Consider the following 144,179-nt stretch of genomic DNA (forward strand, 5'->3'; position numbering starts at 1 on the left):
ACTTGCTTTTTTGTTTTGTTTTGTTATTTTTCCAATTACATGTTATGAAAGTTTTTCAACATTCATCCACTTTCATGTTTATAAGTCACACATTTTTCCACCACCCTCCTTTCCTACCCCCCCCTTCCCTCTGGTGAAAATTGTGCATGTACATCTGTGTTCAACATTAGACTCTACTTATTGGTCTGGATTAGTTTAGATTTCATTACAGAAAGTTCGGTCTAGAAAGCAATCATGGATACAAGGTAGACATAGTCCTGAGAAGTTTTGTTGGAGGCTGAGGGAGAAAGGATGGTGGTCTCAGAATGGCAAACAGTTACTGAAAGGCAACACAGTCCTTTAGAAAGTCTCTTCATTTATTTAGCAAACATTGATTAAGGGCTTAATATATACAGATTGTGTAAGGTGCTAAGAAAAACAAAACCATTTTTGTAAGATTCAGCCCTTGACACCAAGGAGCAAAAGAATGAGGGTCATAAGATACTAACACAGATCATGGTAACATACAATGGCTCGAGCCCTAATCCTCTGGACTGATTGTGTGGGAAAGAGATCTTTCCCATATTTTAAGGAAAAATCATGTCAGCCTGCATGGCAGGGATCTTACTAGATTTTTATTCCTATCATCCATCATCCTTTGGTGGAAGGGTCCTAAGGATCTTCTAAAGAGCTTTCAACCACTTAAATAGATTTAGGATCATCACTGGAAAAATTGACCCTAGAGATTTAAGATGCCTGGCCTAGGTAGCACTGAACGAAGAGCTTAACAAAAAAAGCAATATAGCTAGGGGTTGAAGGGAGCATCATAGAGATACCTTCTTTTTTAATCTCATCTCTTGGCACTGAAGGACTCTTACAGTTTGAAATAATGAAGCAAACCTTTCATTGGCTGCTGAGAAGGAAGAAGCAATAAAATGGTTGAACTTTAAAAGGACATTTACTTCAAATCTGTTTTCCCTTTCCAGCTATGGGGCTATTTTGAGGCAATTTGCACTATCCATGACCCTAGTCACCATGAGGTTCTGAGCAGTTGATAACTCCAAACCCAAGATCCAGTTCCTCTCAGAAGGATGTGGGCCTTAACTAATAAGACTAAGCTAACCATCTAGCTAACTTGTTTTACCATGTTCAGGGCATTTTTCTAGGAATACAAAAATAAATGTTTGTAATACAGTGAAGAGATAAAATATGAACACTGATAGCAAGATAGAAAATGAAAAATACTGAGAGATACATGTACCAATTGCTATGAAATCCTTCAAGAAACAGATCACTTTTATTATTATTAATTATTTTTTCCAATTACATTCAAAAATAGTTTTCAACATTCATCTTTTTATATGCTTTTGAGTTCCACATTTTTCTACCACCCTCCCTTTCCTCCCCCTACTCCATGGCAGTGATTAATCTGAAATAAATTGTACAAGTAAAATCAAGTTTAACATATTTCCAAATTTGTCATTTTGTAAAAGATGAATTAAAACTAAAGGGAAAAACCATGAGAAAAAAGAAAAAAATATAAAAGAAGTTTTAAACTCCATAGCTTTTCCCTCTGAATATTGAAATCATTTTCCATCACAAGTTCTTTTAGAATTGTCCTTGATCACTGAACTGCTGAGAGGAGCTTTAGTCTATTATAGTTGATCAAGCATATCACATCTAGTAATCTCTAGAGTTAACTGCATAACGTGAGCTTCTGGGTCCCTTTACCCTCCTGAGACATTTTTTCTTTATTTCCAATTTCTCGTCTCCTCAGATTCAGCTCTTTTCAAGGAACTGGCTCACTTTCTCTTATCATCATCATTGCAATATGCCTCCAATTTCATCTAAATCATACACGGCTATTCTCCCCTTACCAGGCATAGGTCATTCTTCCCATCTTCTCTCCTTACAGTCCCATTACTATCTCTCTTTTAAATTTCAGGAAGCCTTCCCTTATTTAACCCCCATTCAGTTCAGTTTCACCCCATTATTGAGATCCTCCTATTCCTAAGATCTCTCACCTAACTCTGAGGTTCTATAATTCTATGCCCCTTCTGCCATGTGTCTGTGACTGTCTTAGCGTGGGAGTTCCTAGAGGAAAGTGTCAATGGATGTTGAAGTAGGACCAGCCATAAGTGACATTTTAAAGTAGACAAAGTTTATTCTCACTGTCATGAATCACCACTATGTTATATCAGTGCTTTAATCAATTTATGATCTTATCAATGAAGAGACCTCTTCCAATAGTAAAAATCATACTGCACAATGCCTTCTTATCCTTTATTCATTGGCATAAGTGCACTTCATGATAAAGGAGAGGTAATCTTCTTTTGACATGGACACTGATGAAGCACATAGTCTAATCTGTCAGTTATACTCTCATTCTCCACATAACCAACATAGTTCATTTTCTGATCATACATATTTGATGGCCTCCTTAATGCCACTTTTGTGGTACAAATCTTCTTTGGCACTATTTTGGAGCTTACTCACTTTGACTGTGTATCTTTCCATTGGTCTTTGGGTGAAACCTGTAAATTCCTCAGAGACTGACATATGACTCACAGTTTTATAGCATCACCGGAAAAAAATTTTGTTAAAAGAGGAGGCCCTTTGTTTCAAAGAGAAACTTGAGCCCATTAAAACATTGTGTAATTTCCCAAATGTAATTGAGCTTGATTTCCTCCTCTAATTCAATTCTTAAGAAGGCATACCTCTGAGATTTTGTAGGATCAGATCCAGACCATCACAATAAATTGAATTCACAATAAAGAATTTTTTCCTAGTGCATATCAAAGTTATGTTTACACTATGCTATGGTCGATTAAGTGTGTAATAGTTTTATATCTTTAAAAACAATGTGTATGTCTTAATTAAAAATACTAATCATCAGCCATCGGCAAATTATAATCATTTTTTCTGGTGGAAGGTCTTGCCTCAGTGTTGATGATTGTTGACTGATCAGGGTGGTAGTTACTGAAGGTTGGAGTGGCTGTGGCAATTTCTTAAAATCAGACAACAATGAAGTACATCATATCGATTGAAACTTTCTTTGATTGCTTACAGGTCATTGTAGGATTATTATTAGCCTAATTTCAATTTTGTTATGTCTTAGGGAATAGGGAGGACTGAGGAGAGGGAAAGAGACAAGGGAATTCAGTTGGTGGAGTAGTCAGAATATATATACAACTTTTTTATTAAGTTCACTGTCTTTTATAGGAATGGTTTGTAGTAACACAATTACAATAGTAACATCAAAGTTCACAATCACTTTAGCACTCTACTTTAACAGATATAATAATAATGAAAAAAATTGAAATACTGCAAGAATTACAAAAATATGACCTGAATTGAGCATACAATGTTAGGGGAAAATGGCATTGACAGACTTGCTTAACACAGAGTTGCCACAATCCTTCAATTTGTGAGAAAAAATAGCAATATCTGCAAAGTGCAATAAAGTGGCATGCAATAAAATGAGGTGTGCCTATGGTGGATAGAGTGATTCTTTGCCTTGGAAAGAGATTTGGGTTTGTCTCATCTCTGACACACATTGGCCTTGTTCCCTACACTGATGAAATCATAGGTCCAATCCCTTTCCTTCTTCATATACTGTGCTATCCTCAACATATGTCCTTTAAATGAATACAAAAAAGAACATATATAAAAAGTACTTTCCCAACCTTAGGCACTGTAAAAATGCCAGCTGTAGGGATGGCTAGATGGTGCAGTGGATAGAGCACTGGCCCTGGAGTCAGGAGTACTTGAGTTCAAATCCAGCCTCAGACACTTAATAATCACCTAGCTGTGTGGCCTTGGGCAAGCCTCTTAACCCCATTTGCCTTGCAAAATCCTTTTTAAAAATGCCAGCTATTATTACTATCACTACTGATGGAGCTAATCTATAGATAGACTGTCTAATTATCTATACATCATAAACTGGAGAGCAAGCCGGGCATTTTTCATCCAGTTTTATTCTGTGCTTATCCCCCACCCCCAACAGGAGTTGAAAGAATCCTTCTTTCATATAATTATGTACCTTCTTACACATGTAGTCCCAACCCTAGATATCCTTCCTAACAAATAATTCTGGCAAATGTATATCTCCCTGTTTTATACTTCTCTTGAAACTTCTTAATACTAGATCTCTTAGTTCCCTTAGCCCCAGAGCCCAGTTCTCTAAAGGATTGCTCTTCTCAGAATTTTTTTCTTAAGGAAGGCCAAACATCTCTTCTTTTCTCACCAAGCTAAACTCTGGACTTCATCATAATCTTACAATGAGCACCTTGCTCCCTCTTCTTTCAAATTCCATATATATATATATATATATATATATATATATATATATATATATATGTATACATATATATATGTGTATATGTATATATATAGAGAGAGATATATGTTATCTACAATACAAGGGAGCAGGGATTGTTTGTTTGTTTGTTTGTTTGTTTGTTTTCATTTGTTTCCCAACACATAAGTGCCTGGAAGGATAATACTTAATGAATGTTGACTGACTAATAAGACAACCATCTGACAAAGCTATGTTGCTATATATTTCAATGGGTCAATTTTGGCATAAGCAAGGGAAACAACTTGCTGGAGGAAAACTTTTAAAGTGGCAGCATAATGTTTATAATTAGATGAGGGCTGGTTTGGGGGGGGGTGAGTCAATAAACCAGAATCATAGTACGTTTTGTATTCACTATATTTATCATTTTGGACACCTAGGTGGCACAGTGGATAGAACATCAGCCTTGGAGTGAGGAGAACCTGAGTTCAAATCTGACCTCAAATCATTTTTTTTTCCAGTGATGCTATATGACTATATGTCAGTCATATGTAAGTCTCTGAGGAATTAAAATTACAGCTTTTACCTAAAGACCAATGGAGAGATAGACAGTCAAGGTGAGTAGGTTCCAGAATATTGTCAAAGAAAAGTTGTACCTCAAAAATGACATAAAGGAGTCCATCAAACATGTTTGATCCAAAAAATGACACTTACTCTGTGACCTTGGACAAGTCACTTAACACTGATTGCTTCGCATCCAGAGCCATCTCCAGCCATCTTGATTCATTTCTGGCCACTGGACCCAAATGGCTCTGGAGGAGAAAATGAGATCGGTGACTTACCACAGCATCCTCTCACTCAAATCCAATTTACCTGCATGTCATGGCAACATCTCCCTGATGTCATGGCCTTATTCAAGAAAAAAGAAAAACATCAATCAATGCTTCTTTCTCTGCAAATCATATGATATGCTATATCATATATGATCTGCTAAGTTGTTTTTGTTGTTGTTCGGGCATTCAATTATTTCTCTTTGTTATCATTCTGTCTTCCAACATCTTCCAAAGTCTGTCCAATCATGTTTATTGCTTCCAAGACACTATTCTACCATCTCCTGCCACCCCCTCCTTTTGTCTCCAAACTTCCTCAGTATCCTTATGTGGCCAAAATATTTAAGTTTCAGCTCTAGAATTTATCCTTCCAAAGAAATTTAAGTCTTGGTAAATTTGACCTCCTCGCTGTCCAAGGGACTCTCAATAGTCTTCTTCAACACCACAATTTGAAAGCATTAATTCTGTGGCACTCAGCTTTTCTTATAATCCAACTCTCAAAATCATACATTGCTACTGGAAGGGCCATAAATTTGACTAAAGACCTTTGTAAGCAAGGCAATGTCTCTGCTTTTTAGTCTGTGGTACAGATCTCTCATAATTTTTTCTTCCAACAAGAAAGTGTCTTTTTATTTCATGGCTGAAGTCACCATCTGCAGTGTTCTTTGAGTTCTCAAAATATAAAATCTGACAGTGCTTTTGTTTTTTTTTTTCTCCCTCTATTTTCCAGTAAATGGTGAAACCAGTTACCAGTTGGCTTGTCCCCCTCCACTACATTAGTAGATTGTAATTTCTTCAGATATTTTGCTGTCATTGAAAACCCACTATATTTCCATGTTGTTACTTTTCCCACCTTGCACTACTTTACTATGATAATGTTGTTATGGAGAGGAGGGGTAGCAATTGTACTTTTCCTTCTGACTTTGACCTCCTTAGAGTAAGTACTCATTAGTGACACCACTGGGTCAAAGGGTATGAGCAATTTTGTGATTATTTTTAGTATAATTTCAAATTATTCTCCAACCAAAGGGTTGGAACATTTCATAATGTCACAATCGGTTCAATTGTTTTTCAGTTATCTACTCTATTGTATTGCTCACATTTCCTTTTTATTAACTAAATGGTTTTAATAATTATGGCTAGTTTGAGTTCTGGTAATGCTAGACCCTCTTCATTGCTTTTTCTCCCCATTATTCCTCTTGGAATTCTTGATCTGTGTTCCCTCTAGATGAATTTTATTATAAATTTGCTTGTTTATAAAGTGACCTCTGTTAATTTGCTTGTATGGAACTATAAAGATAGTATGATATAATTGAAAACATGTTGCATTTGCACTGAGGACCTCAGAGCTGTCAGTCATTTCACCTGTTGGTTATTTGATGTCTCCTCTGTAAAATTAGCCAGTTGGACTAGATGGTTTCTAAGATGCTATGAAATTCTAAATCTATGATATAAAATCCATAAATCAATTTAGGAAGTATTATAATTTTTATTGAAGCAACTAGGTAGCATTGGACCTGAAATCAGGTTCAAATTATATCTCTAACACTTTCTAGCTGTGTGACCCTATGTGACACCTTCAGCTTCAATTTCCTTGTCTATAAATTGAAGATAATAATAGTTCCTACATCACAGTATTGTTGTGTGTACTAAATGAGATAATATATGTAAGACACTTGGCAAACTTTAAAACATTATATAAAAGCTAACTCTTATCATTATTATTATTATTGTTATTGATGAGGCCCAGTCATGAACAATGAAAATCCCTCCAATTACAAGTTTGTTTTATTTCTTCAAAGATTGTTTTTTTCTAAGTTGAGTATATCTTTAGTAGTTTAATTCTGAAATATTTCATGCATTTCTTTTTATCTCCCTTAGTCAGATTTTATAAGTAATATCTTGAAAGAGTGCTTTTTACAGACTTTTTAATATTCTGAAATTAATTTATTAAAACTAATAGTATATAAAAATAAATCCTTCTAGTTTTCTTAAATGTTCTCAAATTGATCTAACTCAATACATCTCTCATCAAACTTTTTATAATTTTTTTGCCACTTTCTGTTCATTTGTAAGGTGATTCTCTCATAATTCTGCCCCATGCCCCTATACTTTCACAAACAACTTTATATTCAAGATTGATGTTGCCTTTAGTAGTCATTTATCACTTTTTTCTTAATCCTCATTCTCCTTGACCTCTCTGTAGTCTTTAATACTGATTCCCTCTTTTCTCTAGGTTTTCAAGACAATACTCTCTCCTGGTTTTCCTCCTACCTATCTGACCACTCATCTATCTCCTTTTTTGGATGTTTATATAGGTCATACCCACTAATTCTGGATATCCACAGACATCCAGGGTCCCCTTCTCTTCTCCATCTATTCTTTTTAACTCAGTGACCTCACAAATTCAATCTCTATGCTGATACTTCTCAGAACTATTTATCTAGCTCTAACCTCCATTGACCTCCAGTCTTACATCTCTAAAAACTTATTAAATATTTAAATTTGATGTTCATTTTATATTCCAAAACTGAAGTAATTATCTTTCCTTAGAAACTCTCCATTTTTTTTCTAATTTCCTTGTTATTCCCTATCTCCCAAGTTCACAAGCTACTTGATTTCTCACTTTTGTCCCCTATATGTAAACTGTTGACATGGCCTATCAATTTCTTTTCTATTTTTAAATTTTTTAATTGTATTTTTTTCAATTACATGCAAAGGTAGTTTTCAATATTGATCCATTTGTTACTTAGCTGTGTGGCCTTGGGCAAGCCATTTAACCCCATTTGCCTTGCAAAAACCTAAAAAAAAATATTGATCTACTTGCAATTTTATGAGTTCCACATTTTTCTCCCACCTTCCCTTCTCTCCCTGCCCATGGCAGTGAACAATCTTTCAAATGTTGTAATGTACAATCATGTTTAATATATTTCTATATTAATCCAGTTGTGAAGGAGGAGTTGTGAAAGAGGAATTAGAACTAAGAAGGAAAAAATCATGAGTAAGAAAGAAAAAATATAAAAGAAGTTTTAAAAAGTGAACATAATATGTATTTCTCTACATTCAGACTCCATAGTTTTTTTCTTCAAGATGGAGAGGAATTGCCTTTGTAATTAACATCTCTCAAATATACCCCCCTTCTCTCCTCTGATGTTCTCACACCTGGACCATTGCAATAGTCTACTGATTGATTGGTCTTTCCACAGTGTCTCTCCCCATCCAGTCCATGTTTCATTCAATCACCAAAAGCCCTATGTCATTTCCCCCTTCTCAGTAACCACTAGTGACTTCTTATCACCTCCAGGATTAAATTTACAATGCTGTTTGTCATTCAAAGCTTTTCATGACCTAACCCCTTCCTTATTTTTCTAGTCTTCTTAGACTTAATACATGTACTGTTTAATGCACTGACAGTGTTCTCTTTGCTATTCCTTAAACAAGACACTCAACTTTCTGAATCTAGGTATTTTTACTAACTATCCCTCATGTCTGGAATATTCTTCCTCCTCAGACCCACCACATGAATACCTGAGCTTCCTTCAAGTCCTAGCTAAAATCTCATCCTCTATAGGGAGCCTTTCCCAGTCCCTCTTCATTCTAGTGCCTTCCTTCCTTCTATTGATCATTTCTTAGATTTCTTGTCTACAGTTTGTTTGTATTTAGTTATTTGCATATTCTCTCCTCTACTAGAACTCATCAAGGGCAGGGATTATTTTTTATTTTTAGTGTAGTAGACATGGGAGTCAGAAAGACTTAAGTTCAAATCCAGCGTCAGTGACTTACTAGCTGTGATCCTGGGCAAGTCATTTAATCCTGTTTGACTTAGGTTCCTCATCTATAAAATAAACTGGAGAAGAAAATGGCACATCTCTCCAGTATCTTTGCCAAGATATCCCAAATATTCCAAAAAGAATTGGCTATGACTGAAAAATGACTGAATAACAACTTATATTCCCAGACTTTAGCAGGGTGTCTGTCACAGAATCAGTGTTTTTTGACTAACATAGATTCTAAGCACTCTTAGTCCCCTCTTTTCAGTAATTAATTTAATCTTAAATTTCCTTAGGAAATGTTCATTGACTCTGTTGGGCTCTCTATATTTTCCTTCTTTGCTTTTTGCATCAATAATTTATTTTAAAATTATAATTTGCTATGGTTACTATTTTATATATTCTTAGGTCATTCAAGTCATGTATGCTATAAATGTGCTAGTCTTTAGAATGAAAAATATTAGTAAAGAACTGATGGTAAAAATTTTAGTTTAGAGCTGTTTAAAAAGTCTGTTTTTGTTCTCTTAATTTGGTGTTGATTTTGATCCTCATTCTAACAAGCCGATGATCTGATGAGTCATAATAGCTCCCAAACTGGTAACCAGTTATTTTCTATATGAAAGCATAATTTCATTTTTTTATTACACTATTTAGGGCTTCCCATTTGCAATGTCTCTCCTGAGTAAAAGATTCATGATGTATAGTGTCCCAAAAATCTAAGGTTAGGGTTCTTTCAACACCTTATAAAAACATGAAATTGCTGAGTAGTCTACAAGGCTCTGCCCTCTTTTGTTCATTATCCTGAATGTATTCTCCAACATATTTTACCACATCTTCCTCTTTCACTATCTTGGCATTGAAATCACTAAATATTAAAAGTATATGTTGATTTATTTTGAAAGGTCCTATTCATTTACTCACAAAATTTCCCTTGCTCTTCATCTCCTATAATAAATGTCACATAAGCTATAATTATCTTCACAGCGATTCTTTTATAAAAGCTCATCATAAGCAGTACAATACAAAATGACAAAGCATCCCATGAAATGATATTTCATGTTGCATTTGAATGCACAATAAAAACTAACTCTACCGACTCCTGTGTTTGTTTCTCCAAAAAGAGAGAACCTGTGAGCCATCCCTCTATTTAGCCATGACTCCCTTTTGTCTTCTGGTTTCATTTATAGTAAAATGTTCATATTAAATTATTTCAGTTTCTCCAATAGAATGTCCCTTCTTTGGTCAGTGGACAAAGCTGTCACATTTAGAGTCCACAGTTGAGTCAATATTTATATATAATTTAACAGAAGTATGGTTCTCAGTACCTTCTCCCTCTTCCCTACCTACCATCCAAGCTTTCTCCCTATCACTTCAAAAGCAAAAAAGTGTCAGGATAGGCCTAAGGTCCATTTTTTCTCTTCTTTATAGGTTACCATGGCCATGATCAAAAGATCTTTGATCAAGTGGGCAGTCTAATGGTGATTAGCCTCTGGAAAAAGAATCCAAACTGAAGCTTTTCCAACGTGGTAGAATCTGTAGCCTATATTTTAATGGTATAACCTTTGAAAATCCATGTCATGAATCAAAACTGAAATACCATTTTTATAGAGAATTACCACCATCATTACTAAAAAAAAAAATTATTGGATGACTATTATGTAGTTGGCATGGGAATTATGAGTTAAAAATTCATGGACCTTCTCTCACAATGTTAATAATCCATATCTTCTTTCAGGACTCTCCCCACTCCTTTCTTCACAATTCATTTTACTATGCAACACCATCAAAAAGATAAGATCTATTCTTCATTAGATTTTTCAACAAAAGTTCCTTGGTACCTAGGCAGTATGTTTACTATGGCTGACAAAGCAAGTAGCTTGTGATTTTCAGAATATCTCATCAAATGTATCTATGTATGTATGTATATGCATATGTTTGTATATGTAGTATGCGGTATATGTGTGTGTGTGGTGTATGCTTTGGGATAGAGACTATCCTGGAATCGGGATGTGAATGTCCATGCTGGAAAGGGCAATCAATGAAAGAAAAATCATTTAATTACATATACATATATATATATATATGTATATATTGAAAGTCACATATTCCAGGGGCAGCTAGGTAGTGCACTGGATGGAGCACCAACCCTGGAGTCAGGAGGACCTGAGTTCAAATCTTACCTCAGACACTTAATAATTACCTAGCTGTGTGGCCTTGGGAAAATCACTTAACTCTATTGCCTTGCAAAAAAACTTTAAAAAAAAGTCACACATTCCTCACACCACACACACACACACACACACACACACACCTTGAAATCCTCCTAAATACTGGGAGAAATAGACCAAAATAAAATAAGCAATCTCTGATCCAAATCATTAGAGAAACACAAATTAAAACAACCATGAGTACCACCTCACACCTATCCTCCTGTGGGAGGATTGAAACATTAATGCATTGTTGGTGGAGTTGTGGACTTATCCAATCATTCTGGTTTTTTTTTATTTTTTGGTTTTGTTTAACAGGATTTTGCTGTCTCATGTAGTCATTAGTTTCCACAGAATAGATTCTTTTTTTAAGATAAGAATTTTCTTCATTTACCTTTTGCAACTCCTTTTCCAATTGCTCAATTCTATTTTTGAAAGAGCTTTCCATTTGGCCAATTGAGGTTTTGAGAGAATTATTTTCTTTTTGCATTTGCCCAATTGAGGATCTGAGAGAATTATTCTCATTTTGTATTTATCCAATTGAAAATCTGAGAGAATTATTCTCATTTTCTATTTGTCCAGTTGTATTTTCCAATGATTTGTTTTCTTGTTGCAAGGTGTTAATCTTCTCTTGGGTTTCTTTTCCCAAATTTTCCAATTGACTTATAAACTCCTTCCTTATTTCTTCAAGCAAGTCTTTCTGTGCTGGAGACCAGATCATATTCTCCTCAGAGGTTCTAGATCTCTCTGAGTTAGGAGCTTTTACTTCCAAGAATTTTCCTGTGGACCCTCCTTTCTGCTGGCCTTTCTTCATTTTACTAAGACCTTGAGTTGGGGAGGGGGCTGGTTCACAGAGGTTTGGTACTGGGATCCCTAGAGGCTTTACTCATTGCATATAATATCTCCAGCTGGCCAGTAGGGGGTACTGGTTGCTTTCTCTGAAGTGTCTGAGGCCTTGATTGAGGCCTTCTCCCTTGGCCTGGAGGAAATGATTGAAGCTGTTAAATACTTTTGTCCTCCATCAATAGTGGGCTATGCCCTGGGTGAGGTGATCACTCTCCCTATAGTCAGCTGAGGTGGTTCTTCTGCTCACACACACCTGCACCTGGGGCAGAGGTAGTCTAGTTGTTTTTGTTCTGAGAAGAGGCTTCAGCTGAAATGGAGGCATGGACTCTGAGTTCCTCCTGACCAGAGGAGTCCAGGGATGATGTCAGCAGCTCTCCCCACTCACTGGAACTCTCCCTCTAGCCCTGCCAGCAAGCTCCTGAGGGTCAGTGCCAACACCAATGCCTCTGCTCCCTAGTTGACCCCAGCCCCTGGGGTCTAGCCCTGCCACTGATCAAGCAGGTCCAGTTCTCGGGCCCTCAGGCTCCTGGACTCCAACCCCACTGCTAATCAGGCTAATCCAGGCTCCCAGATTCTCCCCAGTCCTGAGCTCCCAGCAGAGTCCACCCTCTGTGTCCCCACAATTATGGAAGACAAATCTGAGGTAGATGTTCTTTCTCCTGGATTTTCTTTCTGGGTTTTGTTGATTGGATTTCTGTTAAGAGACTTGTTTCATATCATATATAGGGAAAGATCAGGAGATTTTAGAACTGGGCCTGTCTCCTTTCTGCCATCTTGGCCGGAAGTCTTATCTCTTATCCAATCATTCTGGAGAGCAATATGGAACTATGCTCAAAGAGCAATAAAACTGATCATACCTTTGGCCTAGCAATACCAATTCTAGGCCTACATCCAGAAGAAATCATAAAAAAATGGGGAAAGTTCCACATGTTCCAAAATATTCGTAGCAGCTCTTTTTGTAGTGGCAAAGAATCGGAAATTGAGAGGATGCCCACAATTGGGGAACAGCTGAACAAGTTATGGTATGTGAACGTTATGGAATACTATTGTTCTTTAAGAAACCATGAATGGTTGGACTCTAGAGAAGCATGGAACAGATTATAGGAACTGATGAAAGGAGAAAAACCAAAAGAACATAGTAGACTTTAACAACAACATTGTGAGTTGATCAAGCTTAATGGATGCAGCTCCTCTAAGCAGTTCAGAAGTCTAGGACAACTCTGGGAGACCTGTTATGGACAATGCTATTCACATTCAGAGGAAGAAAAACAAAAACAAAACAAAGAAAAACCTACAAAATCTGAATGAACACTACATTCACTTTCTGAAAATTTCCCCAGTTTTTTTTTCCTAACTCATGGTTTTCTTTCTTTTCCTTTTTTCTTAATTTCTCATGCAGAGGAGAGGAATGTGAAAGGAGGGTGGAAGGAAATTGTGTAACTTATAAATATGCATATGCATGTGGTTGAATACTGGAAAAATTTTCATAACATGTAATTGGAAAAAATAAAATATCATTTGTGGGGAAAAAAGAACCTAACCTGTGAGTTTTTTGTAGTAACTTGGTAGACTGTTTTTGCAACATATAAATTAAAGTTTAAGCCTTTCTTGAGAAAAGGAAAAAAAAAGAAACTAGTAAAAGAAGACATTCTTTGCTTCAGTCCTTTCTTAGCTAGCCTAGATCACTGAATGGGTGTTGCCTCCATCAGACTGAGAATTATTAAAGACCTTAGCTTAAAAAGGCCAAAGTCTCCTCCTACATCCTGATGGACCATCACCAGTCATCCTGATCTATATTTGGCCAGATGACTCCAGAGGGAAAAGTGAGGTTGGTGATTTTTTTCAGCCATCCCTTACTTAAATCCAGTTCACTTGTACATCATGACATCTCCTTGTTGATGTCATGATCTTCTTCAAGAATGAAGGAAAAACAACAATACTGATGACAATAACAATAGCTGCACCACATATCAAGAATCAGAAGACTCAGGCTCCTGTTCTAACTTTGTTACTTAATTATCTCTGTAAACTTAAGAGGGAATGAATTGATCTCTCTCAAGTCACAGTTTCCTCAGATGTTCAGTGAAGAAATCAATAGAGGACCTCTATTGTGCAATGTCCAAAAATTCTATAGTTCAAAGATGTCAACATTCTAAGAATTATGTGATTTAATCTCTTTGTAGTTCTATGTGACAGAGCCTGAAGGAAATGTAAATGATTAGGAAAATGCAAAAATGTTCATTCCAAATCATTTTGACTCATGAAGGACATAACCTAAAGATTCTGCCACATAAGCTGAATTACCCAGAGGTTGGCAAAGTAGATTTATTAAAACAAAGAGTCTTAGAGCTAGTAAGAGCCTAGAAAGGTAATCTCAGGGGATTCAGTCTCAATCAATGATAAAGCCAGCAATCTATGTCTCTTTAGATCTAGTTTTGTGATCCTATGATTCTCACTTCAGTGTGGCCACTGCCTCAAATATTCTTAGTCCTTTTGTAGGTTGAGTTTTAAGGGAAGGAGAAGTCAAATCCTGAGTCCCAAGACTCTCTATACCTGTGGTGTCACTCCCTGAGGATGCTATTGCTAATCACTTTAGAGATTTCAAGAAAGATAGACTATGCTTTATGTTAATATGCTCTAACTTCTGGAAAAATATATGTGGATACACATACAAGAAGGATAGAAGAAAAAAATGTACATATCCATGTCATTTATCATTCTCTTGGTTCCCAGCTTTGTCTGACACATAATTTCTCCTTAAAAGTCAGATCTATCCATAAAAAATAACACAATATCCAGGTGGCCCTTCCTATTTCAGTAGCTATGCAATTTTACACTACATGTAAGATGAATAAACAGGATTTAGAAATGAATACTTCGACTCCATAGGAAGGGATATACCCAGTGGAATAGGGTTAGAAGGAGTCTCCTGTTCAGTATATAAATAAAGAGAAAATTGAGCTGGTCAAGTATAGCAGAATACAGGGGTTGGTAGAATTCCTTTGGAAGGAAATTCATTTCCTCCAGACTCTGTCACATAGAACTACAAAGAGATTAAATCACATAATTCTTAGAATGTTGACATCTTTGAACTATAGAATTCTTGGACATTGGACAGGGTTAAATAGGTCCTCTTAGTAGGAATAACTCTGATGGTTATTCATTAGACAGTAACTTTATAAATGTGTCCTTATTGGGAAGGAGACAGATATCTCATCAGCCTATATTTTAGGGACAGTATCCCACCTTTAAAATCATCTCACTCAGAGACAGAAATTGAAGAATTTCATAACTTACTCCAGTTTTGTAGTACTTGATAAACTTATAGGAAGTTCTATTAATTTCCTTACTCATATATGTGAGTCAAGGTACCTGGTACATTTAAGACCCTTAGCCATCAGACTTGAATCACTACATTGAGTTTATTGGAGATGCAGAATTAGACAAAGACAAACATACAAGAAATTGAATTATTGGCTTCCTGGGAACTTTTGGGTACAGATACAGGAAGGAAATTAGATAGGGAGTAAATACCATAGAATCAACTGAAAACAAAAGTATAGCAATGTTTCTCATCTTCCCATTCTAGAAGTAGCAGCCATAGCATAGAAAGAGCAGCTGTTGGTACAACAAGGATTATCATCTAAAGCTACTGGGAAACTCCCTGCTCCCAAATTGGATTTTTCTTCCACCCTCTATAGACCTTGGTGTTGCAATAGTAATAGACCCTCCAGAGCCAAATAATCCAGCAAAAGACAGACAAACAGTTGGAGAAGAAGAATGTGAACCCATAGATCAGTGAGAGAACTACTAGGAAAATAACTGCCTGGAATAAGCAACATATTCAGAAAAGGGAAGCATCCACCCATCAGAGAAATAGGTCTGATTGGATATTATGATCAGGTCATTCAAGAGCTACTGAGGTCTGGATTAAATAAGGACAACAGGTAGTAGAAGATGCAAGTCCCAGGGAAATTTCATTTGGATGCATAAAATGTCCAAGTTCTCTTGCTCTGTTGTTAGAAGTATGGCTGGACTCATAGAAAGAGGATGGGACTGAAGAATGCATTGCTGTCCAAGAGCAGTAAAGGATGTGGTCTGATTGCAGTGACATTTCAGGGGTGAAGTTCAATTCTGTTTCCTCCTGACCTCCTAACACTTCTTGATCCCACAGGAGCTGGTGCCACAAGGGCGGATGCTGCAGCTAGAGCCTACCCCACAGGGGGCACAGGCATTAGGTGCACTGACGACCACACTGCCGCCAGTGGGGCCGCTGCTGCCGGTGCTGACAACACGGGCACCTGAGGTGCTGGTGCAGAGATCGCCACAGACGACGCCACCTCGGGAGCTGCTTACACCTAGGGAAAAGATAGGTAGCAGAGAGACAGGGTCAAGCCTGGATTACAACTCGGTCAACTATATAGCATCAAGAAAGCAACAACCACCACAAGAGACACTCTAGAAACTCCAATATGAGTAAAGGGGGAAAGCTGAAATTACTTACAGACATTCACGGCGCCAACACCCTCACACAACCTGTAATGGGGAAGAAAAGGAACAGAGGTCAGTCTAATACTAATAAAGCCCCCTAGGCCACTCAATTAAGGTGAAATAAAGCTCAAAGTCATTCAATATGCACTGAACTTAGAATCAGAAGATCTGTTTAAATTCTAGAACTACTACTTATAAATGTTGAAGGTTGTGACTTCCATATTAGACTGGGAGTTGACTAAGGCAGAGATCAAATCTCTTCTGACCTCTCTTCCCAATGCTCATAGAAAAGAGATGCCCAATAGGAGTTATGCTACTAACTGACTTGACTGACTGGCTAAAAGATCCAAGAGCATGTACTATACTTAAATTTCTCTGTCCCATCTCCTAGTGATGGACCAGACAGAAACACTAGACTCATCTAGTTCATTCCTCTGCCTTCCATGAGACTGCACTTCACCATCACTAAAAAAGCTATCACTTCCTTTTGTAAAAATTAATCTAGAAGGGATCACAACCTTTGAGTATCTCAACAGGAAGTTCTTCTTAGTCTCTAACAGCAACCCTTGCTTTTAATATTAATTTCAATTTCAAAATTCAACAAATCAGAGTGACTATGAATAAGACAATGAAAGCTTGCCATAAATGACCTCAGGTATAAAAGACAAATTGAGAGAAAGTTGGGGTTAGATTTGCCAGGAAATTTGGAGTCAGACCATTGTGATTAAAGCTTTAGAGCACCATGGGGACAAAGAGAACCCAAAAATAAAAGATCAAGTTCCTAAGAATGGGAGAGGCATGAAATGCTAGAGCTAAATGATTAAATATGAGGGATGGATGAGTTGTGTCTTTGGTGTGCTAACCATCAGAGATAGGAAAGACTAAGTTCCAGATTATTAAAGGGGTGACAGAGCTCTAGGAATATGAAGGGATTAAATGCCAGTAATAGAGGTAGGGAAGAAATCTGGGAAGGAAGTGAAGACCCGGCTACTTTGTACAGGAAGTTACATGTAAAGCCCTAAACTGAGGACCCACACCCATAGCCAGTGAGTCCAGCTGAGGACCCCCACTCAGATGCTTCTAAAGGATGGGAAGAGTATTCATAGGACAAAGTTCATATTACCTGTCCAGTGCAGGATTGGGGGAAGTTTGTAATGGAGAGTCGAGTGATTATTTCCTCTGCCCTAGTTCGGGATGGTTAGGGACAGAGCAACCTGTGGGACCTGGCTGGATTGGGAAGAAGGAAAGACTGTCCAGGCACCCACCTTTGCTCCTCTCCTTCCAACAGTCGTTTGTAGGTGGCAATTTCAATGTCCAGCCCCAGCTTGGAGTTCATGACTTCCTGGTATTCCTTCAGTAGACAAGCCATGTCCTGCTTGGCCTTCTGTAGAGCCTCCTCCAGCCCTGCCAACTTGCAGCGGGCATCATTGAGGGCAGCCTCACCCTGCTGCTCAGACTGTGTCACAGCAGCCTCCAGCTTGGAATTCTGGGAGGGGTACAAAGAGAAGGCAAGTTAGCTAAGTGGTCTATGGTTTAACCTAGTACATTTCTATTCAAATGTGATCTGTGTCCTTACCTGGCACTTGGCATTCTCCACCTCGGCAGTCAACCTCTGGATCATGCGGTTCAGCTCATTGATCTCCTCCTTGGTCCTGCGCAGACTTTCCCCATGGCGGATCACTGTGGCCTTCATTTCCTCACACTGTAAGGGTAAGAAGAGGAAGAGGAAAGTAGAGATTAGAGAAAAACAAAAATCACAAACTTATCTCATCCATTACTTAGTTTCAATCATCTCTTTTGTTCCTCCTTTAAACCACACTGGGAAAGGTACCTCCATAAAGGTTCTCAAAAATGAGTGTCTTGAGAAAAAGAGCGAGTCCTTTCCAAAGGCCATCCACAAACCTTCCCACTACACTTCCAGCTGGGAGAAAAGGGAAGGGATTCCTGCCTACTCACCTTGCTGCGGTACCAAGACTCAGCCTCAGCACGGCTGCGGCTGGCAATGTCATCATACTGAGACTTGATCTCAGCAATGACACAGTCCATATTGAGGTCTCTGCTGTTGTCCATCTTTACCACCACAGAGGTGTCTGAGATATGGGACTGCAGAACTCGGATCTCCTACAAAGTCAGGGGAAAGGGATAAAAAAGAGAGATGGTCAAAGTTTGTTGAGAAATGGATTTCTATTTCTGTAAGTCCTTCTCAGCATTCCATCTTACTTTCAGACATGTCCACTATGGGTCACATCTCAGAGTCCCCCTCTTCAGACACATAGTCCCAGGAAAAACACACAGAATAGCCATCCAGGAAGTTTCCATTTCAATTGATCTCTGTTTCTGATTTCTAATCAGATCTATAGATTTTTTGCTTTATCCTGACATATCCAGACCTGATCTGCTCTCTGATTTCCCAATTAGATCCACTGCCTTCATATCTAATCTATTCCTTTCTCCAGATCCCTGGCCATGTGGATTTTCTGTTTCTAAAGTTTCTAAACTAGCACAAGAAAAGTGTTAGAAAAATTATAAAATTTAGATCTGGAAATGGATTTTAGAGATCTAGTCTAATGTTTTTATTTTACAGCTGAAATTTCCTTTATATCCTTTATTGGACAGATCATTTGGTCTTGATCCTATAAGCCCAATTCTTGTCATTTTCTCAATTCTTATAGAGGTAGTCTAGCTAGCATCCAGCTAAGAGTTTTTGTCTCTAGTTTCCAAATGAATTTCTGAGTAAAACTGGTTCTTGGGCCTCAGTACTTTACTCCCCACTCCAATGCCTCCTACCCTGTGTAGGTTCTGCTTCTTCTACATTGTTCATAAGAAGGGTCTAAGTCAGGAAACAAGTTGCTGCCCCAGTCTGTTGTGAATGAACCATTCCCCACATTTCCCCTCAGCCCTGGATGCCTTCTGCCCGTGCCTTTCCTCTCTCCCATAGTCTGTGTACCATTGGGAGTCCCTTCCCAACCTCTTACCTCCTCATACAAGGCCCTCAGGAAATTGATCTCCTCTGTCAGAGCCTCAGTATTTGCCTCCAGGTCAGATTTGCGGAGGTAAGCCTGGTCCACGTCCTATTGGGAAAAGGAGAAGGAAGATTGAAGCCATAAAAATAAAAGCTTAGTGTTATCTAGACTTATTTTATAGTCAGGGAAACTGAGGGTCAAATAGGTAGCAAGTTGCAGAAGTGAAACAAATCTAGGTCTCCTTCTTGGCAAATATATTTCATTATTTAATTTCAAAATGTATTGTTCCTGCCTCTTAGATTTCCCATATGCCATTTCTCAATCTGGAGCAATATCCTCTGATCTGTTCCTTCTTTTCTTTTCAACCAAGAATTTACCTGCTGCTTAACTTCCTTCCCATCCCTTAAATCCTGATGTATATAAGTTATGGTTACTACTCCTAGCCATATCTTTGCATATGGACCTGATTGAGCAGGACCTAGGTTCCACTTCCAAGAAACAAAGAAGAAACTCAGGACAGGAAAATAAATGCAATTATACATGCTTTCTTTGCTCTAAGACTTGATAGACCCTCTACCCCTTTCCAGCTGGTAGGTCACAAAATCCAAAGCTAGAAGGATCAATTCATACCTGTCCCTTCCTTGGGGTTGGATACTACTGCCTAATCAAACACCACCTCTCAGTTTGTAATTGTGTTCTTCAGTAGCCTGGTTTCTTAAAAATGTATCTGGGCTTGCTTTAGAAAGATTAACTTCAAAAGATAACAAATATCCTGAAGAAAACTGGGTGGGTCCACATTTCTAGACACTGTCCCTTCTATCTTTTTCAATTCAAGTCCCCAATATCACTCACCTTCTTCAAAGCAACAAATTCATTCTCAGCTGTGGCTCTCAGAGAGACCTCTTCCTCATATCTGAAATATAATAAATGAAAGGATGCTAGCTAGATTAGTGGGAGGTAGATTGCAGTTTCTCTGAGGGAAAATAGGAGCATATAAACTGGAAGAAACACCATGAATTAGACCAGAATCAAAAAATGTAGACCAAACTTTTGATTCTCCATATCAATGAAGGGTCCACTAGCAATGCAGAATTTCATAACCCATCTGCTACATGAACCTGAGACATGCTTTTTCTTTATGTGTAAAAAATGGCAATGATCTGAGAATCCATAGCACTTCACAAGTTTTGTACAACTGTCTTGGGAGGCACTAAAAGGCTGTCCAGCTTCCTTAGTTTATCCATTGCTTCATTTCTCTTTCTCCATTTTCATGGTAGGGAGATGAACAGCATCAAATTATCAGTTATATTGAGCCACCCTTTTCTCTCTCTGATCTGTCTATCTGAATCATGCCTTCCCTGGGCTAAAGAAGTAGATAATTAAAGCAATAACAGAAGACCTTTCTTTATAGGAGTCAATTGATCTCTAAGATTCTTTTCAAGGGGGTGGAGAATGGGAGAAGAAGGGGGACTAAGGATGCATGGGTGGGGTTGAGAACTTTTTAGAGTAGTGATGTCAAGAGAAGTGACAGCTTCAATAGGAAATTGAAAGTCAATACATGCTTTCAATGGATGGAGAAGTGATAAATGTCCAGAAAGTCCTTCTTTCTTCCCTAACACCTAAACTGAAGGATTTCTAACACCCTTCCTTCCCCCATTACCAGGGCATTCATTTAATCCCTATCCTAGGAACTGAATCTCTTTTCTATTGAAAGTCTCCCAGTACCTATGTTCCTGTCTCTAAGACCTTTTACTATTAGGAGATTCTTTAGTGGAAGTCTACTCCCTTGCTTTTCCCCAATACTCACTTCTTCTTGTAGCCCTCCAGCACTTCCTGCACATGGTTGAGCTCAGATGCCAGGCGCCCACTGTCAGCCTCCACACATTCCAGTTCCCGTTTCAGGGTCTCAATGTAGCCCTGGAACAGGGGCTCCAAGTTGCTCTCACAGCATTTCCGGTTCTGGTAGAATTGCCACTTGGTCTCCAGAAGCTTGTTCTGCTGCTCCAGGAATCGCACCTGCAGTCCAGAGAGGGAGGGGAATGGTCAGGGTTGTTCCTGGTTATTCCCATATCCAAAGGAGGGTGTTCCAGAAGGAGTAAATTCAGAAATTCAATAAGGGGAAATGAGGAAATATCTTGGAGGGGAAGGGCAGGGGAAGAGAGAAGAAGGGAGGGGAAGAAGATAAGGGAAAGGACAGAAGGCTGGGGAGAGAAGATAGCCCAGTAAAAGACTGGTCCTATGAGCATGTGTCTATCAACTGTTCCTTTGAATCTGTGTCCTGTCCAGATCAGAGGGCAACTAATAAAAAAACAAATCCCAGAATGTTTTCAATCAGAATGGTAGCCAAAGTACTGGAATTTGGAATTCCAAGGATGGCTAGCAGGAGACAACATGCGTTTCAATTCGGGAAAGTATCTAATGAGTAATTGAACAGCTGGACTTTCCAACATAAAGAGGAAACAAGAATAGAAGGGGAGAAAATAAAATCTGGAGTCAGGAGATACTTTCAAGATCACCTAGTCCAAACTCATCTTTTTTTTTATTCTCCAATAGACATAAATATCTGATTCTCTAGGACTTAATGAGAAAATTGCTCTAGACCAAAGGTCCAGTTTGCTCATTCTAAAGGCAGGAGAAGGTAAGCTCCTAGTCTCAAATGGGACTTCCTGGTTCCCCTATGCTCACTCCACTAAAGACAGACTATAGGTCACTGGGAGAAGCTTTGAGGAAAGCGGGGGCTCCAGGGATGCCTGTGCTGATTGAGATATCATGGGGAAGTTAGCTAGCAGTTCTTGTTCCCCTTTGGCCATGGCTCAAAAAGAGTCCCATCCTTTATTGGATTTAAAAAACTCCTCCATCTATTTTTCTGTATTCTTCTCCCCCATCCAGAGAGGGCATTCCCATAGAGCCACAGAATTCAATTCTCCTGTCACTGACCTTGTCGATGAAGGCTGCGAACTTGCTGTTGAGACATTTGATCTGCTCCTTCTCCTCATGCTTCACGCATTGGGCATTGGGGTCGATCTCCAGGTTGAGGGGGGTCAGGAGACTCTCGTTGACAGACACGGTGGTGATGCAGGGGGGGCTGGGCCCACACACTCCTCCGGAGCGATACCCAAAGCTGCGGCCGCAGGAGCCGGCCCTGTAGCCTCCACAGTAGCTGCGGCTGCCAAAGCCAGTCAGTCCCCTGTAGCAGGACACCCCACGGTAGGGAGCAGCGCTGATGCAACAGCGGCCAGGCCGGGGCCCACAGGCTGAGGCACAGCTGAAAGCTCTCACAGAGCCTCCACAATATGATCCACAAGTCATGTTGCTGCTTCTGGTTGTCTGGTGAGAAGGAGAGGAATCGTCAACAAGATGAGAAGTCTGTGGGTCCCCTGGTCCTTTTATATCTGTCAGAGCAAGGCTTGGGTCCCGCCACTGGGTCAAGAGCAATTAACAGCCTTTATGGGCTTGGGACATTTTGCTGCTTCAGCTCCTCCCTTAATTTGCTTAATTGGGTGCCCAGATGCAGCACAGATGTTTATGACCCTTCACCCCAAAATGCCCGCTTTTCATCTTCAAAGGCCCAACTCACACCACCTCCTCCCATTATGCAGGTGTGGAAATTGACTGATTGCAGTGACTCAGGCCAGGGACTGAGGCAGGGCTAGTTAGTGTGACTAAAGATTCTTCTTCCCTCCCTCCCTCCTTTCTCCTCCCTTCCTGGATCCAGAGCTCTAAGCTCTGAGGACAAGGGTCCCTCTTCCTAGAACTGTTTTCTGTGCTAAATTGGGAAGAATTCAGAATTAAACATTCTTTGGAGGAGCAAGAGAGAATGAGACCTTTTTCATGGTTTTCTGCAACTGCTTCTTCAGCAACACATGGATGTCACACACACTTAATGCATAGGCCATGCCCAAAACCCACATTTGATCACATACAACATACACATAAATTGAAAATATACAATTATGAATACACTCATGACCACACACACATATATACAATCATAGGATTTAAAACTAGAAGAAAGCCTAAAAATCCTCTAAACCCCTTGTTTTTTCAGATAAGGAAACTGCAGTCCAAAGAAGTAAGATGACCTATCCAATGCTGCTCAGATACTAAAGTGAAGAACAGGTAACTGAGCCAAGAACTTCTGACCCCAAGTCCAGTGTTCTTTCTACTACACCAAATACTTCTTCCTCCCCAAAGATTTCCGATAAGGCTCCCCCCCAACCAAAAAAAAAAAGAATCCTAGCATTAGAGATTTCTTCAGAAACTGGGGGTTCTGCCTTCAGCATAATCCTCTTGAGAACCTCAAGATCCAAAAGGTTCCCTCTCCTCCAGGAATCAAGGACCCCTCCAAATCATATTACTGTTATAGTTGCACTGTCCTACAGGGGAGGGGGAGCAGTTTGAAGTATCCTAGGAATCTTATTCTTTGATCTGATCCTGCTCCCCCCCCCCCACCCCCTTGCAGTGATGAGGCTGCAAAGCTGTCCTTTGTTGCTGCAAAGCCCCTCTAAGATTGGAAGCAGTGTGAATTCTAGGATCGTGGATTTAGAACAAGAAGGTACCTTAGAAGTTATCCAATTATACCTCCCTTGTCTTGCAGTAGAGTGGAAAGAACACAAGGACTTCTCCAAACCTTAGTTTCCTCATATGTAAAATGAAGAAGTTGGATTAAATGAAGGATATGTATAAGTCAACTAGAAACAGCTCTTGATAGTTGATTGATTGTTAAATTTTCAGTATGAACACCTCAGAAATTAGCATAGGCTTTAAATGAGTGCTTGATTTCTTATTTTGTGGATTGTCTACCTTAAGAAATTGAAAAAATGTTAATAATGTCACTTTAAGCTTTTGGAGAGCTGGTTATTAAATATTTATGACCCCCCCACACACACATTAGATGATTTTTAAACATCTCTCTTAATTCAGAATCCTATAATCTATGAACTGGCCTCTCCATCTCTTCTCAAACCTCTCTTGTTGCCTTCTGTTTTCCATAAGCAACTAAAATACCTTTTATTCCTATGTACAGGGTGATCTCAAGCACCCTGCATATCCAAATTCTCTTCTAGATACTCTTCTAACCTGTTTTCCAGAAAGCCTTCACTAGAGATATTTATATAAATGATAATCAACCAATCAATGGACTTTGCTAAACTGCCAGGAAGTTTGGGGTTAAAGATGTGAAAACAAAGTGGCTCCTGCCCTCAAGAAGTTTAAATTCTACTGGGAAGCTACAACATGTTCACAAATAAGCAAATGTTGGTTATAGATAGATGGAGAGAAGGAGGAAGAAGGGGGAGAGGGAAGAGAGACAGAGAGAGAGAGAAAAAAGAAAAGAAAGAAAGAAAGAAAGAAAGAAAGAAAGAAAGAAAGAAAGAAAGAAAGAAAGAAAGAAAGGAAGGAAGGAAGGAAGGAAGGAAGGAAGGAAGGAAGGAAGGAAGGAAGGAAGGAAGGAAGGAAGGAAGGAAGGAAGGAAGAAAGAAAGAGAAAGAGAGAAAGAAAAGAAAGAAGAAAAAATTTTAAAAAGAAAGAAAAATTAAAAAAGAGACAGAGAGAGAATATACATAAAATGGGGGAGGGGTAGCAGTGACAACTAGGGAGATCAGGAAAGAACTCCTAAAAACAGCTAATAATTGAGCTAAAACTCTAAGGGAAGTGGTGATTTCAACAGGGAGATCATTTCAAGTATGGTAATAACCTATTCAGAGTCACAGATTTGAAAGATGGAGTGTTTTTGGTGGGAAATAGCCAGAAAAATATTTTGGCTTGACTGTTAAGTATATGAAGGGGAATTGATATCTAAGCATCATCGAAAGATAAGCTATATCTAGACTAGGCTTTAAATGACAAAGGATTTTTGTATTTTATAGTGGCAATAAGGAAGCACTGAAGCTTCTTGAGCAGGAGAGCTATAAGGCCATGTCTGTACTGCTAGAGATGATGAGAGACTTAACTAAAGCATTCATAGTATGAAAGAAAAGAAGACAGATTCAAGAGATATGACAAGATTTGGCAACTGATTAGAAATGAAACCTGGGAGAAATTGAAGAGCTGACGAAGGGTCATAGGTTCTAAAGTTAAGTGACCTGAAGAATGGTGGTTCCTTCAAAGGAAATAGCTAAGTTAGATGGGAAGGGGTTTAGGGGGAAACTAAGTTTCATTTGGGTTTGAGATTCTAATGGGACATTCAAGCAAATTTGTCTAGCAGGCAGCTCAGGAGAGAGATAGATACATTTGGCAGTCATCTGCATAAAGGTGATAGTTAAATCCATGGTAGTTAATATGATCACTTAGAAGGTGATCTAAAGTGATCTCAAATGATCTAAAACTTGGAGAGAGAGAGAGAAGGAGACAGTCCAAGAAATAGCTATGAGTTCACAGCTATGTGGTGGGATATCAATAATAATATTGTAAAAAAAGGCAGGAAAAGTCTGACCAGAAAGGAAGAGAAGAATCATGCCAGAGTTGGTTAGTTGGTTGGTTGGTTGGTTGATTATATTTTGAAAACTCAAATATATCAAGAAGGATTGTGTGGTTGATGGTGACATACTCTATAGAGATATCAAAAACCAATGAGAAGTGAAAAAAAGACCATTAAGAACAATGAAGAGATAATGATTCTAGAGGAAGCAATTTTAGTTGAATGTAGAAACTATGTCAAGGGGTTAAGCAGTAAGGGTAAAGAGAATAAGGGAAGGCATTGAATATACATCTCTTGGCCCAATTAGACTATGAAAGGAAGGAAGCAAGGAGGGATAGGCTAACACGCTAAATGATAGTATCAGGATCCAAAAAAAATCTTGACAGGCAAGAACATTGAGCTCAGTCTAATAAGAAGAAACATGATAAGGATAAATGTAAAATCCTACACTTAGGTTCAAAAAATCAATTTCATAAGCACCAAATGGGAGAGATATGGTTAGACAATTTGAGAAAGATAAAGAGGTTTTAGTGAATTGAAAGCTCAACATGAATTAGCAATGTGACGTAGCTTCTGAAAAAGTTAATGTCATCTTGGGATGCATTGAGAGGCATGGCTTCCAGGAATGAGAAGATGGTAGCTCTTCTAGGGCAAGAAAAAAAGGAGACCCCATCAATTTGGATATGCATTCTCCCCTCTAACTTCCAGTGCCTTGTTTCTTTCAAGACTCAACTGAATATTCTACATAAAACATTTACTGATCTCCACTCTACCCCTAGTTCCCAGAGTTCTCCCTCTCAAAATAACCTTGTAATTCTTGGTATATTCTCTGTGTGCATTTATTTCTTTAGGTGCTTGGAATCTATGTTCCTTCTGAAGATATTGTTTCATTTTTGTCTCTGTACCTCCAGTGAGTAGCTTCACACATAATAGGGACATAATATGTTTTTGATTTATTGATTTATAATTTGATAAGATAAAGTAAAGGTCATTTTTATGGATAGGGGAGATTAGAACATGTTTATGTTCAGCAAACAAGATGATAATTGATAACAGTTGAGGGAGAAAGGCTGCCACCAACCCCTTTTTTATTCAGGCTAGCAGGACCCTGGACAAATCCCTAATCTGATCTTGCTTTTGCACAACCTTTCCAAGTCTTCACGACCTTCTCTCTAGTTTCCATTTTCTCCTCAGTCAAACATAAGGTTAAAGCATCAACTGAGGGGGTGGCTAGGTGGTGCAGTGGATAGAGCACCAACCCTGGAGTCAGGAGTACCTGAGTTCAAATCTGACTGTGTGGCCTTGGGCAAGCCACTTAACCCCATTGTCTTGCAAAAAATCCTAAAAACAAACAACCAAAAAAATCAGTTAAATGCAATTATATTTTTATTACTCTGATTCCAATAAGGTTGGGATTTGGGGAAGTACAGTTTTTACCAACTGACCTCCATATATAACAACTGATTCTCTGTGTATAATATCTCATCTTTGACCTCCATGACTTTGCATAGGCTAAATCTTAAATTTAGAAAATTCTTCCTCCAGACCTCCTGACTTATCTCTCTTAGAACCCTCAAGTCAGTTCTAGGCTCAGCTTGAGTGCTATTTGCATCATAAGGCAACAGTTCCCATGCTCTCCCTCAAATTATTTTATATTTATTTGGGGGTTTATATTTATACTAACTTTTCTGAATAGGGGCTGTTTCAGCAGAATGCTTATTGACCCCATACCACCTCTACAAAGGACTTTCACCCTTTCTTCTACTTCCTCCCTTCCCCCCCAAAGAAAATTCTGGGCTTTTTAAATAAAGGGATGAGAGTCTGAAACCACGAATCCTCACTTAACTATGAGGAAGGTTGGAGGTACTTATCCCTTCTCCCAGAGAACCAGTTCACAGACTCTCTTACTCTTGGTCTGGGGGGAGAAAAGGAAGAAAAGAAGCAATCATCTGTTAAGGATCTACTATGTCCTATATGTCAGACACTGCACTTTGTAAATATTATCTCATTTGATTCTCACAACAATCCTAGGAGGAAGATGCTATTATTATTTTAAGTTAAGGAAACTGAGGCAGGTGACTGCGTTCAGGGTCACACAACTAATAAATATTTGAGGCCAGATTGAAATCAGCTCCTCCTGACTGCAAGGCCTGGGTTCTATCATGTAACAAGTTGCTGCCTGGAAAGTGTATAGAAGACAAATTCTCACCATTGCATATCCATCAAAAGGATCCTTTAGCACCTTAAGAAAGACCTCATTTGACCTCTTTTCTGATAGATGCAAGAAGCTGAAGCATGAATAATCCAAATATTCTGGATATTTCAAAACAATGGATGATTCATAAATAACTTTTATTTGGCTTTGGAATACAATCAGAAATAGTCAAATAGATCAGGATGTAATGAGTTCTCCATTACAAGAGGTCTTCTGAGACTGGATGATCACATTTAGAAGATGTAGATACGAGGAATTCTGTTCATTTAAACTAAGTGACTTGTACTATCTCTTCCAATTATGAGATTCTACCATACACTGACACCTTTGCCCTCCTTAGCACTTTAACCTGACTCAAGCTAAAGTGGAATATTCCCAGTAAAACTCTCACAGGGTTAATACTCCTAGTGAAGTCCTCTCAGGGTTAAAAAATATTAAGAAAAACAAACTATTATTATTATTGGACTATTTCTAGAAAGATCTTGCATTCCAAAAGAGAAGCTCATGAGCCACCTGCTTTATGATATGACTACTTTTGCAAACTGGGAGTACAGTCTAACTATAGACATTACTTCATTAAGATAGTGATGAAAGTCCCAAGTTACCTCACCGTCTGGTGGGAAAAATATTATGAAAACATTTCATTCTCTTCTCTGTGCCTGTTGCTGGGGTACATTTTCCCTGAATAAAATTGTACCTCCAGAGACCCAGCCAATGGGTTAAAGGAGAAGATGGTTAGGGAGGGGGACCTGAGTTAGGACCTAAATAATCTTGCTTTATGATCCTTTAACTGCAGCTCTTTGTCCAAGAGTCTGCCCTTCTCTCGAGAAAAGCAAATAACTTTTGCTCAAACTAGTCTCTGAAAATTTTCTTTAGTGTATTTTTTATCACACATACACAAACTGAATATTAGCAGTCCAGAATCGAGCTGAATAGTAGAGGGAAGGATGGTAGAGATAATTTTAAAACAGGTAATTCTTTCATGGATAATCAGGAACAACTGCCATTTGAAGGCAAATAATGCCCAGGACTCTACACTTCTCAATAATATATCTAGATCAGATTTTTACCATCTTAGGAAGGGGAAAAGAAAAATTTAAAACTCAAAATCTCATAAAAAATTAATGTTGAAGACTGTCTTTACATGTATTAGGAAAAATAAAATATTACTGTAAAATGTTTTAAATGATGAGCTTCAAAACAACTAAAAGAGGATAGGTCTGAAGACAAGGCATAAGAGAACAGGAGAGTGAGGCTTTACTGAATTGGAAGTCACCCCAGAATTCCAAAAACCAGTCATCTCCCTGTCTGACTAAGTCAGATTTTAAGGAATATATTCAATAATAATTTTTTGTGGTCCTAGTCTATCCAGAATCCTTTCCTGCACACACAGGGGAATCAGGGGCCTTTCTGCCATTAGGAAACCCCTCATCCAAGAGAGGAAACAGGATACCCAAAAAAAAACCCTAAAAGGTGAAGAACACTAACAGTGAATGGCAACATAGTACAAAAATAAAGCAGAGTTGGCCCTGAGTTTTGAGGGGATGCCAAGTGTTTATTTTCGTGTAATTTGATGGTATATCTCCCCTCCCAAGTCAGGGAGGGTAGTCAGGGAAGGCTTTCTTGGAGGGGTCTGAAACTGTGTTTTTAGATATAAGAGGGAAACAGAGGTTGAAGAAGGCATCCCACATGAATAAGAATCTATGATGAAAGTCAAAGGTGAAAAAGGGTGTAAGACCTTTGCAATGGATTAGAAATACATGAACCCAGCAAGAGTGAAGAATCTGGGTAAGAAGAGAGAGAGGAAGGCAGTGGTTATAATTTTGGGAGAGGTTTTACAGCACCATTCCTCACCTCCACCTCTATTGTAGCCAATGTAGCAATTGCAGATTCATTAGCATTACTCAGAATTATTTCCCATCACTGAGAGTAGAAAGGATCAGCAATTGCATCCACATGTGAAAGATGGTCAAATATCTCCATGCTGGATACACAGAGTCTGACATCATTGCTCTAACTCTGAGATGTGACTGCTGAGTCCAAACTCTAACTACTGAAAGATGATGATTAGAGGTTGGGTCAAAGAGGGGAATGTGGTCAGACCCACATTGTGAGAAGGAAAGGATGGTAAGCTTTATTACACAGTCAGAAGTAACACTTGGGCTTTTAAAGAAATAACTTCAAGCCCTAGCCCCATTGGCCAATGGGTGAGCCAGACTATGAGACCCTGGGCTCCATATGGACCAACTGGGTGAACTTCTTCCTTCCCTGCCACATATAACCAATCAGTTAAGTAATCACAGGATAGGGGAATCCCCATTGAGCCAATCGACAAAGGGATGGATGAAGACCGTAGGTCACAGGTTAGGGATTTCAGACAAAGAACCCTGACTCAGAAACCCTGCCCTCCCCAACTTCCTCCCACAAACATACCATCACCTTCAGCAGCAGCAGAACCACCACCACCCAATCAATCTATAAATGCCCCAACAAAAGCTGGGGCCACTGGGGAGAGGTCCACCCCACCTTCAACCATTGTTTTATGCTTTGGTCAAAGGAGGACTCATTACCATAAAAAGCAGGAGCCTCAAAGTAGATCCTGCTTCATGTCATCTAACCCTGGGTACAAGAGTCTTCTTCTCTTATTCCTTCCCTGAATCTGCTCCTCTCTCCACCTATGGTGGAGAGCTGAAATTGGAATCAGAAAGTTTTGATTTGAATCCCAGCTATGACATTGCTATGACTAGGGGCAAGTCCCATCACCTCTCTGGACTTTAGTTTCCTCATCTGTAATATGAGAGAGCCTCAAGTTCATTCTAGCTTTAAATCTATGGCACTATAACTCATATTGCCTATTTCATTTCTTCAAGGAAAGCTAACAAAAAAACCATGAAAATGTAGGCTAGTATTTTCCCCTTGGCCCTTGGTTCATAAGATCATGGATTGGATTATTCCATCATTCAGCAACTCTGTTAACAACCCCAAGAGAGGAAATCAAAGACAGTGACCTCAGCTGGGAAATCAATGGCCTCTTCCAAATTTGTTGAGTAATAAAGAATTTTGGCACAATGGGGAAAATCTCAAAAGAAAATGTTTGCATATAAATAATTATTTGTAGGAATTTTTATTTACTGAATTAGTAGCAATGTATATTTACTGAATAGTAGAACTTTCAGAGCTTAGGTAGACTGTAAAATTGAAAAGAGAAAAAAGGAAAGAGGGAATAACCAATGGATGAACATATACAAAAAGGAAAGAAAAAGTTTTTTGGTTTTGGGATCAAAATATTTAGGTTTAGATCATCCTTCTCCCTGTTTGCTGTATGATTTATTTGCCTCTGCAAATGCATAAAAAGGGAGGAGGCAGTAAGCCCTCCCCTGCCTACCCAGTAGGATTGTTGTGACTATTGAATGAGATAATGAATATAAAACACCTTAGAACCATAAAGTCTATAAAAAATATACCATGAGCTATAAAAGGATCTTAGATATCATTTAATCCATTATTCTCTTATAGATGATAAAACTGAAGGGTCATAGTGTAGTGGCTAGTGATACTTTATCATCTTATCTTTCCACTTTATCATATTATCATAATCATTATTATTATTTTTTTAGGGGGTTTTTTGCAAGGCAATGGGGGTTAAGTGGCTTGCCCAAGGCCACACAGCTAGGTAATTATTAAGTGTCTGAGGTCGGATTTGAACTCAGGTCCTCCTGACTCCAGGACTGGTGCTCTATCCACTGCACCACCTAGCCACCCCAATCATTGCTATTATTATTATCATCCTCATTATCCTTAACTATATATCAATTGAATCTACCCACAGTTAGAATTAAGCTGCCATGGGAAGTAGTAGTAGGTTCCCTATCCTCTAGATCTTTGAGTAAAGATTGTATAATTACCTATCAGTAACATTTTACATGGGATTCTTATTCAGATACAGAATAAACAGATGACCTCTGAGTTCTTTTCCAACTGTAATATTATATAATTCTGTTACAACATCCTTCCAAGTTTACGCACTGACCACTTCCTCTAAAGCTCTATCTCTTAACTATACACTTCCAACCCATGCCTTTTTCTAATTAACCAACTAATTTCCATTATTCAGTACTTACTGACTCATTCTGTGCAATTTACCTTTAAGTCAAGACATAAACTCATGATGTTATTGGTCCTTTTGGAAAAGGAAAAGCAAACAACAATCTCATTTTGTATTCTATTCATTTGTATACATTAATGTATTGCTATTTGTATTGTTAATCACTCCCTAAAAGTATGTCCTGCTTCCCTGTAGACAAGGAATTTTATGACTCTTCTCCCAGTGGTTGTTCTCTGCCCCCTAGCATATAAGACAGGAACCTGAACAACCAAAATGTCAAGGATGTGTGTGTGTTTGTGTGTGTGTGTGTGTGTGTGTGTGTGTAAAATATATATTACTGAATTATATGCAGCATCTCTAAATATAATCCCCTCATTGATTGATTAATTAATTGATTGATAAGAATTGAAGCAAACAGTCTGAAAAATGATTGGGAGTACTTTGGAGCAAATACAATACCTTTTTTTGAGAAAATGTAAGCATTTTTGATAATGAAATTTCCCTAAAGTCCTGGAATAAGAGACATGGGACAGTCTATCTGAAACCAGAAAACTACATTTCAAAGAAAGATTCAAAGTAAATTTTCTTCTTAGATTAGACTAATGTCAAGGTCTGATTAAGAAGTCCTTATTAATAGTTGATATTTACTGAGAAAGGAATGAAATGAATGAATGGATGGAAAACCCATATATCTTAACATAGTTAATATCTTAATACCTACTATGTGCAAAACCTAATGCCAAGCATTATGAATACAAATGGATGAGACAGTTCCTGCCCTCAAGGACCTCAAGGAGGTAATAAACCTATAGAAGATTTCAACTCCAACTGGATGGTGATACATTTTCTTTAGTAGTATTTCCATCAATAACATCTTTGATGGCACCAAGCTCTCTGGTGGTAAAATTTTTGATTTCTAGTTCTTCAATAGAGGTATGGGACACAGTACCATAAAAGCAGTCATCTTCCATATACATATATACATATATACATATATACATACATATATATGTATACAAATACATATACATATAGCCTAGATGGAGGGTAATTCATCTGGGTGGTGCTGACAGGGATGAAAGCCAAGTCAGAAACACGGAAACCTGGGGGGGGGGGGTAATAATGCTGTTCTCAAGGCTTATGGTTTAAAATTGTAACAACATTTATATTTCTTTAAAGTTTGTTCTTAAGTGTTTTTTCTTTCAAATAGTAAGGAAAATATTAGTAAGGAATGATTAGATAATAGTTATGCTTATTATTTAAATAGTTTCATTGTGTATCCTAGAGATAACTTGGTATGTCAACTAGCCCTTGTCACAGAAGTCATGAATATATGGTGGTAGAGTTGTAAATTTGAATTGGTTGAGAGAGTATTTGCACTGACAAAAGCATAGGTCCTTGAAGTATTGAAACACTTTAATAAGGATTGGTAAAAAGAATTGAGTTGACTGAAGTATGTTTGACTCAATTATCCAAGCCACCACAGTTCATTTGTCAGCAGCTCCCTGAAATGCAAGCACAGTTCAGGGGAAATAAATTGACGCTAAATCTAACACCTCCAAACCTATAAAATGATGGCAAATGTCACCCTCCCTCAACCACCAGATGACCCACATAATTCTTATTCTTTACTTCTCATCTTGACAACCTGTTTCCCCAAATGTATCCCCAACTAGTGTGTCCCTCCTCAGGTTCCAGTTTATTTCTACTTCCTTCATTCTCATCCTCTACAGAATCCTCATCTACTCTTTGGCTATAAACTCTAAACTTCCCACAATTATCAAAAATGCCCTGAGCCAACAGGATGTAAGTGCAGTCTTAAAAATATAAAAGTTTACCTCCCAACCCAGAGACCTTCAAAGGTTTGAGATAAGCCTAAATACTGAAATAGCCAAAAGAATGTCAAGGTTCAACCTATACTTTCTCCTGATTGGTCCTTTTATCTTTTGCCATATCCATTATTCTTCTGATTGCAACTACCATTCATAGTCAGGAAAGCCCCTTACCCATCCCCAATTGCTTTGGGACTCCCCCTGACCCTACTGTCTCTCTCTTCTAGCAAGATTGGAACAAGAGATGGCCCCACCACCACATTTATCTGTGTACCCTCCTCTGAAGTATGGCCAGCTTCCTATGCTTCCCCTAGTATTCCTGCTGTCCTCTGAGCAGGGCAATGGCTGGGTGTGTACCCTGCTAAGGAAGCACTTTGAAGATGAAACATGCTAACTATTATTTGCACCTGGCTGTGGTGCTGGGTGGGTCCCACAACTCAAGCAACAGTGGTGGAGCTAACCGCCCAAGCTCATAAAGCATCAAATTGTCCCATCACCATATGCATAGCCAAGCCTTGGGTGGGGGAATAAATATGGAGCTCAGGAGCAGAGGAGGCCATTTAGATTGATCTCTGGACTCTCAAAATCTCCCCTGTTCTTTTCTTTCAGTATTTGGTAACCCTAGAGTTTTCAAGCACCATGAACTGCAGATCAGGATTTGGGGACCCAGCATTTATGTGCATCTCAGCGTGTGGGCACCATGTCTGGCTACTGCTGCATTGGCACTGCTCCCTACCAAAAGAATGTCCTGCTACAGACTGGCTTTGGCAGCCACAGCATCTGAGGGGGCTACAGAGCTGGCTCTTGTGGCCAGAACTTTGGCTATCACACTAGGGAGTGTGAGGGTCTAGCCCCTCCTGCATCATCTTCATTGTGTCTATCATTGAGAACCTCCTGATTCCCTTCAACCTGGAGACTGACCCCAAGCCCAGTGTGTGAAGTACAAGGAGAAGGAACAGATTAAGTGTCTCAATAGCAAGTTTGCTGCCTTCATTGATAAAGGTCAGTTTCACTCCTTCCTGACCAGTCCTGGGTTTTGCTCATTTACTGTGTAAGGAGCCACATTTATCTTCAGAGGGAGGAGGAAGAGACCTGGGCCTTGTCCTATGGGAATGCCCACTCTGATAGGAAAATTAGCACACAGACACACAGACACACACACACACACACACACACACACACACACACACACACAAACACATCCCACACACTCAGCCACACACATACACACCACACACCCATATATCACACACACACACACACACACACACATTCACACACTCCTGTGACATAGAGAAGCACAGGGAGAATCCCTAAGAATCTAGTACTAAGAGAACACATGCAGAAGGAACCCACCAGAAATATTTACCAGGAGCTTGGGAAAACAAGGGGAAATAGGGATCCTACCTACAAATAAAAGAGCATTTAGAGCAATGTTGCCTCCTAAACAATAGCAAATAAAGATAAAGTAGATAGATCAGGGAGGGTAAGAAAATCTGGTGTCCACTCTCTTCCTCAGACTTGGTGATATCTCACCCACACCAATACTTGGAAGTCTCACCTTCCTGGAATCCCCTCCAAATAAGCTGATTCCAGAACTTTGGTCTTTCCCTTAGGAGAGGTTATCAACTTCCTTTGGATAGAGCAAAGGTCCTTTGAATAGAACAAGTTTCACCTGTGTTAGTCTTTAAACTGTTACCTAGTTTGAAGTTTCACTTTTCTAAACTATACAATGAGAAGAGGGTTCTAATAATAATAGATTGCTAGGGAAATAGAAAGAGATTAATAGAGCTATAGACATAGTTATAGCTGGGTGTATGTGTTTATAAATGTCTTTATGTATACATATATATGTGTGTGCATAGATATAAAATCATTCAATATATCTGTTTTCCTTTTTTAAATCCTAAAACACTGTGTTTTCTTTTATGCATTTAAGATCATTATTCTGAGAAGGAAATCCATAGATTTAACCAGGCTACTAGAAGAATCTGTGACACAGAGAAGTTGACAGATAGTTGTTTGGATGAGATGACCTTCCTGGCTTGCTCTTTGAATCTGAATATATAATTTTCTGTTGTCCCTACAGGAAATGGATAATGCCCCTCAGAAGACTTCAGATGTGGAGATTAATAAAGAAAACCTGTTAGAAGAAATCAATTTCCTTATGATGCTATATGAAGAGGTAAAAAACAGGATCTTATAAAGAAAGAGACACAATTGGAAGGGTAGAAACAAGTGATAATGACCATGAGAAAGGTCAACTTCTGCAATTTCAGTAGATGAAAAGTCAAAAGATATGCAGGGAACATGAGATGTAGTGGAAAGAGAACTGAATTAGAATTCTAATCAGCACATTCACTAGTGTGGGCCTCATTTCTTTATTCCTCAGAAATTTAATTGGTTCAAGTCATAGGCTAGAACTATTAAATGAAGTGATGAGATTAGATCTTGAAGGTCTCTTCCTTTCAAACTCTAAGTTCCTATAAAATGAAGGGATTGATTTAAGGTCACTTCCATTTTGAAATCCTCTGATTCAATCCTTAATTAGGCGTGATAGCACCCTCTATGTGACTTTAAGTTCAGGGACCAGACACTGACCATGTATCTGGGTTCCAGCATTGAATTCTATGATTCTGTGATCCGAGATGAACCTGGAAATCCACCAAAGGACAGACATTACCAAATGGCCCAAACAAAGCCAAAGAAAAAGAATGTTTCCTAGATATGTTGAAAGATTCCACCTAATCCTTTCTCTATGCTAAAAAAAATGAAAGAAATCATAATATATTCTCAGTGATCCACAAGAAAGAGTGGTATCCCAGGTCCTTTAACAACCCCATCAACCCCCTCTTTAAAGGAAAAATGGAAGTTACTAATGGAAGGGGATAATGCTCTATGGGAGCAGATGATGGGGAAGTCTGAGAATTGCATTTTCTGTAGGTTTGGGTTATCCATGTATCCTCAGTAAGGGAGAAAGACTCTGTTTGATTCTAGGACTACCTTGGACAAAATACATAAGATGCAGAGCTGTCATTGTTCTCAACAATTCATGACTGGGAATATGAAATCAAGATAGACCCTGTATGATTTCAGGGAAATCCTCAAAGTACCATCCTCTTCACAGATAGTCAGTGGTGATGAGGTGAAAAGAAAAATGGATTTGGAGTCAGAGTCAAATTTTGGCTCTGCCATGTGTAATCTAGGGCAAGTCATTTGATCCTAGGATTTCTGGACCTGGCATCAGAAGGCCTTGGTTCAAGTCATAGGCTAGAACTATTAAATGAAGTGATGAGATTAGATCTTGAAGGTCTCTTCTTTTCAAACTCTAAGTTCCTATAAAATGAAGGGATTGATTTAAGGTCACTTCCATTTCAAAATCCTCTGATTCAATCCTTAACTAGGCCTGATAGCACCCCCTATGTGACTTTAAGTCCAGGGACCAGACACTGACCATGTATCTGGGTTCCTTCCCTTTATGTAACAGGAGTTATGAATTCTCCATGACAGAATCAGAGATACCTCAGTTGTGGTGAAGATTGACAACTGCCAAAAGCTTAATATGGACTGTGTCATTGCAGAGATCAAGACTTGGCATGATGACATCACCAGTCGCAATCAGGCTCAGACCGAATTCTTATATTGCAGCCAAGTGAGTGGGTCTGGTTCCCTCAGTTTCCAGAAACTGATCAAGTAAGCCTTCTCCCTCTGAAGACTCTACCCCCAAAATAGTTGCTAAGTCCTAAAGGTATTTCAAGAAGGGGAGATGGTTCTTGGACTGAAATGTCATGAAAGCAAAGGGATGGATGACTCCTATAATCTTGTGTGTGTCAACAATCCTGTTTTGTTTCTTATAGTTTGAGAAGATGAAGGCCTCAGTGATCTGCCATGGGGAGATTCTACATAAAACCAAAGAGGAGAACACTGAATTGAAAAGCATGATACAGAAGTTAACTGCCAAGGTGGAAAATGCAAAGTTTCAGGTACAAGGCCCTGAGAACCTAATATCAGAGCATCCCAAGTTGGTGCTGATGCTGTGGACATCAGATAGAAGCCAACTTTGGTTGGTATTTGATACAATGAAACTCTAATTTCTAACCAATCCTCAATTACCCATCTCTGGATTTGAATTATAAAAAAAAATTGTTAGGCTAGATAAAGTGACCTGCTAATTATCCCAAGGCTCTCTGGTACAAATGCATAAGAAGATGACAAATCTTATTATTCTACAAAACTTAAATTAGAATTAACCAGGTCTGTCTGAGTTCTAAAGATTGGAGTTTTGAACCATTCATATTTTGAAATAATTCACCAATTTGGATCCTCTCCTCCATTAGCAAAAAGGATTGGGATTTAATGATTTAAGAGGAAATAAGTTGAGTTTTTTTTTGTTTTTTGCAAGGCAATGGGGTTAAGTGACTTGCCTAAGGTCACACAGCTAGGTAATTATTAAGTGTCTAAGGCCGTCCTGACTCCAAGGCCAGTGCTCTATCCACTGCATCACCTAGCTGTCCCAAGAAATAAGTTTCTAAGAAAACAAAAGATGTATGCCCAAGACCTTTCTATCTCCCAAATATACTTCCTCTTGTCCTCTGGGTATTATTTCCTATTTACTTTCCCATGAGGCAAACCTTTTAACAACATCCATACCCAAGCTCTGATATAAGAAAATAGAATGGGATCCAGATGAAAGGAGACCAGTAGATAGAACTTAGACCCAAGATCCAGGTCACAAAGACCATAATACTTTCTTCTCCTCCCCTATTCATATGCTTCTAGAATTCCAAACTGGAGGCTGCTATGTCCCAGGCTGAATAGCAAGGTGGGGATGCTGTTGTGAGCTGGCTGAACTGGAGGAGGTCCTGCAGAAAAACAAGCAGGACATGGCATGTCTACTGAAGAAGCACCAGAAGGTCATGAACTCCACATTGGGGTTGGACATTAAGATTGCCACCTATAAACAGCTGCTGGAATATGAAGATCAGAGGTGGGAACCTCTTGCTTCCATTCTCCATCTCAATCTGAACTACATAGATTCAGTAAAGATTTCAAACTTCATTCCTTCCTCACCAGCACCTATTACCCCAAGAGCTTCAATTATGATAAAGTCCAAGTTTATTTAGTTTAGGGCTAGTTCCTCAGGGGCAATACTGATTCACTCAATTTCACAGATAGAAAAGCTGAGTCTCAGAAATTGTGACTCTCCCCAGATTGCTCAGTGAGTGAGTCAGGAAAGGACTTGAGAAAGGATCCTTGGGGTCTCTAAGTGATCAAGTGATAGGGGATTATTGCTTGGACCTACATTCTAATGGGTAGTCAGACACCTATATGTATCAATAGACTTTCACTTTGCCCTTTGGCTGTCACTGACCCAGGGGAGAAAACAGCTGGACTAGGAGTAGAGGAGGGAGATGGGAAGGAGGGAGGGGGAGGGGAGGAAGAAAAAAGGAATCCTCTTCTTTGTATCCTTTTAAGGATAGGAATTAGTTATGCCATAAACCCCCAGTTAGTAGCAGCTGTGCCATAAAAACCTAGACCTCCAGACCCTTGGTTTAACATTTAGATATGGATGCAACCTGCTCAGATTTTTTTCAAAAAAGATTATGTCCAGCATCTTTGTCCAGGGTCGCAGGGGCAGTTGATGCTTAATCTCTAATGTTGCTCTCTTCTCCTCTCTCTCTACCCAGGCTATGTGAAGGTGGTCCTGAGTGGTAGTAGGTAAAGGAGAAATTCAGGTCTTGTAGCATGAAGGTCTTCCTTCATGGGAGATTGGGAAAAGCCACAAATAAGACACTAATATCTCAACAAAAGAAGCTGAAGTTAGCCTTTGGAAAGAATTTTCTCTGTGAGATGAAGGAATTCTGGAAGGAGAGGCCCTTGAAATGCTTGCAAGGGGATTTTCTGATGATCACATTCTTTAATACAATGTCTGGGTGCTTATATTGATTGATTGAATGAATGTTAGAGCTGGAATAAACCTTAGAGGTCTCTGAATCCAATCACCCTCATTTTATACATAAGGAAAAATGAGGCCTTGAGAAGGGAGTCATGAGTGGCAGAACTAAGATTCAAAAAGTCTTCAAGCTCCAATTTTGCTGTTCTTTTTAGTCACATTCTTTCTGCACATTGACTTCTGGATCTCTCTTCCTGCCTCTGGACACAGAAGTTGTTTGAAACATAGTCAGTGGGAGATTCAATTGTCTCCACAGGAATCCCAATATTCTCCTTATTTTTCTTTTCCCCTCTTATGTGTCAACAGCTACAGGAGAGGTGTGTTCAATGGGCCCTGAACCCCAGGATGTCAGGAACTTTGGCTTCTGTCTAATATCCCCTAGGCCTGGTAGATGTGTGGAACCTTTGCACAATCATTTGATTTGCACTTTGAAACTCTTCGCAGTTCTGATTTATGAGGGAGAAGGGTCTCTGTCTTCTTAGACTCCAGGCTCCCTTAGGATAGCAAAGAATGCCTATCTGGAAATCCCCATGATAAATAGAGGCTTAGCTGCCCAGAGCTCAGGGCCTGATGCTAAGCAATCTAACTTCCACCCTCCTCTACCATGATCCCTTCCCACTTCTTCCCTTCCTTTTCTGTCTTGGCTTTTTCTCAATCCATACTTCAAATAAATTGATATAGCTACTCACAGCAGTTGTCTGTGTCCTTATTGATAGGAATTAGGATGGGAAGTTCTCTTCTATGTTAAATGTAGAACAGGATTAGATTCCTAATCTTTCTATAATGCTTGCATGTGCAAAGAACACACACACACACACACACACACACACACACACTCTTCTTTCCATTAACAGTACTTAGCTCTCCCCATATTCTATAGCAAGGCTGAGAATTCTGAAAAATACTTTCAATAGAGCCATAAACCCCTGGTCACATTTGGATAAACTAAACTAATGGAATAATCTAATGGAATAATAAAGTTGAGTCACCAAACTTTTAAGCAATCATGACCTATTTTCTCTTGCTAAGGTGAAGTCATTTTGGAAGAATGCACAAAGTTCTTTGTGGGCATACACAGGCATGTGAACAAAAGAAGTCACAATTTATTTAGACTTTCAAAGGACCTTTAACAAGGTATCTTACCAAAGGCTAACACTGAGTCACTACTGGCTGAGAAGGAATGCTTTGTCATGATTAGAAAACTGACTTGAACCCAAGAAATAAAAGACCAGGGTTACCTCTCCATTCTCAGCCTAGAGAAGTATAAATGGCAGGGTCCTCATAGATGGGACCAGTTTCAGTTCCTTTTTTTTAAATGGATGAACTCAAAGATAATGAATTTTCAAATCTACAAGTGACAATAAGATCCTTTTGACAATGATATTTCAGGTGGATGAGGGGAAAAAGAAGTTGTGAGATAGTGGGTCAGTGTAGTTTCATAGTGATTTCACTGTGGGTAAGATACTGTGTTTCAGGGGAAATAATCCAAATATTCAACCAATCGCATTTTAATTACATATATATTTGCGTGTGTGTGTGTGTGTGTGTGTGTGTGTGTGTGTTTGTGGGTGTATGGAGATACTTATATCTATCTAGATAAATATATAGATCTTTCAATATATGTATATATATGTGTATATATAAGTATTCTATATGTATATGGGTATGTATGTTTGTATATAGGTATATATTGTATATACACATATTATATATATATATATCCTCTAGCCCTAGAGCAAATAATATTGGAAAATATTTTTGATAGAGCTCCTGGTCACATTTGGATAAGGCTCAAAAAAAAAAAATGATTTGCCCCAAGTCACATATTGTCATGGCCAAAAAACATAGTTTACAATTTAGAATGTAGGTCAGAGGAAGCTTTATCAGAAACATGAGATTATAGAGAAATTCAGAGGAATAATCTATTTATGGAAGATACAAACTTTCATTGTTACTATAAGCTGTAGCAAAATTGTCATTTATTTTGAGGAGGGTTCCCTTTAAGAAGTCAAAGAAGATGCTCTGGAGATGTGATTGGTCAAAGGAACTAGGGCTTGGAAAATTGGCATTGCTATCTTGGCATTAAAGTTATCAAATGTCTGAACTATGAAGAACCAGTAGCTCAAAGGATTAGCAGAATTCCTGCTGACCTGTGGTTTTGCATTCCTGATTCAGCATTCCTGCTTTGAATAAGAGATTTTAGCATCCCTTTGAATTAGGAAAATATATCCTTTTAACTTTATAAGTAAATGTACTACTTTAAAATAATTTTATTGCTTTTCATATAACACTAGTTTCCCTCCAATATTCTTCTCCCACCCCAGAGTCAACCCATATAAAAAATGTTTTTAAAGATAAAAAAGAGGAAAATCCAATATAAATGATCAATAAATCAAAATAGTTTGAAAATATAAACAATATATACAAGATATAAACAACAAATTTCCAAATAAACCATGCCTCTTGTTCTTTATAATTTAGCAACATTCACTTCTGACATGTGAGTGTGGTAGTAATTTCCATTTATATTGTTGTAATCATGTGTATGTTGCCTTCTTGGCTAATGTTAACAGATTAAAATAACAAGATTTCTTGGCCTGAGTCACTAGACTGGCCTGAGCTATACCAAGACTAAAACATTTGGCATTAGTCTTCAGGATTAGATCAGAGTGATCTCATAGTTTATTGTGTAGTTGTATTGAAGAGGGGACCACACACAGAAAAGGAAGACTTCTATAACTACACAGCCAAATATGTGAGTCTTGGATGCATTTATCTGAATTTGAGGAATTGTCTTAATAGGAGAAAGGAGGAGGAGCCCACTGGCCCTGTAGGATAAGCCTAATGAGGTTTACAACTTTACGGAAGAAGACAGGGAACAAAAAATATTGCAAAAGCAAGTATCCTCTGACCTTTGCTTAACTAAAGTAAATAGAGATTAGAGACTTGCCCAGAGAAACACAATTAGTGAGAACCTGGAGCTATATTCAAGCCTTCCTGGACTACTCTACCATGCTGCCTCTCAATTCCTCCACTTAGACTTGACCACTTTTCTGCCAACTGACTTTCCATATCCTATATTCCACCTGTCAAATCCTCCTCCTCCTCTCTCTCTCTCTCTCTCTCTCTCTCTCTCTCTCTCTCTCTCTCTCTCTCTCTCTCTCTCTCGTCCTGTTCTCTTTTCTATCTCTTCTATACGTTCTTCCTCCAAGAAACCTTCTCTGCCTATTGGGGAAAATAATAATAAAAATAATAGCATTTATGTAGTTCTTGATGTATATGACATACTAAGTGCTTTACAATTATTATCTCATGGAAGGTAACCCTGGAAGGTAAGATAATCATAAATAAAATAAGAAATCTTCAGCAGCATCTCTATATAACAAAACAGAAGAAGCAATAGTAGAAAGGGAAATCTCATTAAAAATAAGTATAAAATGCAAAAAATATCAGTGTATTAACCTCCCAAAGAAGACAAATGACATGTATGGATTTAGGAGCTCCTTAAAGAAGTAAATAAGAACTTAAATACCTAAAGGCATATTTGGTGCTCATGTCTCAACTGTAAGAAATATATAAAAATGGCAATACTACTGAATTTAATTTATACTTTTAAGGCCATACTAATCAAATTACAAGGAAATACTATACAGAACTTGATAAAATCATAACAAAACTCATTTAGAAGAACAAAAAAAATCTTGATTTTCTAGAATAACAAGGGGATTGATGAAAAAAAGTAGGCTTAAAGAGGGAAGAGCACTTCCTGACTCAAACTATATTATCTAACAGCAGTCATGAAAACCATCTGGTTTCCATTAAAAGTATTGAGAGCTAGATCAATAGAAAAGATTAGAGAAGAGAGATTCAGAAACAAGAGAATTCAACAGGCCAGCATAAAGAGGAAAACTTAAATTACCTGGCAAAAATCTTCCCATTTAACTTTTTAAAAACTGTTGGAGGGGCGGCTAGGTGGCGCAGTAGATAGAGCACCAGTCCTGGAGTCAGGAGTACCTGAGTTCAAATCTGACTTCAGACACTTAATAATTACCTAGCTGTGTGGCCTTGGGCAAGCCACTTAACCCCATTGCCTTGCAAAAAACTAAAAAATAGTAAAATAAAATAAATTTTTAAAAAACTAGAAAGCAATCTGGCAAAAATTGGGTTTAGACCAACTCCTTATGCCATATTTCACAAAACATTCTAAATGTTTACATGAATGTAATAATGAGAAAACTATAAAAAAATTTAGAAGAGAAACAAATCATATAACTCTCATAACTATGAGTAAGAGATATATATATTCTGAGCCACACAAGATATAGAGGCAAATACAAAGCAAAAATAGATAACTTTGATTACTTGAAATTGAAAGGCTTCTGCATAGACAACATTTAAACATCTAGGATAAAATAAGGGGAAAAAACTTTGTATCAAATTTCCCTTAAAAAGGGGCTGATATCAAATATGTGTGTGCACATGTGTGCATGTGTGTGTGTATATCTGTGTGTCACTAATAGCCATTCCCCAATAGGCAAATGGTCAAAGAATATAAACAGTTGTCCAAAGAACCACAAAGAATTCATTATCATGTGAAAAAGTATCAAATCACTAATAATAAGAGAAATATAGACCAAAAAACCTTGAGTTTTTAACCTCACACCCTAAAAACTGGCAAAAGAAATTACAAAAAATGACAACAGTCAAAACTGGAGGGGTTGTAGAAGGATAGGCAGATTAATAAATTGTTGGTGGATCTGTGATATAGCTATTTTGTTTTGGATTTTTAAAATTAATTTATTCTTTTCACATCACCACAACAGTCTTGTTGTAAAAGTAAATATAATCTCCCCTTCCCTCCACAAAGATAGAAAAACCTCAAGTAAAATAAAATGAGAGAAAAATAAGTGTGCCTCAGTCTGTATTCAGATCTCTGAGATGCATCACATTCTTTATCATAAGTCCATCAAAGAAGGTGCTATTTTTCCCCACAGTTGCTATTGCTAGCTGTTATTTCCCTCCATTCAATTCCTCCCCTCTCCCATTTATTTTATTCTCTCTCTCTCTCCTTTTACCCTGTCCTTCCTCAAAAGTGTATTGTATCTGACTACCCTCTCCCACGATCTTCCTTCTCTTCTGTCACCTACATTTCCCCTCTCTTCCCCTTGTCCCCTTTCTCCCATCCCTTTCCTCTCCTTTCCTCCTTTCCTCTAGGGTAAGATAGATTTCTATGCCCCATTGAATGTGTATATTATTTCCCCTCTGAACTACTTCCAATGAGAATGAAGGCTCACTCATTCCCCCTCACCTCCCTCCCTTCCACTCCATTGCAAAAGCTTTTTATTGCCTCTTTTACATGAAATATTCTCTTTTTCCTTTCTCCCAGAACATTCCTTTCTCATCCATCAACTCCATCTTTATAATATATTATACCTTCATATTCAGTTCCCTCCTGTGCCTTGTCCATATATGCTTCTTCTAACTGCCCTAATAAATGAGAAGGTTCATATCAGTTATCAGTATCATCTTCCTATGCAGGAATATAAGCAGTACAGCATAAATAAATGCCTCATAATTTGTCATTCTCATCCACTGTCTCTATGCTTCATCTGAGTCCTGTACTTGAAGATCAAACTTTCTGTTCAGCTCTGGTCATTTCGACACCTTTTCCCCTGAAAGAGAATGCTCAGTTTTCCTGGGTAGTTGATTCTCAGTTGTAATCCAAGCTCTTTTGCCTTCAGGAATATCATATTCCAAGCCCCACGAGCCCTTAATGTAGACACCACTAAATCCTGTGTAATCCTGACTGTAGTTTCATGATATTTGAATTGTTTCTTTCTGGTTGCTTTTAGCATTTTCTCCTTTACTTGGCAGTTCTGAAATTTGACTATAAGAGTCCTGGAAGTTTTCATTTTGGAATCTCTTTCAGGAAGTGAGCAGTGGATTTGTTCAATTACTATTTTACCCCCTGCTTCTAAGCTCTCAGGGCAATTTTCCTAGAGAATTTCTTGAAAAATGAAGTCTAGACTCTTTTCTTGGTCATGACTTTCAAGTAACCCAATAATTTTTAAATTATGTCTCCTGGATGTTTTCCAGGTCAGTTGCTTGTCCAATGAGATATTTCACATTTTCTTCTAGTTTTTCATTTTTTTAGTTTTGTGTTATTGTTTCTTGATTTCTCACAAAGCCATCAGCTTCCCCTAGCTCCATTTTACATTTGAAGGAATTATTTTCTTCAGAGAGTTTTTTATCTCCTTTTTCATCTGGCCCATTCTGCTTTTTAAAGCATTCTTCTCCTCATTGGACTTTTGAACTGTTTTTTTCTTTCCATTTGACCTAAAGTGTTTTTAAGATGTTATTTTCTTCAGTGTTTTTGTATTTCCTTCATCAAGCTGCTGACTAGGCTTTCATGATCTTCCTGCACCCCTCTCATTTCTCTTCCCAATTTTTCCTCACTTGATTTTCAAAATATTTTTTGAGCTCTTCATTAGCCTTAGGCCAATTCATATTTTTCTTAGAGGCTTTGGATACAGAAGCTTTGATTCTGTCATCTTCTTAGGATCCCTTTAATGGGACCAAAGTAATTTTCTATGGTCAGATTCTTTTTTCTTCTGTCATTTGCTCATTTTCCCAGCCTATGACTTGATCTTAGCTCTTTGTTAAGGTGAGGCTCTGCTTCCAGATTAGAGGATTCACTTTCCCAAGTTTTTAAGGATTTTTGCGGGGCCACCCCTCCTACCTCAATTCCTTCAAGGTCTTATGAGAGGTTCTGACTGCTCTCTTGGCCTGCACTCTGGTCTGTGGATGATTCTAAGCACTCCCCTCTGCCCTGAACTGTGAGGAGGGTACCTATTCTGCTATGGCAGTATGGAGCTCAACATAGATCTGAGTATGGGCAAAGTAACAGAGTCCTCTCCCAGATATAGCAGAGAGACCTCCGCAGTCTCCTCCAATCCCCTTACCATCCATGGAGGCAGGGGCTGAGTGGTTCCTAGGCGAAGGCTACACTGAGATCACCGTTGGCCTGGGCTCCACACACACTCTGGTGTGGCAGTTTTCCCATTGACCTTCCAAGTCCTTGGCAATTGCTAGGCTGAGAAGTCTGGAAATCTACCCCACTTCCATGGACCTAAGTGCCCCCAGGGACCCAGTCACCCCATGGGTTTTTCCTGGATAGCTGGAGTCTCTTTGCTTCGGCGGCCAGTGCATCTAGGGCTTTGCTGTGACTTTCCAACCTGGTGGAACAGACACTTCCCATGGAGTTTCCAAGTTGTCTTGGGACAGAGAATTGTTTCACTCAGTCCTTCATTGGGTTCTACTATTCTAGAAGTTGGTTAGAATCATAATTTAAAGGCATTTGGAGTGGTCTGAGAGAGAATTTCTGGGATTTCCTGCCTTAATTCCATCATCTTGACTCTGCCCTGATACAACTATTTTGAAAAGCAATTATAGCGGCAGCTAGGTGGCACAGTGGATAAAGCACCAGCCCTGGAGTCAGGAGTACCTAGGTTCAAATCCGGTCTCAGACACTTAATAATTACCTAACTGTGTGGCCTTGGGCAAGCCACTTAACCCCATTTGCCTTGCAAAAACCTAAAAAAAAAAAAAGCAATTATACATTGTTGGTGGAGCTGTGTTTTGGCACAACCATTTTGGAAAGCAAAATTGGAATTATGCACACAAGGTTACTAAAATGCCCATACTGCTTGAACAAGAGACTCTAGTATACCAAAATATTTATAGCAGGACTTCCATGTGTAAAAATATTTATATTTATTTGTATAAAAGGCAACCCTTTTGTAGTGGCAAAATATTGAAAATTGAAGGGATGTCCAACATTTGGGAAATGGCTGAACAAGTGGTAATATATAACTGTACTGGAATACTATTGTGCAATAAGAAATGATGAACAGGCAGATTTCAGAAAAATCTGAAAAGAGTTGTACAAACTGATACAAAGTAAAAAGAACAGAACCAAGAAAACATTGCATACCATATCAGCAACATTGTAAGATGATCAAATGTGAATGACACAGCTTTTTTCAGCAACACAATGATCTAAGACAAATGCAAAGAACTCTCAAATGAAAATGCAATCACATTCAAATTAAAAAAAAAAAAAACACTGATTGGGGCAGCTAGGTGGCACAGTGGTTAAAGCACCGGCCCTGGAGTCAAGAGTACCTGGGTTCAAATCTGGTCTCAGACACTTAATAATTACCTAGCTGTGTGGACTTGGGCAAGCCACTTAACCCCATTTTCCTTGCAAAAAAAAACAAAACAAAACACTGATGGACTCTGAATGCAAATCAAAGCAAAGGTTTTAAACTTTTTTGGCGATTTTTTTCTTTTGATCTGTTTCATCTTTCACTAATCCTAATATGGAAATATGTTTTATATGATAGCATTTGTATAACCTTTATCAAATTGCCTACCATTTTCAGAAGCAAAGGGGAGGAAGGAAAATTTGGAACTCAAAATCTTATCAAAATGAATGTAAAAAATTGTCTTGGCATGTAATTGGGAAAAATAAAATAGTATTTTTGTTTTAAATCTGGCTGAGGCCAGCAAATAGTCCAGGAAAAATCTTGTCTTCACAGATTAAATCTCATAGAATATTTTTATTGGAGCTCAAATCCCTTACCAGCATTTTTCCAATTCGCCTTCAAGAAAGTCAAGAGTTGTCTGCTTCAGAGGAGGTGAAGCTACACCAGCTATTGGGTACCACAGTGCACAGAGTCCTGGTCCTAGAGTCTAACTAGCTATGTGACCCTACACAAGACATTGAATCTCTCATTGCTTTCATTTCTTCATCGTAAAATAGGGAAAATAATAGCACCTGCTTCCCAGTATTGTGAGAATAAAATGAAAGAATATTTGTAATATTTGTAATGTAATGTAATATAATATTTGTAAAGTTTGATACAATGACTTATACAATGTAAGTACTTAATAAATATTTCTTTCCTTTCTCCATTCTCCCTTTCTTCCCTCCTTCCCTCCCTCTTCTCTAGAGGAGTAATATACAATTTTTCCATGATTCCAAATGTTTCTGATTTCTTTATGAAAACCTCTTGCTTTCACATGGGGGTGATAATCATTAATGGACTTGCTCATACCAGTGCAAGAATCAGGCACAATATTGGGGTATCTGCAGTGGAGAATACCATCTATATCCAGAGAAAGAATTGTGGAGTTTAAACAAAGACCAAAGATCATTACCTTTAATTTACAAAAAAAGTTATCTTGTTATGTAATTCTGCTATCTCATATTTTATTCTTTTTCCTTAAGGATATGATTTCTCTCTCATCACATCCAACTTAGATCAATGTATAACATGAAAAAAATGTAAAGACTAACAAACTGCCTTCTGGGGGGGGGGTAGGAGGAGGGAAGTGAGATTAAGAGATAAATTGTAAAATTCAAAATAAATAAATTTTTAAAAAAAGAAAACCTCTTGCTTTCAAAATTTAAAAACTCACAAAGTTTGTAAACTTCACACAAATATAATCCTATAAAAGAGTAAGTTTTCACATAAGACCAGAGTATAGATCAATGTTAAAGTAACACATTTAAAGAATCAGCTAGGTTCATAAATATTTGCAGCAGCCTCCGTGATCCCTTGCTAGGGTTTTAGAGGTAGGATAATGGGGAGCAGGAATACAGAAGGAGTCATAGTTCCAATTAAAAGAACTTGTCATTTATTGGACACCATTGACAAGTCAGATTTTGCACAGTTGTTCTGATACATAGTAGGAACTTAGTAAATGTTTTGAATTTAGATTTCTCAAGTATCCTCCCTAGCTTTGCCAAGGTAAATCTTGCTATCAACTTATCAAGAACCATGCAATATAACAGAAAAACAAAACCCAAAAAATGCCACATTTAAAGCCAAAGAACTAGATCTGAGGACTGTGTCTTTGACCTTGTTTCTTCCACAGAAACATGGAAATTAGAATGCTAGCACTACCCATTACAGTATTGAGGTGAAAAAGAACTGCTTAAATGTAATTACTCCTAATAAGCTTCAGGGAACATGTAAACTCGTCAGAGTAGACTTTAGAGAAACCCCGCTCTGTTTCCCAGGTTGATATTTTGCTTTGGTATGAAAGGTGATGATTTCCAACTCCTCACTGAGCAGTCTTGTTATTTTATAGGAAAAACTATTAATTCTCAATAACAACATTCACATGTAAGATTCACAAAAACATAACTTAGAGTCAATTGTAAGTGATATGGGATTATCTGGACTACCTACCCCTCCTCCATGAGGGCAGAGGATTGAAAATTGACTACGCCTAGGCCTAATGATCTTTGTGTCCATTTACCCAAGTTAAGTAATCTAGTATTTGTATTAAGACTTCCAGTGAGTGGAAGCCATTGCAAACTGAAGCAACTTAGATTTCATTGTTGAGAAATGTTTCCAGGGATGTTTTAGAGCCTGGTCAAACTTGAATTTGGAAGCCAGTGATTTAAATTTTCAAAATATTTGTTATTTGGAAAACAGCAAACACTATAAATCAAGACTTGATTTATTGTTTTGTTGATTGTGTGCTCTTACAAAAGTGGTGGAGAATATATTAAAGATGTGGATGAAACTAAAAAAAATATGTCTTGTACTTTTTTTAGGAGAGACCAAATATTTATCTACAAACCTCCTGATGCCCAAATCTACCACTTTGCACCCAGAGCTCCTGGTTCTGACTTATAGAGTCAGGAAAAGCACAAACACTTTCTCTTCTATAGACCTTCAAGACTTTTCTTTCTGGAAAAATAAAAGGTCAAGGATATCAAGGAAATTAATGGGGAAAATGCAAATGAAGATGGCCTAGCTTTGTCAGAACCCAAACTAAATTATAAAACAGTAATCATCAAAACTATCTGATTCTGACTAATAAATAGGGTGGTAAATCAATGGAATAATTTAGATACACAAGACACGGTTGTAAATGAGCGTGGTAATCTGGTGTTTGATAAACTCAAAGATACAAACTTTTAGGATAAGAACTCACTATGTGACAAAAACTATTGGGAAAACTGGAACCCAGATATAGAGCCACATCTTATACCATGTACCAAGTGTTATCTATTAAAAAAAAAAGAAAAACCTGCTGAAGTGAGAGAAAATTGTAGATTTTATTCACGAACCTTGCGAGATATGGGTGCCTTACCTAGCATGAGGCACAAGGTAGCATTAGAACATCAGGTAATTTATAGTCTTCAGAAACTCTTTCCCCTCCCTCTTGGATTTTCATAGGCTCTCAGAGTTTAAGTTACAATCTAAAAGGTCTGCCCATCTCATGACATGCCCCTAATATGATCCCCCCCATAACATGATATGATATGCTGATGGATCCCAATCGTCACAGTGGGTATATGGGATAATATTCAATTGCCTAACTGCACAAACTCAGTTGCATTTGGTCAAGATTTCTAGGTCACTCTTGACTGATTGAGAACTGAGTTCTTCTAATCTTGGATTTGTCATCTCTGGAATAAGATTAGAAAAACTCCCAGTTTTGTGATTAGCTGGGGCCATTCCCCCCTTTGTAATGGATTCCCTAGGGACCCACACACACATACCCTGTAAGACCAATGCCCTACATTTCTCACAACAAGTACAAAAGATCAAAAAGGGGACTTAGAAATAAAGGGTGATACCATAAGCAAATTAGGAGAGCAAGAATAACTTACCTGTCAGAATACTGAAGAAAGGAAAATTTTATGACCAAACAAGAAATAGAGAGCATTGGAAGATGTAAATGAATGAGTTTGATTATATTAAATTAAAAAGGTTCTGCACAAACAAAACCAATGCAACCAAGATTAGAAGGAAAGCTAAGAAACAATTTTACAGCAAGTATCTCAAATTTAAAGAAAATTGAGTCAGATTTGTAAGAATTCAAATAATTCCACAATTGCTAAATGGTCAGACAGGCAGTTTTCAGATGAAGAAATCAAAATTGTCTATAATCATATGAAGAAATGCTCTAAATCACTTTTGATTAGAGAACTGCAAATTGAAACACCTCACACAAATCAGATCGATTAATATGACAGCAAAGGAAAATGATAAATATTGGAAATGTGGGGAAATTGGGACACTAAAGAACTATTGGTAGAGTTATGGATTAATAAAGAGAAATTTGGCAATCAAATTGTACTGAGCCTTTGCCCAATAATACCTCTACTAGGTCTGTATCCCAAAGAGATCATAAAAAAATGAGTAAGGGCCTACATGTGCAACAATATTTATAGCAGCCCTTTTTGTAGAGGCAAAAAAAATGGAAATTAAGGAGATGCCCATCAATTAGGGATTGGCAGAAAAAGTTTTATGAATGTAATGCAGTACTATTATGCAGTAAGAAATAATGCTCAGGAAGATTTCAGAAAAACTTGAAAAGACTTAAATGAACCAAGGAAAACGAAATGAACAAAACCAGAAGAATATTGTATGGGTGTAGCAGCAACATGATGGGATGACCAACTATGATTGACTTAGTTCTTCTCAGCAACACAATGATCCAAGACAATTATAAAAAATTCACAATGGGAAATGTGATCCAAAAGAACTGATGGACTCTGTATGCAGATTGAGGCATATATAACACATATCAAATTGCTTACCATTTTAGGAAGTGGGGGGGGCAAAAGAAGGGTGACAAAACTTGGAACTCAAAATTTTATAAAAGTGAATGTTGAAAATCATCTCTACATTTAATTGGGGAAAATAAAATACTATTTAAAAAGATTTCTTTTCTCCTTAGTTTGTGACTCAAGGACTTTCATCACCTCCTTGTTTTGCTTAGACCTCTGGAACACTTCATTCCAGACCTCCTTCCAAGGTCATTTCATTCAGGAAAATACTCAACTTTGCTAAGTAAGTTATTCTTACGCAACTTTCTTGCCCTTCCATGGTCCAACACCACCACCATTCCTATCAGTCAGCTTATAGGGTCAATCTCTAGACCCCTTAAGGTCAGACCAAGAATTCAAGAAGTAAGGATCCAATGAGTTTTGTCTTGAGGTGTAGCTGCAGGCTAGGTAACAGGTGGGATGACCATATGTGTGAATGAAATCCCAGGCAAGTTGTGCACAGGGAAAATTGTCTCATTAATTTGGCTTCATAAACAATCTCCTCCACAGCAGGTGTCCCTGTTGACCTGCTAAGTGAGTTAATGACCAAGTGAATTATTGAGCACTGGGCTACAGAAGCTGAGACCTTGCCCAATTTTCCTCTCCTAAACACAAAACCCCTTCATGGAGGAGGTTTTTTACAAGGGCCAAACTTATGAGACAATTTCCTTATGCTCAGCTTTCCCTAGTCATCTTACATACAACCTGGAGACACCAGAAAGAACAAATCAAAGTATAACAATCAAAAACTCTAACTTTGTAGGGAAATGGTCAATGAGATAAGGCTCTTTAAACCAACCTGAGGGAGGGGGTGGGGGTGGGAGGGGAGGAAACACCTTCCTTGGCAGAAGCTGAGAATCAATTTGATATCTAAAGATTGAAAGTAGATCTTTTTATCTCTCCTTCCCCATCCATCCCCCCCCCCAATTCCTGGCTTGTATAGATATGTAGCTGGGTTCCAACCAGCTTCCCAACCCATCATCCATCTATCTACTAGTAAATATAGACACAGCTGAACATGTTTGAAACAGCTTGGTTCCAATATACCTAGATTGAAATATCCCCATCGATTCTTTTTTATACAGTCAGCCATGAAGCCATGCCCTATCATGATGGCAAGAGCAAGAGTTTTCACCAACCTTCTCTCTAAGATCCAAGTGCAGGGCTTCTGACCAAGGATCTCTCAGAATCCTTGTCTCCCATGTGGTTTGAGTACTATCTCAGTCTTTTGCCAGGATCATGGTGGTTTCATCTTATCATCTCAAGATTCTGCTTAAACTGGAGAAAATGACCCAATCATTGTTAAATCCTGGCTACTGTTTTTTTTGGTTCAAATTCACTGTGACAGAGGGTACATCATGTGAAAAAATAATTGGCAAATGTCTTCTATAGAATGGTACTGTGTCAATCTCTGGTAGGGAAATCAGAGGAAAAAGAAGGCAAAATCCCCACCTTTAAGAAGCCTACAGTCAACTTAGGGAAACAGAAAGCCTTTGGAATAGTGAAAGGCTATTTCTGACTTTGAGTCCTGGCTCTAAAACCTATTCACTGAGTGACTATGGGCAAGTCACTTAACCTCTGTTTCCTCTCCTATAAAATGGGTATAAGTATACTTGCCTTACCTGTACTCAAAGACTTGTATGTGAAGGTACCTTGTAATCATACAGTTCTCAACAAATGTAAACTATTATTATAATTTTATTAATAAGAAGAGTGATAAAAGACTGGGCAGAATGAAGAGCAAGATTTATTAAAGGTCCTATGTGTTATGGAAATTATAAATCAAGGGAAGATAATTATGGTACAATTATATAATCAGGAAGGGTTTGTTGGGAGTAGACAAACTAAAATAAAGCTAAGGAGTAAACCAATCAAAGAGGAGGGAGAAAGGGTTTTAGGGAAGCAGACAAACTAGAATAAAATTTTAGGAATAAGACAGACAAGGAGGAAGAAGGGAATTCAAAGTATATATGAAAGTAAAAAAAAAGAGTATGGAGTATTTATGGAAAACCATGGTGGGGGGGCTAACTTTCATTGAAAAACAGTAAATTCATTGGAAAGCAATAAGAATTTAGGTTAGAGAGAGGTTTCCACCTGGAAACTGACTTTCAGGGAAGGAGAAATGACTTGCCTGTTGATGAGAACCCTTGAATGTCATATTTAGGAACTGGAAATTAAAAGTTTATAACTCAAGACTATAGATTAGTGGGGTGGCTAGGTGGCACAGTGGATAGAGCACCGGCTCTGAAGTCAGGAGTACCTGAGTTCAAATCCGACCTCAGATATTTAATAATTACCTAGTTGTGTGGCCTTGGGCAAGCCACTTAACCCCGTTTGCCTTGCAAAAACATTAAAAAAAAAGAGAGAGAGATTGTAGATTAGAAGCAGCAACCCAGCTGAACTCTCCCTCAATATTCCTCTTCAAACAACTATAAAATAATGCCTCCATTAAAATCTGGGTGTGACAAAGTCAACAAAAGGTCAGAGTGAGACATTTTTTCAGTCTACCAAAACTTAGGAGGTTAGAAAGAGAGGTCTGAGATGAAGGACCATTACAGTGGACATATGCAACAATAGCAACAGCAGGAGCTTCAGGAGCTGTCAGTCTAGAAATGGTAAGAGCCATATGACAACTGGTCAGAAAGAGACCCCAGGCTACCCTTTTCTAGCTGGTGCTGAATAGCAACTCTCTTGCCTATATGCAGTTCAGCATAGCATTCTAGGATAGAAAGGAGCATTTTTCATCTGTCACAGGGGAGCAAAGGCCCTCATCAAATTTCCAAGGTTGCTAGGGTCACTACTAACAAGTGCAGCTGCAGAAGAGTACAGGACCTAGTCCAGTTCCAGAATCAAGAGGAATACTAGTGCTAGGAGACTAGGGGCCCTTCTTGAGTAAAGGTCAGAGTACACATCAGGAGAGTAGTGACCTCACCTCTCCCCAGATCACATCATCTTGAAATCATCAAAAACATGTTCACCCCAGAACTTAGCAGCACAAAAAGCCAAAAGTTGGAACATGGTCTCCTCTCCCCAATAAGTGTAACCCAACTTTAAACCAGAAAAATTAAATATAATACTTCAGGGATAAAAAAATGGTTATTTAATGAAATAGAGAGCATTCAAGTATTCCTGATGAAAACACCAGAACTGAATAAAAAAAATTGACATTTAAATACAAGACTCAAGAAACTTTAAAAAGGTAAACATGAAAGAGAAATCATAAGGAACTCAATAAGGTTAAACTGTTTGCATTCTTATGTGAAAAAGCTGATTCATGTAACTCCTAAGAATTTTATCATTATTAGGTCAGTTAAAAGGAGTTTATATATACAGAAAGCATGGGTATGACTCAATAATATTGGAATGAACTCCAATGTTTCTGGAGAGCAATTTGGAATTATGCCCAAGGGTCAATAAAAATGTACATACCCTTTGATCCAGTACTGGGTCTATACCCTGATGAGATGATGAAAAAGGGTAAAAACATTACTTGTACAAAAATATTCATAGCAGCTCTGTGGTAGCAAAGAATTGGAAATTGAATGAATGTCTATCAATTGGGGGAATGGTTGAACAAATTGTGATATATACATATATATATATATATATATATGTTATGAAACATTATTATTCTATTAGAAACCAGGAGGGATGGAAATTCAGAGAAGCCTGGAAGGATTTGCATGAACTGATGTTGAGCAAGATGAGCAGAACTAGAAGAACATTGTATACCATAAAAGTAACATGGGGGTGATGATCAATCTTAATGGACTTTCTCATTCCATCAGTACAACAATCAGGGACAATTTTGGGGTATCTGTGATGGAGAATACTATCTGTATCCAGAGAAAGAATTGTGGAGTTTGAACAAACACCAAAGACTACTACTACCTTTAACTTTAAAAAAATGTTATCTTATTATGTAATCTTGTTATCTCTTATTTTTTTTCTTAAGGATATGATTTCTCTCTCAACACATTCAGTTTAGATCAATGCATAGCATGGAAACAATGTAAAGATTAACAGACTGCCTTCTGTGGGAGTGGGGAGAGGGAAGCAAAGATTTGGGGAAAAATTGTAAAATTCAAAAATAAATAAATTTATTTTTTAAATATGTATGTATGTATATATATATATACATATATATATATATATATATATATATATATATATATATATGTTGAAATAAACTCCAGAAAAATAAGGGATGAGAAAGAGGGATGTCCTGGAAGAAGGGAGAAGGTAGAAGCAGAATGGGGGAAATTTTCTCATGCAAAAAAAAAAAAGCACAAGGAACAGCTTTTACAATGAATGGGAAATGGAGTGGAGTGGACATTCTTGTTGAAAATGATTTTAAAAGGGAAGAATATATTAAGAAGGGATAGGAAAGAAAGAGAAAAAAGAAATAGAAGAAAAAGGAATGAAGGGAAAAACAACAATCATAACTGAGAATGTGAATAGCATAAGTTCACCCATAAAATGTAGGTAGATAGGAAAATGTATTAAAGAATAGGAGATTAGTGTAAATAATAACAGCAATGTTGTATGATGATCAGCTGAGAAAGACTTGACTACTCTGATCAATAAATGATCCAAGATAATTAAAAAAGGAATACTTCATATATTTTTTCTCTCTTAATCCTCACAACAACCCTGTAAGGTAGGTGCTATATAATTTTATTATTTTCATGTTTTATAAATGATTGAAGGGACTGAGAGAGAGATTAAATGACAAGATCACATATACCTAAATAAAAGTTTGAGGTATCAGGACACTGGACAGAATTCTATCCATCTAACCACCTGGAAACTGACTTTCAGGGAAGGAGAAATAACTTGCAAGAGGTCATGGAATTAGACCCCAGTCTCCCTGCTCCTGGTCCAGAACAACTATGAATGATTATCAAAACTTTATTTTAAAATATAGAAGCATGGGGGCAGCTAAGTGGCGCAATGGATAGAGCACTAGCCCTGGAGTCAGGAGTACCTGAGTTCAAATCTGGCCTCAGACATTTAATAATTACCTAACTGTGTGGCCTTGGGCAAGCCCCTTAACCCCATTGCCTTGCCAAAAATTAAAAAAACAGAAAAACAAATAAAATATAGAAGTATTTCTCTCATGTACTTTCCAGTCCTTTCATAGATTCTATCCAAAGAGACCTTTCTGCCCCCATTAGACCTCATTTGGTTTGTACCTCAGGAAATAATCAAAGGGTAATTTTGCATTATAGTGGTCAATCTATATAGCATGTCCCTTTGTTCAATTATAAACACTATGATGGAATGGATTGAATCTTAACTAAACTTTTATCTATCTCCCTCAACATCTTAGTACACTGATTCACTTAAGAATGATGCTTTGGCTTTCTGTTCCCTACATGCCTCCATCAACCAGCTCCATCAGTTGTTCAGGGCTGTACACTCTCAGAAAGGCCAAAGGAACTGGCAGCAAAATGATGAATGCCTATTAGTCCCTAACTCCACCCCCTCACCTACTTCACCCCTATTCTGCCAAGAGGACCAAGATCAAGATCTGGAACCACTGGCTTTTCCCTGCCACATTAATGTATGGGGGGGGGGGAAGACCAATACCATTAAGCAGAGTTTGAGAAAGTATTCAAAGCAGGTAAGCTGGAACAAATCCTTTTGCAGTTCTCTAACAATGGGAGAAGTAGCCACACAAGAAAAAATGTGAATAAAAAAAGAAACCCTGAAAAAGTCAAAAAAAGATTATGATTTAAGATAGTAGTCCTTAACCTTTTTGTGTCATAGAGTCTCCTAACTATCTGATGAAACTTCTAGATGCCTTCAAGGAATAATAATTTATTTCATAAACACAGAGCCTGGCACATAGTAAGCACCTAATAAATAAATGATTGTTGACTTGTCAAAATGCATAAAATCAAATAAAACAATTGTTTTTACAGATAAAACAATTATTTTTTAAAATACAATTATCAAAATTATTTTTAAAATGAATTCATTAAAACCACATTAAGAACCACTGACTTAAAAGAAGCCTAAGGGATAACCACAAAAAGAAAAAAAGAAAGTCTCAGAGGAAAAGAATGGCATGACTGAAAGGATTAAAGAATAGCTGGAAGAAATGAAACAAGACAAAAAAATGAAATTAGAATTGAAATAACTCTAGAAGAAAATAAAGGAAGGGGACTAGATAACACAAAACAGAAAATAGAAAATATTACCAAATATTGTATTTTCTGAAAAATAAAATGGAGCAAACAGAAATCAATGGCTTCATGAGACAACAAGAAATGTTAGAACAAAGTCCTAAGATATTAAAAAAATAGAAGAAAAAGAAATGCATCTACTTTAAAAACTGACTCAGAAAACAGGTTGAGGAAAGATAACTTAAGAATCATAGAACTCGGGGTGGCTAGGTGGCACAGTGGATAGAGCACCAGCCCTGGAGTCAGGAGTACCTGAGTTCAAATCCAGTCTCAGACAATTAATAATTATCTAGTTATGTGGCCATGGGCAAGCCACTTAACACCATTGCCTTGCAAAAACCCTAAAAATCATAGAACTCCCTGTAAACAATAATCAAACTAAATAACTGGCTCCAAGAAATCATAAAGGAAGGCTGCTCAAATCCATTAAAATCAAAAGATGAACTGAAAAATAGAATTAATCAATCAATCACCTCCAGGAAAAAATACAAGAAAAACATTAAAGACTTGAATAGAATCTAAGAAAATATAGATATACTTTGTCTTGATTGCAAAATCTGCATTTTGTATGTAGGGGAGATAATTCTCTCAACACTAATTACTGATAAAAAAACTGTGAAATTGAGAAGGATTTCTGTAGAATAAATGAATATGGTTAAATAAATACAAATATATATGCATGTATATAAATGTGTGTATAGACACACACATACATACACATACACATAACACACACACACATACACACACACACAGCAGAACTCTGGCAATTACTAAATGGAAATACAAAAACCAAACAAATGTACACTTCTTAACTGTGTGCTAGTCAATTCAAAAACTGACCATGGACTAGGGCATGAAAACCTCATAAGCAAATGTAGAAAAGCAGAAATATTAAAGACATCCTGTATTTAATAGAACATATATTAGAATGAATGAATGAAAATGAATTTTAATTACTTACTATTTGCTAGGCATGTTAAGCATTGGAAGTACTCTTAAATCTGAATTTTAAAAGACTGTCCCTGGTGGTATCAAAAGCCAGAGAGTTTATAAGAGTCTGATCTCTCCTTCAGATGTCAGGTTATGTTCAGGACTGAATTTTACCTACATGCCTAGGTCCAAAGCTTAGAATTTCCTAAGGAGGAGCATAGTAAGTGCAAATGTCCTGAAAGTTATCCAGACTCCCTCGATCCTGTAATGGTTCTTTGTACATTGATTCATTCAACATTATACATATCTTTGCCATTGCAACTCTGTTTCTCTCCCTGAACAAACTCTCCAATAGCTTCCCATTTGTTTTAGTTCAACAAGACCAGGTTGATAGAAAGGATACAAGGATGAAAAAGAAAACTATGTCTGCCTTTAGCAAGTTTACATTGTACTGGCTGATACAACATTAAAATTAAAATATATACATAGTAAATGCAAAATAATTTGTTGTGAGGTAAGGCAGGATTAACCATCCAAAGAATAAAGAAAGGTTTCATGTAGGAAGGAGCACCTAAACTGAACCATAAAAAGATTTAGGGATTCTAAAAAATGAAGGTTGAGGTGAGAGAACATTCAATGCATGGGGATTATGTAAATCAATTGACAAATCAACCATTTATTAAATGCCTACTATGTGCTGACTACTGGCTAGGTGCTGGAAACACAAAGACAATTGTAAGGTATTTCAAAATTTAATGAAGCCAGTCATTGGGAAAGTAATGGTATCCATGACTAGGGAAGAGGAAGCACCATTGTACTCTGCACTGGTCAGATCAGACCTGGAGTACTAGGTTCAGTTCCAAGAATCATGTTTTAGGAAGGACATAGTTAAACTAGAGGGTGTCCAAAAGAGGGCAGACAGTGTGGCTAGGGGCCCTTAATGCCACAGAGGGATTGCTTGGAGGAACTGGAGCTATTTGAAGAGCCAGTGGGGGTATGATTGCTATCTTCAATTATTTTGGAGGCCTACCTTATGGAAAAAGGAATGAATTTGCTTTTCTTGCTCCCAGAAGATCAGGTGAAAATTGTAAAGTATACTTAGGTTTGTGGCAAGGGAAAACTTCCTAGTAATTAGAATTCTCCAAAAGATGCCTCCAAAAGCAGATTTCTTCCTCACAAGAGGGTTTCCAAAAGCTGAATGACTATTAGTTGGGTAAGTTTTAGTGGAGATTTTCCTTTTGATAAATACACCTTAGATTACATGACCTACTGTCTGCCACCCAGCTGCCCCTACTATTATTATCATTTTTATTTTATTTTGGGTCTTTTTTTTTTAGTTTTTGCAAGGCAATGGGGTTGGGGTGGCTTGGCCAGGGTCACACAACTGGGTGAATGTTGGATGTCTGGGACCAGATTTGGGTGGGTGCTCCGTCTGCTGTGCCACCTGGCCACACCTACTATTTTTTTTTCATTTTTCATTTTAGTTTTTACTCTCTCCTTTACATTATCGCTCATGCAGGTCTATATTTTGGGGGGGGTGGTATTATGTTTACTCTTAAACAAGAATATTTTAGTAAAGATTAGATGGCCTACAAGGTTCCTCTCAGCTCTGTGATTCTGTGACTATGACACTTTATTAAGTCGTGGACAGGGGCACACTAGTGCATAATAAACAACTCCCTCTCCCTCTCCTAAAATTTTCTTGTGGCACATTAAATTTAATCCTCTTTATTGCCCTTTTCTCCACAACTTTATTTACTTTAAATCATCAATGAAGCAATTAATCAAGCCCTGATTTGTAGCATTTGTCAATTTCTGTGGTGCGAATTCTTACACTGAAAATTTAATAACCAACTATTGAGCCCAAAATAGCTTATACAAAGTGTCCCTGCTTGTGACCAACTAAAATCCCAACCCTTGCCAGATTTTTTATCACCTTTGCCACCTTCATCTTTTATTTCTGTTCCCTGTCAAAATCTCATTTGAATCTTATGCTTCAAAATCAATCATTTTATCTCAATGGGAAGAACCCAAAGAGGAAAATGAAACAAAAAATAATAATACAACAAATACCATTAACTCTTGTTAAGAATGTTCTCTATAGTGACAATGCAATGGGGAGAGGGAAGAACTGAAGATGAAAGAAAACAAAAGAATATTTTTGTGGCCAGAATCTTCTCCTTTCTCCAGCAAGACTCAAAACTATCTTCAACAGAACAGAATTGAGAAGATAAGCTTGATCTACAACAAAGGGATTCAGGTCAGACCACAGCAGGAGAAAGGAAAGAGTTCTTAGGGTGGACTTTGATAGAGGATTTTCTGGGCACCTGGGATGGAAGTTCTGAAATAAGGAATAAGAGTGAGAATGGCTGCTCCTTCCCTACATCCAGTAGGCAGGGAGTTGGATAAGGGGCTCTCTAGGGCTTTATGAGTCAATTGATTTCTGCTCGATGACAAGGTGAAGTTAAAAGTAAAGGAAGCAAAAGAGGCTGGCTTCATCTGCAATGATGCTGATGAGTCTTCACTCAGAGTTTTTTGCTAATTAAGTTCATCATCAGCTTCCCTAATTGGGGCCTATGAACTGTACACTCCTCTGGAAAGATTCAGCTCTGACCAAACACACAGATAAAAATTTAATGTGGGGAGGCCTGTTTTCCCCAACAAATACAGAGTTCAAAGAATTTATCCTCTTGTCTCCAAACAAAATGGCACCAACTCTAAAACTGGTTAGATTAGGAGTCAGGTTTGTTTTTAAATCCTGACTTTTGCCATTTAATATCGGTAAGCTCTTGGGTAAGAAATTTTTTTTTTCCTTTCTGAGCCTCAGTTTTCTTCACCTATAAAAAAATGGGGTTTAGTTGATTCCCCTGGATCCTTCCTACTTCTACTAATGAGTCAACCTACCCTTAGGGAGCCCCCAATCTCACATGGAAAATATACACAAACCAAAAGCACAGAAACAGGGACCATCCAAAGGGAATGCAGTCCTGAGAGGACAGGGAAGAGGGAGAGTAGCACAGGAAAGCATTCAGAATGAGACATCTTGTAACCATCTTCCCTAGCATCTAGCACACTTGTTAAAGAAAGAATGACTTGACTGAATTCTGAGGAAAGAAATGGTTGGGGTTTTTTTAAATACTTGGGAAAGCAAGAGTTCTCTTCCATCCTACTGAAAAATAAGTTAAACTTAATACAGAATGAAACCTGAATGAGACAAAGCCTTTGCAAATTGAGTACAGAAAAATTCTAGAAGGATTTTTTTTCCAGCTTTCAGTGATAGATGAAATTGATCGGACAGCCTCCTGGACAGAGGAGGGAAGTGGAGCTGAGGAAGAAAGGAAGGGAGAGATGCTTAAGGTATCAGGATTCAAATTTCATCACTTCAGAAATCCTACATGGTCCATCCACTGAGAATAGCTCCCACCCTCCATCTTCTGGCTGCTTGCCCTAAAGCGAGAGAGAGAGAGAGAGAGAGAGAGAGAGAGAGAGAGAGAGAGAGAGAGAAAGGTCCAACTTCCTATGGTCCAATTAGGGACATCAGGACAGAAATTGTTTTTTAATTTTCACTCTATTCCCCTATTCCATAAAACAGTAGGGCAGGAGAAGAAAGCTATTTTATAGGGGCTGATAGGTTAACTTGGCTTTGATATCTGTCCCTATGGGGGAGGGGCGGAGGAAGGGAGAAGGAGTTCCCAAGAGAAGCTCACTACAAATACTTACTATACAAGGAGTGTATAATAGAAGGAGTTCAAGCTCATAAATGCTTCCTCAGACTTTTTATGCTGCCCAACCCCATCGGGCTGGGGAATATAAGAAAAGGGAGGGCATCAGTTCCACATAGACAACCTGGTGTCACCTCCATTCTTGACCTCTTCCCCCTTCTCCAGAAGCATCATGTCCTGCCGTTCTTTCCGCCCGACCTCCAGCTGCAGAATCCAGAACTTCAGTTCCTGTTCAGCCTTTATCCCTAGGATGGGCGACCGCTGCTGCATCAGCGCTGCTCCCTACCGAGGGGTGTCCTGCTACAGGGGACTGACCGGCTTTAGCAGCCGCAGCATCTGCGGGGGATACCGGGCCGGCTCCTGTGGCCGCAGCTTTGGCTATCGTTCTGGGGGAGTGTGCGGGCCCAGCCCCCCCTGCATCACCACCGTGTCTGTCAACGAGAGTCTCCTGACCCCCCTCAACCTGGAAATCGACCCCAATGCCCAATGCGTGAAGCATGAGGAGAAGGAGCAGATCAAATGCCTCAACAGCAAGTTCGCAGCCTTCATTGACAAGGTGAACTGGGGTCAGACAACTTCTTGTGGGGCAGGCAAAACTTTAGTCCCCTAGGAGCCTCTGTTTCCCTTTTATAAAAATGAATGGTTGGGCTAGATCCCAATTAATGTTCTTTAATTCAGCCTTTAATACTCTGACCCTATATGGTCTAGTAAAGGCCCAGAGGGCCAGATTGCAGGGCCACATATCCAGAGGCTCATATTGCCACTCCCTTTTCATCCCCATTTGGGCAGATTCCCCAGTCCCTGACCCTGATTCATTTTCTGTGGGGTCTCCATATCCTTGGACCAAAAAGAATAAGACACAGATATGGAGCTAGTTTCTGGGAGGATTTTGTGGAAGCTCAGGAGAGATTCATGAATAGAAGTGTAGGATTCTACTTCTAGAAATTACTAAGTCTTTCTGAGCCTTCATTTCTTCATCAGCCAAATGGAAGATTTGGACTAGACTAGACCAATCTTTGTGGTCCCTTCCAGATATAGTGGTCTTTGATAAACAAAAATGACATTTTGAGAGGTAATGAATCAAACAAGATAGCTCAAAGGCTACTTGCAAGGGTCCTACAGAAACTTGTTTCAATATACAAATGTTAGTAATATATATTTTGGTATACAAATCCTCAGAAAGAAAGTCCAATAGTTTCAGGAGACCTGGGTTCTAGGCCCAGCTCCAAGTGTTTGACTGTAATCCACTGGAGATTTCATTTAACCTCTATGCTTCAGTGTCTTCATCAGTAAAAAATGGGGACAATAACTCCACCTTCCTCCTTCATGAAAATCATCCTAAAGATAAAATGACAAATATGAAAGGATTTCAGAAAGTGTAAAGGCTATACAAAAATAAGATGATAATATTTCTGAGGAGAGAGAATTCATGGCAGCTGAGGGGAGCAAGACACGGGAGGAACAGTTCTGTCCTTAGTTGGAGAACATGTACCTCTCATTCAACTGGATGATAAGAATGGGCATTTGGGAAGATGGAGATAAAATGCATCTTTTTCTTTTGCTGAGTAATAAAACCTCTTCTAGGAATTACTTAATCAATTTGGGCACTTCTAGAAGTCAGGCACCAATAAGGGGTGGAGAGTGGCTAGAGTAGATCTATCTCAGTTCAATTCAGTAAGCACTTATTTTGTCAAGACACTGAAGATCCAAAGAGAAAAATGTAATTATCTGCCCTCAAGGAGCTTACATTCTACTGAGAAGAAACAATATGTAAACAGATAATAGTAAATAGAAGTAAATAGAAAATTTATTCAAAGTAATTTTGGAAGGTATGGGAGAAAACTAATGGGGGAGGGGGGACTAGGAAAAGACCCATTTAAGAATTAGTGCTTAACCTGGGCCCTGAAAAAAGTCAGGAATTCCAAGAGGTAAGGAGATGGAGCATTCCAGGAATGGAGGACTGTGCAACCTCTCTACTATTTTCTCATAGAATCAAAAACTCTGCAGTGTCAAAATTGGAAGGGTTCTTAGGAATCACTTAGTCATAGAAGAAAGAGGACTTCAGAAGTCATCTTGTCTAACCCAGACCTGCACAGGAATCCCACCTATTCACTCAAGAACATCTTGACAAGTAGTTTATCCAGGTTTTGCCTGGAGAAATGCCCTATCTTCTGAGGCAAACCATGTCTTTTTGCATTTGGGTAGCTTTCACTGCTCCCTGACAGCTTTGTCCCTTTGCTTCTTCTAGTCCAACCACCTCATTTTTGAAGTGATAAAACTGAGACCCAGAGAAGGAAAAAGTTTCATGTCACAAACATATGGCAAAAACCACAGCTAGAATCTAGATGAGTTTTCTTTCTTCTATCCCAAAATTTCTTAAGATCCCTGACACTTTGAAATCTTTGCCTGGCCTCCCATGAACTTCTAAGAAGATTATGTCCTTGGACAATGGGCTTTTCCATGCAGGATTCTCATACTAAAAGACATTGTGGTATAATTGCTAGATCATTAACTATTAGCCTTGAAGTCTTGGGATCAAGTCCCCTCTATGACAGATATTGGCTTGTTATTTATCCTTTATTCTGGAAGAGGACCATGACATCAGCAAGGAGATATCATGATATGCAAGTGAATTGGATTTAAGTGAGGGAGAATTAAACAAAATCACCAGCCTTACTTTTTCTTCCAGAGTTATCTGGGTTCAGTAGCAAGATATAGAACAGAATGTTTGGAGATGGCCCTGGATACAGTGGGAGACCTTGACCTTTTTAAGCTAGCATCTTTAACAGGTTTCAATTGACTGAGGCAAGGCCCATTCAGTGATTAAGACTAGGTAAGAGAGAAATGAGGCTGAGACTGGCCTCTTTAAACTAGTCAAAAAAAAAATCAGTCTGGGAGGGGAAGATCCTCAGGTCACCTTAAAGATGCCAAAGACTTGCATTGGGACAGGGAGGGGGAAGGGGGGGGAGGTTCCTCACCCAATAAGAAAGAGATCCCAGGCACAAGTCCCCTGGCAGACATTTGCTATTATTCTAATCCATGTTTTCCAAGAGATTCTGAGTTGTCCTCTCCCTCTGAATATCTCTGATGACTTTTCCACTTTTCTGGGATGGTAGGTACGATTCCTGGAGCAGCAAAACAAACTTCTGGAGACCAAGTGGCAATTCTACCAGAGCCGGAAGTGCTGTGAGAGCAACTTGGAGCCCCTGTTCCAGGGCTACATTGAGACCCTGAAGAGGGAACTGGAATGTGTGGAGGCTGACAGTGGGCGCCTGGCATCTGAGCTCAACCATGTGCAGGAGGTGCTGGAAGGATACAAGAAGAAGTGAGTGTGAGGGGAAAGAATAATAGGAAATGGGGGGAAGCTAGGTGGTACAATGGATAGAGCACTGGCCCTAGAGTCAGGAGGACCTGAGTTCAAATCCATCACAGACACATAATAATTACCTAGCTGTGTGACCTTGGGCAAATCACTTAACCCCACTGCCTTGTAAAAACTAAAAAAAAAAAAAAAGAAGAATAGTAAATGGATTTAAATCCCTTCAGAAAGGATTTGAGTCAGGCAACAAAAAGAACTTTCTGTTGCTGAAAGTTGTTGAATATATAGCCCCAGGAGGATAGAGAGGATTCTGGCGGTGATCTCTGGTGTTAGGGAGGGTGGGAAAAGTTAGTCACTGAACAGTACTTACCTCTCAGGGTTCCAGTAAGGTTGTTTGGTTCTGAATCCCACTTGGAGATTGGGCCAATGCCACATCAAGACATCTGGCATCTTCTGTTTGATAAGAGAGTAGACAAATTCTGGACTTAAGCAACATTTCCTTTCTCTCACATCATCTTCAGGTAGTGGGACTAGAAGAGGAAAATTTCAACATCAATGAAAAAAAGCAAATTGCCTCACTCTCTGAATTTCTGATTTTTCATCTCCTAAAAACTAGGAGAGGTACTTCTCCTAATCCCATATATTGAAACAAAAGAAAAAGATCCTGATCTTTATCATCAATTAACAAAACTATCCATTAAGAACTTATTTTTTATATAATATATACTATTATATATAAATTTATATTATATATTATATATAAAAGAAGCTACACATAAATATTTAAAACATGTACAGTTTGTTTTATATAGCAAATATGTATATTACATATATATTCTATATTATGCACATATATGTATGTATATTATGTATGTATACCCATCACTGCAGTATACATATAGAAGGATGTGTATGGAACATAGAAGGATGAGCTATGACCCTGCCTGTCCTCCACAGGTCTAGTTGAGGAAATCAAACAAATGTCAGTTTTATATTAAGAAGTGTCTCCTGAGAGCAGGAATATGCAGCCTGGCATAGCAGAAAGACTAAGAATTCCTCCCAAAGGAAATGTTACAATATTCTAGCAGATGGAAGTAATGATGACTCCTAGATGTTTTGTTTTGTTTTCTTGGGAGTTTGGGGGGTGGGGTGGGAATGTTGTTTATTTTTTTGTTTATATAAGAGTTCTCTTGGGGGGGATGGTTTGAATACTCTAGCACACAGAAGTAGAGGACTGGGCAAATTTACTTCTTCAGATTCCTTTCACAGTCCAAAAATAAACGTTTCACCAGAGTTATTTGCTTCCAAGATATCTAGGATTCTCAAAATTCTGGGAATAAAATTTAGGGCTTATCCAAATTCACTTATTTTTCCTTCCTTCCTTCCTTTCTTTCTCTTTTCTTCCTTTTTTCCCTTCCTTCTTTTCTTTCTTTCTTTCCTCCCTCCTTTTCTTCCTTCTTCCTTACCTCCCTTTCTTTTTTCCTTTTTTTCCTTTCTCTCTCCTTTCCTTCCTTCTTGCTTTCCTTCCTTTCTTCCTCTCTCTGTTTCTCAAACCCTGAACTCTGAGTATACCAGAAACTCAAACTTCTCTCTTTTCTTCCCCCTAGATATGAAGAGGAAGTGGCCTTGAGGGCAACAGCAGAGAATGAGTTTGTAGTCCTTAAGAAGGTAAGTGTTCGAGCCTAGGACATCCTATACTAGAAATGGGAAAGGGTACCACTCTCTTGTGAAAGATATTAGAAATCTAAGACCCAGAAGGAGGTTGAATGAATTTTTTCAAGATCACAAAGCACACCAACAGCTTGGAACCCAGTCTTCAGATGTTCTTTTTTCCAAATGTCCTAGTTCTTTCCTCCATAGTAGCACTGCCTGCCACATCATACTCCCTTTACATGTAGCATATAGTAAGATTTGAAGATAATCCCAGACCCTCTACCCTGTTCTCCCTCTGCTCTCTTTTTTAGTCAACACAGTGACATAGTTACTATACTCTCTCAATTGATACTGTCTAGTCTAAGATCAAAGGAACACAAATTGAGATCTGTGAGAGACTATAATGACTAGTCTAACCATTCTCATTGTTTAGATAAAGAAACTCAGACCCATAGAAATGACTTGACCAAGGTTATAGTCATTAAGTAGCAAATTCAGCACTTGAACATGTGTCTTCTAATTGCTCCTGAAAAATATTAACTATGAGTATCACTGATTATCTGGGACCCAAATCATGTGTATTTTGAAAAAGTCATATTTAAAAGAGTTCCTCATTATTGTCCAGGTTCTTTTTAGACCTTATATCTCTCATATAATCAACCAAAATGTCATCAATTCTTAGAAATCCTTCCTGCCTCCAAAAGTTCCTCCCAGTGACAGGGTATTATGAAAATTTGCTAAATGTGCTGTCTAATCTTAGGGAAAAAAACAGGAGAAATAATAATAATTTTATTGCTATTGTAAAGTCATTTTAATGTGTCAGACTCTTCATAACCTCATTTGGGGTTTTCTTGGTAAAGATACTTGAGTGGTTTGCCCTTGTCTTCTTCAGATCATTTTATGGATGAGAAAACTGAAGCAAACAGGGTTAAGTGACTTGTCCAGGGTCATATATTTACTAAGTAACTGAGGTCAGATTTGAACTCAAGATAATGAGTCTTGCTGATTCTAGGTTTGACACTATCCACATGCCTAGTGTCATCATCATCATCATCATCATCATCATAACTCATATTTTATCATTGAATTGTTTTTTATAACAATCCTGAGATAGGCAATATATTATTATCCCCATTTTACAAATGTGAAAACTGAGACTAATAGAGACTGGCAGTGAAGGAAGGATAGAGGAAGAGTATTTGCCTCCCTTTCTTCTCTGTAGGATGTGGATTGTGCCTACCTCCGAAAATCAGACCTGGAAGCCAATGCAGAAGCCCTAACAGAGGAGATTCAATTCCTGAGAGCGCTGTATGAAGAGGTGAGGATAATTGTGGTCCAGTGAGGTGAGAAGGTAGGAAGGGTTTCCTCATTTCTGAGGAAATCAAGTAGCCAATGTGAGGTCCAGTGGCTAAAAGGGTAGTGAACAAAAGGAGGAAATCAGGAGATGCACTAAGAAGAGCTATTTCCAAAGGAAAAATCATAGCCTTGGGGACCTGAGGTCATCCTTCTTCATCATATTTTAGGTAACCTGTGTAATTCACAATTGCTATGGAGATGGTTATAAATACTAGTAACTTGCCAAGAAATTAAGCTCTGGCACAAGCTCCATGCCCACAAAAATATGGGAGGATAGAAATTAGGCAACAGGGCTCAATTGCCTAAAATATTCAGGCAAAGAATTTTTTAAAGAAATCTGTAGGTCTGTTGGACATAAGCAATAGACAACTAAAAACAAAGTGTCCCTTGATAACCTTTCCCACTCTTTGTGCGTTGCTGTGGAACTTTCTATCTGGATAGGGGAATTCTGAGGATATGAGTAACAGAAGAGCTATAACAAGGGAAGTGAGAAGGATATGAGAAACAGTTTTAGGGAGGCTAAATAAGCTTTTGGTGACCCTTTCTTGCAGGAGCTCCGAGTCCTCCAAACTCACATCTCAGACACCTCTGTCGTGGTGAAGATGGACAATAGCCGAGAGCTCAATATGGATTGTGTCATTGCAGAGATCAAGGCTCAGTATGATGACATTGCCAGTCGCAGCCGGGCTGAGGCTGAGTCCTGGTACCGCAGCAAGGTGAATAAACCTTTCTCACCTACCAGAAATAGTATTTATTAATTAACATTTATTAACATTTAATTAATTAATTAACATTTATTAACTTTATTATTAGTATTTCAATCACCAACATTTATATAGCACTGGCTAAGCACTTCATAATTATTATCTCACAACCTTGATAAGTAAGTGATATTATTATCTTCATTATACAGACAAGGAAACTGAGGCAAACAGAAGTTGTGTGATTGTCCAGGGCATACAGTCAGGGTCTTAGGCCAGATTTCACCTCAGGTCTTCCTGACTCAAGGCCCCATGATCTATCTACTGTGATATTTAATTATCATATGCCAAACACCATACTTGAGCTTTGAGGATACAAAAAAGGGATAAAAGACAGTCCTTACCCTCAAGGGCACAATCTAATGGAGGATATAACAAGCAAGTAAATACTTACAAATAAGACATATATATATAAATATTTTATATATGATAAAATAGGAGATAAAAAAAAGAGGAGGAAGGCATAAGAATTAAGAGGGATTGGGAAAGATTTCTTGAAGATAAGACTAAAAGGAAGCCATAGAAAGCAGTAGGCAGAGATGAAGAGGGAAAGCATGCCAGGTATCAGAGGAAAAATAGAGAAATGTCTGGAGCAGAGAATGGCATGGCATACTCATGGAAGAGTGAGGATACCAGTGTCACTGGATTGAAGAATATATGGAAGGCAGTAAGATGAAAGAAGATGGAAAGATAGGAAGGGACTAGGTTATGAAGGGCATTAGACTCCACATGGAGATTGCATTGCTCCTAGAGCCAATAGAGAGCCACCATAGTTTTTGTTGTTGTTTTGGGTTTTTTTTTTATTTTTGGTTTTTTGCAAAGCAATGGGGTTAAGTGATTTGCCCAAGGCCACACAGCTAGGTAATTATTAAGTATCTGAGGTTGGATTTGAACTCAGGCCCTCCTGAATCCAAAGGCAGTACTTTATCCATTGTGCCACCTAGCTGCCCACCACCATAGCTTTTTGAGTAATGAGTGACCTGGTCAGACCTTCACTTTAGGAAAATCACTTGAATGACTAGATGGAGGGTGGATTTGTGGGGAGAGACTTGAGACAAGCAGAGCCACCAGCAGGTAGTTGAAATAATAGAGACATGAAGTGATGAAAGTTTCTAACAAAACAGTGGCAGCTTCAGAAAAGAGAAGGGGCATATTTAATAGATGTTGCAGTAGTGAATTTGAGTGCTTTCGGTAACAGATTGGATATAAGAACTGAATTGAGGATGATACTTAGATTGCAAGCCTGAGGGTTTGGGAGGATGATATTGTTCTCTACTGAAATAAAGAAGTTAAGTGGGAATGAGGATTTAGGAAAGATGATGAGTTTATTTTGGACATATTTAGTTTAAGAGGGCTAATAGACATCCAGTTTGAGATAACTGAAAGGCAGTTGGAGATGCAAGTTTGTAAGTCATAGAGATATTAGTGATATAATAATAAGTTTAGAGATGGGAGCTAACCTGGTGAGAAGATCAATAAGTGAAGACAGAGGAGAAAGAGAGAGAGAGAGAGCCCAGGATAGAGCTCTCTGGGGCACATAAGATCAGAGGACAGGCTCTAGATGAGTATCTAGCAAAGGAGACTGAGGAGGAGCAGTCTGGTAGGTAAGAAGAGAACCAGAGAGTTCCCCCAAACTGAGAGAGATAAGAATATCAAGAAGGAGAGAATAATCCATGGTATCAAAGACTGAAGAAAGGTTTACAAGAATGAGAATTGAGAAACGGCCATTGGATTTGTCAATTAAAATATCACTGGTTACTTTGGAAAGAGTAATTTTAATGAAATGATGTGGTCAGGAGAGGGATTATGAAGAGAATAAAATGAGGCAAAACAGAGACATCTATTACAGATGGGTGACATTTTTATGTTCTGCCACAAAGGGCAGAAGATACAATGGAAGAGATCAGGAATGGAGAATCAAGTGAGGTGTTTTTTAAGGATGAGGGAGACACAGGCATGGTTGCATACAGCAAATGAACAGAAAGTTCAAAATGAATTATAGAGTAGGGTAACAGAGGAGGCAATCTGAAAGAGGAGACAGGAAGGGATGGGATCACTTGAACAACTTAGAGGAGTTACCCTTGGTGAGGAGTAAGGTCACTAGATCATGAAGCAGCAAAGGCAAAAGGTATGAAATGAGGAAGTTGGGGAAGGAGAATACTCATGGTAAATAGTCACTTTTTTTGGTTTTTGCAAAGCAATGGGATTAAGTGGCTTGCCCAAAATCACACAGCTAGGTAATTGTTAAGTATCAGTTGGATTTGAACTCAGGTCCTCCTGACTCCAGGGTCCGTGCTCTATCCACTGCATCACTTAGCTGCCCCCCCAAATAGCCACTTTTTATGTAAAATATGAGGCAAGATTCTCATCTTGGAGTGTGTGAGAAAAGGAAGCTATGGGAAGTTTAGGAAGGAATAAAAAGGTTTGGAAAAACTGCAGTGGAGAGTAGGAAGGTGAATTGATAAGATCTATAATTGGATTGCCTAACAGCAATGGGAGGGATAGTGAAGGATTTCCCCTTTATCTGGAAATAGTCCTCCCTGGGGAAGCTATGGAGTCTTCTTCTCTAGGGAGGAAAAGGTGTGAAGGTCCTTTGTATACCTATGTATGAATGCTGTCTACCACCCTTTCCCTTCCCCCCCTTCAGTGTGAGGAGATGAAGGCCACGGTGATACGCCATGGGGAAAGTCTGCGCAGGACCAAGGAAGAGATCAATGAGCTGAACCGCATGATCCAGAGGTTAACTGCTGAGGTGGAGAATGCCAAGTGCCAGGTATGGACACTGAATTCTCTCCAAGAATAAAGAACTCAGTGAGACGTAGCAGGAGGAATCCTGTTTAGATATCAAGAAGAACTTTCCCACAAGGCTATCTGGGGTTGTACTAAGATGAATGGCAGCAGGATGCTGGGAACTTTCTCCTGGAGAGTAGCCTTTATCTTTCTAGTCTAGTTGATGTGGACTTGGAGGAGGGAGACGGAAGAGGAGAAAGGAAAAGCAGGTTGGAGTTTTGCCCAAAGATAGAAGAATAATTAGATTTGCCTCTATTGGGGAGAATATGATTCCAGGACAATTTTACAACAACTCCCCTTATTCTTGTGTTCCCCCAGAATACCAAACTGGAGGCTGCTGTGACACAATCTGAGCAGCAAGGTGAGGCTGCCCTCAATGATGCTCGTTGCAAACTGGCAGAGCTAGAGGAAGCTCTTCAGAAGGCCAAGCAAGACATGGCTTGTCTGCTGAAGGAGTACCAGGAGGTCATGAACTCCAAGCTGGGACTGGACATTGAGATAGCTACCTACAAACGCTTGTTGGAGGGCGAGGAGCAAAGGTGAATCCCTGGGTCAGGCCTTACTTCCTGAGGACTAAGACTACCTTCTTTATATACAATGATTCTCCATTCTTCATTCTCCATTCATACTCAAGATTACTATGATCATATTTACCCTCAGTTTGTATCTCTTTATACAAAACTCCCATTAGCATTTGAGGCCATATATTTTTTACAGAAGATATATCTCGCCACTTCCCATTTAATATTGTTCATTCTCCTTTCCCCAGGTTGTGTGAAGGTGTTGGAGCTGTGAATGTCTGTAAGTAATTGTAGTCCCGAAAGGAATTAAGTTAGACAACAAGAGGAAATAGACAGTTGGGAGTGAGAGTATCCTGGGATGCCTATCAGTGTAGACTTCAAAGAGATATCCTGAAACTAGATCCTAGCTTATCTTTGAACAATTTCTGACACAAGAGGTTGCAAGCTGAGCACTCTTTCTAGTGTGACCTTAGCCAAGTCATCTCACTTCTCTCAACCTGTTCATCTGCAAGATGAGGCTTATAATATTTGTAGTCTCTACCCCATAAGATGTTGCTAGAAAAAAAGGGATTTGTGGACCTTAAAGTGCTCAAAGAAATTGAGCGTATTAGAAACTACTGTTTGTTACCTGTGTAACCTTGGATCAGTCATGTCACAGCTTCCTCATCTATAAAGTGGGCGATGAACTAGATGATCTCAAAGGTCTTTTCCAGTTCTAAATCGAAAAATCAAATGATCCATATGATTGCATCAAGGAGGGTTAGACCCAAGAAAGTACTCCTCAGTACTTTCCAAAGAGTAGCTAGTCTTTTCTCCTGTATCTGGCCCAGTGGGAGACACCTGAGGTAGGCTGTGATCATCTGGAGAGATAACCTGCCCTCCACTCTCCTGTCCCACAGGTGTGAGCAGTTCCCGGGGCGGGGTCGTCTGCGGAGACCTTTGCGTATCAGGCTCACGTCCAGTGACAGGCGGCGTCTGCAGCGCCCCATGTAGCGGGAACCTGGTGGCCAGCACTGGGGGCCCCTGCGTTCCCTGCGGCCAAAGTTTCAGCCGAGGCAGCAGTCGCTCAGTTCGCTTTGCCTAGATGGCCCACGCTTCCACTGTAAATAACCCCTTTCCTGGCCCCTTTGGAAGACGAGAAATGGTAGACCCCAAACCTAAGCCTCGGGACTGGAGGCAGAATTATTGAGAGATCCGAGCATGCTCACAGAGGTGGGGGTGGAGGTGGGAGAGGGAAGAAGGGAGATGAGTTTCCAATTATGCAGCTAGATCTTCTGAGCAGTGGCTCTAGCCAGCACCCTTATTTCTTGCAATGGAATCCTCCCCAAGCCAGGATCCCAGATACACTAGGCTGGCTGACCCCTGCCTATATTTTCTCCCTTTCCCCTTGGCTTGATTACTGAATTTCCAATAAATTGATCTTCCTTGCACTGGCACTCTTGTGGTTTATTCTGAGGAAGTGACTCCATTGGCAAGACCCCATTCTCTCCCCACCTTAGCCAAATTGCCATCAAGCATCTTTTAAGCCATGACCATCCCCATTGAAACATTTGGGTTATCCCAGCTCCTTAGCCACACACATAGGCTCAGATTCTTGAGTTAATTCTCTACTCCTACCTTATCTAACTCTACCAATGTGAGCAAGGCCCTGTCCTGAACAACAGAAGACGGGGTATACTGTGCCCCTGTCCTTAGGGAGTTCTAAGTCTGATGAGGACTTACATGCCAGGGACAAAGAGATGCCAGATCATAGGATGTCAAAGCTGAAAAGGATTTCAGGGTCACCCAGCTGATGATTCAGTGGATAAAGTGCTGGGTCTGGAGTTGGGAACACCCAAGTTCAAATTCAACCTCTTTTGCTAGTTGTGTGACCCTTACCCTCTGTTTGCCTCAGTTAAAATGAGAATAAGAATAGCACCTATCTCACAGGATTGTTGCAAGGATCAAATGATAGCATAGTGTTTGGCACATAGTAGATACTATAGAAATACTTATTCTCCTCTCAGCTCAACCTCTTTATTTTACAGATATTAAAAAAGAACCACAAAAATATCACAATTACAATACTTAATGCTACAGACAGAAGTACAGACCCAGGAGCTCATAGCTCTAGGCACCAGGGCTGAAGGATAGGAAAGCATACTAGGAAGTATAACCTAGAGTGTAAGGGAGGGAGAGGGAAAATGGGGTTCAGAAACTGAAGAATAGTACTGAGGAGGGAAGAGTGGGAAGAATCACCCAGGTTAGCAGAGAATGGGAACATTTCCTTGTAGCATATTCCAAGTCACAAAAAACTCCAACTCTGAGAATATTAGAGTTGGAAGGGACTTTAGAGATCAAAGCTCATCCATCCACTCCATTTTATAGAGGAATAAACTGAGGCCCAGAGGTAAAGTGATTTGCCCAAAGCCTTACAACTATGGAGTAGAAGAGCTGGGCAGTCAGATTTAGGAAAGGCAGTGGTAGCAGAGGAGAAACTATATTTCATAACATTGCAATATACTTATCCGCAATAAGCTATCATAACTACAAAAGAACATAGGTTCATGGCATCCAGGAAGATGAGGGATTGGATACTACATTTGCTCCCTGTGAGGGAAAAGGGCCCTGGGGCCCTGGGACTTCAACCAACAGTGTCTCATGATCAAAGACTATGGCTCTGACTTTGGGGTTCAATGGTAAAAAGTAATTTGTTGAAGGTCATAGGTAGCCCCTGCCATGGCCCTCCCTCTCAATTAATTTCTACCCACTTAAATCCAGGATTCCATTCCTAACTTCCCAAAATACTAATATGTTGGCCTCCTGCCTTCTCTAGCCAGGAACCAGACCACCAACACTACTTATTGCAATATCCTCTTCATCATCATCATCATCATAATTAATATTTATTTACATAGTGCTACCTAGTTCTAAGTGCTTTACAATTGTTATCTCATTTGGTCCTCACAACAAACTATGGGATATTGGAGCTATTATTGCCCCCATTTTACAAAAGAGGAAACTGAGACAGAGAGAGGTTATATGACTTGTTCACAGTCATACAGCTAGTATTTGAGGCTAAATTTAAACTCAGGTCTTCCTGACTCCAGGCTCAGTGCTCTATTCTCTTTGCCACCTAACTGCCTCAAAAAAAATGCTTTGCAAGCTTAAAAGTGTTATATAAACGTGAGCTATTATTATTGTCAAAAGTAATACCTTCATGGTCCATCTCCCTATGTGATTCTAAGGGAAGTGCTTTGTGAATCTTATACCTGATAGAGGGATGTTTGTTTGTATTGACATTTTGTTATCGTTCGATCATGTCTGATTCTTTGTGATCCCATTTGGGATTTTCTTGGCAAAGATACTGATGTAGTTTGCCATTTCCTTTTTCAACTCATTTTATAAAAGAGGAAACTGAGGCAAACAGGGTTAAGTGACTTGCCCAACATAATACAACAAGTAAGTGTCTGAGGCTGGATTTGGACTCATGAAGGGCCATCTTCCTGACTCCAGGTTCTATCCACTGTACCACCTAGCTGCCCATTATAAATATATTCATTACTACTAAAATGACCTGATTTCAACAGCTTAGAGATAAATTTATGTAAATATTATCCATTATGACTAATTTAGATTTATAATCCTAGTGAAGGATTCATTATCATTAATAACTAAAAACATGAGTCATACTGATAACAAAAACATTTAAAAATCAGTGATTATTTCAATACAGAAAAAAAAGCAGTCAACAGAATACAATACTCATTTATTTTTTTAACTACTGTAAAGAACAGGAATAAATGACCCTTTCTCCAATATTAGATCTGGAAAGATAGAGTCAATAGATGAAGCCAATCTTTGAGGTAGTTGATGAAGCCCACTGGCTGCAGATGAGAATACAAATTGGGGGGAAAAAAATAAAAAGGTTATATTATGGGATCTAGCCCAACCTTCCATAGTGCTAGAAGTGAAATGGGTCCTTGAATCAGAGGAAATGAAAATGAGGAAGTAAAAAAAAATTGTAAACAAGACTTATTAACTTTAGTCGAAGGAGTAGCTCACTCCAACTAGAGGTCATTTGACTTCTGCTCACCTCCAGTGAGAGGGATTCCACACTTTCAGGAGGCAAATCATCCTGAATGAAGATAAGTGTCATTTTTTTTAGGTTTTTTTTTGGGGGGGTGGGTTTGTTTTTGGTTTTTGGTTTTTGGTTTTTTTTGCAAAGGCAATGGGGTTAAGTGGCTTGCCCAAGGCCACACAGCTAGGTAATTAAGTGTCTGAGGTCACATTTGGACTCAGGTACTCCTGAATCCAGGGCCGGTGCTCCACTGCGCCACCTAGCCTCCCCAACAAGTATCATTTTTAAAGAAGTTTTCTTCACATCAAGTTCAACCATGGCTCCTGGTTCTGTCCCCCTGGAGCTAAACAGAACAATCTGCTCTCTTCCTATTTGACAAACCATCAAATGTCCCCACACTGACTCAGGTCCCCTCCACTAAGGGCCTGGGCATCCGGCACATGTCCTTTCTTGTCCCTCACTTTGAAATTAAACTTCTGTTTCATTCCTGTCTCTCCTGTCTCTAACCCCCAGGTTTTGTCTGGATGACACATTCTACCATATAAGGGATTATCTAGAGCACAGAGCTTCCCACTGGTCTCTCAAAGGATCACTTTCCTGCCAAATCCAATGTACTGATTAAAAAAAACAAACAAAAAAGTCATTATTTCCCTAATGTCTCTGCAGTATTTGACACTATTACTCTCTCTCCTCATTCCCTTGGCTTCCCACATTTTCCTGGTTCTCTTCCTGCTTCTAACCATTTCTCTTTCTCTTCACTCATCTGCTCTTCCTTTTCCCAACCTCTTAATAACTGATTCCCTGAGGTTGGATTTTCAGCTATATATGAAAATAGTATTTGAATAGATCTGAGATCTCAAGCACAGAGGATACTCTTCAATGACTCAAGTGGATATATTCTGCAAACAGATGATGCAGGTGTGGATGAATCATAGACTTGTATCTTCCTTAAATAATATTTGTAAAGGACTAAGCACATGTTTGTTCCCTCTTCCCCTCACCTCTTTAAAAAGCTCTAGTCCCAAATTTTCGACTGCTTTTAGATATCTTCATAGATTCCAATTTTATAATTTGAATAAACTTGAGAGGTTTCATCTACATCATCCCAACTGGTAATTGCTCCACTTGCATACCATTAGGAGGGAAAATTCACTGTCTCAGGGTGACCTATTCCATTTATGATCAGTTTAAAACATTAAAAAGTCTTCCTTTATTGAGCTGAAATCTGTCTCCCTCTATAAATCTAGCATTTTAAACTTAATATACATAAAGTTGAATTATTATTTATTCCTCAAAACCTAATCTTTCTCTTGATTTCCCAGTGGCACCATCATTCCCATAGTCAAACCAGTTTTAAAACCTCAAAGCTGCCTTTGACTCCTCATCAGTATAGCCTCTACTAGTCTGTAAGCTCCAAGAGAACAAGGAGTGTTTACTTATCTTTGTATCTCCCTTAGCAACTAGCTCAGTGTTCTTCACAGTTAGCATTTAGTAACTATTTAATAATTTAATTCCAGTTTGGGGGATGGGCACCTGAATGTTAGAGATGAAGGCTGAAATTAAAAGATGGGGGTGGGGGTAGTGAATGAGCCACAAGCCTTCAAAGGTTGAATTTTCCTCCATATTCTCCAGACTACTTGGTTTCTTCTGAAAAGATGGACATTGATGCCAACATTACTTTGCAATCCTCCCACCCCTAAATTCTTGACATCCTTGTCCTAGTACCATTCTAAAATCAGAATACAAGAATTTGGACAACAAGCACTCCTGAGCAGAAAAACTTTATTGAGTTTTTTTCAGACCCCAAGACACACTAATCTCCACTTTCTCAACTGAAGGAAAATGGGGTGGGGATAGGCATAAAGCAAGGGGAAAAAATTCAACTACAAATCCAGCTTCTCCACATCTCTTTCTTCACCATAGCTCCAGAGAAAGGAGGCAGATCAAAAGGTGAACTACGGGATAAGGGAAATATCTCTCTCTTCTTTCTTGCCATTACTTATTATTCCAGCTTCAGTGGATGTTAAGCTCAGTTCCGGGCACTCCTCCGATTGGAAGATGTGGTCTTGATAGAATAAGTATTCAAGGTCCCAGATCCAACTCCACTAGAGAAACCAAGGGCATTAGTGCCCATTGTTCCATTGAATCTCAGCCCGCTGCCTAAACTTCCTCCAACTGAATTCACCACAGCTGAAGAGAAGAGAGAAGAGAGATCAATATGTCCCCACCCCATGACTTGAACTATGGTTTATTTAGATATTTCTAGTACCACCAGGCAACTCCTTAGCACTAGCACCATGAACCAAGTCAAAATACATATTTTGAATTTTCTGTGGATTGCTTTCACACCTGATCTTCATATCACATCTTCCAAACAACCATTCTATTGGATATGGCCAAATATTTGGTTAGTGTAAGAACTAAAGGATGAGAACTGGGGGAGTGGGAAGCTATTTGGGAATCGTCCTGGGGCAAGAAGGCATTGATTGCCCTGTTTCTGGAGGGAGGTGGGAGTCTCTTCATTTTTGTACTTCTCCAGGAAAGAAGGAAGACTTGTCTGTTTCCTTCCTGACTCAGACTTGCTTATTTCTAGTGAACCTTGGAACCAACCCAATCTGGCAATGCATCCTAGAATGTCAGAGCTGATAAAGAGCTCAGAGCGTAACAAGAAGTTGTGATTATGCAATGGAGTGCTATACTGGAATAAGTGATCTCACATGAGATGTTAAACAAGATTTGGAACTACCCAAAGAATTTCATTGTTTGACCTTCTAAAAACCTTGAATGAAAATGTTCAACATTTAGAGAGAACCATAGATCCCTTAACTGATAAATGGTCAAAGAATATGTACAGCTTTCAGAAGAAATGAAAATTATCAAAAATCACATGAAAATGTTCAAAATCACTATTGATTTGAGAAACTACTAATTAGACAACAGTTCTGAATTAAACTACCCTATCAGATAGAACCTATCTACCTCTCTGATAGGCTAACATGACAGAAAAGGAAAATGATAAATGCTGGAGGGGATGTTAAAAATAGGAACACTGATGTACTATTGGTGGAATTGTGAATAGATCCAACCATCCCAGAGAACAATTTGGAACTATGCCCAAAGGGCTATAAAACTATGCTTACTTTTTGACCTAGGGATACCACTACTAGATCTATATCCCAAAGACATCAAAAAAAGGAAAGGGTGCATATGTGCAAAAATATTGTAAATATTTTTATGCAGCTTTTTTTATGGTGTCAAAGAACTGGAAATTGAGGGGATGCCCGTCAATTGAAAAACAGATGAACAGGGGCCACTAAGTGGTACAGTGGATAGATTCCCTGGATTCAGGATGACCTGAGTTCAAATAGGGCCTCAGACACTTAATAATTACCTAATGTGTGATCTCAGACACTTAATAATTACCTGTGCGACCTTGGGCAAATCACTTAACCCCATTTGCCTTGCAAAAAAAAATGTATGGACAAGTTGTAGTATATGATCGTAATGGAATACAATTGTGCTGTAAGAAATAACCAACAGAATGGTTTCAGAAAAACTTGGGAAATCTTATATGAATTGATGCAAAGTGAATTGAGTAGAACCAGAAGAACACCGTACACAGTAACAACAGTGCTTCCACTTTCATAGTACAACTGTGAAAGATTTAGCCATTCTGATCAAGACAATGATCCAAGGGCCCATGGTAAAAAATGTTATCCATCTCCAGAGAGAAAGAACTGTTGAACTGAGTACATATGGAAACACACATTTTTAATTTCTTTATTTCTCTTGGTATTTTGTGTGTGTGTGTGTGTGTGTGTGTGTGTGTGTGTTTCTTCTGCAATGTAGTTAATATAGAAATCTTTCACCTACTTCACATGTATAATATCTGATTGCTTGCCATCTCAAAGTGTGGGAGATAGATGGTAGGAAAGAAGAGAATTTGAAACTCAAAAAAATTATAAATGAATGTTAAAAAATTTAAATTAATTGGAAAATATTTAACAAAGTAAGTTTAAAATTTTTAGAGAGGAAATCATAGAGATAGTAAGAAACAGATTCTAACTGGTGCAAGATAGAAGTAAATGTCTACTAAGAATTGTGAGACATGTTCAATATCAGTTCAGATGAAAGGGCCACTAAATCATGCTGTATCTTTGAAGATTATAAATACCAGAAAATCCTCAGAAGATAAGATAGCAATAATATAAACAACATACCAGAAGTATCTGACCATTTCAATGGGTTTTAGTTATAAACCTGAAATGTCCTACCAATTTGTGTATGTGTGTGTGTGTGGTTTCCCTCCTGAGATCTAAATTGACCAAATTAGAAACTAAAAGAGGAATTAAAAAAATCTAAAATCATACCTCACCATCCTTAAAAAGGATAAATATATTATTATACTACTGAATGAGCTGGGGATTACAAAACCTGAAATGAAGGTTCAATAGAATTGGCATTTACCATTTTGAATATGTTTACACCATGCTACCAAGATAACATGAGTTTAACATCATAAATGCTGGTATTTGGGGGAGAACCATAATTATGTATTGATTTGTGCTTTAGTATCTTGGGAAGTAAAGTGAAAGATATGGGAAATCTATCAACTACATTCCTCAGCTGAGAGATTCCCAGAAGGAAGCACTCACTTTGAATTCATATAGAATACTGCAGTTGTATGTAGGATAATCAGTTTGGAGCTCCAGCAAATTGGTAGATATTCTGTTAAGAAGACTTGATGTGCAAGGGATTCACAAGAGGAGAGAAGGATAGAAAGCTGTTCTACATCAAGTAGTTGGGAGGCTGGGTAGTTTGCCAATCTATAAAATAATCCCAGAAAGCAATTTTTATTAGTTATTTCAGTCACATCCAACTCTTCATAATCCCATTTGGAGTTCTCTTGGAAAAGATACTGGAGTGGTTTGCTATTCCTTCTCCAGTTCATTTTACAGAGAAGAAACCGAGGCAAAGAGATAAATGATTTGCCCAGGGTCACATAGCTAGGAAGTATCTGGAGTCAGATTTGAACTTGGGATGAGTATTCTTAACTTTAGATCAGCATGCTACCCACTATGCCATCTCTAGAGATACCACTTATTGACCATTGCAAAGATACCATCTATTGGCCATTGGGGGTTTGGCATGGTTCCTTGTTTACCAACAGGAACAGAATGATATAGAGTCAAGGAAGCTCCAAGAAAAAAGATTAGCTCAGTTCCATATAGATTGTTGGAGGTGGATAATAGCTGAGATGATACAGATGAAAAGGAAACCTCATTCTGGTACCTGCTGTAGTATCAAGGAACACAAGAGTCCCAGCCTGAGTGGACCTCTATTCAAACAGGTTTAGTGGAAAAGTAAGGCTGACATTAGAAACCCTCTTTGTAACTGTTCCATATATAGAATAGTAGCTGTCTATAAGGGCTTGGAGACAGCAACTGATGTCTAGGCTATAGAGAAGCTAATAATTGCCCTTACACAAAGGTGTGGAACCATCAGTAGATCCTGGAAGAAGTATCAAGACTATTTGGCCCTGAAAGGAAAAGTCATAGCCACAGATCTAGAATGAGAAGGAAGCTAACAAATTTTTCTTGGGATGCACAGGATCTGAAAGGTAAAACAATTGCCCAAGTAGGCAGATAATGGTCATTATTGGAAAGTAGATAATGGATGCAATGTCTGATGTGTAGTCAGGTTATCTCTTCACTTCTTGTCTCAAGGAGATCTGTCCTATGGACTGACAACTGGAATATTTACCTAACTTGTATTTTGTGCCAGCTGCAGGGGCCAAGAAAAAATAGTAAAGGGTTAAAGCAATTGCAGATTTGTCAGAATCCTAGGTTAAATGAAATTATCTTTATACTGGTTCCACAATCAACTGGGAGACTCAGGAGACCTGAGGTCCTAGTGTTCTGATTTATTCAACTCCAAAAACCAATGACTTACAGATATTGACAGCTCCAATTCCATCTCCAGTCAACCTAGAATTTAAAAAAAAAATGATTATTATCTATATTCCTCCAGGGCTTAAAGACTAGTATTTCTAATCATTTTTTGTTAACAAATTTGTACTCTTCATCCTAAATCTTCCTTCTGTTAAATTTATTGTTTGCTGTAGGTGCAGCTCCATCTCTCCCTTGTCTTCCAAGTTTTGGCTTCCTACTTCACACTTAAGAATGAACTTCCTTTTCTTTCTCTTCCCTCAAGACCCATTTCAGGTACTAAAACCTTCTTTCCATTATTCTGCATTCCATATCCAAACCAAAATCATTTTTCCCTTAACAATTTTTTAATATTTCAAGCACCCTATATTATATATTTTGTTCTATGCATATTACATCCCACGTTCTCCCTCCCAATAAGCTCTTTGAAGGCAAGGACTGTATTTTCCATCTTTTGTATCACCTCCACCTAGCATAGTTCCTGAAACATAATTGTCTGTTGAATGAAAAAACAAAAAATGAAATGAATACTCTTGCATAGCAATCTTGCTTACCACCCCTTAGTCTTTAACTATCTCTTCTTTTCCCATCTCTGAGACTTCTAATAGGGCTAGTTCCTAGACTTCAAACATTTTAACCAGACTTCTTTCTACTAATATTCACAAACTAGCTATGTTCTCCCTTCCTAACTCAGTTTCCCTCAGGCTCCATTCTTTCTATCTCATACCATCCCCTATCTCCAACTACTCATGTGAAGAGTTGGATTGCAGTCAGGAGGCATGTGTTGCCAATGATTTGTTTCTTGGGTTTAGTTCTGCCCCAGGTGAATCGTGACTCAGACTCAGGAATGCAGGTTTGGGAAAGAAAATAGACATTTATTAAAGGAAGTTACAACATATTAAGAAAGTAATAGAAAAGTTAAAAATAATTTAAAGAGAAGATCATGTGGATTGCTTATTGAATTGGCCAGGCCAGTGGCCAGGGTTCAGCAGGAGGCTGGAAGGTAAAAGAGGGTGAGCCTCTTCCTCAAACTCCTTAAATTCTTTCCCAGAGTTCACAGGAGGGGGTGGTGACCTGGGAGTGACCCAAGTCCCACATTGGAGATTTTGCCTTTTGGGGAGGGGTCTCTTTTGGGTGGTCTTGGATGCCACCTAGCTGCCCCACCAGAAAACAAAGCAATCCAAATCAGACTGAAGGTCAGACCCTCAGGTGTGACCTAAATTAGATGGATAAAGGAAGAAGAAGAAAGATTCCCTTTACAATGCAAACAAAAGATTTACAAAGTGTGTCTCTAACTGATCTCATCATTCCCATGCCCAAGTTTCTCTGCATCACACAGACTTTTCTAATCCTGGTCCCTGCTGCTTACTTGTTATGTGACATATAGCAAGCCACTTAATATCTTTATTGTTGAGTTGTTTGTGTCTGACTCTTTGTGACCTCATTTAGGGTTTTCTTCGCGGAAATACTGGAGTTGTTTCCTTCTCCAACTCATTTTACAGATGGGAAAACTGAGACAGAGTTAATGCCTTGCCTATGATCACACAGCTAGTGTCAGAGTTCAGATTTGAATTCAGGATGATGAGTCCTGACTCCAGGACCAGCTCTCTATGCAGTGCACCCTCTGGCTGCCCTAATATTCTTGAACCATCTGCAAAATAGGAATAAGAATGCTTACTCTATATAATTGTATTATTATGAAGAAAGTATTTTGCAAATCCCAAAGAAAGAAACATGAGCATTCAATATTATTGTTATTGTTAATTAATTCTCTTTCCTGGATCTTGTTGCTTGTTTCCTCTCTCCTCCATCAGATTCTAAACTAAGCTCTCGGTGGCGCAGAGGACAATTGGAGCCCTCCTCTTTATAGCTCTCTCACCCCTATCAGGACAGAGCTCTCTTTGTAACTGATGGGGGTAGTAGGGAATGAACTGGCCTCAATAATGGTTTGTTACCCATGAGGAGAAAGGGAAGGAGAAGTGATGGGTCAGCCTGAAGAAAATTTGCATAATTTTTGCAGATATTAAAGAGATAAAAATTTCATTTATGGTAGCTGCCTGTTTGTATTGTGAATCATGCCCCATTAGAAAGGAGCAGTTGCCCCTGGGGCCATGCTGTTTAACTCTGTCTCCAGGAGAGCAAACAGTTGCTAGGAGAGAGCTTGGCTTGCCCCACCCTCCTGATTCTTTGCAACCTAGAATAGAAGTCACTGAGAAAGGATTAGGGAATCAAAGCCACTTAAGAAGAAGGATATCAAAGACACATTTTTGGTGCTTAATGAGTGCTTCTTATTGTGGGGGGGGGGGGGGGGGTCCTTCCTTTTCTAAGAATAGAACATTGTGTTGAGTTAGAACAAAGTCATTAATTCACTTCACAACCCAGAGCCTCAGCTCCCTCATCTATTAAATGTAAATCTGAGTTTCAGACTCTCAGAGAGCAGAGAATTTGGAGATTGGAGTACTTTAGAAAAAGAAGAAAAAGCAAGACTAAAGAGCAGATCCTGGGATGGGGGGGGGGGGGGAATAGCATTATTAGACAAGACATCCCTATTGGCTCGTCCAATAATGCTATAGAGGAAGTGGCCTCTAAATTCTCTGACTTGAGGAGGAAGGGAAAGGAGGATTCCTCTCGGTGCCATCAGTTCAGTTGCTAATCTAATTGTTCCCTTTCCCCAGGGCAGTTAGAACTTTAATTTCCTCCTCTTCTTGGGAACATTTTCATACTCTAAGTCATCCATTTGGGACTCTGTGCCCATCCCTATTGGGCTATTGACTAGAACAATCAGTCAAGAAACTCCCTCTTTCTAATTTTCTGATTTTCTAATTTTCACCTCTCCTCACCGCCCCCCCAATTTTACCACAGTTGCCAAAGGTCTTGTCTCACATTTCTCAAGGCTCCATCCCTACCAGTTTTTCATTGGGCCATTTATTTATCCTCCCACACTCATAACTCCACCCCATTTCTACACTCTGTACCCCTAATGCCCTATGACCCTAAAATAGAAGGTAGTAGTAGCTACTCCAATACTGATTTTATCTAATAATAATTCATAAGAACAAAAGATTAGACTTAAAAGGACTTTAGGAGACTAGAGTGAGAGGGATACTAAATTTGGAGTCATTTAAACTGGTTTCAAATCTTGGCTGGAGTGTTTGCCACCTGTATAATGTCTTTTGTGTTGGGGTATTTTTTAGGTTTTTTTTCAAAAGCAAGGGGGTTAAGTGGCTTGCCCAAGGCCACACAGCTAGGTAATTATTAAGTGTCTGAGGTCAAATTTGAACTCAGGTACTCCTGACTCCAGCTCTATTCACTGAGCCACCTATCCACCCAGCCACCTGTATAATCTAAAACAAGTCACTTGTGCCTCAGTTTTCTCATAAAGGTGTAAACTGTAAAGGCTACCAGATGGGTCTAATTTTACTGAACTGTTTTTCTTTATTTCAAAGAAGGATCTGATTGTTGGGGGTTGGAAGAGGATAGATCAGTAATTAATTGTGAAGTAAACAACAAAAATCCTCAATAAAGCTTTTAAAAGAAAAGAAATAAAATAGAGAGGTTGAATTTCCCTTACCAATCCAATTCAGATGATGCCACTCCCTTGGCTTTAGATCTGATGATCTATACCCCATAATTTAGCCTTTGATTATATTCCACACTGCTATCTAATTATGTATTTAGTCTTAAGCCTTTTCTGCCCAGCCAAACTCTTAGCTACTGGAGGGAAAAGTTGTACAGGGAGACTGTATAGTATACTGATAAGCATATTGAAATTAGAATTAGAAAGTATAAATTAAATCCTGGCTATGATATTTACTTTATAAGTGACTGCTCGATTTTCCTCTTCAAGTTTGCTTATCTGTAAAATGATGTTTTTGTGAGATCTAAATGAGATCATCTATGAAAAATGCAATCTTAAATCTTAAAACTCAACATTATGCAGGCAATCTACTTGCATTTGGTATTTGCTTTAAAAAAAGGAAAAAAATTCATTTGATATTCCTGACAGCATGTATGGGCTTCAAGCCTAACAGAATTGTCTTACTTTTTCTTTTTTGTTCATTCCATTCTTTCTACCTTCATTGGCTCACTCATTCATTCAATAATCTTTTATTAAGGAGCCTTCCATCCTCCTCTCTGTGTGGCTATTTTCTAGCCATCTGTTAAAGATCAGCCCAAGTATTCTTGATAAGTAGAGCTTCTGAAAATGGAGTAATTTGCTTCATGCAACAATGAGGTCTCCTTCATTAGAAACATCCATGGAACTTTCTGTGAGGTTTGTCATGTATTATGGCAGTGGTCACTAGGTGTTTGGGGAAGGATGACTGATTCCCATGGGTCAGTGTGGGAAATCTTACCTCATTTCCCACCCCCAAATATCGCAATGCTCACCTGCTCTCCTCGCCCTCCAGCAGCTTCCTATAAGTGGCGATCTCGATGTCCAGGGCCAGCTTGACATTGAATAGATCCTGGTACTCCCGCAGCTGCCGGGCCATTTCCTGCTTGCTTCTATGCAAGGCAGCCTCCAGTTCCTCCTGTTTGGTTCGGGCATCCTTGAGAGCCAGTTCTCCACGTTCTTCAGCCTCTGCAATGGAGGCCTCCAGTTTTGCACGCTGTGAAGGAGAGAGGGTGGGAGGTGAGAAAGAGGGAGAATAAAGGAGGAATGAAGGGAAGTTTTAGGGCATTGACTTGGACACTTGGAGTAGTGTTCATAAAAAGGATCCCATGATCTTTGATAGATACAGACTGACCAATAGACACAGACAAAGAGACACTAAGTGACTTATCCAGAGTTTCACAGCTACCAAGTATTTAAGACCAAATTTGAACTCAGCTCTTCCTGCCTCCATAATAAAGGGTAAAGATGTCCCCAGATACTTTGGACTCCCTCAGGTCTCCCCCATGGATTCCTATTAATTAGTAGACATCATTTGGGAACTACAATTCCTAGAAGGCTGTAGGCCCTTTCCTTCATTAATAACAACCATATCATATGAGTCAAGGTAAGAAAAAAATATTCTCTTCCTAGTCTGGGACCCAATGTGGCCCCTGAGAGAAAATTCTAGGTTCTCTGGAAGGATATCACAGAATAATCCCTTAAACAACTCAGAACCAAAGATAGTCCAGAAATTTCTCCTAAGATAGCCCAAGGTTCAAACATGGGTTGGCACAAATGCTCCTAGCGCAATTAAGGGCCCTTTTTAAATCTGAGATCTCTGTCCAGGAATAGGGAAAGAACTTGAGGATCAGCCTAGAGGTAGAGAGAGAGACTGAGGGAAAGAACCTGTTTGTCCCATCAGTCCTGATGGTGAATGTGGCCCCATCTGTCCTCCCCTTCTTCAAGTTCCTACTTGGAGTGTTCCTATGAGATCAATGAAATACCCGTCTGACAATTCTTCAGGACCAGTGTGAATAAGCAGTGCTAACTAGCAGTAAAACTAGGGTAGAGAGACCAGAGCTTTGTCCCCAGGGCCCTAAAATTTAAAGAGCATAAAAATGTAAATAATGAGTTTGAAAGATTGTACAATTTAAAAATGCATTGCATTCGTATGTTGACTTCATAGGCACTCTTCCACAGCATGGAAACAACTGCATTTAACACATTTAAGTTAACAAGAATAATTAGATAAAATAGTAAACTACTACATGGCAAGAATTGGTAATAATACCTGTCTCTGAGCCACTTAGTAATTAATTATATCTAAGATGAATTGACCAAATGACTTATTGTATTATTTTCACATCATGAATTACAATGTTTCATGTTGCTAGCTCTCAGCTTCAAAATTACTATGTATGGTTCTATAACAGCTGCCAATTCTGTTTCTACTACTATACTTCAGTCTTTATCCTTTAGGGTCTCATCTTCAGAAAGGAAGCTGCACTCCAGGGAGGAAGCAATCAATCTCTTTTGCTTCTTACAAAGAATTCTATAGCAATTTCAGATAGAAATAAGTCTGAGTTAGGGTTATGAATACTGTCTTACTCTTTCTATCTCTCTGTTTCTCTATCTGTCTCTGTCTCTATCATACCCACAACACACACACCACACACAGACACACACACACACACAGACACACACACACACACACACACACACCCCTTCCTGCCTGAAGTCATTCTTTATAAGGTCAATATTTCCTTCTTTAAATTCCCAGACAAAGTTGAGGAGGGTATGGTGAAATAAATTTGTGAATGGGTGACAGGGTTATATTAATTATTTAGAGAAATGCTCCATAAGCTTATTCAGGGTAAGAAGTAGAAGTATACACAGAAGTCAATAAGGAAGAAACATTGGAAGTTGGTAGGATTTTAGCAGAGGTTGAGGGCATAGCTTTCATAAATGCTAGAAATCCACTAGTCCCACAATTCTTTCTTTTAGGAATTTAACTATTTTGCATTTAGGGCTTGTTGGTTATGGTGGGGGAGAGGACTCACACTACCTGGTTCTTGACATTATCGATCTCAGCCTGCAATCGTTGGATGGCTCTGTTCATCTCTGAGATCTCATTCCTTGTGCTTCGAAGGTCATCACCATGTTTCCCAGCCTGAGCCTGGAGGGTCTCAAACTAGAAGGAAGAAATGACAAAATGACATGAAGTGATGAGAATAAATGATTCATACACAGGTCCAAGGAGGCAGCCCTTACTTTTATCTACTCAACCACCAGGTGCACACCTCTCTACCACATGTACAACCAAGTCCCCAACAATTTCCTATTGACCATTGAAGCCTTTGTCCAGAAAGGCCTCTCTTCCCATTCCCTGCTCAAGTTCGACTCATGCTTTTAAAGTTCAAATGCCAATCTCACTCTTTCATGAAGTCTTCCTTAAGCCCCTTTTAGGGAATGTTCTGTCTTCTCTAATATCACATGATGTTTGACTTTGTAATAATACTAATAATAATTGTTAACACTTATATATACCTTGGGCAAGACACTGTGCTATGTACTTTACAAATATTGAGAATTTAGACACTAGTGACTTGCCTAAGGTCACATAGGGTCAAAAGGACTTGAATTCAGATCTTCTTGACTCCAAAATGGGCACTCTATCCACCAAGTCACATTGTCTCTATTGCACTTGAGTGCATATATTGAGTGTAACATGCATATGTGTATGTGAACATACATATATACTATATGATACATGTGTGTATAACTATAATTTTTATAGGTATCTGTTCCTATATCTTCTTCCATCAAGATCTTCCTTCAATATCTAATCATAGCATGAAGTCGGTTCTGGCTCCTTGAAGGCTATGCCCATTATGTTTCTAATAAGGATCTTTGCTGAATACCAAAAAAAGGAAATGAACATCCTACTGTGACACTCTGGACTGAGGATCCCCATTTGGGATTGAGGAAAGCTATGGCAGCAAGGCAGGTCAGGGGAATTATGAAGATGATCCCTGCAGGTCCTTACCAGTGGGGGATTTGAACCCATCTCAAAGTCCCATTCACCTTAGTCTGGTACCAGGATTCAGCTTCAGCCCGGCTATGGTTGGCAATGTCCTCATAATGAGCTTTGACCTCAGCAATGATGCTGTCCAGGTCCAGATTACGACTATTGTCCATGGAGAGAACCACAGAAGTGTCTGAGATCTGGGTCTGCAGCTCAATCAGCTCCTGTAGAAACTTGGACAATTATGGTCAGGGACCAGAAGGCAAGGCTCTTCCTCCCCACAGATACCATAAGCCCACCATACATCCCTCAAGATTAAGAGGAAGAATCAAGGGGAATGAAGCAAAGAGAAAGGCAATAAGCAAGACAAAAAGAGATAAAGATACTAAGAGATACTAAAAGAAATACTAAAAAAAAAGATAAACTAGAGATACTGCAGAAATACTAAAAAAAGTGAAAAAAAAGGAGAGGGGAAATTCAGAGAAATATTGAAAGAGAACAATAACAGGAATAGTGAACATTTATAGAACATTTAAAAATTTCCAAAGTATTTTTCCTTTGAGGCTCAGAGTAAACCTCCATAGCAGGCCATGCAGGTATTGTGATCTTCATTTTTATAGAAGAGAAAATTAAAGCCCAGAAAAATTAAGCAATATATTTGATAAGATTTGAATTTGAATTCACCTCTTCCTGAACACAAGGCCAAGACAGATATTGCAAAAGATAAACTTAAAGATACATGTTAAACAGTGATAACTAAAGATACAGGGAGACTTGGAGGCTAAAAGTAATGGGAGAGAGACATAGATAAATCACTTAGATACAGAAACACATGTCAACACATTCATGAATTAGGGTCCTGTTTGTATTTAGGCTGTAAAGAAGAATCACTTATTAGCCTGTACTTAGATTATGATTATATGCATACACATAGACACATGTGTGCATGTATGCATGCATGCATTAGAGCAATACCAATGCTAAAAGCAATACTGATCTGTGCAATTCATACAGATTTGTTGAAATTCAGACATAACAGGGGTTTAGAAAATGAGACCAAACTAATATGTAAAGTAACTCATGGAAGTATACCCAGAACTATAATTGACCTCATGAGGCTCCTGAACATTGTGAGTCAGTCCTCCACACTTCTACCAAGATAACTAAAGGACAGTTTGATATGATGATATGATGGCTCTTTGGGAGAAAAGAATGAGTAAAATATGGTGGAGTAAGAGTGTGACATCTGATGAGAGAGGATGTGTGGTTTACTGAAATTAAGTAGGGAAGAATCAACAAAAGTGATAGGAGAGAGGACTGTGAACCAATAAATCTATCTATCCAGGATATTCTAGAACCCCATTCACCGTGGAATTTTCATGAAGTGATTGTTCAATGTACAAATGTCAAACATTCAGTCATACAAACTCATACCATGTTTACTAGACCCACCATTTCATCCTAACCTGACTTTGGGCTTCCACACACACACATATATATACAGAACTTGGAAGAGTCTCCCCAACCTCCTCTCTGACCAGTTCTATTCTTTCCCTACCTACAGATGTGATTCCATATTTCTCCTTTCTTTCCCTATACAGATTCACATGACTTTAGATATCTTCCCTAATTGATACTACCCAGTTTCCTTTATTCCTTCCTATGTTCTCAACACTAATATGATATAAAATAATAAAGCATCATAGTTATAACAGCTTTAGAAATTATCACCCTGTTTGTAGTCCACATGAGTTCTATTGAGGCAATATGAGTCTTTCTTGACAACCACACAAATCCTTATCCTTCTCTATCTGCTAATGGCACATTTTCTTAATAATTCTCCCTAAGATGTAGCTCTCCAATATGTAGGGAGATTTTTAAGGTATTTAAGGGAAGTGCCTGAGATATTTAAGGAGTATATTTTGCTATTTAATCATAAGCTAATAGAAATATACAATTGCTCTCAATTTCTGAGCCCTCGCTCATTTATATAATAATAAACTAGAGAATCGCTTTTCACATATGCTTTCTCTTCTCTCTGGTTCTCTCAATAACTCCTAATCTCATGGGTTTAAATTAACATATGTACTAGCTATACCATGGAAGAATAACATATAATAAATTCATATAAAGATTTCAAACATTTAGCAACTGTGAAAAGACTCACAGTCACCTCTGACCATCAACTGCAACTTTTAGATGCTCTAGTATATAGAAATCTCCAGGACAGACATCAAATTCTCAAGAATTTTCTTAAGGTTATTTTCTCCATAGGATGAGTTAAATTTAGTTCTCACAAACTGCTTTTTCAGTCTTTCTCAAAGATCACAGATATCTCACTCAGACTCTCAGGAAAGAAGTTCTCTTAGTCCTTTATTTAAGTGTTTTACAGAGTATCTCTTAGCCATGACTATTAGATCACATTACAGTTAAAGCTATAAATCCCTAAGAATTAATTCATACTTAAAAATATAAATAGTATCCATGGTTTCTTGGGAAGAGCTATTGGAAATGGTGTTACATAGGATTAAGAATTAAGAGATTATCTGATCCTTTCACTATTCAGAAGAGGGAATTGAGATGAATAGTTAATGTAAAATAACTCGTGGAAGTTACCCATCCACAAAGAACCAGGATTTAAATCTGACTTTTTCTAACTCCAAACTGGTAATCCATTATGCCATTCTATATTAATACGAGTGTATATGTGTATATATTTTATTCTAATATATGTCAGCTTAGAACAGTATAAAGAATTACCAGTTTGTGCATATAAATACACACACACACACACACACACACACACACACACACACAATCAAAACCCATTCATCCAAAACACTCCAGAACACCAGTTTCTAAGACTCTCAAACTCCTAGAAATACTTACCACTTCATAAAGTTCTCTCAGGAAGTTGACCTCTTCAGTCAAGGCATCTACCTTGGTCTCAAGTTCTACCTTGTTCATGTAGGCAGTGTCCACATCCTGGAGCATCAGAGAAAGGAAGACATCATGAATTCACAAAACTAGGAGCAATCATACCCAAATGGCTTCTACTGACTGCTCTGTTATTTAAGATCATGGCTTACATGTGTCCCTTTGCTCAAAGAGAAGTTATGAAGGTCACCAGTCCCCAGTATAACCATATGTTACTTTCTTAATCATAGAGGTATTAGGATGTGGATTTGAGTATCAAGAGCTGGAAAAGAACTCTGAGGTCCTATAATCAACCTCCTTCTTTTTATAAAGGAGGCTCAGAGAATTTTAGTAACTTATCAAAAATAGCAGAGTAACCCAGATCTTTCAAATCCAATTCCAAAACTCTTTCTATACTCTACCATCCAACATATTTGATAAAAGATCTTAATATTTGATGCTGGTTGGCTAAGAAATATTGAACTTTTAAGCCTGGAATTTAAGCACTTTCTAAAGTTCAAGTTAGGATTAGACTCCCATTTCTACCACCAACCAGCTTCATGATCTTAATTAAGAAAGTTTCTTTTCCTCTCTGCATCTATTTCTTTCTTTATAAAAATGTTTTCAAATAATTCTTATCTTGATGTCTTCACAGGGCTGTTAGAGAACTGAATGAGATAATGGAAATGAAAGTACTTTCAAAAGAATGCCAAGTGCCTTACAAATACAAAGTGCCTTTCATTGTGGTGGTTGTTAGTATTATTGTTATGAATATTATTTATACTTTCTTCTTTGTGGTGATGAAAATTCTGACTCTGCTTTGAGTGATTTCTTCATCAGTAAAGATGAGTGAGTGTTGAACCAACCACTCTCTGAAAAGCACCCACCCATTTGAAGTGTACTTGATCAAGACTAGGAATGCAGCCTGGAGTACAAAGTAAACCATGATCACTGAGCCTTTCATGACCTGCCCGACCAAGGAATGACATTATCTGCTCTAGTCAAGAAGTCTCAGAGACAAAACATCAAAAGTAGAAAAGACCTTAGGCATAATCATTTTACAAAAGAGGAAGCTGATGGTGATAGAAAGAAATCAAATAGTCCAAAGACACAGAGTAATTTAGTGGCCAAGACAGAACTAAAACTAAATCACACTTTGGAACATCTGAAGGTTCAAAAAGAACCTTTCAACCACCAAATGAAGTAGCACTACAACTTGTGTGAGGCAAGATACAAAGAATGGCAAGTAGCTTACAGTCTAACAGGTGAGACTACATGCAAATAGTTATATACAAACAAGACACACAAAAATCACATGGAAAGAAGGCAGTAACATTAAGGGGATTCAAGAAAGACTAATCTAATCCAGCAAGTATCTAATAAATGCCTACTTTGTGAAAAACACATTCACAAGTGCTGTGGATCCAAAAGCAAAATCCTTGACTTCAAGGAAATATATACTACTTACTTTATCCCCAATTTCATTTAGAAAGAAATCGTTTCAAAGGGAATAGGCACAAATCAGAGTTGCCAGGATATCCAGCATTCTTCCATCTATAACCTCACTGCCGAATCTACATGAAAGTTTTTTTCACCGTAATACATGTTGTCCACCTGCTGACTACCCCTGCTTCTGACTACCATTCACCTTTTTCAACACCACAAATTCATTCTCAGCAGCTGTACGCTTGTTGATTTCATCTTCATACCTGAAAATAAAAATAGATGATGTGAGGAGGAAGCTCCTCATTCTACCCCACCAGAAATCCTAAAGCAAAGGTACTCTGCTGCTCCATCAGCCTATCTTCTCCCTTCAACCCACCTTTGTGTCCAAGGGCCTGCCAGAATCTAATAGAAATATAAACTTCCAGGTTCCTCTATATGAGCTTCTCTGGAACTCTGTTTGGGGCAAGTGCTTTTCTAAATTTAGTGTCTCTAGGGGGCGGCTAGGTGGCATAGTGGATAAAGCACCGGCCTTGGAGTCAGGAGTACCTGGGTTCAAATCCGGTCTCAGACACTTAATAATTACCTAGCCGTGTGGCCTTGGGCAAGCCACTTAACCCCACTGCCTTGCAAAAAAAAAAAAAAAAAAGCCTTAAATTTAGTGTCTCTAGATACTAGGATAGACAGGGTCACAAAAATGAATTAACTATGTCTAATGATAGAATTAGGAGTTGGAAGGTTTCAAAAAAGGGAGATATTAGTTTAAGACTGTGTTTTATAAATGGTTGATCTCAGGGCATCAAATGGGGTTGCAGCTAATGGAATATGATAGAATCTGTTCAGTGATGGCAGCCACCAAGAAAGATCAAGGGACTGAGAACCCAGAGGACTTCAATTTACTGAGGAGGAAGCCAAGGTACAGTGAGTTGCTCAAAACATCCAGGTTTCCCTCAGCCCCACCCTAACCGTTGAAAGCAGCTTCTTTAGCCAGAGGGAGACTTGGGGACAAAGAACCAAACAGCTGTTTCCAAACAGAAAGGAAGAACAGACCTCCTCCCTGCCCTCCAGGCTCTTTCCCCTAGGGCTCCCTTCCTCTAATTCAGACTAAAAGGCTGTAGAGATCTGGGCTTTAAGGGGGGCTGGGAGTAGAATGGGGAGCTAAAATCATCAGGCTAAAAGGACTTGGATCCCATGTTTAGAATCCCTCAGAACTTCCTCAGCCCCTCCACTCTTCTCTTGCACCTGTTTCCCCTGCACCTGCTCTGAGGATTAGGATTGTTGACTTTTATCTAGGAAGGATGGGTTGGGCATTATTCCTAGCCTGAAGGCCTCATTCAATTCTCAGCTGTTATCTAGGCCAGCTCCCACCTCTCTCCAGCCTCTGCCTAATGTATCTAGTCCTCTCCAATTTGACCCTACCCCAGAAAAGAGTCCACCCCTCTCTCCTAGGACCTTTGCTCCCCGACCCAGGCTGGACCTCCAGAGGAAGATTGCATCCTCTTAAGCTAGTAGCACCCACAAAAGTGCACCAGACTTGAGGGGCAGCTAGGTGGTGCAGTGGATAGAGCATCAGCCCTGGAGTCAGGAATACCTGAGTTCAAATCCGGCCTCAGACACTTAATAATTACCTAGCCATGTGGCCTTGGGCAAGCCACTTAACCCCATTGCCTGGCAAAAACTAAAAAAAAAAAAAAAAAAAAAAAAAGTGCACCAGACTTGACCCCATCCCAGCTCTTAAACTGTGATTTCTGATGGAAGGGAAGGAAGGCACCATGACTGTCTCCCAGGCTGACCCCCATTCTTCAGGGTCTTCCACTTTCTCAGCCTTTATACTATACACACACACACACACACACACACACATACATACACGTACATACACACAGACAAATAAGAAGAGAGAGAGTATACTTTATACTGTATATAGGGTTTTTGTGTTTCCTATTGGACTTTGATTCCTCATTCCCTTTTCAATTCTGTACCTTTAGGAGCATAGGATTTAGAACTGGAAGCTCAGCTAATGCAACTTCTTCATTTTCTGAAAAAGGGGACACTGAGAGAAAGAGAGGTTGGAAGAGCTTGATCCTCTCACCATATCACACTCCCACCTCTCCAGGAGTCTTTATTCTGCACATCTAAAGTGTGATGGTTTGTATTTCTCCACATTCTGTTTGGAAACAGTCCTACTAGAATAAAGTGCTCCCTCCTCCCATCCCTCTCTCTTTCAAGAGCAACTCACAGAAGGGACTATCCCTGGTGTGATCATGTTACTCCTTGTCTAGGAAAAGAGAACATCTGCTTTTCATTTTGATGGCCAGAGACACAGAAATTGACCTCCAAAAGGCCCACAATGAGGTTGAAAGAAGGGAGGATTCAGGGCTTGTCAATAGTCATTAACTAAACAGTTTCAACCTGTTTTTCCAGAGATTCAAATTCACTGACAAAGCCAGACCTGCTATGTGTGAAGTTAGACAAATTTACAACTGGGCTTTTTACTCAAGAGGAACAATAGCTACCTTGAAGCATTAAAAAGGCTATTTATGGGAAAGGAGGAATGAACCTTGTCCCCAGTGGGCAAAAAAGAACTAGGAGCAGTGAATGGAAAATGATAAATGTTGAATTTGAAGACAGGAAAAACTCCTAACATTCCTCCTAACAGTTCATGAGCTCCACTGATTGTCCAGGTTCCCCCACACACACCTCCCACTCTCCATCAACTGCCCCCACCCAGAACCCCTGCCACTGTGTTACTTGTTCTTAAAGTCTTCCACCGCATCCTGCATGTTCTTCAGTTCCCCCTCCAGGCGGCCTCGGTCTCCCTGAAGTCCATCCAGTTGCTGCCTCAGGTTGACAATCTGACCTTCAAAGATTTTTGGAAGGGAACTGCCTTTATTAGACTTCTGCTCTTGAAGAAGGCTCCACTTGGTCTCTAGCATCTTGTTCTGCTGCTCCAGGAAGCGTACCTGAGAACCCAAGAAAGAGGCGGATAAGAGACTGAGTGGAACACCTAGGTAACAGAGTGATAAGGTACTGGATCTGAATGCAAGAAAACATAAGTTCAAATCTGGTCTTAGATACTGACTAGTTGTGTGACCCTGGGAAAGTCACTTAACCTTTGCCTCCATATCCTCCTCTGTAAAAATGGGGATTAATGGAGAAGGAAATAGCAAACTGCCCCAGTATCTTTGCCAAGAAAACCTCAAAGAGGGTCCTAAAGAATCCACCAAAATTCAGCAACAACCATTTAGCATACAGATGAGAATTCAGGGCAAAAGGCATCTAGTCCTCTCCAATCTAATCTGCAGGGGCAACCTGCCATAGCAAATAAAAAGCTGGTCTCAAAGCCAGAAGGCTTAGGAAATCCTGCTTCTCACATACACTAGCTATGTGAACCTGGACCAGTCACTTACACTTTCCATGTTCTGGGCAATTTTCTATGACTATAAGTTACTGAGTAGTGGGAAGACCTCTCTTTTTCTCCACAACACCCCACAGAAATCTAGTACCTCTCTCTCCTTCTTGGAGGTCCAAACAGTAAAATTTCCTTCTGCCCAGTGTGGCTTTGAGGGTCCTTCCTCCAAGGAAAGGGATCACCTCTAACCCTGCTCTCTTTTAGTATTCTATTCTCCATGAACATACACACCAATCACTACTCATATGCCCTTTACTTCCCATCTCTTACTTATCCCCAAGACAAGGTTTTTCAATTGAAATCTGTAAATATTTATCATCACCAGGATTATTATTGATATTACTATTGCTGATAGTAATATTTCTTTCTATCATACTTTCCTCAAGAGAGGCAGATAATACAGGTGTCATTATCCTTATTTATAGATGAAGAAACTGGGAGGCCTATAGGAATTAAGTGATTTAGTCAAAGTCATATAAATTGTTTTAGAGCTAGAAGCTAAACTCAGATTTCATGATTCTAAGAACAATGTTTTGCCATTATACCATGGACAACATTATAATAATGTTGTTATTATTCAGTCATGTCCTAATTTCCTGATTCCATGAATGCATAGCATGCCAATATTGTCCATAGTTTTTCTTGGCAAAGTTTCTAGGGTTTGCCATTTCCCTCTCCAAAAGATTAAAACAAACAGAGGGGGGGGTCACACAGTTAGTAAGTGTCTAATGTCAAATTTGAACTCAGTTCATCTGACTCCAGGCCTAGGACTTCATTCACCTAGCCATCTAGCTATCCCTATTATAATAATAGTAATAATTAATAATAATATTTCTGTAGCACTTGGAGGTTTAAAGAGCACTTTTTGCTCTTGCATTATAAATCTTAAAAGATTATGGCATTAGAATACCTATTTTACAGATAAGAAACTGAGGACCACACTATTGATGAACAGAGCAAAGATGTAAATCCTGCTAAGTCTAGTGCTTTGTCCAAGCTTTGAACTGTACATCATAGGAAAATTCAGAAGGAGAATGAGGTCAGGTTTTCACCCTCACAGTCTAGTTGGGGAGACAAGGCTCAAATAGATGTCAGATAAGACAAATAGCAAACAATAAAGGCACATAGGCCAGTGCCAGCTGAAGGTGTAATCTGATCTGTACCCTGGCTAGAATGGTAAGGAAGAAATAACTGAGGTTTGGGCAAAACATTCCAAGAGAGGAGAATCTTGCACACAATGAGGAAGTGAGGGTTTGGGAGTGAACACTTCTGGAATCAGAGGGTTCCTTCAGAGAATACTCAAGAAATGAAGTTGGATTTCATATGCCAAATATCTGGGCTGGGGCCATGAAGGGGGCCAGTCATTTAATAAACATCTATGCTGAAGATGAAAGTAAAAAATGGTTTCTGCTCTCAAAGATTCCTCAGACTAATGGGGGAGAGAATGCAAACAAGTATAGACAAACAAGCTAGAAAGAATCAATAGAGGGAAGACACCAGAATAAAGAGGGATTGGGCAAGGTTTTTTTCTGGAGAAGGTAGAATTTAATCTTGGTCTCAAGAGGAAGCCAGGAAAACCAGGAGGTGAGGATGAGGACTTGAGAACTGACCAAGGGCGATCCCCCAAATTCTGCTCTTCCACTCTCTCTCCAAAACACTCCCAGTCTGGCCTGACCTAGTTCTACCTTTCTGATATAGGTCTTTGGGGATGGGGAGGCAGAGAAGGGAGAATCAAGAAGAATCAATCATCAGATCAGAGCTATCAGGGAGTTCAGTGCCATCTAGTCCAACCCCTTCATTTCAGAGATGAGCAACTGAGATGCCAACAGAAGTAAATGATTAAAACAAAGTCATACAGGAAGCAAATGCAGATAGCTTCTCTGCTATATATACTCCTGACTAATGTGCACAGAATAATACTAGCTCAGAATTTCTCCATGCTTTTAAGGAGACCATGCACAGTCTTCACAAAAATTCTGGGACATTAGGGGTACTCATATTAACCCCATTTTACAGAGGCAGAGATTGAAACTCCATTATTGTATTATGGGTGGTCTCATGGGCAATATCAGAACCAAGATCCTTAAGGCCTACTTCTGAGATCCCGTTTCTGCCTTCACTGAACTTACATTCCTTTTTTTTGAGACAATCAGGGTTAAGTGACTTGCCCAGGATCACACAGGCAGAAATTATTTAAGACAGAATTTTTATTATTTCTGCTGCAACCATTTATTCATCTTACTCACTGAAGTCCATTCTATTCTCTCACCCCCAAGGAAAAGGAGTTCATTTATTCCCTGTTTGATGAGGGAGAACATACCCACAGCGTATTAGATACTGGATGGGATGGAGGGGGGTGGGGTAGAGAGACAGGAAAGGTACCCTGGAGAAAGGGAGAGTAAAAAACAGGACAGAAGAAATAAGAGTTGGTCAGATTGCATGGCTCTCCAGTCACTAGGCCCTTAGAAAGGAGAAATGGGGCCAGACTAATTCTCAAGTCCACTGTCTGCCTCCTCATTCTTACCCCCCCACCCCCAGCACATCAGGGTGAGTACCCCCTGAAACTTGGGGGAAAAGATCTCAATAGCCTAGGAAATTTGTGAGGGGGTGAAAGAGGGGAGAGGGAAAAGGAGGTACCAAACTCTCCACCCCAGCCTTTTCTTACCTTGTCAATGAAGGAGGCAAATTTGTTATTGAGGGTCTTGATCTGCTCACGTTCCTCCTTGCGCACCTGTTGGATCTGGGGATCAATCTCCAAATTGAGTGGGGCCAGCAGGCTCTGGTTGATGGTCACCTCATGAATGCCAGCCCCTCTAGCTCCAAAACCTCCTCCAGGAGCAGAGTGGAATCCCACAGCCACTCGGGGTCTCCCAGAGCCCAAGCCATAGAGGCTGCTGCTTCCAAAGCCCCCCACCTGACTGGCTGAGCCACTTCTGTGGGCCACTGAGCTCAGCAGCTCCTGCCCCCCTCTTCGAGGGAAGGCTGCAGAGCGGGAGCTGAAGGCCCGGGAGCTATAATGAATTGACATGCTGGTCGATGATGAGACTCTGGCTTGGCTTGGGTACAGCTAGAGTGATGAACCCTTTGGAATCCCCCCCCAGAAGTTGGTCCCTTTTTTATCCGTTAGGAGTTGGGCTGGGTCTGCCCCAAGGCAGCTGGAGAAATCAGCTTAGAGCAGGTAGCTGGGTGGAGTTGGCTTTCATCCACCTTTCTCAACCTATCAGAAACCTCCCAGGAGAGACTAGGCCACTTTTGCTTGTAGAACTGGCTGGGGGTGGGGACTGGGGGGGTTAGTGCAGAAGTCAGGTGCAGCCACACCCAGAACTGTGCCAACATCACTACCACCTAATCTTGAGGACACTGATCCTGTCATCTGAGACCAATGGAGGAGACAGTGTTTATATTCAGGATACAGAAACAGACAAAGATTGGAGAAAGGGAAGCATGATAGGTCTGAGGGGCTGGGGGAAGGATTTGGGATAATGTCTGGAGAGGAATTAACCATAGGTTTTTTGGACAAGATGAGTTAACAAAGTGGAGCTGTGGAAAGATCATTTAATCCTTCTGAACCTGTTTCCTTATTTATAAAATAAATGATTTGGAGCAGAAGACTTCCAAGGTCCCTTCCAGATCTAAAAACTATGATCCTAGACCTTGAGGGTTTTAGTTTGGGGATGAGGTGGTGATGATGGTAAGAGATAAAGATGGGATTAGACACTGGGGCTCCAAGGTCAGAGGTGGATCATGGACTGCATGATACAATCCCACCCCTAGGGAACTTCAAGGGACCATTTGGAAAGAGGATTGTTCGGTGGTCCCTGATGCTGCTCTAATTTAAGTCAGCAGGGATAACTCATCTCTTAAGAAATGTGACCCATAAATCCTAGGCCCTAGAACTGGATCCAACCTCTAGTCCAACTGGTTTATCTTAATACCCTCCGGCCTGAACTTCCACTAAGAAGTTGTTTGGGTAGAGTCCTTGTCCCCCCCCCCCCCCATCTCTTGTCTATTCGGGGTTAAGAACCCTCATTGTCCTCCCCTTGAAGGAAGCTGTGGTCAAGTATTCTGGAAAATCTGCCTCTGAGTCCTACTCATACACATATACACACCTTCACACAAACACTCATGCATGATTGAGTGGGGTGGAGGAGGAAGTGGATGGAAGACAGAATGATGTACAACTGGGTATCTGTGACAGGGTGTGTGTGTGTGTGTGTGTGTGTGTGTGTATGTGTGTGGGTGTGGGTGTGGGTGTGTGTGTGACATATACCCATGGTATATACTGTATTTGTCTACATGTGTGTAAACTACATGCATATCTACATATGAGGAGAGGTTGGTGGAAAAGGACCAGAGAACTCCTCTAGCACAGCCCTTTTATTTTAAGGATAAGTAGAGACTACTACTTCAAATTGCACAGTCAGAATTCAAATTCAGCTCACCTAACACCAAATTCCATGTTCCTGCCAGTGGGCAGATAATGTCTGTCCTTTCTCAAAGAACATCATGATATCAGGGAGGTGATGCCATGATATTATAAATGGCACATACTTATAAAAACTTAGAATGATTAAAATATCTTTTTATTAATTAACTTTTCTGCAGACAAGACCATTTCCCCAGCAAGAAAGGTCCCAAATTGAGACAATGTCTAGTCTTATATGCCTTTTGAAAGATTTTTCTCCTCCCCTCTGAGCCAGTCATGAATCATCAGGGGTATAATCTAATCAATACGCCCACCCCATGCCATTCTCTCTAACGTGTTTCCCCCACCCTGGTCATTATACTGATGGTACAGTAATATTTAACAGACTTCATTAAACAAGTGCCCTTGCAGAGAACACAGAGACCCTGGGTCAAATCAAGATCAGATGGAGCAGGCCTGGGTTAATCTTAGGTCTGATAAGGTTGGAATAAATTCTTTTGTCTCCCCTTTTGTCTTACACTTACATATCTGCACCTAGGCAAATAGATTGACAGATAGATAGATAGATAGATAGATAGATAGATAGATAGATAGATAGATAGATAGATACCCCTGAGAGTATGTAGCCTTGGGCTATTGCTAGATATATAAATTATCATTCTCCTCTTGCATTCTATGGAAGTCAAACATGCTACATTCCTCACATATGACAAGCACATGGTTTGAGTGAGGGGGTGTTGTGTCAAATCACTAGCCTTACTTTCTCTTCAGAGAAATCTGGGTCCAATGGCCAGAAATTAATCTGGAGGACTGGAGATGGCCCTGGATTTGAGGCAACCAGAGTTAAGTCACTTGCCCAAGGTCACACAGCTAATAAGTGTCAAATGCCTGAGATGGGATTCCAACTCCCATGCTCCTCACTCCAAGGTCACTGCTCTATTCACTGAGCCACCTAGCTGCCCTGTGTATCTTCAGTCTATTTTGCCTACTTGTGCATAATTTGGAATTCCATGTAGAATTTACATGCTTATTTCCATTATCTGTATGTTCTTGTGTATATCTTTATGGGTATATGGCTGTACATATGCCCATATGTATCTGTGTAATGCTTTGAAGAGAGTATCCTTTCCTAGCTGTTTAGTATCTTAACAATTCCCACGAGTGAGTCAGACATACCTCTCCTATCTCCTCCCTATATCTTCCCTCCCACCTTAGCAAATAATCTCCAACTGGTTCAAGACCCTACAGAAAAAGGGAATAAACATTAGACTTAGTAATAAACACTAGATTTAGTAATAAGCCCAAAAGGAAGGAAAGGTCAGCCCCTGAAGGTATGTAACCTTGGTCTGTTTCCAGATTCTCCACACCTTGCCTCACCCCAAGGCCCTGTGCAGCCTGAGAGATTAAGTTAAAATTCTCCCAGGGCAACAACTTTGGTTCCTTTAATACAGAAGCTTAAAAATAATCTTTTACTCTTAAGATAGTAAAAGTCAGTTTTCTTTGGGTCAGTCTTTACATTTCTGGATATATGTGGGTGGGAAAAGAAAATGAATTTTCCCAGCAACAGTAAGAGAAACTTCAGTTAGACAAAAGAAAAACTAAGCATATTATCTTCCTCAGAGTTGCTGAAGGACTGTACTATGGTAGGCTGCTTGTCTGTGTAAATGTGAGCATGGCCTATCATTTCACTTCCACCAATCTAGTAAGCAATCAATAAACATTAAGAACTTATGTGTTCACATGTGTGTGCACATAGGTATTTGTATGGTGCTTTGAATTCAAACACAAAATCCCTTTCTTGGGAGTTTAGTGTCCTAATAATTCCCAGAAATGATTTCTAGGTACTTGGCCTAGGGATGTAGAGAAACAAACAAAAATGAGAGTTTTAAACCTCAAAGGTGTACATGCAAATATATGCAAATCTATATAAAGTAAATGCAAACTCATTGGAATAAGGCATCTGGAAGAATCTCCCGAGCTATGAAGGAAACAAGATTCTAAGAGGCAAAGATGGGGAAGTAGTGCATATTGGGGACAGCCTGTGCAAAAGACTGGAGACTGGAAATAGAAGGTCAGTTTGGTTCAACAAGAAGGAAAGCAATATGTAAAATCAGCTACAGAGGTAGATTAGACCCAGATATTAAGTCTTTAAATGCCAAATAGAAACAAGGAATGGCTCCCCCATGGAAAGGAAGAAAGGAAACAGGCATTTATTAAGCACCTACTGTATCCACTAAGTGTCTATTGCAAATACTTTCTTATCTAATCTTCACAACAACCCTGGGAGAGAGATACTATTACCATGGTCATTTTGCAGTTAAAATAATTGAGACGGGGGTAAGTGATCAAGTAAATATCTCAGGTTGATTTGAACTCAGGTCTTTCTGACTCCTTTCTAGACAAGGACTTGAGAAAGTTAGAAATGAAAAGATCACTAATGGGGAGTTAAATTGTGAGCAATGGAAAAAAAAAAACTAATGAAAGTTCTGGAAAAGAGGTCACAAACATACCACCTTCCTCATGACACTGGTACAGAATATTATATGTATTATCTTGGATACATTTTGTGTGACTGCAGTTATTTGCATATCCTTCTCTCCATCTAAACCTTCTTGGAATGTGAGGGCAGGGAAGGCTTTTCTTTGTATCTCTACCACTAGTGCTTGACACATTGTTTATTTACTTTTTGAGTTATGTCCAATTCTTCATGACCCCATGGAACATACCTTTCATGGAGTTTTCTTGGCAAAGACACTAAAGTGTCTTGCCATTTTTTTCTCCAGTGGATCAAGATAGACAGAGGTTAAGTGATTTGCTCATAATTAAATAAATATCTCAGATTGGATTTGAACTCAGATTTTCCTGATTCCAGGTCCAACACTCTATCCATTGAGTCATCTAACTACCTCACATAGCACAAGTAGTATCTTAATAAGTGCTTATTAACTTGATTTGCCTGTAGCAGCTTTTACTTAATTATTTTTCTTTGCCATAGGAAAGCTTCAATGGAGAAGGGGGAAATGACTAAAATATAAAGAGAAATGTCATCAATACCACATTTTTAAAAAATAAAACAAGTCTTCCATTCCCTTTTATCCCCATCACTGCCTCAAAAAATAAGATAAGAATTGATTGTAGGAAAACTACCTGGACTGGTAGGTGCCGTTGATGAGGAAAGAACTCACCATATAACTTCCTGGCTCATATTCCAAGAATTTATGTCAGAAGGACCTACAAACTGATTCAAGTTCCTTACCAAAAATTCCTTACACAAATGAAATCATAAAAAAAATAAAGATTTGGCAAGGGACTTAGAAATGACTTACTCAGGGACTTCTGGCCAAGATGGCGGAGAAAAGACAGTCACAGTGCTAAAGTCTCTTGGTCTTCCCTCATATATAATAAGAAACAAACCTCTTAACAGAAATCTGATCTACAGAACCCAGAAAGAGATACCAGAAGAACATCTACCTCAAAGTTTGTCTTCCAGGATCGTGGGTGAGCTGGGGCACAGAGGGCAGAATCTACCAGGAACACAGGACAGGGTGAGAGCCTGAGAGCATGACTAGCCTGATCAGTGGGGCGGGCAAGATCCTGAGAGCCTGAAAGGGGGAGCTAGCCTTATACACCATGGGGGCATGGGCCAACTAGGGAGCAGAGGCATTGGTTGTGGCACTGACGGTCTGGAGCTTGCTGGCAGAGCTGGAGGGTGAGTTCTAGTGCAGCAAAGTTGCAACCATACATTCATTTCAGCTGAAGCCTCTTCCCAGAACAAACACAGTTATAGCCCACCTCTGCCCCAGGTACAGATATGAACAGCAGACCTCCTTCAGCTGTGAATAGGGAGAACAATTACCTTGCCCTAGGGCAAACCCCACCATTGTTCAAAGATAAAAGTATTGAGCAGCTTCATCCACCCCCTCTAGGCTAAGGGAGAGGGCTTCAAATTAAGATCACAGACACTCCAGAGAAAGCAACCAACACAGCCTACTGGCCTGCCCACTTGGAGTTACTAAAGCCAGTGAGTAAAACCTTTAGAGATCTCAGCACCAAACCTCTGTGAACCAGCCCCTCCCCAACACAAGGTTGTAGGAAAATGAAGAAAGGTCAGCAGAAAGGAGAGTCCATAGAAAAATTTCTAGAAGGAAAAGACCCTAGCTCAGAGAGATATAGAACCTCTGAGGAGAAAATGATCTGGTCTCAAGCACAGAAAGATTTCCTTGAAGAAATCAGGAAGGAGTTTAAAAATCAATTGGAAAATTTGGGAGAGACAATTGACACTTGGCAACAAGAAAACAAATCCTTGGAAAATACAATTAGACAAATGCAAGAAGAAAATAATTCTCTCAAAACCTCAATTGATCAAATGAAAAATTCTTTCAACAACAGAATTGATCAATTGGAAAAGGAATTACAAAAGGTAAATGAAGAAAATTCTTCTCTTAAAAAAAAGAACAGAGTCTGTGGAAACTAATGACTTCACGAGACAGTAAGTCTATTAAAGAAAACCAAAAAATAGAAAAAATAGAAGAAAATGTAAAATATCTCATCAGCAAAACCACTGCTCTCAGGAATAGATCAAGGAGAGACAACCTGAGAATTATAGGTCATCATGAAAACATTGAAGAGAAAAAAAGCCTGAACTTAATATTACAGAATTTAGTGATGGAAAACTGGCCTGGCATCATGCAACCAGAGGGCAAAATTGTTATTGAAAGAATACATCAGTCCCCCCCAGAAAGAGATCCTAAAATGAAAACACCAAGGAATGTTGTGTAGCTAAATTCCAGAACTATCAGATAAAAGAGAAAATCCCGCAAGCAGCCAGAAAGAAACAATTTAGATACCAAAGAGCCACAGCAAGGATTACACAGGACCTGGCTGCATCAATATTAAGGGATTGAAGGGCCTGGAATGAGATATTCCAAAGAGCAAGGGAGCTTGGACTGCAACCAAGAATCCACTACCCAGCAAAGCTGAGCCTTCTCTTCCAGGGAAAAGATGGACATTTAATGAAATGGGAGGCTTTCAATACTTCCTGATGAAAAGATCAGAGCTTAATAGAAAATTTGAACATCAAACAGGAGGCTCAAGAGGCACATGAAAAGGTAAGGGAAAAAAGATAAAGAAAAAAAACTGCTATCCAATAAGATAAAACTGGGAGAAAGATTCTCAGAACTCTTCAGAATTGTAACTCTATTAGAGAAAATATACTTAGCCAGAAGTGATGAACACTCATGACTTATCCATGAGACTGCTATCCAAAAATATGAAACTGGCTATAACCTACCTGGGAAAAAGACTCTAATAACTCTCGAGAATTGCAACTCTATTAGAGAGAGTATACTAAACCAAAAGTAATGGACACTCATGATTTTTCTGTGACTCAGAGAGAATGATTTAAAAACAATAACTTCTTTAAAAGGGGGAGAGTAAGGAAACAGGAGGATGGAGGAAATTGAATGGGGTAAATCTCATTACATTAAGAGGTACAAAAGACCTACTGTAATAGAGGGAAAGAAGGGAGGATCTGAGAACCACCTGAATCTTTCTCTCATCAGACTTGGCTTAAAGTTAACTTACACACACACTCAGTTAAGTTAAGAAACTTATCTTACCTTTCAAGTATTAAAAGGGGAAAAGGGGAGGGGGAGACAGGGAGGGGGGAGAAAAAAGGAGAACTAACAGAAGGAAGGGAAGGAAGAAGGGGAAAAGGGAAAGGGAAAAAGGGGAGGGGGGGTTGATATAGGAGGGCAAACACACTGAAGGTGGTAGTATTCAGAAACAAATAATGGGGAATATTGATGAAGGGGAAAAGGGGGGATAATACAAACAGAGGGAAGATAGCATGGAGGGCAATAAAGAGTTAGTAATTATAACTTTGAATGTGAATGGGATGAACTCTCCCTTAAAACATAAGCAGATAGCAGAATGAATTTAAGAAAACCCAGAATCCTACAATATGCTGCTTACAAGAAACTGATTTGAAGCAGAGATACATATAGAGTAAAGGTAAAGGTTGGAGCAAAATATATTTTGTTTCAACTGAAGTGAAAAAAGCAGGGGTAGCAATCCTTATCGCAGACAAAGCAGCTGCAAAAATAGATAGTGTTAAGAGAGATAAGGAAGGAAACTATATCTTCCTAAAAGGTACCATAGACAATAAAGTACTTTCAATATTAAATATGTATGCACCCAATGGTATAGCATCCAAATTCTTAGAGGAGAAATTGAGCTACAGGAAGACATAGACAGCAAAACTCTACTAATGGGAGACCTCACCCTCCCACTCAGATTTAGATAAATCTAATCATAAAATAAACAAGGATGTTAAGGAGATAAATAGATTGTTAGAAAACCTAGATATGATAGACTTTTGGAGGAAACTAAATGGGGATAGAAAGGAATATACTTTTTTTCCTGCAGTATTGACCATGTACTAGGGAATAAAAACCTGATGATCAATTGCAGAAAGGCAGAAATAGTGAATACATCTTTCTCAGATCATAATGCAATAAAAATTATATGCAATATTAGACCAGGGAGATACAGACCCAAAACTAATTGGGAACTAAATAACTTCATTTTAAAAAATGAGTGGATAAAACAACAAATTATAGAAAGAATTATTTCATCCTAGATAATGACAATAATGAAACAACATACCAAAACCTATGAGATTCACTCAAGGCAGCTGTCAGGGGATATATATTATATCTGTTAATGCTTACATGAATAAATTAGAGAAAGAGGAAATAATGAACTAAATATGCAACTAAAAAACTTAGAGAAAGAACAAATTAAAAACCCCCAATTAAATACCAAATTAGAAATTCTAAAACTTAAAGGAGAAATTAGTAAAATTGAAAGCAAGAAAGCTATTGAACTAATAAAACCAAGAGTTGGTTTTATGAAAAAAAAAAACAATAAAATTGATAAACCTCTGGTCAATTTGATTAAAAAAAAGAAAGAAGAAAACCAAATTGCTAGTATCACAAATGAAAAAAAGTGAATTTGTCCTACCGAAAGAGCAAGATGGAGACCAGAATTTGATAAAGTTGGAGATCTTTATTCCCAGGGACTCTCTGGGGATTGAGTGCCCAAATCAGACAGTACCTAAGTGTTCAGAGAATGAGTTTTTATAGTGTTTGGGGGGGGGGCGTAATGAAAGCAAGCAAGACACAGAGAAGCATAGACAGCAGTTAGATATATTATCTTGACATATACATATGTAAACATAGGGTTCCATATAGATGGGGATGAGAAGGGGTCAGGGTCTTTGTGTAATGTTTGAACATATTTTCTGAGATGGAGGGAGTCAAGAATTTACTATCTTATGGTTCCAGCCGCATCTGGGGAAGGGGGAGGCAGTCCTGGAATTTAACAGATACAGCAAGACAATTAGGCTAACAAAGGTGCTTTATAAATCTTTAGACACTTTTATGGTATGTCCATGACCTCTTGGGTCCTATCAGACTATTTTCAGACCTAAAGGCACCTGGCCAAAGTTATATTTCTAAGGAATTTCTCTGGACCCAGAAGGATTCCAGGGACTCCTTTCTATACAGGAATTTCACAAACATTGATATTGTACTTCAAATCACCACCAATGAGGAGGAAATTAAAGTAATAATTTGGAATTATTTTGCCCAACTATATGCCAATAAATTTGACAATCTAAGTGAAATGGATGAATATTTACAAAAATATAAGTTCCCCAGGTTAAATGAAGAGGAAATTAAGTACCCAAACAACCCTATCTCAGAGAAAGAAATCCAACAAGCCATTATTGAACTCCCTAAGAAAAAATCTCCAGGGCCAGATGGATTCACAAGTGAATTCTGTCAAACATTTAAGGAACAACTGGTTCCAATTCTATATAAACTATTTGGAAAAATAGGTTAAGATGGAACTCTGCCTAACACTTTCTATGACACCAATATGGTGCTGATACCTAAACTAGGATGAGTTAAAACAGAGAAAGAAAATTATAAAACTATCTCCCTGATGAATATAGATGCAAAAATCTTAAATAAAATCTTAGCAAAATGATTACAACAAGCTATCACACTAGCATAATACACTATGACCAAGTAGGATATATGCCAGGAATGCAGGGTTGGTCCAATATTAGGAAAACTGTTAGTATAATTAATTATATCAACAACAAACCTATCAGAAACATATGATTATTTCAACAGATGCTAAAAAAGCTTTTGACAAAATACAGCACCCATTCCTACTAAAAACCACTAGAGAGTGTAGGAATAATTAGTTTGTTCCTTAGAATAATAAGTAGTATCTATCTGAAACCATCAGCAAGCATTGTATGCAACGGGGATAGTCTAGAGGCATTCCCAATAAGATCAGGGATGAAATAAGAATGCCCATTATCATTACTTCTATTCAATATTGTATTAGAAATGTTAGCTTCAGCAATAAGAGAAGAAAAAGAAATTGAAGGAATTAGGATTGGGAAGAAGAGACAAAACTCTCACTCTTTGCAGATGATGGTATACCTAGGGAATCCAAAAAAAAATCATCTAAAAAACTACTAGAAATAATTAGCAACTTTAGAAAGTCACAGGATATAAAATAAACCCTCATAAATCTATGACATTTCTATATATAACTAGCAAGATACAGCAGAAAGAGCTAGAAAGATAAATCCCATTCAAAGTAACCTCAGACAATATAAAATACCTAGGGGTCTACCTGCCAAGGCAGAATCAAAAACTTTTTGAAAACAATTGCAAAACACTTCTCACACAAATAAAATCAGAATAATTGGGCAAACATCAACTGCTCATGGATTGATCAAGCTAATATAATAAAAATGACAATTCTACCAAAACTAAACTGCCTGCCCCACGAATCAAAATTCCAAAAATTACTTTGAGTTAGAAAAAGTTGTAAGTAAATTCATATAAAGAAATAAAAAGTCAAGAATTTCCAGGGATCAATGAAGAAAGTACAAAAGAAGGTGGCTTAGCCTTACCAGATCTAAAAATTATATTATAAAGCATCAGTCATCTGATATTGGCTAAGAAATAGAGTGGTGGATCAATGGAACAGACTAGGTGCAATAGCAGGAAATGATTATAGTAATCTGCTGTTTGATAAACCCAAAGAGTTAAGCTATTGGGATAAAAACTCTCTCTTCAATAAAAACTGTTGGGAAAATTGGAAGTTAGTATGGAAGAAATTTAGATTAGACCAATACCTCACACCCTATACCAAGATAAGATCAAAATGGATACAGGATCTAGACACAAAAAACAATATTATAAGCAAACTAGAAGATCAAGGAGTAGTTTACCTGTCAGATATATGGAAAGGGAAGCAGTTTATGACCAAGGAAGACATGGAGAATATCAATAAAAACAAGCTAGATAATTTTGATTACATTAAATAAAAAAGCTTTTGCAAAGATAAAACCATTGTAACCAAGATCAAAAGAAATATAGTCATTTGCAAAACAATTTTTGCAAATAGTATTTCTGAGAAAGAACTCGTTTCTAAAATATACAGAGAACTAAGTCAATTTTCAAAAAAAAAGCCATTCCCCAATTGACAAATTGTCAAAGGATATGCAAAGGCAATTTACAGATGAGGAATTCAAAGCAATACATAGTCATTAAAAATTGCTCTAAATCATTGCTTATTAGAGAAATGCAAATTAAAGCATCTCTGAGGTACCACCTCATACCTCTCAGGCTGGCCAATACAACCAGAAAGGATAATGATCAATGTTGGAAGGGATATGGGAAATCTGGGACAGTAATACGTTGTTGGTGGAGCTGTGAACTCATCCAACCTTTCTGGAGAACAATTTGGAATTATGCCCAAAGGGCAACAAAAATGTGCATACCCTTTGATCCAGCAATACCACTACTGGGTCTATACCCTGAAGAGATGATGAAAAAGGGTAAAAACGTCACTTGTACAAAAATATTCATAGCAGCCCTGTTTGTAGTGGCAAAGAATTGAAAATTAAGTAAATGTCCTTAAATTGGGGAAACACAATACCACACAAACTGTGGTATATGTATGTCAAGGAATACTATTGTTCTATTGGAGACCAGGAGGGATGGGAATTCAGGGAAGCCTGGAAGGATTTGCATGAACTGATGATGAGCAAGATGAGCAGAACCAGAAAAACATTGTACACCCTGACAGCAACATGGGGCTTGATGGACTTGCTCATTCCATCAGTGCAAATAATCAGGCACAGTTTGGGGGTATCTGCAATGGAGAATACCATCTGTATCCAGAGGAAGAATCGTGGAGTTTGAACAAAGACCAAAGACCTTTAATTTAGAAAAGAAAGAAAAATCTTATCTTACGTAATTCTGCTATTTCTTATACTTTATTTTTCTTCCTTAAGGACATGATTTCTCTCTCACCACATTCAGCTTAGATCAATATATACCATGAAAACTATGTAAAGACTAACAGACTGCCTTCTTGGGGGGGGGGGAGTAAGATTAGAGGAAAAATTGTAAAACTTAAAATTATTAAAATCTTTCTTTAAAAATTACTCAGTCCAAGAAAGTGTCTAAAATATGTGACATTGTTTTGAGCTCAGTCTCTCCAATCCATAGCATTGGTAAATTGATTCCTCAAAGAGAATATGACTATTACTTCCTTAAGATTTTAACAATAACTTTATCCAGGTTTATTCAAGAGCCCCAATCCAATGGGTTTCCCATTGATATCAGCCTGCCAAAATTAATTGGTTTTTATAAAAAAGGTATCTAATAAGCAGCTAAGTCTGGGATATACTCTCCCATAAGTACATCTTCAGAGTATAGGGGGAAAATTGGCTTGAGATTAGAGAACAGAAGAAGCAAAGGGGTAATTCACAGCCTCTGGAATTCCTTTTTTCTATTTATTGAGTTCTCCTGAAGTTTCCTTTGTATATAGCTCTCTGTTGCCTACTAAGGACTGATATCCTTGAGGATGACTACTCTTATTGTATGTATCTAATTTCTCTTTGTCTAATCTCTCAATTCCTAATTCAGGCATTGCCATCAGTTCCTTCTGTGCTCCAGGAATAGATACTGATAGGAAGTTCAAACCGTCTGATCTTTTGAAGTTTAATAGGGATACCTTCTGGTCAGTGGAAAAAGGAATTGCATATGTATAGCATATATCAAAATGCTTATCATCTCAGGACGGGGTAAGGGGAAGAGAGAGAATTTGAAACAAAAAAACTTAAATGATTATTTAAAATTGATTTTTGGGGAGCAGCTAGGTGGCACAGTGGATAGAGCACCAGCCCTGGAGTCAGGAGCACCTAAGTTCAAATTTGGCCTCAGACACTTAATGATTATCTTGCTGTGTGTGTGTCCTTGGGCAAGCCACTTAACCCCATTTGCCTTGCAAAAACCTAAAAAAAAATAATTTTTTTTTAAAAAATTGACTTTTCATGTAATTGGGAAAAAATTTATTTTTTTAAAAGAAAAATTCAGAGTAGAATTCTTATATTCAGGAACAGGAAATAGGCCAGTGTCACTGGATCCCAGATATGGGAGATGTAAAATATGAAAAGTCTGGAAATGTAGATAGAGGCCACATTGCAAAGGACATTGAAAATGAAACAGGTTTTGGGGTGGCTAGGTGGCACAGTGGATAGAGCACTGGACCTGGAGTCAGGAGTACCTGAGATCATGTCTGACCTCAGACACTTAATAATTACCTAGCTATGTGACCTTGGGCAGGCCACTTAACCCCATTGCCTTGCAAAAAAAAACCTAAAAAACAATCAAACCGGTTTTATATTTGAACCTAGAGACGATAGGAATTCATGAGAGTTACTGAGGAGGGTGCCTTACTCAACATGTATAGGCAGACTTGTATTTTAAGAAGAATCCTTTGGCAGATTAGTTGAAAATAGACTGAAGAGGGGAAAGACTTGAGGCAAAGAGATCAACAGCATAGCTTATGGGGTAATGAGGAGCCTTTCCATGATGTGGCTGTATAAATGAAGAGGGATATACATATATGTGATCTTATAAAATTAGAAAAGACAAGACTTAGCAACAAATTAGATACATGTGGTGAATGCTGGTGAGAGGCACCAGAGTTTTGAGGCTGGGTAAGTAGAAAGATGATGGTGCCCTCAATAATTATAAATTCAAAAGATGAGGAAAGAGATTTTGGGGAAACTAATTCTGTTTAAGAAAAAGAGAGAACGTACTATGTCAATGGCTGCAGAAAGTCCAGGAAGGATAACAATTGAGACTGAGTCATTATGAAATTACTGATAACTTTGAAAAAAGCAGTTTTGGTTAGAGAAGATTTAGACTAGAATGATAGAAGAGAAAGTGGAGGTACCAATAGCCTTCTCATAGTGTTTAGCCCTACAAGAGAGGAAAGATTTCCAATGATTGCTAGAAGAGAATTCATTAAGGATGAAGGAGATGTGAGTATGTTTTTAGGCAGGAAGGAAGCACCAAGTAAATAGGGAGAAACTAAAGATTAATCTAAGAGTGTGGTTGGTAGAGGGGATAATCCAATGGAAAAGACAAGATAAAATGGAATCAAAGTTTCATGTAGAGAGGTTTGCCTTGATAAGAAGGGTCACTAGTTAATTCTTCCCCACCCCTCATGCAAGAAAGAGTCTTCATCTCCAATAAGGTGTGAGTCCTATACCAAAGGGCTTTGAGATAAGGATTCCACTACTTACAGGAAAGAAATTTAATCTAGAATATTTCTAAAGGGACTCAAAATGAAAGGGTGCTCCAACATTAAACATGACAAATCAAAAAAAAGTTGTCTCAGGAGTTAATGTATTTTCCATCTTCAAATATCTTAAAGCAGAAGCTGGATAACTTTGTTAGAAATTTACACTTTACAAGTGTACTGAAGTTTCAAATAGAAATTGAACCATTCAACCATAGAGGCACCTTCTGATGCTAAAATTCTATGAGTTTTTAGAGTAGAAAGATTCCATTCAACTGAACAAAATGTCAAAGTACTATTAAGTATCTATTTTTTGCCAAAAGATACAAAAACAAAGATGTCAAATGATAAAAATTCTGACCTCAAAGAGCTTACAAGCTACTATAGATAAGGGTGTAGATAAAGTTATAACATGAACACAAGGAAGTAAAAGTAGAAAATAAAAATAAAAAGGGGGGTGTCACCAAGTATGATTCCCAGTTTTATGAGGAGGTGGGTAGCAGAAAAAGGAAGAGAAGAAAATATTAGAAAGTAAGTGGTATGGATCTGACCATCCCACCTTTAATCTCAAAATGAGCCATTATGAATTACAAGAGCTATGGCAAGAAGAATCAATGTTCTTCTATTTCCTAACAGTCAGTAATGACAACAATAAGACAAAAAGTTTGGAACAACACAGCTGGCATGGTGTTCTCTCCCTATATTAAAGATTCAGGAGAATTAAGGAGGGAGTTGATTTGTATTCCTCTGTAATAAATGAAAAGTGGTAACCACTTATGAACAGGTTCTGGGAACATTTACTATCTGATTCAATTCATTTTTATTTACTGGTGTTCTAATTAAATTGGATTTGTTTTTGTTTTGCTTTGGAGCTCATGAATCATTTACTGTGGTCTTAATAGAGAAATGTTTTGATGATGACATGAATCATGGTTTTGAATAGATCATAAGGTCCACGATCTGGTGCTACCATGGCAACCTGAGACAAGACTAAAATTCAATAAATCTAGGAGCTATTTTGTTTGACCAAATAGAACAGGTGAATAAATTTTATAATTTATAAGTTATAAAAATTTATAAATATCTAAATGTCCCTTGGCAGAAAAAAAGATTCCCCATCCCTGGAATAGCTGATAATCCAAAAAAGTACTCCAAACACTAACAAGTCAGAATCCATATAGCCTGATATTGGTTATATTATTCAATGTTTATGGGTGTTTCAGAAAAAGAGGGATTGGAGGATTAAAGGAGAGGAATGGTATTACAGAAGAGAAAAATGTAATCCCAAAGTAAACAACCTTATTAAAGGAGAACAAGGGTAACTATTTATTCTTCCTTTTTTTGTAAGGCAATGGGATTAGGTGACTTGCCCAAGGTCACATAGCTAGGTAATTCTTAAGTGTCTGAAGTCTGATTTGAACTCAGGACCTCCTGACTCCATAGATGGTGCTCTATCCACTGCACTTCTTAGCTTCCCCATTACTGTTTATTAATAGAGTCAGAGGAACTATATTTAGAGTGACTGGATATATTCCCCAATTGATAAATGATCAAAGGATATGAATAGGCAGTTTTCAGAGAAAGAAATCAAAGCTATCAAATAGTCATATAAAAATGCTCTAAATCATTAATAATTAGAGGAATGGAAGTTAAAACAACTCTGAGGTACTCCCTCACTTAGTTCAGATTAATTAAAATAATAGAAAAAGAACATAATGTTCTGGAACGGTTGGAGATAGGGAGAGTACACTAATCCACTGTTGATGGAGCTGTGAATTAGTCCAACAACACTGGAGAACAATTTGGAACTGTGCCCAAAAGGCTATATAAAACTGCAAACCTTTTGACCCAGAAATACTGCTACTAATATTTAAAGCAATGAAAGGAAAAAGTACATATATATTCAAAAATATTTATAGCAACACTCTTTTTGTGTTGACAAAAAATATTAAAAACTGAGGGGATGTCTATCAATGGAATACTATTGTGTTCTAAGAAATGATGAAAGGGATGGTTTCAGGAAAACCAGGAAAGACCTATATGAATTGGTTTAAAGTGAAGTGAACAGAACCAGGAAAACAGTATCAACAATTTTTTAAGGAAAATCAGCTATAAAACTTCAATCAATAAAATGATATACCACATCTCCAAAGGACTCATGATATTTATAAAATGTTACTTCCAGATAAAAGGAGTGACAGAATCAGAACCTGGCTAAGATAGAACTATTTTTGCATAAACACAGACACACACACACACACATATATATGCATGCATGCATGCACATATATACATATATATGCATGATGTCACATTTCTTTCTTTCTCAAAGAGAAAGGCATGAGTTGATAGAGGGATAGAATGTAGAACAAAAAATAAAAATTTATTTATTATTTTTGTACAGATGATCTTTTTATACATTACTAAAATATTCTTGTTTAAGAGTAACCATAATACCCCCTCCCCCCAAAAAATATAGGCCCTCATGAGCAATAAAGTAAAGAGGAAAAAATTAAAATTAAAACAATAATAATAATAGAGGCAGCTAGGTGGTGCAGTGGACAAAGCACCGGCCCTGGAGTCAGGAGCACCTGAGTTCAAAAAACGTCTCATAACATTTAATAATTGCCTAGCTGTGTGACCTTGAGCAAGTCACTTAATGCCATTGACTTAAATAAATAAATTTTTTAAAAAACAAGTTCACATCCTTTTTCCTTTTAAAATTATATTCCCAGTTCTCTCAGAGAAGTTACAGGTCTTGTTTCATCCTTTATAGTTCCTTGATATTTAAATTCTTTCTTTCTGACTTTTTTTCAATATTTGTCCTTAAATATGGAAGCTCAGGATTATGACTGTAACATTCCTGGGGCTTTTCCTTTTGTGATTTCAAGAGACAATTAGTGATTTCTTTATATCTTCATTTTCCCCTAGTTCTCTACTAGATCCAAATAGTTTTCATTTATGGTATCTTGAGAATTAAGATTTTTCCTCTTTTTCCCATGATTTTCAGGGAGTCCAATGATTCTTAGATGATCACTCCTTGGCCTACTTTTCATGTAAGTTGTTTTTATATCAGATAGCTTACCAAAATATGCCACAGCTATTGTACTGTCTGAATTTACAAGACTTGACAACTGATTTGAGCAGTTTCCTTAAGTCACATTTAATCTAGACCAAAATGCAATGAATAAAATGTACAAAAGCCTATTGAAAATGAAAGATTTATTAAATAATGATAGAGAAATTAAAAACAATAATAGATTATACAAATGATAATAACAATAATTAAGATACTGCCTATAGAAATCTGTGGAAAATAGCCAAAGCAATCCTTACTTTGGCTATATTCATAACAGAATAATTCAATAAGGAAGAGAAAAAGAATTAACAAATAAAGTCAATACCTTAAATTTTTTAAAAAGCAACCAAAATAAGAATAGAAAGCTGGATTTGGAATCATAGAACCTGGTTCAAATCTTGGTTATATGACCTTGCTCATTTATTCTCCCTGGAACTGAATTTCCTCATCTGTAACAAAAGGAGTTTCAATTAACTTCTAATATTCCTTCTTAGCTAGGTGGTTCAGTAGATAAAGCATCAGGGCTTCACTTGCTAGCTGTGTAATACTGGAAGTCACTTACCCTTGCTTGCCTTAATTTTCTCATCTGTAAAATGAGCTGAGAAGGAAATGGCAAACCACTCTAGTATCTTTTTTAAGAAAATTCCATAATGAGGTACAAAGCGACAGGCAAACAACCAAACAACAACAAAAAGCTCACTTTCAGCTCTAAATCTATGATCCTTGATCCAGTTGGGGAAAAAGAAAACTAAGGTAAGAGGAAGTATTAAAATTATTGAAAATAAAGTAAAATGATAAATCTAAAATTTGCCTTTTTGAAAAAACTAACAAAACCAGTAAATAATTAGCATCTGATCAAAAAAAGAAGAGAGCTGAATCAAATTACCAAAACTAAAGAGATTTCTAGGGTAAAAGAAATCAAGTAATTCATCAGGGACTATTATTAGCTCTGTGCTAATAAATTTGAGGAACCACAAGAGTTGGATGATTTTGTAACAGAAATAAAACCAAACAAGAAGTGGGTGGTTTAAATAGCTCAGTCTCAGAATAGATATCTCATTAAAGAACTTCCCTTACAGAAGACCAAGAACCAAGACAACAGATTCAATTTTTAAAATTGAAAGAAAAAAGGAGTGATGAATTTGTTTCAACTATGAAGACAAGAAACATTTTCTCAATCTTGATGAAGAAATCCTGGGGACACAATCAATAAGTTGTTTACATCTTGATAAAAGGATTTTGTAAAAGGACAGTCAGGCCAAGGTTGAAAAAATAAAAGTCATAAAAGAATAAGATCACTCCCTCCATATATTAGATATGCACAATAATCATTGTTATAATAGAATTTCATTTAAAGTACATCTGAAATACACAAAGTCTTTGCTATCACTATCAAATGACTAGGTTGGACAGAGCATTAGCTGGTGGTGATAAATTATTCTAGGAGAAAGTAAAGGCAAATTCTTCATCTCAAACCCTAATCCGAGATCAAAGTTGGGGAACAATCAGCCAACAATCCATAACAGAATAGCCTTATCTGCCTTATCCACATGGACATGTACCTCCAAGTAGCCTGATCATTTTAGGGACACAGAAAACAACCTGGTGCAGTGGGAGGAGCTGTGGATTTGGATCCAAAAGGACCACAATGAATTCAAATCCTGATTCTTCCACCATCAAATCTGTGATCTTGAGCAGTTTACTTTAATCTCTCTAGGTCTCAGTTTCCTCATTTGTAAAATGATATGGGTAAATAGATGAGATCTGCCTCCTTCCCACTTCTAAATCCATGGATCCTAAAGCTCCCAGAGACAAGGATCATTTTACCTTTGAAATCAGTATTTTCTTTCTACATAAATTTCAGGTTCTCTCTCTGAAGTAACCCTAAATATGGTTTTAAAAAAATCACTAATGTTAACCATACTTTATTTTTTTCTTTTGAGGAAATTTTTTTTAATTTAAAAATATTGAAAGATGCACAAAGAACACTCTCATGTGTACAGCACATCAAAATAGGACTCATAAAAATATGAATTTTCATTTCACATTGTTTACTTCAAAAAAGTTATGTAATAAATACAACTCATTCTTTTCAAAGCTACTCGGCTTTTCTCTGCTTCCTTCTAAGTTTTCTTTTGTTCTCTGCTGTGTACTTTTTAATTTTTTTCTCCCTCTCTCCCTCCCTCCCCACCCCACCTAGGGAAGTCCATCTTCAGACACAAATATGTCTGTGTGTGTGTGTGTGTGTGTGTGTGTGTGTGTGTATGTAAAAACAACACTATACATACTCCCATTTTGTCAGTTTTCTCTGGAAATAAATAATAGCCTTACTTTTAATTCAATCAATACAACAAACATAAAAACCAGTCAATGGGCATTTAGTAAGCACCTAATGACTTCTAGACATTATCCTTGACACCAAGAATGTGGCGTAATGGAAAATTCCCTCCCCTCAAAAATCTTTCGTATATATGACTTTGAAGGAATAAATTTTTCTCTTAGGTTCAGTTTCTTTATCTGTAAAGTAGGGGACTATAATATCTATAGTCCTTAACTCAAAAGATTGCTGTGAAACTCAAATGAGAAAATGTATAAATTTATAAACCTTAAACTGCTGTATAAATGTCAGATATTATTATTACTTTTATTAATGGAAGAATATATCATAGAACCTAAGTACAACATTAAGTGCTATATAAATGTTGGATATTATTAATATTATTACTACTATTATTAATGAAAGAATTAACCATGAATTTTTAAGTATGATATAAAGTGCTATATAAATGTCAGATACTATTAGTATTGTTATTATTATTATTATTTTAATGGAGGAATATATCATAGACCCTTAAGTGCTATAGAAATGTCAGATACTATTATTATTCCTACAATTAATAGAAGAATATATCATGGACCATTAAAGGTACATAAAAGTCAGCTATTATTGTTACCATTGTTAATGGAAGAATAGATCATAGACCATAAGTGCAATATAAAGTGCTCTATAAATATCAGATATTATTATTACTACTCTCAATAATGGAGGGATACACCATGGATCTTTAAGTATTATATAAATGTCAGATATTATTATTATTACTATTAATGGAGGAATATATCATAGACCATTAAGTGCTATAGAAAATGCTGTCAGTTATTATTGTTATTAGTATTACTATTATTAATGGAGAAATATACCATGGGCACAGATAAGTAAATAGAAAATCATTTCAAGAGGGGAAATAGCACTGACCACTGCAGAAGGCATGATAGAGGAAGGATCAGAAAGAGCCTCATATAGGATATTCATTCAAATGAATATAGGGGTTCTAAGAGGGCATGATTAGGAAAGAGTGCTTTCCAGATCTTAGGAAAAAAACAATGCAAAGGTACAGAAGTGAAAGATAACTTGCCAAGATTAGGGAACAAGTCAAAAACCAGTTAGGATAAAACATAAGGTGCATGAAGTTATACTTGTATGAAACAAAATCAGAAAGGTAGATAGAGGTCAAATGATAGAGGATTTTAAATAACAATTTGAAAAAACCCAACCCCAAATAAAATAAAATAAAATAAAAATCTACTGGTTGGGGGAATGACCGATCAGAAGATGGTTTAGGAATGTCATACTCCATAAGAAAGGACAAATGGGAAGGTCTGGAAATACTAATGGAAAGTGATGTAGTGGGAAGCTAGCAAGAGAATAATATGCACAATATCCACAAAATTGTCAAGGAAAATAACATTGAGAGACATCAGAATTCATATTAATGCAATATTGAGTCTTCTTTCCAAAGAACCAGCTATGAAGCATTTCCCTTCTCTCGGAGGACAGGTGAAGAATTGTGGAAAGATAAGGCATCATGTTGTTTAACAATACTTAATCCAGTTCATTCATAAATAAGTTTCAATGAGAAAGGCACTTATTGGAAAGAAACTGTAGTGTTTTTTTAAAGGAATCTATAAAACTTATTTTTTAACTTAAAGCCAGACTGAGAAATTTGTATTTTGCCCTTGAGATAATGGTGATTCAGAGAAACTTGGGCATAGGGAGTATTGGGCTCAGTTGGACACTTTCTAAATCTTATTTGCATTGTTAAGGGAATCTTCCTTCTTCCTTTATTGTTTAGTCCACATCATGAGAGCCTGACCAACCTAATTTTGGATTTTTCTCTTTTGGTGGGGAAGACAGGGAGCAGATGCTGTAAACAAATCCAAAACTACCCATAAGAGACTCCTCCCCAAAAGGCAAAATTTCCCATGAGGGACTTGGGTCACTGCCAGGTTACCACCCCTCCCATGGACTCTGGGGGAGAATTTAAGGAGATTTGAGGAAGGGACTCACTCTCTTTTTTACCTTCTAGATTCCTGTTGAACCCTGGTCAGCTGACCTGACCAGTTCAAACAGCCATCAACGTGATCTACTCTTTAAATTCTTCTTAACTTTTCTATCACTTTCTTATGTGTTTTAACTTCTTTTGATAAATCTTTTTCTTTCCACACCGCATTCCCAGATCTGAATTGTGATTCTTCACAGGCAGTATTGAACTCAAGAAACAAGCAGCAAAGATTTCTGGGGCAGAGCCAAGATGGCAGTGTGAAACTAATCTGCTCCCAGAGTCTTTCCCTACCAAAGATAAAGTTCAGGAGAGCGGGAAAGCCAGATTGAGGCTTTTAGCCACAGTGCAATCAGGTGCTGACAGCTTAATAATAACAGAGGTCCCCGAAGCTAAATAGCAAGCCAGCAGGGAGTATACCAACCCCAAACAAAGTCTGAACCCTGAGAGCACCTCAGTAAAAGACAGTACTGGGTTGAGAACAGTCCTCATTTAAGTCAGAACCTGGACATAAAGTAGGAAACAAACCTCTGCAAAGGCAAGGCCTGAACTATATAGGCAACAACTTGAACAGCAATAAGCCAGGGATCAGAACCCATCCCCAACAAAATAAAAGTTTGGATCTATATTCCATATTCCCCAGGAGCAGAACTACAACAACAAAAATGAACAAAAATGCTAAAAGAACGCTCACTATAGAAAAATACTTCACAGATAAGGATGACAGCAATGCTATATCTAAAGAAGAAAGCACTGAAAAATCACTCACAGGAGAAGTATCAAAACAGTCTATAAATTAGACCTGGAAAACAGATTCAAGAGAGTCAACCTACAAATCATTGGACTACTAAAAAGCCTGGACCAACAAAAGAACCTATAAAACATCATGCAGGAAATAATAAGGTAAAACGGCCCCAACCTACTAGAACAAGATAACATTATAACAATTTAAAGAATCCACAGAACCCCTAAAGAAAAAGACCCCAAATCAAGTAAATGTCCTTCAATTGGGGAATAGCTTAGCAAACTGGAGTATATGTATGTCATGGAACACTATTGTTCTATTAGAAACCAGGAGGGATGGGATTTCAGGGAAGCCTGGAGGGATTTGCATGAGCTGATGCTGAGTGAGATGAGCAGAACCAGAAAAACACTGTATACCCTAACAGCAACATGGGAGTGATGATCAACCTTGAAGGACTCGCTCATTCCATCAGTGCAACAAGGGAGCAATTTTGGGCTGTCTGCAAAGGAGAGTGTCATCTGTATCCAGATAAGGAGGTGTGGAGTTTGAACAAAGTTCAAGGACTATTCCCTTTAATTTAGAAAAAAACAGATATCTTATTGTCTGATCTTGTTACCTCTTAGAATTCTTGTCTCTTCTCTAAGGACATGATTTCTCTCTCGTCACACCCAATTTGTATCAAGGTACAACATGGAAACAAAGTAAAGACTGACAGATTGCTATCCGTGGGGGTGGGGGGGAAGGAAGTAAGATTGGGGGGGTAATTATAAAACTCAAATGATATCTTTAATAAAAATTAATTAAACAAGAGAGAGAGAGACTCCAAGACAGAAACTCCATGGGCTGTAATAGCCAAATTCTAGAATCCTCAAATAAAAGAGAGAATATCGCAAACAGCAAAAAGAAAACAATTCAAATACAAAGGGAACACAATCAGACTGTTAACAGGACCTATCAGACTCAACATTGAAGGATCAGAAGAACTGGAATAACATATTTTCAGAGAGCTAAGGACCTGGGATTACAACCCAGAATGTACCACTCTGCAAAATTTAGCATATCCTGTCAGGGAAAAAGATGGATAATCAATGAAATATAGGACTTCCAGAACTTTCTGACACAAAGACCAGAACTGAACAGAGAATTCAATTGCCAAATACACAAGTGAAGAGTTACATAAAAAAGAAAAAGTAAACGAAAAAGGGGATTGAAAAAATAATATTGTTTTTAATAAATGTTGAACCCTAAAAGGGAAGATATAACAATTCTAATTCTTTAGAACTTTACTCTCTAAGGAAAATTAGAGGGTAGAATATAATTGAAGAGAATGAACCTAAAGAATATGGGTATAATTGGGTATGGTCTCTCAATTGAGGAGGTCCAAGATCACTATGTTTGAGACAAAAAGTCCTGGAAAAAAAAAGCAGGAGTGTTAACTTCAACTTCAGTATCTCATTATACTATGACTCACTTTAATCACAAGGTGATTAAACAATTATGTTTAATGAGGGCATCATAAACTGTGAAGATGGACAATGTCTCTGTTACTTAAAATCATTTGTAAAGTTCTCAGTGAGACCTCCAGAGCCTCCCAATACTTAAAGATCTCCAAGATTCTTACAGTTAATGTGATCAGTGTCTAGAGATTCAATTAACAAGGGGTTAAGTACCCTCTTTTGGGGGGGAGGGGCAAAGTGTAAAAGAAAATAGGACTGGGGGAGGGTCACAAATAGTTCAAGAAATGATATGGCTTTGAATGATACTTTGGCTCATGAAGAGGACTATGTATACTTGAAATACTTGAAAAGGCTTAAAAAAAATCTCTAGGGGTGGCTAGGTGGCACAGTGGATAAAGCACTGGCCCTGGAGTCAGGAGTACCTGGGTTCAAATCCGGTCTCAAACACTTAATAATTACCCAGCTGTGTGGCCTTGGGCAAGCCACTTAACCCCATTTGCCTTGCAAAAACCTAAAAAAAGAAAAAGATACTTGAAAAGGGAGTAAGGTAAAAAATGATTACAATTGTTATTTGATGCAATTTGAGTCAATGATGCTTATCAAGCAATCAAGTAACCAATCAATGATGATATCTTGATAACAATAAGAACTTATCAAGCAATCAAATAATTGAACTGGAATCGATGATACCTGATTAATAATATTAAAACACCAAGGGAAGAGGCACAAAGATTTATAATTTTAGAGGGAAAGAAGGGAGAATGTGAATACTGAGTTAATTCTATTCAATAGATTTAGCACAGTGAGGGAATAAGATACATTCCCACTTGGGTTTAAAAATCTAACTTAATCTACAGGAAGGGGCAGGAGGGATCTACTTGAGTTTAAAAATTTAACTAAATCTACAAGGAATGGGAAAGATAAGGGAAGAAGGGACTGATAAAAGGGAAGGGTAGGTATAAGTGAAAATTAACTGAAAGTTAAATTCCTAAAAGAAAAGTCAAAGGGGAAAAGTAGTAAAATTTTGGTCAGGAGGAATAAGAGAAAAGGAAAGAGACAATATAAATGGAGAAAGATAATATGGAGAGAAATACAGAATTAGTCATCTTAACTGTAAATGTGATTGGGATGAACTGTCCCATAAAATGGAAGTAGATAGCAGGATGGATTAAAAGCCAGAATCCTACAATATGTTGTTTATAAGAAACACATTTGAATCAGAGATATACACATAGGGCAAAGGTAAAAGGTAGGAGCAAAATATATTATGCCTCAGTAGAAGTGAAAAAATCTGGGTAAGCGATCCTAATCACAGACAAAGTAAAAGCAAAATCAATCTCATTGAAAGGGATAAGGAAGGAAATTACATCTTCCTAAAAGGCACCATTGGTAATGAAGCTATATCATTACTAAACATGTATGTACCTAGTGATATAGCATCCAGATTTTTAGAGGAAGAGATGAGTGAATTACAAGGAGAAACAGACAGCAAAACTTTAATAATGGGAAACCTCAATCTTCCTCTGTCAAAACTAGATAAATCTAACAAAATAGACAAGAAAGAAGTAAGAACGTGAATGAAATATTAGAAATATAGATATGGTAGACCTTTGGCGAAAACTTAATGGGGATAGAAAAGAGTACATCTTTTTCACGGCATTACATGGCAACTTCACCAAAATTGACCATGTACTAGAGCACAAAAAACTTAAAATCAAATGCAGAAAGTCAGACTATGATGCAATAAAAACTGCATGTAATAAAGGGTCAGGGAAAGATAAACCAAGAACTAATTGGAAATTCAATAACTTTATCTTAAATAATGGATGGATCAAACAGCAAATAATAGAAATAATCAATAATTATATCCAAGAAAATGATAATAACAAGACATCATACCAAAATTTATGGGATGTGGTAAAGGCAGTTTTGAGGGGAAATTGTATATCTCTAAATGCATATATGAATAAAACAGAGAAAGGGGAGATCAATGAATTAGGTATGCAGCTAAAAAAGCTAGAAAAAGAACAAATTAAACAACCCCAATTAAATATGAAATTAAAAATTCTGAAAATCAAGGGAGAGATTAATAAAATGGAAAACAAGAAAATCATTGATCTCATAAATAAAACTGAGTTGATTTTATAAAAAAGCCAATAAAATAGATAAACCTTTTGTTAATCTGATTTAAAAAAAAGAAAGAATATAACAAAATTACCAGTACCAAAAAAGAAAAGGATGAACTAACCACCAATGAGGAAGAAATTAAGAGATAATTCAGAGCTACTTAGCTGAACTTAAATTGGACAACTTGAGTGAAATGGATGAATATTTACAAAAATGCAAACTGCCCGGATTAACAGAAGAGGAAATAAATTACTTAAATTACCCCATTTCAGAAAAAGAAATTGAAGAAATCATCAATAAACCCCCTAAGAGGGCAGTTAGGTCATGCAGTGGATAGAACACAGACCCTGGAGTCAGGAGAACCTGAGTTCAAATCCAGCCTCAGACACTTAATAATTGCCTAGCTGTGTGACCTTGCACAAGTCATTTAACCCCACTGCATTAAAATAAAAAAAAATACAATATCCATTCCTATTAAAAAAACACTAAAAAGTTTAGGGATAAATGGAATTTTCCTTAAAATAACAAATAGTATCTAAACCCATCAACAAATATTATAATTAATTATAACAAATTCAAAGCATTTCCAATAAATTCAGGGGTGAAACAAGAATGCCCATTATCACAATTACTATTCAATATAATATTGAAAATGCTAGTAGCAACAATAAGAGAAGGAAAAAGAAATTGAAGGGATCAGAATTGGCAATGAGGAAGCAAAAATTTCACTCTTTGCAGATGATATGATGGTATATCTAGAGAACCCAAGAAAATCATCTAAAAAACTCTTTGAAAGAACAAATTCAGCAATGTAACAGGATATAAAATAAAGCCACATAAATCATCAGCATTTATATACATATGAACAACAAAACCCAAGAACAAGAGATAGAATGAGAAGTTCCATTTAAAATAACTGTAGATAACATTAAATACTTGAGAATTTATCTCCCAAGACAAACCCAAACTGTATGAACACAGTTATAAAGCTCTTCTCACCCAAATAAAGTCAGATCTAAATAATTGGAAAAACATCAAATATGCATGGTTAGGTCAAGTTAATATATGACAATTCTACCCAAATTAAATTACTTATTCAGTGCCATACCAATCAAACTTCAAAATAACCACTTAATTGAACTAGAAAAAATAGTACCAAAATTCATCTGGAGTAACAAAAGAGCAAGAATAGAAAGGGAACTGATGAAAAAAATGTAAAGGAAGATGGCCTAGCTCTACCAGATCTCAAACTATACTATAAAGAGTGATGCCATAGACAAATTAATAGACCAAAAAATAACTCTGTCTGATCTATAGCAAAGGGTTAATTTTATGATCAAACAAGAATTAGAGCACATTATAAACTGCAAAATGAATGACTTTGACTATATTAAATTAAAAAGGGCTTTCACTAATAAAATCAATGCTGCCAAAATTAGAAGAAAAGCTGAAAGCTGGGAAACAATCTTCACAACCAGGAGTTCTGATAAAGGTCTCATTTCTAAAATATAAAGAGAATTGCGTCAAATTTATAAGGTCACAAGTCATTCCCCAATTGATAAATGGTCAAAGGATATGAACGGACAGTTTTCAAATGAAAAAATTAAAGCTATACATGACCATATGAAAAAATGCTCCAAAACACTATTGATTAGAAAAATGCACATTAAAACAACAATGAGGTATCATCTCATGCCCATTAGATTAGCCCAGTTGAGAAAAAGGGAAGATGATCAATGTTGGAGAGATTGTGGAAGGACTGGGATATTGACACATTGCTGGTGGAGTTGTGAATGAATCCAACCTTATGAGCAATAAAACTGTTCATACCATTTGACCCAGTAATTCCAATTCTAGGACTATATCCAGAAGAAATTGAAAAAAATGGGAAAAAATTCTCCATGTTCCAAAATATTCATAGCAGCTCTTTTAGTAGTGCTAAAGAATTGGAAATTGAGGTGATGCCCATCAATTGGGAAATGGCCAAGCAAGTTATGGTACATGAATGCTATGGAATATTATTGTTCTATAAAAAAAACATAAATGGTTGGACTCTAGAGAAGTATGGAATGACTTATGGGATCTGATACTGAGCGAAGGGAATAGAGTCAAGAGAACAATGTACACATCAGTGTACACATAATTGAGGAGAAAGGGAGGATTTTAGAATCTCTAGAATGTCCTCCTTATCTGGCCTGACAGGTTAGCCTTTTGATTTAGTGGGACAAGCTATCTTAACAAGAAAGTTCCCTTATCTATCTGCATCAACAACATTATGAGAAGGACAACCTTGATGGAAGCAGCTTCTCTCAGCAGTCCAGAGAGCTAAGACAACTGTATTAGACTAGTTATGGACTATATCATCCCCAATAAGAGGAAGAAAAACAAAACACACAGAAAAAAACACCCCTACCAAATCTGATGAACACTTTATAAAAATTATCTCTTATGTATCTCTTTCCCTTAATGCTAATCCCTCATGCCAAAAATTACTAATTTGTAAATATTTTAACAAAATATGTATGCAAAATGCTGACCTGACTGTTCCCTCCTAAGGGGAGGTGGAAAGGAAGGGTGAAGGGAAATTTTGTAACTTAGGAATATGTATGTACAAATGGTTGAAAATTTTAAAAAGAAAAAGAAAGAAAAGAAACAAGTGGCAAAACAGGAAGTTAATGATGTGCAATAAAAGAGTGGTATGCTCAAATCTGCATTTTAGTGATATCAATTTGGCAGTTGTGTATAAAGAATGATTTGGAGTAGAGAGAGACTGAAGGCAGGAAACAAAGTGAGAAGTGATTGCTTCATTGAAGAGGTGATGAGGACCTGAAATGGAGTAATGGCTATTATGGGAAGAAAATGGTGAAGGTAAAATCAAGAAGAGATGAAGCCAATTGCATACATGGGAGAAGAGAACTGATTTGTCTGATCTATGGAAAAGTCATGGATGGCTCCAAGGTCCAAAACTATGTGACTGGAAGAGTAGCAACATCATCTAGAGAAATAAGAAAATTTGGTGAAGGGGTGGGCTTGAGGGAAATATATAAGTTCTCTTTTGGAAAAGTTGAATTTAAGATGCAGAGTGGACACTCAGACCCCAGCCTCAGCAAAATAAAAGCTTGGATCTATATTCCATATTCCCCAGGAGCAGAACTACAAGAACAAAAATGAACAAAAATGCTAACAGAGTGCTCACTATAGAAAAATACTTTACAGATAAGGATGACAGCAATGCTATATCTAAATAAGAAAGCACTGAAAAATCACTCACAGGAGTAACAATGAGTCAGTAAATGCTGATGAGATGACTTAAATTTTTTAAAAAGTATTAAGAAGGAGAAGACCCAGGACAAAATCTTGAAGATTAAAGGGGTGAGATATAGATGTTGATCTAAGAAAAGATCATGAAAAATAAATAGTGAGACAAGCAAGTCACAAAGGAAGAGAATGTACCCAAGAGGAGGGAGTGGTCAATAGTATTTTGCAAGTTTCAGGAAAGTCAAGTGGAATAAGGAACAAGAAGCTACTGGATTTAGCATTTTAAAGGTCATCTATAAATTTGGAGAAATCAGTTTCAAATGACACAATTATAAGTCAAATCACAAATATTCCATAGCCTGGAGATACAGTCCTTGATGGTTTCTGGAAAAATTTTCTTCCCCATAAGACATTGAACAGGTAGAAATTATTATGTGATCCAAAACAGTTTACCTGGAAGACATCATGCATGGTGAAAAATCTCCCCAGAGAGAGAACAGGTTTCATCTTGGGAGAGTGAAGCTGCCAGAATATAGGAGCAGCCTGGAGAGATTATGGGTGAAGTACTTTTGAACAAGTAAGCAGAGAGAGAGTGGGCAGGAGGTAAATTTGCTATCCCTTCAATGAGGGGGCAGGCAGCAGGAATAATTATAGTAAAGCAGATTGGGACCAGAGTACTGAAGCTGGAGGTGATCCAGAGCAGAGATGATGGCTGCTTCTCAGTGATGAGCTTTGGTCCAGCCCATAGACCAAGGCTTTCCCCTCTTCACTTTCTACAACCCTTAAGAAGGCAATGTAGTCTTACTATCTCTCTTTGTAGTCAACTAAGCCACTTGTGTTTACGGGTTTAAAGTCTAATGTTTGCTTTTGTTTCTAAGAAATTCAGAAATATGGTTATTTGTAAAAATGTGCAAACATAAATGTAGCCATTGTTTTGATGCGGCATTAAGAGGAATAAATGGGAAGAACAAAAAGGAAGATTTAAATTACTCTCACCAGCCTCTCCTGGTTGTGGGGTTCTATTCAGATAGAAAGAAAGAATTTATCTGTTGATTTTTACAACTTCTGGAGCAAAGAAAATACATTCCCCAGGGTTGTCTTCTAGGAATAGAAAGAATCAATATTTACTGTGGTAGCTATCTAGAGCAAATTAGGTAGTCCCTTTACTGTAAAACTGGGTTTGAAAGGAAACCACAAGAAAGGAGTGACTCAAATAAATAGAGAAAAAGTAAAGGAGGACTGAATCATAGAGTTAGCTCCAAAAGACAAAAATGGGAATGTTCAAAGAGATTGAGAGCACTGTCCAGGAAACACCAGAGTCACCCAGGAACAAGGAATTGAAAAATGAGTGAAAGGTGAGGAAAAGGAGGCACTGAGTGCAGAAGGCTCTTTTAATAGTTTGATTATGAAAAAGAAAAGAATAGGAGACAATAACTGTAGGGGTATGAAAAGATCAAATGAAAGATTTTAAAGGATGGGATATGTGTGATTATTTGTAGGCATTAAAGAAGTATTAGAGAGGCAGCTAGGTTGCACAGTGGATAGAGCACTGGCCCTGGAGTCAGGAGTACCTGAGTTCAAAATCCAGCCTCAGACACTTAATAATTACCTAGCTGTGTGGCCTTGGGCAAGCCACTTAACTCCATTTGCTTTGCAATAACCTAAAAAAAAAAAAGTATTAGAGAGATTAAAGATGGGGGCGGTGGGAGGAAAGTGGGATGACTGAAGGGATAAGTTTCCAAGGAAAGGAGAGGACATAAATAGAAGGATTGGAATTGTCAAAGAAAAGGAAATTCTCTTCCTCAGAGAGGAAAGAATGATTTTTGAGAACAGCAAAATGATGTGAGCTTTGGGAATGAGGGAGTTCACAATGGATAATCGCACTTTCCTCAGAGAATTAGGAGGCAAGCTCATTTGCTGAAGTCCCATCTTCATGGATGATGGATGTTGAGGAGGGAGGATTACAGATTCAGAACTGGAAGACACTTGTAAGGTTTGCTAATTCAACTGCCTCATTTTACATGTGAAGAAACTGAGGCTCAGAGCATGTAAATAACAAGTTAGTCAGCAAGAAACAGAGCTGAGTTTTGAACTTTGATCTTACTGACTGAACTCGGATTTACCACATCATTGCTCTGCCTCCTTAAAGAAAAGGCTTCAAGAGAGAAGTAACCAAGGAGGGTAAAAGAATTGCTGTGCAGCAGTACAGTCCCAGTTAAAATTAGAAAACATGAATCTGTGGTGGACCCACTCAATATGATTGCATGATTTCCTATAGCAGCATTGATAATAGAAGCAAAGAGAACAGGCATGAGTTAAAGTTAAGAACTTTTAGTAGAAGAATTTCAGTAGGACAAGGAGAAAAGAACTTAAGGGTGGAAAACACTCTTAAATAATTGAACCAGGTTCAGAACAATAAAGGAAAGAAATTGAGACCAGAGTAGAAATGATGAAGAACAAACTAGATGGAGACCAGAACTCACTTCAATCAATTTAAACATTTAGTAAGCTTCTACTATGTGAAAGCACTGAGAATACAAAAAAGAAAGTCAATCCCCTACCCTCAAAGAACTTACATTCCAATAGGAGAAGTCAACACACAATAGGAAACTAAAAAGGAAGTAGAGGAGAAAGTATCTAAGAGTAGGATGGAAAAGACCAGAGGAGTTCAACTGTCTGGGAAATGAAAAGAGACCTGGCCTCTGTAAATAAAGGCTGGGGACCGAGTTTAGTATTCTGCCATCCAATCAGAGAGGTAGAGGCTACTGGTTCAGTGTGCGTGCCAATGCTAATGAGAAATTGAAGAATAAGGAGACTGCTGATCAGGAGGTTCCTGGGAGCTTATTGGATAAATTCAAAGGAGTGTGTAAAGAAGGTGAAGAAAATATTTATAAGAATGGAACAGAAAACTACATACATACATACATATCTATGTATATGTATACTCTTACCAGTATAGACATGTCACACACACACACACACACACATATGTGTGTGTGTGTGTGTGTGTGTGTGTATATATATACATATATATTGCCCCGACCCGCGGGGCAGAAAAGTGGGGTGTCGAGGAGGACCCAGCCTGAAATGGAATGGGTGAGAATAAGGAGAGTGAGACCCAAGGATGGTGGATAAGGTCTGAGTTTATTTGAGAAAAATACCTGCTTATATTTTGTAGAGAAGGAACAAGGGGATTAGCTTAGGGGTGGAGTTGGTATGCCTTGGCCTGAGAGAAGGGATAGTCTGTGGTCAGTTTGTTCTTGATAATGGAGGGTGACCTTCCTTTATCTTGGCCCTTAGTATGCCTGGAATTTTGTTTGCTCCTTTTATCTTATCTGACAGGGGGCTTCTTGGCTCCTGGTATGTCTGGAATTTATTTGCTCTTTTTATGGGGGCTTCTTGGCCCCTGGCATGTCCCCCTTTTTTATTTTAAATTTATGGGCAGGATCCCTGTCTTAGGCTGTGCAACTTGGTTTTCATGCTTGGTATCCGTGACCAGGAGGGGACCTTAGCAAGGTCCTTGTTATCTCCTGTAGGATCTGATGTTCCCAAGTCATGGAGTTGCACTAAATCCCGTCATTGGGTATCACTGCAGCCCTTAGGGGGTGCCTTTCCTTGAGCAGATGCGTGCATACCAAGGTGGGCGAGGTGTAAGAGCAGCGAACCTCAAGGGTTCCATTTGGGGGTCCTCACAGGACCCTTGGCTTTTCAATTGGTGATATAAGACCGAAACTGGTTTTCCAAGGGCTGAGTCAATTTGGGATTTGATAAAGTTGGTCAGTCTCCTGAAGGCCCATGGTCCAAAAGAAATTAGAATTAGGAAGCCAATTAATGGGCCTAGAAGGCTTGGGAGCAGAGTAGAGAGCCAGGGGGATGTGGAAAACCAATTTTTACACCATCCCTCACCTTTCTCTCTCTCCCTTTTTCTTTTTTCCAGGCTATCCTTAACCCTTTGCAGACTGTCTTCTACCAGGCCAAGTTTATCCTTAAAAAAACAGCATTCTTCCTTTAGTGCCGCGCAGAGTCCCCCCTGTTGTAAAAATAACAAATCAAGACCGCGTCTATTTTGTAATGCTACTTCAGCTAGAGAGGCAACAGAATCTTTTAGGTGTTCTAACCCTGCTTGAAGTTCTGAGAGATCCTTATCAATAGCAGAGCTAAGCTGGGTGTACTGTGCATTGGAGGAAACTAAGGAGGCAATACCTGTACCAGAGCCAACAAACCCAAGTCCAATCAGGACTGCGAGTGTAACTGCTGTCAGGGGTTCTCTTTTGTCTCTGATAAGGGTACCCCTTCCATGTTCCCAAAATTGGAGGAATTCCTCCGGGTAGTGGACAGTTAGGTGAGGAAAAAGGGAGACAAGGACACAATAGTCCTTTTTATCAAGGAATTGTTTGGTGTCCACAAAGGTGGTTAGTCCTGATGAGCAGGCAAGATAGGTATTAGGAGGGGCTACAGCATATCTATAGGAAGTATTAATAAGGGTATTTTGGTTACATACTGTGTCTAGCTGAAGAGGGGGGAGCATATGTGGGCCAAGGAGACAACGTCCCTGACCGGAGATTTTTGTAAGAGTGAGGCCTTGGGATTCCCCAGTGCCCCATCTGAGATCATCCGTTCTGTTGGAGTGTGTGATGTTCCCGAATTGAGCAATACCTTCATAGAAGGGTGGGGAAGAGGAATAGCAGATCCAGCATTCTTCCAATGAAGAATTCTGTATCTGGGTCAAAGCTTGTACAGAGGCATTAATGAGAGTAAGTATAATATGGGTAGTAGAGGGAATGCTAACAGGGAGGGTGGGTCTGTAGGAGGGGGTGTCAGGAGTGGGTAGGTTAGGGTTAGGGTTAGTGTCAGGAGTGGGTAGGTTCAGGGGTCTTATATTGGGGAGGTTGACAAGTGGCCCGACATCTACCAGTTGGGGGGGGTGTAGGGATGGTTTGGGTAAGTCTTATGGTAAATATTAAACCCTCATCGATCCCATCCTTGTACAATCTGAGTCCCCAGGTGTATCCTTTTCCCCATCCAGATGCCCTTTTACCTTCTGTCGTGAACTGGATTTTTAGGGGGTTACACCAAGGATGATCTTTACAGGAGGAGATGAAAGGACAGGAGAAGGAGGGGGCATGGTTAAGGGAAAGGGGGGCATGGTTAACCACAGGGCTCCCCAGGGTTTTCCTTATACATTCCTTGGTGGAATAATTGGTAGAGACGGTAATGAAATCCGAGCCTGAGTTTCTGATCCAGTCCCCAGTTCCTGTTGTTTCACAGCCCCATTGTTTACAGAAAAAGTCTACGGCTCTGCCACATTGAGGCTTTGAGGCATGGGGTCCGGGACAAACATAAAAGGTGAGGAACCCAAGCCTTCCTCTCTGGTCTGGGGTAAGGCATAGAGTGTCCCATCCTGCGTATGGTCCTGCTAATCGGCAGAGGTCTGGATACAGAGGAGGCCAGGGTGTCGCGGAGTCAATTTTGGAGGTACTCCAGATGTGGAATCCTTGAGCATCTTCGACTGACCAGGTGTAATTAAGCAGTTGGTATGAGCAGGACAGCGGAAGGAGCAGGCACAGGACGAGTGCCTTCATGCTGGATCTTTTATCTACAAGAGAGCACAGAGGGAGATTCCTCAGGGGGTTCCCTGGGTGGATTATGTAATTTTACTAGACGCTCGGGTAGCCATCTAGCATTTTGAGCTGATGAATCATAAATACAGGCATGTCCTTTACCCCAGATAAGGACTGGGTCAGGTCCTTGCCATTTGTTGGAGATGGGATCTCTCCACATAGCCTGTGCATAGTTGTGTTTAGTAGTGGGATGCCAAAGGCGGATCTGCTGCAGATTTGGCATTAGCATCAAGGGAGAGGAAATTGAGGACAAAGAGGGCATGGTTAAGAATAGTTTTAGCATTGTTAAATCTTGGGGTAGAGTGTCTCTGACCCTTTCTGTAATTTAGTAATCATGTTTTTGAGCGTTTGGTGGGCTCTTTCTACAATGCCCTGTCCTTAAGGGTTTTTCATAAGCTCCCTTAGAAGTTTTATAGGTAGTTGAAGCAATGGTTTGACAACGATCAAAAAAATCAGCCTTCCAGGTGAGGAACTGTCCTCGTGTAAGTACTGCCTGGATGACCCTGAGCCACTTGGAGGGGAGAAGATATCCCCCACGGGAGATGGCTTCTAGTGCCGAGAGAGTAAAGGGGGCATTAGGCCCCAGGGGCAGGAAGGCAGGGGCAGTTAGGTATGGAGGGGGAGCGGAGGCTAGGGGCCAGTCTGGGTTATTATATCTAGCAGCTTCTTCCTCAAGTTCTGCCTCATCGCCTGGGTCTGGAGGCTCTGAATCTGGGTCCATTTCTGGACTGGACCGGAGATTCTTATTTCTTGTAAACACTGGGCAGGTTATGGGCTCCTCTGCTGGTGTTATCTCAGAAGGGAGAGGAGGATAGAGGGATTTGCTTGGGGGGATTTCAATAGTTGCTGAGGGAGACCTAGCTGGAGTTTTAGGGGGTTTCGCTTCCTCTTCTTTCAAAGACTTTATAGAGGCTGTACGCGAAAGAGGGCGAAGGCAGGACTCTGCAACTAAAAGAAGCTGTTTTTTTTGTGGGGTCCCTGGTTGCGCTTTCCACTATGTCTCTTATAAGACCCCAGTAAGAAAGGGCTGAAACAGGGACGGCATCGGGTCCTTCTATTTTCAATTTCTGATTAAGATCTCTTCCTACTTTCTGCCATTTGTCTGGGTGGATCTCAGGTCCTGTTACCAGAAACCACGGGCATACTTCATCTATAAAAAGGAAGAATCTAACAAGATCCTTTTTCTTTACTTTAACTCCCCTGTCTTTAAGTGCCAGTTTAAGGTCCCGTATAAAGACCTGTTCTTTAGACAGCTTGGAACCCATGAGAAAAGAATGAGGCAGACGTCACTTACCTGTTCGTGGGGCTCTCCGGAGCGATCAGAGGGGGTCGCGACGATTCTTCTTTACGGGGTCTGCCTGGCAAGAGTCCGTGCCTCGAGCCACACGATGGGCGCCACGTGCCCCGACCCGCGGGGCAGAAAAGTGGGGTGTCGAGGAGGACCCAGCCTGAAATGGAATGGGTGAGAATAAGGAGAGTGAGACCCAAGGATGGTGGATAAGGTCTGAGTTTATTTGAGAAAAATACCTGCTTATATTTTGTAGAGAAGGAACAAGGGGATTAGCTTAGGGGTGGAGTTGGTATGCCTTGGCCTGAGAGAAGGGATAGTCTGTGGTCAGTTTGTTCTTGATAATGGAGGGTGACCTTCCTTTATCTTGGCCCTTAGTATGCCTGGAATTTTGTTTGCTCCTTTTATCTTATCTGACAGGGGGCTTCTTGGCTCCTGGTATGTCTGGAATTTATTTGCTCTTTTTATGGGGGCTTCTTGGCCCCTGGCAATATATATATATATATATTCATTTGTATATGGAGAATGAATACTGTAGCAGAGGAGCTTTATAAGATGAGGTACATATCTCCCAATCCCTTGCTAAGGAGGATGCTCCCTGCCCCTTGGCAGCAGACGCTACTAGCTGTTGCTTTGTTGACTGACACACAGGAGGAAGAACTGTGACTTCATCCTTTTGGCCCCTTTTCACAGGACCTTCCAGACAAGGAGGTGGGGAGATAAGGGAAAGGGGAGAAACCCACATAGAGTTTAACTGATGCTTGCCCAGGGGATCTTGAATCTGGAATTCCTCTGCCTCCCAATTCCTAACTGCCTTTTTCTGTCATTCTATTTCCTTTTCTGAGCAAATCTTAGCAACACATGGATATTTCCAACCTTGGGGGTAAACTCTTGGGTAACCCTGAATTTGAGACCTCTTGATTGCATAGTTGGATACCAGCTGCTCAGAGAGGGAGCATGCTATTAACAGCATGCTTCTTGGAGGAAGAGAGGATCCTTTGGTCCCTTCTCCTATTAAGGGATACTAATCAATATTTGTATCCAAGGTTTGCCAAGTGTTTTCTTTCTATGATCTTATTTTTTTTCTCTCAACAACTTCTGGGAAGTAGGTAATGACCTTATCATTCTCATTTTACAGATGGAGAATCAGAGGCTTAAGTGACTTGCCCAGAGACACAAAACTAGTTAAGTCTCTGCAACAGGACTCACATGACTCCAGATGCGGGTGGCATTCTCTCCAAAACTCCACCGAGTTGCCTAATTTATTAAGGCTGGGCAAGAAAGTGCCATCTGGTGAATGGGAAAAACCTGTTCAGCAGTCTCACAAAGACTCTTTACCTTCCAAGGGAACATAATAAGCTACATTTCCTGCAATTGCTTATGCATGCCTGTGATCCCTTTGTGCCCTTGTAAAATAAAAGCTGTCCCCTATTTGATACCCATATTGTACATATTGTACCTTTGTGGGAGAGCAACCAGGACTTAGATCATTCTTAAGCTTTGTTTTAGAGATTTCCCTGGAATTTTACTCCAGTTTGGGAAAGGGGGACCAAAGAAAGAACTCTTGTGGGCGTCCAGATCTAGAACTGATCGTCATTCATGTACCTCCCTTTCCTTTGAGGGTGGCAGGGGAGGAGATCTGAGCCAGAGATTGCAGAAAGGCTAAATATAATGATGAGAGATGAATGCCAGATTTCAAAATTGGGAAAGTAGCTTAGTTTGGGGTAATGGCATAATGTGCTTTATTCCTTATTTCTTTAAAGTAGCTGAGCTGGAGGCATATATGTTTTCCCCGATTCTCATCTAAGGAACAATCTTTTTCCCCCTAAGAACTTTGGGATATGCTTCATATTGAATGGCATGGCAGTGCCTATTCCCCAGTGCAGAGGAGGAGGCATGTCAAAAACAGTAAAGTCAAAAAATAATTAAGTCCTTCCTTGGGCAAGGAAGCTAACTCAGGGAGTCCTACAGCTTTGATTTGTATTGTTATTTTCCATGACTCCATGTCAACTTCCCTAACTGACTAGGGTTCCTTCTAACTCTGAATCTTATGAACTTTAAGGAGAAAGGTTAGACAACTAGTTTTTTGTCCTTCCTTTCCTGACTTCCCACTTTACTTTAATTTGACCCCACCTAACCCCTGATAGGCTCCAGACCACATAGCTTGAACCATATCTCCTTTTCTCCAGGAATAGTCTCTGTGTGATCTAGAATTGCTTTAGGACCCAATGTGCCTGGGCCCTATTGTCCTCTAGAGGAAGGAAAGTTACCAAACCATTCCATTTGGGACACTGCAGATCTTTGTTGCTGTTGTTCAGTCATTTCAATTCTATCCCCCATAACAAAATAAAATCAAACAGATTTATGTTGTCATCTCAACTTGGCCCTAATGGAAGCATTGTAACCTTTCTTGTATTCTCTATTTAATTCTCTATCCCCTTCTAAACATTTTTTTCTCCTCAAGATTCTCCACAATACCTCCTTCCCCAATTTCCCCACTAAGTCCCTCATCTGTATTCACCAAAAATACAATGTCATCCACAAAGTTAATTCTCTCTTCTCATCTCTCCTCTTCTTAATTATTCCTCATTATTTTCTCTTTCACTCCAGATTCTGATAATGAAGTGATCTTCCAAGACCAACTTCACTACAGGTACCCTTAATTCCATCCCTTGCCATCCATTCCACCAGACTGATCCCTAATGTCATCTTTACTGTCCCTCTAACCTTTAATTTTTCCATACTGAATGACTCCTCTACGTTCTACAAATATACCCATATCTCCAGGACTCAAAATAACTTCACCAATATGGCAAAGAGAATAAAGCACCAGCCTTGGAGTCAGGAGGACCTGAGTTCAAATCCAGCCTCAGACACTTGACTCTTACTAGCAGTGTGACCTTAGACAAGTTACTTAAACCTGACTGCCTCACACACAAGGCCAAAGATAGTTGTCCTGATTGAAATCTGGTCACTGGATCCAAATAGTCTGGAGAAGAAAGTGAGACTGATGACTTAGCGCAGCACCCCCCACATACACACACTCAAATCCAATTCATATGCTTGTCATGGCATCACCTCCCTGATGTCATGGTCTTCTTCGAGAATAAAGGTCAACATCATCAACATCATAAAACTCCTTGATAAAGTGATGCCTTTGCTTCCTCTCTTCTTATTCTTTTCTTAACACCCTAAAATGTGACTTCCAATTTTGCCATTCAACTTAAATTGCTCACTCCAAAGTAACCAGTGATCTCTTATTTATAAATCTAATGACCTTTCCTCAGTCCTCAACCTTCTTGACATCTCTGTAGTATTTGATATTGTTGATTACCCTCTTCTTGATATTTTCTTTTCTCTGGGTTTTCTTGAATCCTCTCTCTTGGTTCACACTTTGATTAGTGGATTAATTAAATCAAGAAGTATTACTATCCTGGGGCGGAGCCAAGATGGAGACAAGAAGGGATCAAGTCTTAGGAGCTCTCTGATAAAATTCATCAGCTAAGGACTCTAACTAAACTTTCAAGAGACAGAACCCACAAAGGGACCCAGTGAGGCAGTTCTCCTACTCAAGGTAACCTGGAAAAGAGCAGAAAGGCTCTGCTCCCTGGGATCGGAGGGGCTGCCCACCAGAGGGGTGGCCCACCAGAGTGAAAGAACTTCAGCCTCCCAGAGGCAGCCCCAGGGCGCTGGGAGTCACAGCTCACAGCAGCGGGGGAGTCTCCTGAGCTGCACCCAGAGGAGCACCGGTCACAAAGTGGGGGAACAGCGGGGATCTCTGCCAGAGTGAGCACATGGAACCCAGCCCTCAAGGCACACAGCAAGCAGCTTGGTCTCTCCCTAGCCCTGATCCAGGAAACAGAAGCAGGAGGAGCCAGTAAGCAGGAGCCCCCAGGGCATGAGCCCATTGAGCTGAGGGAGGGGACTGAAGAGAGACTGCAGAGCTCTGTCCTTGGCCTCTGGAACAAGACTCTGGGGCTCTGACCACATTCAGATCCTGATCGCAGTCTAGGCCCCCCCATAGAACAGCAGGGCCCCCCCACCTCAGCCCCGTGGCAGAGGGAGGTGCTTATGGTCATTCACAGACCAGGAGGGAGGACAGAGCCTCACACACTGAGACCCTTGTGGGAGTGTCCCAAAAGCTCAGGAAGCACCCCAAAACCAGGCCCAGGCTGGGAAAATGAGCAAGCAAAGAAACAAAAGGAAGACTATTGAGAAATATTTTGCAAATGAGCCCAAGAAGGATCAAAATACTCAGTCTGAAGATGAGAAAGCACAAGCTCCTGCATCTAAAGACTCCAAGAAAAACAGAAATTGGGCTCAGGCTATGACAGAGCTCAAAAAGGATTTTGAAAATCAAATGAGGGAGTTAGAAGAAAAACTGGGAAAAGAAAGGAGAGAGATGCAGGAAAAACATGAAAATGAAGTCAGCAGCTTAGTCAAGGAAATCCAAAAAAAATGCTGAAGAAAATAGCATGCTAAAAACCAACTTAGGTCAAATGGATAAAACAGTTCAAAAAGTTATTTAGGAGAAGAATGCTTTAAAAAGCAAAATTGGCCAGATGGAAAAAGAGGTAAGAAAACTCTCTGAGGAGAACAAATCCTTCAGACAAAGAATAGAATTCAGGGAGATTGATGAATTTAACAGAAATCAGAAATCAATACTTCAAAACCAAAAAAATGAAAAATTAGAAGAAAATGTAAAATATCTGATTGAAAAAACAACTGATATGGAAAACAGACTTAGGAAAGATAATTTAAAAATTATTGGAATACCTGAAAGTCATGATCAGGAAAAGAGCCTTGACATCATTTTCAAAGAATTACTACATGAAAATTGCCCTGATATTCTAGAAGCAGAGGGCAAAATAGAAATGGAGAGAATCCACCGATCCCCCAGAGAAAGAGATCCCAAAAAACCAAGCCCTAGGAATATTATAGCCAAGTTCCAGAACTCCCAAGTCAAAGAGAAAATATTACAAGCAGCCAGAAGGACACAGTTCCAATATCATGGAGCTGCAGTCAGGATCACACAGGACATAGCAGCAGCTACATTGGAAGCTCGTAGGGCTTGGACTACAATATACCAGAAGGCAAGAGAGCTTAGAATGCAGCCAAGAATGAACTACCCAGCAAGGCTGAATGTCCTCTTCTAGGGAAAAAGATGGACTTTCAATGAACCAGGGGAATTTCAAATGTTCCTTTTGGAATGGCCAGAGCTGAACAGAAGGTTTGATCTTCAGATACAGGACTCAGGTGAAGCATGGAGATTGGAGGAGAGGGGGGAAATATGAGGGACTTAATGAGGATGAACTGCATGTATTCCTGCATAGAAAAATGACACTGATAATACTCATATGAACCTTCTCAGTTAATAGAGCAGGTAGAGAAAGCTTTTATAGTTGAAGCACAGAAGAAAGCTGAATTCAAAGATAAAATATGGTGTAAAAATGGAGTCAATTAAAAAAAGGGAAATGGAATGGGAGAAAGAAAAAGGAGAGGGGGAATAATCCAAGATATTTCACATCAGATTTTTTTATTACAATGAGCTATTGCAATGATATGGAAGTGGGGAGGCAAGGGGGAATGAGGGAACCTTTGCTCTCATCAGAGATTGCTAGGAGAGGAAACAGCATATATACTCAATGGGGTATAGACATCTGGAGTAAGAAGGAGGAGGGAGCAGGGCGAAGAGGTGGGGATGTGAATAAAGGAGGAGAGGATGGACCATGGGGGGAGAGTGGCCAGATATAACACATTTTCTTTCTTACTTCTTGCAAGGGGCTGGGATTGGAAGGCCTGCCCAGGACCACAGGGCCAGGTGGATTCTGGGCCTAAGGGGTGGTATGGGGGCTCAGGGCTTCTTGGCCCCAGGACCAGGGATCTGTCTGCTGAGCCACTCAGTGACCCTACAGCAGAGTCAGAGTGAAAGGAGAGAGAAAATATAGTACATGGTAGTGGAGAAATAAGAAAGGAGGGAGTTGCTATCAGCAATGGCAATGGTGGAAAAATATGGAAATAACTTTTGTGATGGACTTATCATAAAGAATGAGATCCACCCATGACAGAGTTGTTGGTGTTGGAACAAAGACTCAAGCACATTTTTTGTTATTATTATTTGGGGGAGGGTGCAGGGCAAGTGGGGCTGGATGGCCTGCCTGGGGCCACATAGCAGGATGATCT

General features: G+C 38.7%; 3 protein-coding genes and 1 pseudogene across 4 annotated transcripts; 2 read left to right on the forward strand and 2 right to left on the reverse strand.

The window, feature by feature from the left end:
- Window positions 1-15,367: 15,367 nt before the first annotated feature.
- On the reverse strand, window positions 15,368-63,528 carry KRT86 (keratin 86). The gene is made up of 10 exons (XM_074225869.1): window positions 63,388-63,528; window positions 22,321-22,710; window positions 21,191-21,399; window positions 20,236-20,296; window positions 19,396-19,491; window positions 18,377-18,541; window positions 17,997-18,122; window positions 17,686-17,906; window positions 16,434-16,465; window positions 15,368-16,287 (listed from the first exon to the last, which is right to left on the reverse strand). The coding sequence occupies exons 2-10, from the start codon at window positions 22,690-22,692 to the stop codon at window positions 16,082-16,084; spliced, it is 1,488 nt and encodes a 495-aa protein (XP_074081970.1). The 5' UTR covers window positions 22,693-22,710; window positions 63,388-63,528; the 3' UTR covers window positions 15,368-16,081.
- Window positions 33,162-40,243, forward strand: LOC141512188 (putative keratin-87 protein; annotated as a pseudogene).
- Window positions 63,519-75,218, forward strand: LOC141514787 (keratin, type II cuticular Hb1-like). The gene is made up of 9 exons (XM_074225870.1): window positions 63,519-63,945; window positions 66,506-66,714; window positions 68,316-68,376; window positions 69,584-69,679; window positions 70,269-70,433; window positions 73,126-73,251; window positions 73,587-73,807; window positions 74,038-74,069; window positions 74,689-75,218. Exons 1-9 carry the CDS (start codon window positions 63,562-63,564, stop codon window positions 74,871-74,873), a joined length of 1,479 nt encoding a protein of 492 aa, XP_074081971.1. The 5' UTR covers window positions 63,519-63,561; the 3' UTR covers window positions 74,874-75,218.
- A 4,378-nt stretch (window positions 75,219-79,596) lies between these two features.
- On the reverse strand, window positions 79,597-102,128 carry KRT7 (keratin 7). 2 transcript variants are annotated; one of them, XM_074225872.1, is made up of 9 exons: window positions 101,634-102,128; window positions 98,308-98,519; window positions 95,762-95,822; window positions 94,087-94,182; window positions 91,257-91,421; window positions 90,238-90,363; window positions 88,187-88,407; window positions 83,802-83,836; window positions 79,597-80,039 (listed from the first exon to the last, which is right to left on the reverse strand). In XM_074225872.1, exons 1-9 carry the CDS (start codon window positions 101,994-101,996, stop codon window positions 79,879-79,881), a joined length of 1,440 nt encoding a protein of 479 aa, XP_074081973.1. In that variant the 5' UTR covers window positions 101,997-102,128; the 3' UTR covers window positions 79,597-79,878. The 2 variants fall into 2 exon arrangements, with proteins under 2 accessions (XP_074081973.1, XP_074081972.1); XM_074225871.1 differs by having other exon boundaries at window positions 91,257-91,430.
- Window positions 102,129-144,179: the final 42,051 nt, after the last annotated feature.

The sequence above is a fragment of the Macrotis lagotis genome, chromosome 2, assembly GCF_037893015.1.
Source record: "Macrotis lagotis isolate mMagLag1 chromosome 2, bilby.v1.9.chrom.fasta, whole genome shotgun sequence".
NCBI lineage: Eukaryota > Metazoa > Chordata > Mammalia > Peramelemorphia > Peramelidae > Macrotis > Macrotis lagotis.

Excerpts from the sequence above, each read along its gene's own strand:
- KRT7 (XM_074225871.1), bottom strand. The coding sequence starts at position 101,996 with ATGTCAATTCATTATAGCTCCCGGGCCTTCAGCTCCCGCTCTGCAGCC. Across the intron at positions 94,183-95,761 it reads AATTTGTGGTGTTGAAAAAG|GATGTGGACACTGCCTACAT; the intron begins GTGAATGGTAGT and ends CTGATGCTCCAG. Across the intron at positions 88,408-90,237 it reads TCGATAATGTCAAGAACCAG|CGTGCAAAACTGGAGGCCTC; the intron begins GTAGTGTGAGTC and ends TCTCCTTCACAG.
- KRT86 (XM_074225869.1), bottom strand. The coding sequence starts at position 22,692 with ATGACTTGTGGATCATATTGTGGAGGCTCTGTGAGAGCTTTCAGCTGT. Across the intron at positions 19,492-20,235 it reads AATTTGTTGCTTTGAAGAAG|GACGTGGACCAGGCTTACCT; the intron begins GTGAGTGATATT and ends TTTTCCCAATAG. Across the intron at positions 16,288-16,433 it reads TGTTGGCGCCGTGAATGTCT|GTGTAAGCAGCTCCCGAGGT; the intron begins GTAAGTAATTTC and ends TCTTTTCCCTAG.
- LOC141514787 (XM_074225870.1), top strand. The coding sequence starts at position 63,562 with ATGTCCTGCCGTTCTTTCCGCCCGACCTCCAGCTGCAGAATCCAGAAC. Across the intron at positions 70,434-73,125 it reads AGTCCTGGTACCGCAGCAAG|TGTGAGGAGATGAAGGCCAC; the intron begins GTGAATAAACCT and ends CCCCCCCTTCAG. Across the intron at positions 73,808-74,037 it reads TTGGAGGGCGAGGAGCAAAG|GTTGTGTGAAGGTGTTGGAG; the intron begins GTGAATCCCTGG and ends TCCTTTCCCCAG.